General features: G+C 38.4%; 1 protein-coding gene across 2 annotated transcripts; it reads left to right on the top strand.

Moving 5' to 3' along the window:
• The first annotated feature begins 43,321 nt into the window (after nt 1-43,321).
• FGD4 (FYVE, RhoGEF and PH domain containing 4) lies at nt 43,322-110,845 on the top strand. Of its 2 annotated transcripts, none has more exons than XM_062590105.1 (17): nt 43,322-43,386; nt 72,333-72,497; nt 79,086-79,266; nt 82,474-82,960; nt 90,790-90,879; nt 93,027-93,172; nt 98,037-98,193; nt 99,328-99,466; nt 100,444-100,502; nt 101,158-101,304; nt 102,130-102,302; nt 104,902-104,932; nt 105,108-105,203; nt 105,615-105,740; nt 107,633-107,773; nt 109,579-109,719; nt 109,909-110,845. In XM_062590105.1, exons 3-17 carry the CDS (start codon nt 79,175-79,177, stop codon nt 110,164-110,166), a joined length of 2,283 nt encoding a protein of 760 aa, XP_062446089.1. In that variant the 5' UTR covers nt 43,322-43,386; nt 72,333-72,497; nt 79,086-79,174; the 3' UTR covers nt 110,167-110,845. The 2 variants fall into 2 exon arrangements, with proteins under 2 accessions (XP_062446089.1, XP_062446081.1); XM_062590097.1 differs by lacking the exon at nt 43,322-43,386 and adding an exon at nt 57,333-57,493.
• Nucleotides 110,846-114,815: the final 3,970 nt, after the last annotated feature.

Below are 114,815 nucleotides of genomic sequence, written 5' to 3'. Positions count from 1 at the left end.
GCTTTGCTGGTGGCAAATGAGGCAGCATGGTACAGAGGAGGAAGCTATCTCTTAAAGAAACTCTAAAGTCTGGGATTTCCAAACGAAGGGCGCCACTTCACAAGTGGTTTGCCACTGACTGCACCATGTTAGGCTTCCCAATACTTTCACAAGCTCTCATCCTGCACATAGCTGAATGCAGTTATCCAGTCTCATGGTAGCAAAGGTGCAGATGTCCTGTCTTTAAACATCATGTTTCAATTAAGCAGGTAAATAAGCTTTCAGAAGCTGTTGCTATGTAAGTCACCCTAATCCCAGGTCCCACAGCAGCATAGCCATCTGATTGCCTTCTTCAGTTAACATTAATTAAAATTTAGAGGGAGAAACAATAGCTCTGGTCTGAAACCTCTTAGCGTGAATTAGTATTGATGCAAGTATTGCAGCTCCATTACTGACATCAAAACTCGCTTTCAAGTGAGCACTTTCAAATGCTACAACGCAGTGCCTTTGCGAATTTTCTTGTTGGAAGAGGGAAAAGTTACATCCAGTTTCTTTTACATAAGTGGATAAACCCTAAAGGAATTGGGCCTCCTTCCAGGGAAGACGTTTCAAGTGGTGAATGATGACAGAAGGCAGCGTATTGCAAGGAGAAACACACAGATTTAACGCGTGTGCGTGGTGGGGAGGAAGCCCCTGTTAAGGGGAGTTCCTGGGAAGGTGCATGGGGTGAGGTCCTGTGGTACTCGCTCCTCGCCGGGCCGCGCTCTGCCCCGCTATGAGCTCAGCGAGGCCGCAGCACCCCCCCAGGCCGCGGGCGGGTAAGCGCGGCCGCTGCTGCGACCGCGGCGCCGGCCTCTCCCTCCGGGCCGGGCCCGGGGCGGGGGCAGCGGCGCGGCCGCCTCCCCACGCGGCCCCGGGCGGCGGCCGGGGAAGGAAGGGGCGGGGACGGCCGCGCAGGTGAGGGGCCGGGCGGGAAGCGGCCGAAGCCGCAGCGCGGGCCCGGGACAGAGGCGCTGCCGGGTACCGCCGCGCCGCCGCTGCCCTCGGGGCTGCGCCAGCCCCAGGCGCGCGGGGGGCGCTGACGGGCGGCGGGGTCCCGGCGGCTCGGCGCTGACCCCGTCCCCCTCTGCCCCTCCGAGGATGAGCGGCGCCGAGGGCATCCCCTTCAGGCGGGCGGCCATCCGCAGGAAGTCCAACCCCGGCCTGCCCGCCGCCGCGGCCCGTGGAGCGGCGCGCCCCCGCCCCGCCGGCCTCCCGCCGCGGACTCCCGCAGGTAACGGCCGCCCCCAGCACCCGCGGGCACGCGCGGGTAACGGCCGCCCCGCGGGCACGCGCAGGTTAACGGCCGCCGCCCCTCGCCGCGGCGGCGGCCCGCGCCAGTTAACGGCCGCCCCTCGCAGCGCCGCCGAGAAGTCGCCGCGTCTCTTCCCCGCTCTGCGCGGGGGCAGAGGGCACTTGCTTGGCCGGGGGCGTCAGGCTGGGCACGCGTGGTGCTTGCGCCGAGCCCCTGGCTGGGTAGGAAGTGCTGGAAGTGATAAATCGGGTTATCCGCCTGCGTTAAGTAACACTCTCGGCGGTGTCCCTCCCTGCTGTGACAGGCACACCCGTGCCCTGTGCCCGTCCCTCTGCGCTGCCTCTTCCCTCGCCGCTTTCCGCAGCAAGCCGGCGCTGGGCTTGTTTGGCTTGTCATGCTTCAGAAGGCGGCTGTCATAAAGTTGAAGCATTGCTATTAAAAGGTGCAGTCGAGTTAGACCGGTTACGCGTGTTACCTTGGCTACCCTGAAAAATAAGCTGTCATAAATTCCATGCTTAGTGTGGTGCCCTGGAGTTTCAGAAAGTTGTTGCTTGTGAACAAGGTAACCCCTACCCTGTATACATATATAAAAATATATAATAAAAAATATATTAATCCCCATGATTCTGTGGTATGACAGCAGTGAAAACTCCAGCAAGTATAATTTGCAATACTCATGCCTATGGTTTGTTTAGTGGATGGGGAAGGAGAAAATGCTAATGGTAAAGCCTGAAATCTCTGAGGTGTTCATGTTATATGGTTGGGAATGAACGCCTGCCAAATGAAAGAGAGGATGTTTTACTGTCGGATTGCCTTTTCATGAATGTCCAAATTTTAATTTCAAAATCAAGAATATATATAATATATATAAAATATTCTTATATGTTAAGACTATATATATAAAATAAGAATATATCCTCATGATGCCATCCACAACGTGCTTTATTTTAGTGTTAATATGTAGTGACTTTGGTTCTGTGCATAAATCCACAATTTTTTACTAATGTGTGCTTTTTTTTTTTTTTTTTTTTTTTTTTTTTTTTTTTGAGGCTTCACTTGCATATGTATATCTGCTAAGAGGAATGTGCAGCTGTTTTTGTAGTATATAGGCTTAATGGATGTCATCTATGCCTGACAGAGGAGCAGTTAGAACAGAGACCCTATGTTTGCACTCACTGCTTTTCTCTCATTAGACTTCTGCAGTCACTCTCCATTACCCCATACGCCTAGGTCACAGTTTCATGCTCTTCCACTGTTCTGTGTTGTAGCCTCCTGTTCTGTGTGCAAAATGCATACGCTAAACCTGCAAGGTGATAGGGATTTACTAAATGTATATGCAATGCACAGCTTTTCTGTGTGAGCGGTCGTTCAGTGTTCTGGTGGCTTTTCGAAGTTGGAGAATAATGAGGGCCATGACAAGAGCAGCGTGTGGCTTGTCAAATTGCTCTGCGCTGAGATAGCCAACTTCGTAGTCCTTTTTTGCACTGTAATTGCTAAATATGATTGTAATATGAGAAATTCTCATGCTGAAGATGAAGAAATGAAATCAAGAGTGTGTGGGAAATAAGAGGGAGACTTGGAGATTACTTTTTGGCTTTTCTCTTGTAGGTACCTAATTTCTTCTCTTTTTTTTTTTCATTCATAATCCTTTGCTCATAAAAAATGATGTAAAGAAACCTCGTGTGTAGAAACTTAATTTTCTCATAGTAGGGCTCTAGCTCCCTCTCTGCTCCTCCTGTTGGCAGCTCCTACTGTGACATGTGCTTCTATATCCCATTATATGAAGACAGCCTTGCTCTCTCTTCTCTGTAGTCAGCACTTGCTTCCGTTGCTGATAAAAATGATTTATGATTCACACTGCTTTGATTCTGCAAGTATAAACTTAATCTCCAGGTGCAAACTTGGGTGTGCTGTTTCTCCTGTCGTACAAAAAAAAAAAATATTTTTCCAAGGGGTTTATGTTTCTGTTTTCTGCTAATAAAATGCTAACTTGGTCTTCTAATGATGGAGTATGCCTTTGACCTGTTTGAATTTATTTCTGGGGGAAGGGAGAAGGCATTAACAGCTACACATTTACAATACTTGTCTCTGCCAAGTATTGTGAAATGTGCTAGTTATTTACATTACTGTTTGAGGACAGAACAACTCTTATGTTTGTCTGAGATCTCTATCTGGTGAGCAACTGAAGAAACTAGACATATATGAGCTATTTTTCCTTTAATATACATTAGAAAAAATTCTGGATTTTGTATGCAGCAGATATATCACAATTCTTCTTAGACTAGTAAATTGTGTGTTACTTGTGAGAAAACTTAGTAAGATATACTGTAATTTCTGTACATTCAATAGTTCCCTCATAACCTTTGACATCAGCCTGTTGAATTAGGGAATACAATAGGTTTTATTCATGTTGGCAGACATAAGATTCCTGATGGATATCTAGCAGTCTGGAAGTGTTCAGTTCTTGGTGTTGCTTGACATACACTTCTAATACTGAAATGGGCTACGCAGGATTATGTCTTTGTTGTGCACTGGAAACTAGGAGTGTGACTCTTAATGGAAAATCTTTCTGCTGTTAAACATGCTGTAGTCCAAATCATCAGAGTCATTTCCATGTGCTAGATTGCGACCATGTTCTGTTAATGTTTAAGTGTGAAAAAGTGTGCTGTGTTTAACTATCTGCAGGAACAAGCAGAAATAACTTCCTGTTAGAAGCTGACATTAATTTGTAGTCTTGGACAAAAGAGTACTTGAATCTAGAGATGCTTTGAAATGTCCGGAAAATGTTAGAGCTGGAGACAGTTTAGAAAAGAGATTTCAGTGGAGTAGCACGGTTAATCTGTTCTATGAATGGAATAACTAACGGGGACTTATTTTTCCTGTTGTTAAGTTAGAACTCAGCGTTGATACCAACTCAAGCCCTATCCACACATGCAAATCCTTAATTCAAATACAAGTATGTTCGTTAACTCCAAATTAGCTTGTGTGGCAAGAAGTAGGTGTAGGCTTCTTCTGTTCTGCACCTTTCACAAGCCAATAGCTCTGCAATGCGTGAGCACTGGCAGTGCTGTGATTCTGCAGTAGATTAAGCTATCCTAGAAGTCTGTGCCCTCCAACTAGTTAACTTGGTTTAGCAATGTAGTGGAGGCATCATTCAGGACACACAGGCACAGGTAATTTGCTTTCATAGCAATCAATAAAGAGCTTCCTTCTACTGTTAGTATGTTCAGCTCGCCCCTTGCTATGTATAGACTAGGTTAACCTTCTGTGAAAAATTCAAATCTTGCAGAGGTTCCTTGACTTTGTTCCTTTAAAAGCAAGTTACGCCCTTACCAGACTTTTTCCCTGCTCCCTTTTTCCCCAGTACAGGTCTTCTGTCCTTGTACTGTATATTGGCAGTCTCAGATGTTGCAGTGTAGCCCATAGAGTGTTGAGGTACTTTGCATTCAAGACAGCACTCACTGCAGCAAGGTATCTGCAAACACTAACAGGAAAAAAAAAATCCTCTCTGCTGCTGCTCTTTCTCTGCCTGTTTAGTGAATTATGATTTTATATGTTTATGCAAACAGTAGTATTTTGAGCTTGCTTCTTGCGGTGGGAGATAAACTAAATCAGACTCTAATAGCATGCTGCTGTGGTCTTTGAAAAATGTCTTTATTGTCCAGGATTTTTCTTTTCCCTCCTTCGCTCCCTCCTTCGCTCCCTCCTTCCTTCCCTCCTTCGTTTTTTGAAATCTTGAACACAAACTATGCTTTGCCTGATATTTTTTCTTTGGTGTAGGTGATTTTCTTCTTTGTTTGATTTTCTTTTGGCATCCAGTAAAGTAATACACTTCAGGGTATAGCTTTCCTTGCTACTAGGTTTGTGTCACTAGCTGCATTTTGCTGACTGGACCACAGTGATTAATATCTGGTTGCTATATGGTGTGTTAGGGGAAACCGTATATAACCATTAGGGCTAATCTAGGCAGGAACAGGAACCTCGAGATGCAAGAGACCACTGTGAAAGAAAACTGGTTACCTTGTTGACTTTCCTAGTGAATGTAGTGTTTTTGAAATTTTTCTTAAGTTGCAATTTATTGAGTTGGAAAATATTGAGGGAGGATAGTGAGCATATTGGAATTTACTTCTAAATATTTCTCTCACTTCAAAAATGAGGGAATGTAAGATATAAAGAGTTCCTTTATGAGGATCACACATGGAAGTATGTTACCTATTAAATCTCCCTATCTGTTGTTATTAGACGATTTACTGTTCTGTGGGCCAAATTAATCCCGTAGGCCTTGTATTGAAGGAAATGCATTGTGTGAAAAATGTCCAGAAATGAAACTTAGCTTTCTGAATATAATTGTACTGTTTCTTTATTCCTTTCCCCCCCCTTCTCCAAATATTTAGGATCAAAACAATACCCTTGAAGCCAGTAAGAGGTACTGTTTGGTTCTTAGATTATCTAGGGAAGTCCTTTGTGTTGTCTTGCTTTGGTTTGGCTATTGAGTCTTTGTCACAACACATTTATTTTACCCAATAATTGTCATTGGTCTTGGAACATTGACTTCCTGGAGATCAGGATGATAATTTCCTTAAAAGAATTAGAATTTGTATTCATAGCTGCTGGTCTTGCTAATGATAATACACAAAGGATTACAAAGAAAGGTTGCAACTGGACAGAGATATGCTAAAATAGTATAAATCTGCTCCTTGCTGGAGAGGCTTCTTCAGAATGCACCACAGAAAGCAATAATGGGGAGGTGCTGGTAACTGCCATTCCTGAAGTGCTTTTAGGCGTAGCTGAAATTTGACTGTATGTGCAAGCTCTTACTTTTTCTAATTAGTTTTTATGCAAAATCACAGGAGCAGGTTGCTTTTGCAGATAAATAGGCTGGAGAGATTTTTGGACTGGAGAGAAGGAACTTGCTCAGGGAATGTGTCACTTCTGGCAACTAACAAAACACAAATGTTGAAAAAGCAAGCTGTTCATATATATATATAAAAAAAAAAAAAAGAAAAAGATTATTCCTTGGGCTGTTATTGTCATATGTCCGTCAATATCTGTGTTTCTTAAAATTGCAGTTGTCTGACTTCACTCCCTTCTTAAGTCATGGTGAGGGACTATCTCATGTCGCATCATTTCAGTCAAAATCCTATTTATAACTGGGCAGGGTTTTTATCTGATATTCTTTGTCAGTATGTCTTAAGTACAGTGTGATCTGTGATAAAGTATTTAAACTGCTGTATTTTGCACTATTATGTCTTTCAGTGGTGGTATGTATTTGGTTTATATGGCAAATTATCTTCCCAAGAGGAAAGATCTGTCAGAGGGAAAACAAAAATATGAAACAAAATTTAAAATGAAATGTTTGGGTTTTGTTCTCTAGTAACTCTGGGTAGATTTTCTTCTAGTCTTTGATGTAAGGGAAAAACAGTATTGTCATAGTATTGTCAGATAATTTGATTAGATTAATCAAATTATTGGCTGCAAATCTTGTAGATGACATTCCTTTTCTATGGGGAAAAAACAGGCATCCCATTCCATTATTGGATACTGTATGTAATATCTCTCCTGACTATAAGTCAATACAGGGTGTATAGTTACACTTAGATGATCATAATGATCCATTCCATCATGTAGAATCTATGAATAAAGTTTTGCCTCCAGCTCTTGATGGTAGAAACCTTTTAATCACCTAAGTGGCTGTAGACATCTCTGTATATTCAACAAACTTAGGTACTTCAGACAACTAGAAATGGAATTTTGTTTTGAGAAGGCACTGTCAGCTTGGGTCAATAACCCAAGTGAGTGGAGGAAATGGAAAGAGGAAATTTTAATGTTTTCTTGAACTAGCTGCCTTGATATTTTTACAGAAATGGCTTTAGTAGAAGAAACCACTTCTGAAATTAATGTGGAGGGGGAGGATGGGGCTGTGTTGAGATGTTGATGAACCAAATTAGTAAATCTTAAAGTCAGAGATGTCTTCTCTGACACAAATATATAACAGTTAAGGCAATATCAGAAGATATGGAAAAATCTGTAAAAGCAGAGAAAGTTTAAAATACCCCAAAATTATACAGTAGTTTTCAAAGTGAGACCTATAAAGAAAGATTTTTTTTAATGAGCTTCAAAGCAATTTGGCTGATGCCTTTGATTGCACTGAACGTAATAACATGGAGCATAAAGTGGATTAAAATTGGAGGCAAGAGCAGAGTTATGAAATGGTGTTAGTTTCTAAGTATTAATGCTAAGTGTGTCACAGACATTAATGTAAAATATGTTAAATAGCTTGGAAAGGAGGAAAAATGGGGCGGAACTCAAAATTTCATCTGAGACATGAAATCCTGGGATTTATTCTTGACTTCTGAACAGAATAGATATTGATGTGTCAGACTTGGAGGTCTAGCCTTCTCCTCATGAATAATTGCAGGCACATACCTCCCTTTCAAATTGATGCCAGTGTGCCCAGATATAGATGAATGCTGGGGAGAGAAAATGTTAGCTGTTGTTAAAGTAATTCTGCCTTAATTAGAGACTGGATTTCCTCTGGTCTTTTTGAAGATTTGGCATTTTCTTAGTTGGACATCTGATATTTTGATGCTAGGCTAATTGATTCTGTTAGTTACAATTGTAACCAAGCCCTCAGCCTTCAGCTGTTGTAAGTAATATCTAGCCTTATAACTGCAATTATGTGGTGACTATATTCCTGCATGCTTCACACCTGCAGAGTTTGAACTTAGCCTCTGAGGGCTACCCCTAGTGCTGCAATACTAGGCCTCTCTCAGGGTTGTTGGTGGCCTCATGGTGGGCAGTTGTTGTAGGCCTGATGTCAGCAGTGCAACCTCTCCCTTTTAATCCGTGCTTTAGCTTTGTTTGCTTTCTTTGGACCAACTAGATTTTTTTTGTTTGAGCTTCTGTGTAATTTCTCTTGGGGCTTTGTAGCACTTGAAGCAAGAGTCAACAAAGAGTTGCCTAAACAAATTTTTAGTGCACTTATCTTCTGCTTCTGTGAAGCATCTGAGGTATAGATTTAGACAAATCTGCAAACCTGGGAGCAGTTTTGCACTCCTGACAGTACCTGGTGACTTCTGGAGGTAAAAAGGGAGGGAGAAGGTGTAGCACTCCACCACTCCTCCTGGTCCTGGCTAGTCCAGCCTGTTCCTGCTGGGGACCATCTGCTCTTTAAGCTCCACCTAGTATGGCTGGGGAAGGGTGTCTTTTTATTCATTTGCTTAAGTTAATAGTTACACAGATAGCCTTTAATGTCCACTAGGCATTAGTGGCAGTAGCTAAAACTGTTTCAGATTCCTAGGTTCCCTATAGCTTTCTGCTATGGAACAGGTATTTTAAATCTGAAACCAAAGTTAGTCTAAAACAGACTTTTTAAAAAAATTGCCTATAAATGAATTGTTACATTGTTAGCTGATAATATTACTCTACGAAAAAATTCCATTTAAATGCTTTCTTTTGTATCAGAAGGGCTTGGTGGTATCTTCTTTGAGTAATCAGAATATTCTTCCTCTGTACCCTCATGTACTTCAGTTCACTGTCTTGCTGGTGATGCTTCAGTTTATTAATTGAATATTAAGATACTCATTATTTGTATTAATATATGTAAATGATTAGGAAATAAAACTATTTGGCTAATTATATTCATCTTCAGAATTGGGGAGAATCACCTTCAGAATTTGAGCATCAAAAGAAATCCACTGATACAGAGTAGATTGTTATGGATTGAATTGAAACCTTTTTTGTAATTTTATGGAATTACTCTTCTAGACTTTCTTCATCTGAGTCTTGCCAAAACACCCCTATCTTCATATGGACATACTTTACATTCCCTTTATCAGTCTGACATCCCATCCCTAAGTCAAAAATTACATCTTTGACTATGAGGGCAGAATCTTTCCTTACTTCAGCCCTTCTCCTGTGGACTAGCTGCACTGTGGTATTCAAGAAAACTATGTAGGTTGGCTGGTACCTGAGGATGGTTTTCAAGATTTGTTGGGGATCCTTTTACTTGCCTTTGAATATCTGTAACATTTAATTCTTAAAAAGGCTTTTTTTCTGTTTAAAACAAAAGCTCAGAAATTGTCAGGTAAAGATATGATTCTAGGGGAAGCTTTGTGAAACACCAGATTTTGTGGTATGTACAGTAAAAGGAGAGTTGTTATCAGTATGCAAGGTCATTCAATATTTGTTTTTCAATTTAAATGTTTAAATACAGAACTGTATGAATTTTATTAAAATGCGGATGTTGCATCTACTTAGCAATGAAAATAATTGTCCCTGTTAGAAAATAAAGTGCTTGTTAATACAGAATGGTTTTAAGTTGACTTTCATAAGGTTCTCCTGGTAATCTGAGTCAACTGTTGGTCTGTAATTACCTTTGCACTCTCTTGAGCAGTGAATGATAATGAAGTAAACAATGTTCTTTGTAATTTATTAATCTCTGTCTGATCCAATGAACAAATATACTCACCAGGCTTACAAATGAAGGACATGCTAATAATGACTGAGCTCATTGTTAACATGCGGTTTAGAGCTAGGTTGGGTAGCAGAAGCTGATTACAGTAGGACTCTGGTGGTTTTGTGGTCAGGTTGTATGAAAGTCATGTAGCAAGTCAAAGCACAACAGTCTGAGTTTAGTGGTTGGCTGTGCAAGTAGCTTTTTTCTGAACTTCCTTAGTCTTGTTCCATGTTAAGTATAGAAGATACCTTCAGAATAACATTGCTAACATGCAATCAAATAGAAAGAAGAAAAAAAAGAAAACAAATCATTGCATCTGCTGTATATAGCTAGCAAGAGTCCTAGCTATATACATTGGCATGAGCTACTCTTGGTTTTCAACTTTAGTGCTGAGAATGCTGCTTTAAGTGCTTATTTTATGTTAGTTTCTGTATAAGGATGTTACTGCTGGTGTGAGGGAGATATTAAAAGCCTTTTTTTCCTGGAATTATGAACAGTATTGCATTTTGCATATTAATAAGGAATTTAAAGGATCTTCAGAAACCAAATGAGCTAGTTACCTTTTCCAAAGACTCCTATATAGCTTAAATAAACACTTTATCTTGTTCAAGTGTCTGTTCATCTTAATTGTGGAGAATTATAACCACCTGGTTTTAACAGCTGGTAACTTTTAACAGTAACTGTATAATCTCTGCTTATCTTATGTGGCTAATGCCAGCTGTGTAGTTAGCCAGTATTATACACTTTTCTGTTTTCTGCAAATGTAGTTAAGTTGCAACAGAAAAAGTAGACTTACCTTTTGAAACTGATTCTCAGCTATCTGCTGATATGTGATGCATAACATGTGAGTCTTACCATCATTAATACTTTATCCTTTTCATTATTTCCTCAGTACCATTCAGCAGTTGTTAGACTGAATCTTGACAGTTTTTTTTTCTTTTAAATGTCTGACATAACTTACAGAAATGTTGAGATAGGAAGATTTTTAGGTCCTAAATGAAAATAAGAAAAACTTCAGCTTTCTAAATCAGCAAGGCATAAAGCCTCTGCTATCACATCACTTAAGCCCTTTTCCTAAATATATTTCATGCGTCTCAAATCGTCAGATTATTATTTTTTTTTTGTTCCCTGCAGTTAAAACAGTGATGTTAAAAGGCATTTGCCAAGCCCTTATTCATTGCCTCTGTTCTGTTAGTTTGGATAAAGGTGTATGTATTCAGCATTCATGTGGAATAATACGCAGTTTATGCTGACTGGGAGCAGGACCATGATCCTCTTTATATGAGACATCAGAAAGCCATCTTAGTCTTCTAGAATTGCTTTGATACAAATAATTCAGACTATCATTCTGTAAAACTCACAACTTTCACTGTTTCTTTGTGGAAGAATATTGAAGTAGTCCATTGAGAAAGGCAAATGGCTTTAAAGCCAACAGTGAGAAGAACTGCCAGTGTCAGCATGACTGGTCTAGTAATGCTGCTGAAGTATCTGCAGGGGGAAGAGATCTAGAATCCAGCAGTTCAGCATATCTCTCTTCTGGATAATGTGTCTAAGCATTATGTGATGAATAGTTAAGTATGGTGAAATTACAGAATCTGAACTGTCACTTGCAGAGAAGTGGATTTACAGCACTTCAGAGGATAACTCGAGTTATGTTCCTCATACCTAGTAAGTGCCACTTTACAGCCATCTCTGCCTGGTTTTCTTATTTATTTTACTATTTATTTATTTATTTATTTATTTTTACCTGGAGATGCTTAGGAGATGGAATACAGATAAGAACTATAGGAATTCTCCATTACAGTGACATTTTGGAGAGAGCTTGCTGCAGAAGAAAATTCAGCTTCCCTCTACTGCCCTGTGGTATAGAGTACTTTTGTTCACACTAACACTGGCCAAAAATTTTATATTTATACATACACACACACATATATATATATATATATATATACACACACACACACACATACATATATATATATATATAAAAGACCCAACAACTCCACCCTCCCACCTTTTCCCCATTTCCTTCCTTTGGTCCTAAGGAAGAAGATTGCGGAAGTAGATGCCTTTTGCTCTTTGTAGGCCATCAAAGTGCATGTATTTAGTAGTCTTCCATCTTGCACACTTTTCTGTTCACCTCTACTAGTTAAAAGGAAGGAAGGGAACCTCAGAAGGAAGAAACATGCTTGCCTCTTCTCTGCTTCCAGTACATTCACTTTTAGGCACACTTTCATGGCAGTAGTATTTGGGCTGCCTTTGTGCCCACCTACTACCCTGAATCCATAGTTTGGGATGGAAAGGGAAGGAGTCTCACTGTATTTCTCTAAGCACCTTTCCTCCTCAAGAAACCAAGCAAGGTAGCTGTTCACTGTCAAGTGTTACCTTCAGCATAGAGAAGGAAAAATGCTTCTTAAGTATTTAAAGTGCAAACATGCCATCCTTGCTCAGATTGACTAGTACTGTATACTTTCTCTTATAATCAGTGACTTGACAGACATCACTAAATGTGGTAAGGCTAGAAAAATTGGACATGGGGATACACAAAACTGAAACATCTGAAGTATTACAGTTGGAAAGTTTTTTTGTTTTTTTGTTTTTTGTTTTTTTTAAGTAAGTGTGGAAAATCATTTTGTTTGAAGTTAAAAGGTAACATCATTTGCACTGGCTATGGGTGTAGAAGCGGGATCAGCTTTCTGATAAGGGAATTTTTCCAGATATGCTATACAAGGGGTTAGAAAGCAGGAACAACTTAGTGACTGGAAGTAAGGAGAGAGGACTGCAGGCTGACAGTGTGGTGCTGAAAGAACTCTTTTTATACTGAGATTTTTTTTCCCTTTTATTTTTCTTGGTGTGTGGGTTCACGTTTGAAGATATTTTGGAGGGGAGGCAGGAAAAATCTCCTAACTGGTAAGCATGTTTAACTTTACATTTAAACTGTCAAACAGGTTTACAGCAGCTGCTAACAAACAACACAGAATAAAACTAGGTAATTCTGTGCTAGTGAAGAGGAGTCTCAGAATGATGCACATTCAAGTGCATGTAAGCAAATGGTCTGTGTTTCTATGGGGATATAGTCTCTCAAATCTTTGTATTAACTTTTAAGCATCTTAACCCCTATCTTATTCTTTTATATGGATATTAGAACACTGGATGATCTGCTGTTTAAATTATATTTGAATGTGATCTTTAACTGTAGCATGGTTCCTGTTAATGTAAAAAGAATAATTATTCTTTTATGTAAAAAATTTCTTGAATTAAAATCTTTTAGCAAATGGACCTTGCAGTAGCAGAGAATGTGCAGTGTAGATGTAGGTAGTATTTTAGCATATTAAGAGAGAGAGGTTTAATATTAAAAACAAACCAACCAACCAACCTGTAAACACATGCCTTCTGCATGTGTAGATTGAAACAAGAGCTTATTTTTTAGTGATCTTTGTGTTAAATAAAGTAAAAGCACCTGCGTTTTTTAAAATATATTGCTGAAGCAGAGTGAGAGTCTGTAACATCTTCAGTATTATATAAAGCAGTATGACTTCTATATTTTCCCTCAGAAGACTGAAAGTGACTTCCCATAGACACCAAACTACTGTAGAAGTACACCTGTGTGTTCTTTTTTTGCTGTTGTTTTTTAAACACCATTGAATCAGTGTTTAACCATTTGTGATATAAAGACAATGTACACTGATGTTACCTTACAACTGTTCCCAGACAATAAAGAATACCTTTAAAACTTAAAGTAGAAAACAAGAAACTAAAAACTATGAATAAGAAAATGTAAACATCTCAGAGAAGAATGTTTCCGATGCCAGGTGTTGGCCAGCGCTCAGTGCTCTTATCACCCAGGCTGCTTCAGCCAGCTGCTGCGCTACCTTCTTATAGCAAAGGGAGTGATTTCTCGCTGCTCTGGTTTTGTCAAAGACATTGCAGTCCAGGCAATTCTTCTAAGCGGCTTTTGTTGGTAATCTGAAAAAATGCCCTGTGTTTAAAGCAACAGTCGGCCAGTCTAATCTCTGCTATAATATAATAGACTAAACTTGACCTAAGCATTTGGATGTGGTTGGATATGGCTACAGTTTAGAATTACGCATTTGGATAGGGTTAATACCTTCAAGTACTAAGCTGCAAGTGTATAGCATGCAATTTTCATACAGTAATCATGGCTTACTCTTCTTCATATTAACGAGTAAAGGTCAGGAGCAATGCCTCTTAGCCATATTTAACATGATCTTAACTTCAGATCATTCTGAGGCTTTCAGTGAATGCTTTTTGTCTTGTAGTGGTTTCTAAAATTAATGTTAAATATAATCATGTCTGCCATATGTTTATAGACTAACAAGGAAAAGGACTACAAAGTCTGATTGATTTTTCAGGATTATCTGTATTCACGTATGTTTAAGTAATGTCTGCCCACCCTGCTGGCAGTGTGGCTTTTCTAAACATTAGGCCAAAAGCAGCACAATGAACTGAGTTCAGTTCTAATTCACCCATCAGCTTTTTGGTATTGTCTTTTAAATATTTTCTGTTGGTGACAATGTGAAAGACAGGAAATTTTTCTTTTGCATACCATACAGAATTTGACTAAAAAAATGTGTGTACTTGTCTTTGAAATATAAACAGAATGAATGTTGAAGTTAATACATGATGATATGCATGATGATAGCTTAATAGATTTTAGGAAAGTTCCTAGCAGTCAGATTTTTCATTTTCATATCTGCTCTGTGGGGTTTGTTATTTCCAAACACTTTATTAAAAATCTTTGTCATAACTCAGCAGAGAGACTTGTGTTTATTCATAACCATAGAAATCAAATATAGTAATATGCCTGGACCCTTTAATGTTGTCCAAAGTTGAAGTGTTCCTATTTTCAAATGATAATTTTAACAGTCTTTTATCAGAGTGGTGCGCTACACAGTATACCTTTTGGCGGATTTTCTTTAGGCGACCTGATCCTCCGTATCTACGGGAGCTGTTGTCACCCCGGGGTCTCAAGGAAGCAGCACATGAGGCAGCAGTTCTTGTTGCACTGGAGCCTTGTCCACTGAGATTGCCTTTCTGCTCCTTCTTTCTGCCCTAATTCCTTGGCCCTATTTAGAAAGAACACAAGCTCTTTCTGTTCCCAGCAAATGGAATGAATAATGAAAACATTGCAGAAAACTGCAGAATTATCACCTCTTACTTTATTTATATGTTGTGTATGCATGTGTGTTGTGCATGATGAGATCCAAATCCATCTGGGTGGAATAGGAAATGATCAAAGAATTCACTACTAAAAATTTGCTTTAGCAGCAAACTACTACAGGCTGCCTTTGATTCCAGCATTGTTGTTCCTACAATGATTATTATGTAAAAGAAATCTGTTGAAGATCTGTACAGCATATGAGGTTAGTGAGAGATTTTTCTTGATGTTACTTTAGACTGGTTTGCTTATTTGTTTAACTAATCACTGTCTGTGGTTACTGTTCCTTAGCAAAAAGCACTATATGAAGAGTAAAGCTAGCCCTTCTACTGTTCCCTCCTTACTAACCTGAAAAGTGATTTTTTTCCTCTTATCCTATTCCCTACTTAAGACTTATCAGCGACACTTAGTAATGCACAGACAAAATAACTTTTTAGAAAGAAGCATAATGTTGGTTTCCAGATTACTGGATTGTGGCGAATGTGTGTGTGTCCCTGCAGATTCACTTATCTGATGCTAAATAGGAGACAGGTGTGCACTTATTCTACTTATTCCAATTTAGGTGTTTATAGAAACAAAAACTGTTTTGTGAATCCTCAGAGCCTAAAATGAAGGTAAGTTTATATTCTAACCTTATAATTATGACAAGAAAATCTGTTTTTGAAATCTGGAGTTGAGTTTTATTCAATTTAAGATTATCAGTTTCTGTCAGAACTTTAACTGTGTTGATTACACATAAAGTTCTATATTGCCATGCTGAAAATTTGGAGATTCCATGTTAGTGCGTCACACCCGTGAAGACTTAAAATGTGAGCAGCTGCATATTGTTCTTTACTGATAAATATCAATATAACGTTGTATGAAGTACAATAATAGCAAATTTTGAAAGGTAAATATTTAACTCTGATCCAGTACATGGGTGTAGGTAGGGATTCTGCACTATTAGACTCTAAACAGGCAGGCAAAGTTGAAACAAAGTTGTTTTAATAGTTTCCTCGACTTCATATTTGAATTTATTTCCCTCACAGCAGCTTACTGAATTCTTCACCAGCTTCTATAACAAATTGCTTCCTTATTGAAACTAGAATGCAAAGGCTTTAACCTTTTTTCTTATCTTTTCAGTGTTTTTACCATAGTGGTTATTTACACGTGAAAAATGGGAAAGTGAACTTGGAAGGTCATACTCTTAATATTCTTTAACTCCGTATAATTACAGGCAGTGGTCCATTCCCATCACTGGGAGATCTGGTAGGGTTGTGCTAATTATTGCCACTAGGGGCTACTGCTGTATTTGCAGCTAGTTCTGATTTAGCATAGCTGTTTTTTTTTTTTTTTTTTTTTTTTTTTTTTTTTTTTTTTTTTTCTCCACTCCAACTAGTCATTATGTTCCTGGACTAAAAATTACATTAGGTGTAGTACTGATTTAGTGGTTTCTAGGGGTGTAACTTTAAAAGCCAGAAAAGCCCCTCTGAGGTTATAGGCTTTTCATATCCAGTGGAAAAGGTATACTGATGACAGTACTGGTCATATGCAAAGTACTTGTGACTGTATTGAGGAACATATGGAATATAGTAATCCATTACAGAATATGTCTCTGAGCACTGTGGTCATCCCATCTGTTTGTTATCAAAGGAGACTGTTTTGCACACCTCCCCCTATCTTCCTTTTTTTTTTTTTTTCCTTCATGTGTTCCAGCCAAGCTCCTTATTCAGTGTAGTTTTAACAAATCAAGAAATCAACTGGCATAGACAAGAACCATATCCAAGACCTATGTTCATACATTAAAATATTTTGAACTCTGAAGGTTTTGAGTAGTGATCCAGAATGAGTAAATCAGGTTTAGCTTCTCTGTGGTTTAGTTTAACTGTGACTCACTTGCAGGTATTCTGTGCCTGGTAATGCTGTGATTCAGTAGAAATGATTGTGTTGAGTACATTGGCCATGTGATAGGACAGATAAAGGGATTTCTGCTTAATGTGCTGTATGTTTATATCTAATCAAACCTGGTCTTTTTTGTGTTCAAGGTGAAAGAAGTATGAACAAGGTGGAACATAGATCTGTTTCCTAAAGGTCTTTTTTTCTGTTCTTTTCTTTTTTCTCCCCCCCCCCCCCCCCAAAGATCTCCCTTTCTAGAGGACTCTGTTTGGACTGCATTTTTGTTAAAGATTGTAGTTGCATCAGAAAATGGTTATACTAAGCGGTTGCTTAGTATCTAGTTTTCTGCCCTTATTTCAAGGGATGGGACAACAAAAATTTGGAATTGAAGAGGAACTTTCTGTGAAACTGAATAAGGATAATGACATGCTTGTAAAAGACCCTTAACCTTCTAAAGTTCATCATTACTGTACTGTGCTTTTCATATTTGGATTGCAGTTACCAATGCCAGAATTGTAAAACCTTTCAAAAACTTAATTTTGCTTCTGCTTCTGTGGCAGTAGATGACTTTGCACAAAACTAATGATAACACAACCTTCCTCTCATGTTCCCAGGTTTTAAGAAATTTAGAATTTTCCATGTATTTGCTGAAAGTTTTAGTGAACCCTACTCTGACCTGCTGGTGGTTGGCAGAGTGCATTTTTTCACACAGTCTCAGCAACTCTCTCTCTTGTCCTTCCTTCTTACTGGTGAGCGGCACCAAAAGGAATAGCATACATGTTTATGGCTGTATTTTCAACTTACGAAGTAGATGTTGTACTAATTGAGAATAAATGGTCCATAGGACTGTTTTGTAGGCCAGAACATTGGATCCTTTACTATATCATGTCCACTGTTAGTGAAAACATCTAATGACCTGTGGTTTTGAATTAGTTGTTCTAAAGCCTCTTAAAAGCAATATTTCATATTCTCCCAACTGTGTATTGTTGCTCACTTTAAATCATTGACCTGACTGAGGAAAGCCAATCCTAATTTCACTAAATTATTACATTGAGTGAGCAGCAGTAGCCCTCTGTACAGTGACCATGACGTGGAGCGCTCTGAGACATGGTATCACCCAGTACTGTAAGAAGGATGGTGTTGTTGAATTGACCATTTCAGAAGACTGAAATCTTATGTCCATAGAACGTAGATGCAACTTGAAGTTGTCAGGCTGTCAGGCTTGAATTTCTGGGATTTTAAGCACTATTGGGTATTTTTCAAGTGAAATGTTTTCATGGAAAACAGTAACTTTTTAGGTCTCATTAAAGTAAAAGCCTTTATATTTCTAACAGAAAATTCATGTTTTAAGTTTTTTTTTTTTCCTTCCTTAAAAAATGTCCAGCCTATTATTCAGGATTTTTCATCTCAGAAGCAAGTTATCAACCTTCAAAGGTTTTGCAAATACTTCTTTGTATAAAAATACTCTGGCCCATTGTGTGTGAAGGGTATTTTTTACCTCCAAAGCTCCAAGTAAATTATATATGAAGGGATCAGACGCAAAGTCTGCTTGCTGAAAGAAAAAGCTAACCCTCCCTCTACTCTCAAAACAACAGAAATATGTTACTATATTTCATTTAATGGATACATCCATTTAATTGGACAAATAGGTGCTGAAACTACATGTTGCCGAATAAACCACTCCAAAAGATAACAGTGCTCTAGATTAAAAGCGGTGTTTCTGTATATATACTCACATTGTTTTCACATCACAGATACAGGTTAGAGAAGACCAGAGCTGTGTAGCTGGTTACTATGCTTACACTGCTGCTGGCGTTCAAAACGCTTCGGTAGCACTTTGATGAAGATGTCCTTGAAAAGTGGTGACGTTGCGTAATGTGAATACAAAGTGTTGCAGGTGCAGGGGTACACCTGAATGGTTTGATATGATCCTCTTACTCGAAGGTTTGTGAAACTGAGCAGAAACCACTGGAAGCTGTGATGTCTTTTATTATGGATCTCCTACAGAAATGATTTCTCCCTCCAGCCAAACAATTTGAGTAAGCTAGAGAGAATTTACACCAATCTTATATGTAATTTCAGTGTAGATGCCTTGTTTTAAAGATAAATTGGCTATGTATGTTGGCAGCTTAGCATGGTGGTTTGCATTCTGCAAATTTTATGTAGATGTAGGTGTGTTGCCATTTCAGAAAATGGCTTTTTAAGACTTATGCTGACCCTCAGGCGTGGGTGACAAAAATCCACCACTGCATGTTGAGTCAGGCTTTCCTATAGAAATAATAGGCAAAGCTTAGTAGGCAACCCCATAACTCTGTAAGGAATGAAGTGCAGTCTAACAACATATTCTTCTGTAGCTGCAATAATGTGCTTTCCATTTTAATATTCACTTAAGTGAATATTACTGAGTAAGTATTTTCTTGACTGCAAGTTAAACATGCAGTGTGCAACAGCAGGGATGCAGAGGAAGCAGTCTGATCTTGTGTTAAATCTTGCCATCCTGATACCTGTCCCTGGATAGGAGCAAATTTATCTGAGAGCACTGGGAGACTAGATCTCTGGGGAATACTAACTGAGATTCAGCATATGAAATCTAGGTGTTCGTTCATATCTGACAAAGTCTCTATCAGGTGGTTAACTATTAACTGAAAGTTAACAAATAGTTGTTCCCTTTTTAAATTAGATGGCCACTTTACTGTTACAGATACCAGAAGGTAGAAAAGAGGCCCTCATTTTATTTGTTTTTTGTGCAAATGTGTTTGGTCAGTTATTTTATAAATGTGATGGCTTTTTATAACTGTGGTATTTTGATGAACAACAGCTCTTTTTTTTTGTTTTTTTGTTTTTGTTTTTGTTTTGGTCTTGAAAGCCTCAAAAGGAAGTGAAAAACAGCTAGCCCTTCAGAATTGCACAGCCTTCTTGGGTGTTGTTATTGAGGATATGAACAGGAAGTGAGCTTGTCGAAGAAATAAGTGTATTTTGGCTTTAAGCAGAAGAAATGAATCCATACATTTCTTAACAAATGTTTTAGATGTCTTCCCTTGTAAGTTACTAAATTACTTCAGTTAGACAAAAACACTACAGAATAATAAAGGAGTGGAGGATCACAGTCTTCTATAGAGCTTTCTTCTTAAGGCAGATATTTAGTGTGGTAAAAATGGAAGCTAAACTATAGTCAGGGATTTGTCTACCTGGGAACATCAATGAAAAACAGAAAAAAAATCATGTAAACTGTGTTCTGTCCTACCAACGATGTTACTCAGAATTAAAACTTTTAAATTCTAACCGGTTAGTATTGAGTGTCTGTTTCTAAATAAGTCATGCCGTAAGGAAAGCGACAGTATTACTCAGTGTGATTAATTAGAGATTTGTGGGAACAAGGCTGAAAATGCTCACTTCTATAGCCAGGATTTTCTGTACAGCTTTAATACCTAAATAGTCTGTACTGTTTTCCAAGGTACTGAGTTTATGCAGTCTTCTGAAAACCTGTTCACTAATTTGCAAGTCTAAATACTAGATTTGTATTTTCTAACTTTAGGCATGCAAACCAACAGATTCTAGGAACTTCATTTAATTGGTATCAGTAACTACATTCCTAGGTTGTTTTGGGAAATTTGACAGATACGTATCTTCTAGAAGAAGGTTTGCCTGCTCCTTTTTGGAGTGTTACATTGTCAGTAAGAACAAAATCTAAGCGGGAAAAGTGGCATCTGCAGACTGCTGAGTTTCATGGTCCAGTAAAATTGAGGTCTAGAATGCAGTAGTTAAAGAGGAGAGGCAATACTTGTTAACAGAGCTAGTGCTTGTGATCTTATTTTTAAAGAGAGCAATACTGTCCTTCCTGTGGTGCCTTTCCTGACCTGCAGCAGCAACTTCTACCTGTTTACATGGCTCATCCACAAAAGCATTGGCATGCTTCCTTTAAGAATAAATAAGCTGTTTTCCAAGAGAGCTATAAGTAATTCAGGAAAAATGGAAGACTTTTGTGACTGCATGGGGGTACGTCCAGGTATTAATCTGCATGAACAATTATGAAGGTTTTTACAGACTCCAATCGCTGTCTTTTAAGAGTAATTTTTAACTTTTTTTTTGATGTAGCTTTGTTTTTTGTTCAGTAGATCGGTCTATCGCAGGGTTTTATACCTCATTAATTTAAAGAGGGACACTTAGTCTGTGAACTGCTTGCTGCTGCTGAACGACGAATGACAGATGAGCTCTTCATCAGGTAAACTTTGGAGCTTCTTCTTTGAGTGATTTAAATGCTTTCCCTGACTCTGGAAGACCCCATAATTCTATTAACTGTATGGCATGCCCTTGTAGCAGTCAGGCATGTTCTCGCACTTTAATTTGCATTGTGTTCACTCCTTCTTCTGTGAAGTTCCCATGAGCTGTTTTACTACTTTCTCCTGGGATGCCAACCTCTAGGAGGTGATCAGAATAGACAGATGTTGGAAGTAACCTCTTCATTACTGCACCAGTTCACCAGGATGCAAGCTGGTGATTAGTTTCTATTAGAAAGTAAGTCTCTGCATAGTGTTTCTGTTAAAGCTCTTCTAAATCATGAAGAACATGTCATTGAGGTCACTGTTATCCTATTTAATTCCACAGTTACAAGAGAAGGTACAAAAGATAAATAGCCCTTTTTTCTAAGTGGAAAGCTATTAATTTTTGCTTTTGGAGTAAGGTAATGAAGTAGATAACTTTGGGGAATTCCTCTATGAAACACTAATAGCTCATTTTAATCAGTTTTATTCAAGGTAGGTGCACTGCCATGAGCAAAAAAAACTAGTTCAAAATACTGATTCTGCTTCTTTAGTTTATCATGCTTGTTATGCCTATTAGCATGACTTAGAAATGATCGAAGCTGTTCTCAGAAACTTGTAGCAAGCAGCCTGTAAGCAGGCTGAGTAAGCTCATCATATAGTGCTGTGTTCCCAAAGTAGCTACACAAGAAGGAAAATGTTCCTTGCCTCTGACTCCTGGACTTAGTGTTCTTGATTCCTGAATCTGTCATTTGCAAGCCTACATCGACTTAAATGGCTTTACTTCTTTTATTCTTTATAAAAGCTTTAGATGTTTAAAATTCTTTCTCAGTTAACACTGAAAACAATTACCATTTAAAATCTTACTGATATTTTAACAGAAAAGACGTTTTGGGTGTAACTTCTGTCAGGATTGCTTTAACTTAGCAGTTGCAAGATGATAAAGGACAGACCACTGGTGCTAATGGTGGTCTTTAGATTGTCAACCTAATCCTACAGGCATTTAAAACTGCTTTGCTGTGGTATTTATAAGATGCCTACATAAACTTCCTAGGGGGCTGAGCTGCTGGTGAGTTGAAACCAGTTCTAGACCTGTATTTATCAATTGGTTTCTTTGTAGCTGATTTGGGTTCTAGAGTTTATAATCCTGTACTCTTTCTGTGCTAACCTTAGTGTAGACTTTACGCAGTAAACATTACAGACAGTAGTGTTTCGATGTTCGTAAACTCAGGCTTATGAATTGAGCCAGACTTGGCCATAGGAGAGGTAGTATCTTTTACATTGATAGCACCGGGGAAAGAAGAGAGGGCAGAACTCAAGCTTTTGAGTACATCTGTCTCCGCTGAGAGAATCCAAACCAAAACTGCATGTTGCTCTTTAGGCCTATCATTTCCTCTTTAGATCCTCCTCTCTCCAGTAAAACTTCTCGCTGTTTGTAACTGGAAATGAAGCTGAGGCCTTTTTTTGGAAAATGTCAAAGCACGAGTTTTGTATGCCTAAAGAATGAGCTGTATTGGATCTGTCTGTTTGTACTGTGTCAGATGAAAGACTTGTTTAAATTTAGATGCTTCCTCTGGGCTGCACTGATAGAATCATGATGTCCCTTTCTGTAGAAGAGACTGTGTAGGCTTTAAAGGAAGGAGAGAAGAATATGATGCTTTAAACAAGGTGTCTGTGTTCTTGTAGGAGTTCTGGGAACACAGCAGAAAGAACTGATGTCCTGAGGAGGAAATATCCATGCATTTTTCGAAGGGAAAAATGTTTGCTTAGAAGAAAATATATTAAAATTATATTGCTAGTTCTAGTTCTGTAAATCTTATGGAACCCAGGCACTGGGAGAAGAGAGAGAGAGTTCAGTTTTGCCATTTTAAAATCCAAAGAACCAAGCATAGCCGGCTGATATGTTTATCATTGTTTCTAGATGAAGTGTTATGCATCATCCAAAAAACCCCTTTCCCATCTTCCTAAGCTGCTTCTCATGTGTCTAATGTAACCAGGACAAACCAAACCACTCACGTTCAGAAAACTGCAAAAATGTTAATTTCTTCAGTCCTCTACTCCCTTCTTTCATAAACAAATGAGAATTTCAAAATTTCTAACAAAAAGCACCCGTTATCTCTGTATTAGTTTTCGAAAGAGAACCCAGAAATGTTCATTTTTGGTATTACGGTTATATGAGCCACAGGATCTGTAATGGTCTCACCAAGACTGTGAACACCACAGTTGTCAACTGTAATTTGTGGCCATAGTATGCCTTAAGGAGGAAAGGGAGAGGGCAGAGGAAAAATGCAAGTTCTTTGCAAAGACAGATTGCAGATTTTAATAAACTAGTAATGTTTGCTGTACTGGATTGGAGATGGTGCTGTCTGTAATCTGCTGAGCAAGGTCTCCCTGAGAGAAATGAGTGTTGCTTTTTAACGTATTTTTTCCACTCTTTCTTCCAATGAACTGCTGAATGCAGAGTAGAAGGAGTGTGAGGGATCGTATAGTGCAAGTTGGATATAGTGTGTCCATATATTTTTATGAGACTTACTATGGGCCTGTATGAGTAGCAGAGTTATTGAGTTAGACTGGTTTGAAAGAAAGATGAAAGAGAACAGAAAAGGTTGTGAGAGGTCATACGCCAAGTTTGTTTGGTAATATGAAGTACTAAGGAGTTTTGTTTCTAGACTTGCTTACTGCAAAAAACCTTTTCAGTTTCCATATCCCCCTTAGCTTTCACTAAGTTTTTCCCCTTGTGCAGTTACACTGTCCATTAAAGCAGCTGGATTATTCTTCTGTGCCACTGAATCATCTGCATAAAGCTAGAGCTGGTATCCTATAGATTGCATTATTTTCTGAAAGGTTGTATCCTCTTACAATCAGTTTGCTAAGGTGAAGAGCTTTAGGCCTAAAATATTAGCGATTCCTCAAAGAGGAAAAAACATGAGAAATTCTTGAATAGTCTCTGGCTTGAGTAAGAACAGAACATAGTAGTAATGCTTTGTAGTATGCAATCTTCCAGATCTTCCACATTTTCATTTCTTTGATCTGTTTCAGGGCTGGCCAGACATTGCTTTGTGCAGGGCCCTAACTTCTTTAAGGTTACTGTTCTCTCCTGGCCTCCTGGGGTTATTGGAAGTCCTTTTACCCAAGTTAATCTGCCATGGTTTGCAGAGTCCCAGCCCTCTCTTCTGTTGCCCATTCCTATGTCACGTGAGCCTCCTGTGAATTTTCTTCCTTGCTCTTAAGATCCTGTTTGCCTTGAAATGGCTTGTGGTTGTACCTTCTCCCCCCACCCCCGTCACACTGCATTGTAACAGTGAGATTTGGGGAGCAGCACTATATATGTAATGCAAAATGGTTCTGATGAAACACAATCTTTCTGTAGTGTAGGTTCCCAGTGACCATCTATGTATCTAAGAGAACAACTCGATCCTTTATTAAGCTTTTGTCTTGAGAAAAAGAAAGTAAATGTTCCTAATAACACTTTATCTCTCTGTACTACTCAAACTGAAACTGGTGAGCCAGTGACACAGCCTAACAGTGTGAAATTAGGTTTATTTTTGAAACTTCCTTTTTTTCCCTCTCTCTTAAATGTATTCCAGATACATATTCTTATCTTCATACCTCAGTAAGATACTGTATTTTCTAGAAGCCTTTAAAGTTCATAAAGCTTTCTTTGAGCTTTTACTCATCTTGAGACTTGATCTTTAAATATCATCGTTGTGTATGTATGAATACCAAAGGACAAGATTGGCTTAGAAACATTTCTTTGTTAAGAAGGCAATTTTGTACTGATTTGTACAGTGTGAATGTTAAAGATTTTTGCAACTGCTGTTGAATTCAGTCCAATGACTCCACACTTTTCAAAATCTTTGTGACAAACCTCTTGGTTTTCTGTTTGCAGTCTTAAGTTTTCCTCCCTCCTGCTAAAGGTCCTGTGTCCCGAGAGGTGATCCTTGAAATTCTTGAGTTTTGTCTGACCACTGCTGGAAGTATCAACCGTGCTGATCAATCTGAAAAGGCAGTGCGATTCAGTAACATTAGTTTATTTGCTTCTGCTGTGGTAATGGCTGAGAGGAATCCTTTTAAATAACAGAATGTTGGGTAGCATTAGAATTCTCCTGCCTTTTTCTCTTATATAAGGTCATGTGGTTCTAAGTGTCTTCTACTTGCTGTAATATGTGTTCCATAGATATTTAAGCTTTTATAACAATAACTGGTGCTAGTCATACAGTCTTCCTTGCACATAATTACTTTTAGTGTAGAGTAAGATTTCCCACTCTTTGAAATACTAAACATACATAGTGTTAAGCTCATCACGAACACTTCCCTAAAAATTTCAAGAGATGCATTGCAATGAGCCCTGAATTAGTCTCATTAATGGAAAGTTTTGCCACTTCTAAAATGGCATGAAATGTCTTAACATGTCAATTACTGCACCTGTCTGAAAAATCAGTCATTGCTATTACTTTACTGAAAAGGAAACAGAAATGAATAATATTAAAATGTTGAGGGAAAAATTAATATCCATCCTCTTCCCAGCAGCACTATTCATTTCACAGTAAAAATAGGTTTCTGCTGATATAATTGTAGCAACATTCTCAGTACAAAAGTTGTTTCCTTTGGAGAGGAATGCTCACAAGTGAATTTAGATGGGCATGTGGGGGACTGGCAACCCTGTCTGTAGGGATGTGACCAAAAAAAAAATATCATTGTTTGGATTTTTGGAATATCTGTATTAATGTTGAACCTGGGAAATTTCAAGATGACTCTTAACCGAATTCCCAGTATCCTGGAAATTTAGTCTTTTCAATGGAACTTTTCCTTACAAGGTCAGTGTGTAACTCCCTAGTGGCCTCTTTCTAATATACTTTTAGAACAGCTAACTATAAACTTGGCAGACACAAGCAGCTGCGACCCAAAAGTGATCCTTAGCAGTTGATTACTGCCTTCTCCAGCTGGCAAATTTTCCTCTTGTTTTCCTTTTCCCCTTTGTGTCAGCTCCTTGATGATATTTGTTTTGTAATGGGGACACAGTTTCCTCTGTTCCATATTAGAACAAAGTCTAATTTTATTTTGATTTCTGGGTCACTTTTTTTTTCTCATTTAGCTACTTATAAATACTGTGGATGCCATCCAGAACTGCATGTTTGTTTTTCTTCGTTTGTATTCCCTGCTTTAAAATATCTGCATAACCTCAGTGTTACCTCCTAATAAATGTTACCTCCTAATACCCTCAAAGTTGGTGTGATTATTAACTCTGTGGTTACCTGTGCAGAAGTCTGCATAGAGAATTGAAACATGAGTTGAGACCTGAAAATCCATTATAGTCAGTGAATTTGAACTGAAGTTTGTTGAAGTGATTCAGTAGATTACCATCAGACTGTTCTCCTTTGCCATGCAATTTTGCTATGGTAAATCCATCATTTAGGAGATAATTTAGTAATTCCTTCAGTACTTCCTGTTTCATTACAATGTTACCTTGTTTCATCGTGAATTGCTTTCTGTTTTCTTGATCTAAAGCATCTCTAACACAAATGCAGATTTTTTTAAGCTGCTTGCACCCTTGAATAGGAGGAGGATGCAGTGCTGTGGTGAGCTTTCTTCTTAAAGATTAAGATGTTTTATGTTCCACTTCAGTTTTTAACAGAGCTCACTTGGAGAAAGCCACCTCTCTGAATTGATAATTTCATAAACTTAACTTTTTTTTTTAATATGGTATGATCTTGATTTCCTGTGATCTTGTTTAGATCTTGTTTATTGCTCCATATTACTCCTATAAGTTGTTTTTCTTTATCCAAAATAAACTATCTAATCATTAATAGACAGATATAAGGAAAACTTCTAGAAGTGAAGAAAGGTACAAAAATAGTTTCTCTCTCTTTTTTTTTCCTGAGATATGAACTGCTTTGTTCTGTGGGATATTTTAGCAGATACAGGTATTATTAGTTTCTGAACTGGTATCACATGTGGTATACCAGAGAATTTGCTAGTGACGTTAGCTAAAGTCCAAAGTTGTGGTATGTTTCATCCATAGAACTTGTTTGCAAACACATTTTCTGAGAATAACGATAAATTTGTATTGTTAAATTTACTCTTTGCTGTTTCTTCCTGTTTTCTCCTCCCCTCCCACCCCATGAATGAACAAAAGCCAAAGATCCCAAGAGTAAAATGTCAATCTGACCATTAGCATGTCCATTTACTTGTCATACAGATAATTGTTTTGTCATGCCTTCCTACATCAAACATGTAAAAATCCTTGCCCTTCTATAAGGTTACTGAGCTCTAAAACTTCTCAAATGACCTTTTGGGAAATAAAACCACCACAACAGTTTTGTAAGGTGGTTCTTGACTCTTTCTTGTTTATGTTTTTCTTCCTGTCATGTACACAAACAGTTCACGGTAGGGAAAGATTTAGAACCCTTGAAATTCAGAAGATGAAGAAAGATAACAACTAACATTTACAGATGACATTCCTGTGATACTTTAAATTATGCTCAGGATAAAGCAGTTTGCACAGCTTTAACCTGTTGTGGTATCCAAGTTTGGAAGAGAAGTCACCTTATCCTGCTGTGTGTTTTATGTTTTTGAAATGTTGTTGTTTGGATACTTTTTTTTAATTTGGTTATGATAATGATTACTACTAGAAGACAGGAGAATGGGAGGAACTTCATTTTCCTGGGTTAGTACTGGAGTTGATGCTGTTTAATGTTGTCATTAACTGTCACGACAACAGAACGGGAGTGCACCGTAGCAAGTTTGTGGATAATACCAACAGGGAGGAGCAGGTGATATAGGTAGAGCAGGGATGCTGTTCAGTGGGGTCTTGTCAGGCTGGAAAAATAGATTGACAGAAACCTCATGAAGTTCAACACAGGCAAATTAAAGTTTGGCATTTGAACTGGAACATCACTTCACAGTGGTACAGGCTGGTGGCTAGAATGCAAAACTGCAGAGGATGTGGTGTGCTAGGGGACAATGTGAATCAGCAGTGTGATGAAGCAGAACTAACTGCATACTGGGCTATATTAGCAAAAGTTTAGCTAGCAGATCAAGGGGAGTGATTATTCTCTCCATTCTGCACCTGACAAACCACATCTGGATTACTGAGTCCAGTGCTGGCTCCCTGGTACAGGGAAGATGCTGACAAACTGGAACAAGTCCAGCGGAGGGCCACTAAGATGACTGGGGACTACAGCATATCACATAAGAGCCGAAGAAACCGGGGTATGTCCAGAAGGGAAGCCTAAGGGAGCTTGCTCTTAGGACAAGCAGGAGAAGTCTTGCTACTATTTTCTGTGGGAGGGCTTGGAGAAAACAGCCAGGAGAGAGGCACAGTGATAGCACAAGAGGCAACAGACATGACTTGCCGCAAGGGAAATTCCCACTATGAAGAAGAAAATTTTCACCATGAGGGTGATCAAAGGCTGACAGAGGTGCTCAGAGAGGCTGGCAAGCCTCCATCCTTGGGGGTATCAGAACTCAGCTGGACAAGGCCCTGAGCAGCTTGATCTAAACTGGCCCTACTGTGTGGGAGTTGGACCAGATGACCTTCAGAAGGCCCTTCAAACCTAAATTACTCTATGAAGTGAAGTGGGGGTGGGGGCCAGGGGAGTGAATCAGATTCGTTAGATCAGCTGGTTTGCAGCTGTTTCTGTAACAGTATAGATGTCCGAATGCTTAGGTGGAAATGTAAGTGGCCCTAAATATACAGAAAGTTTCCCTCTTTTTTCTTACTGAATACATGATGCAGTAACACTTTCAGCAGTCATTATCTTACAGCAGTAAGAGAGAAAGAATATGCAATACAATTGGGGCTGGACTGAAATAAAGCTAATCCTGAGATAGTCTTTGTCATTTGGCTGTTCTTTTAAGTAAGATGGATAAAACAGCTCTATTCATGTCCTATCAACAGGAAAGAAGTGCAAACTCCTATGGCTTGGACTGCAAAGAAGTCATAGAAAAGGATGAGATCATGGACCAAGGAGCCTTTGATCCAACATCTTAGCTGCAAGGACTTTTCTCCTGTTGATGGTGATTTCCCCCTCCCCTTCCCACATCTTTATTTAAAGAAAGGCATTCAGTGATTATATTTTAAGAGATGTTCCTTGGCTTTTTAGTTGGTATGATCATCCTTCCTGAAAGGAACCACAGACTTTTCTTCTTGAGAAATCATTTTCTTGTTTTGCCTCTTAGGTGTCCAGATACACAGTAGAATGCTAGACAAGATGTAGGGAACTCTTTGAGCCAAAATTTGCAGAAGAGGATTCCTCAGTGGGGACCAGCAAATACTCATGTTTGCTAATATCTTCCTGCTGAATGCCGAGCTATGACATGATTGCCCAACTTCAAGCATCTGCTTTAGAAGTCTTTTATGAATATCATCATAAAGGCAAATAATAGAAGTTCTGAAAGACCTGAAAGTCATTGTCTTTTTTTCCCCTTGGACTCTGGTCAGTCATGGTAGTTTATAGAAATATCAACAATCTATTCTGACTGATGCCTAGGACATAACTGCATTATCGTAAACATATTTGAGTTCCCTACAGAAAAGGCTAAAGAAATTCTTGGAGAGGCAAAGCTGTCCTGTTCTTTATGCCTTTTTTTTTTGGGGGGGGGGGGGTGGGCATTAGCACAGAAAGTGGAACTCTTCTAGGTTAGAATGTTTCTTTGTACATGTAAATGGTTTCAAAGTTGTGGTGAGATACCCTAAACTGTAAAGGCATTGTAGGAAGCAGCTAAAGAATAAGTAGTAATATTTGCATTCTAAAATAATGAGTCAGAGTCATGGGTATATGTGGCTAAGGGCTTGTCGGGAGTCAGGGCTTCTGTTCAGAATTTGGAATAAACAGAAAGGAATCCAAATGAAAGTATGTGGGTTGGGATTTTTTTTTGTTATTTTTGGGGCTCTTTATGGTATTGATCACCTAGACACTTCTGTATTTAAAAATAAATTTTTAAAAGAACAGTATATATTTGTTAAATACTAATGTGGATAGCATGAAGATTTTGATATGAAGTAAACTTTGACAGAATAAAGAGCTTTTGTGCTTGTTCAGCTCTGCAAGCTGTTTTCCAGTTTACTTAGCTCTTGTCACATGAAGAAGTTGTCTTGTGTGGTGCCACTGCTGATTAATATAATTTACTGTTTTAATTCAGAGGGACATATACAGGAGCTAAAAGTCTAAGGACAGATGTTGGCAACCTGATGTGAGTTGAACATAATCAGTAATACCATAGGCCTGACTTGTTTTCAGATGGCGGGGCAGGGGGAAGACAGAGAGAGAGAGGAAGAAAGAGAGAAAACCCATCCTCTGGAGCAAAATCAAACTTGGGTGCTTATGAGCGTGTCAGTGCACCTATAGCAGCTGCTCTTTTCCTTTAGCTTTCTTTCTTACAGATCTATTAGCAAAATGGCAGGCTAGGTAAATGTCAAGGTTTTTTATTACCAAAATTTTCTGTTTCATGGAGTTCATATTTTCTTTCTATGGCTATTCTGCTTAAATTGGGTGTTGGGGAGATGACACCAATGTTCTGCAAGGCCACTGTTTCCAGAATACCTGAGGCTTTGTCTTTTGGTTGTGAGGTAGTATATAAGCAGCAGAAGCTAAAAAAGGAAATACTCATTCTTCTTTTTTTTCCCCAAAAAGATGTTTATTGAATATAATCAAATATGGCTTTTATTTTGTTAAATGAAAATGGGAGAAAATGGAAATGGGAGTGTCTGTGGTAAGAACAGGGAAAAATTCCACTGAGCATTCATAACTTCTTTAGTTTTTTTCTGTTAGAGGTCGGTAGTCTTTCTGAAATACAGTCCTTTGGCACACTGCAGTTTCAATGGTCAGGGAAGATGCATGGTATTGAAAGGGAGTAGAAAATAGCAAAGATGTTTACCATTCTGTACTGTACTTCTTGAATATCCCAAGAGAACTTCCCAGATCTTTCTGCTCACAAATCTAAACAGTATAATCCCTCAAATCTCCTGAGAGATTGTGGAGGAAGATAGTAAGGCTTCCTGTGGTTTACATAGTCTAAATAACTATGACTAGAGTCCCTTTCAACTATTTCTTTAATGATGTTTTGTGAGTTCTTGGTGAAAACAAAATAGTTTTAATTTTCCTCTTTAAAAGAAAATATTGAGCAGTCTCTCCCTCTGTTCAACAAGCAACAGAGGCATTACCAACTGCCTGTTTATAGGGACATGGTAAATGTATAGGATGCGTATTGTGTTCAGGGAAATAAACTGATGGTCAATTTGGCAGTACCTCCCACTGCTTTTATATTGTGTCAAGTCAACTAAAGTGTTTATGTCCATTTTTAGCATTACTTCTGACCAATCTCAAATGTAGATGTCATGGGTTTGACGGTCAATTTGGCAGTACCTCCCACTGCTTTTATATTGTGTCAAGTCAACTAAAGTGTTTATGTCCATTTTTAGCATTACTTCTGACCAATCTCAAATGTAGATGTCATGGGTTTGACGGTCAATTTGGCAGTACCTCCCACTGCTTTTATATTGTGTCAAGTCAACTAAAGTGTTTATGTCCATTTTTAGCATTACTTCTGACCAATCTCAAATGTAGATGTCATGGGTTTGACAATCAAGTGTCTTAAATTTTGATGTGCTGAATCTTCTTTGTTGAATTGATGAGCGAATGCATTTTGGAGATTAGTTTGTTTTGTATCATGTAGGAATGAATTAAAAATGTTGTTGGGGTGCTCTGCCTCAGCTTTTTAGCTTTCAGGTGTAAAAATTTTTATATAAAACTTTAATAAAGTCTCTACTTATTACAGAATAGATTCGCTGATTAATAGCTCAGTCTGAAACCTCTAAGACTGGAATTAAAGATTTTGCTATATTTTGTCTCATCATAGAATGGAAATGCCTTAAAATTATTAGATTATTACTTATAGAAGCAATAAAAATGGACTACTTGAAGAGACATCATCTTATAGTGCAGTCTTAATTATTTAAGTGTCATAGAAGGTTTGATACAAGTTTAAATAAAATGTGCCGGCAGTGTAACAGGTGATGTATTGCTATTCTGTTTAGGTAATTGTGGTCCAGATGAATAAGTGCTCTGTAGGTTGTCAGATACAGCCATTCTTCCTGTTATTGATGACAGCAATCACTCTTAGTGGTTACAGTGCTGAAATCAAGTGCAGTTCTGCAAAGTGAAAAGTGGAATTTTTGTGGTGGTTTCATTCATGTCTCTTCAGATAACATGTCTTTCTATAACTTGAAATTGTAGGAAGGAATAGAGTGTAAACATTCACTGTCTCCGTTCTGTAACAGACAGGAGGTTGGCAGAACTAACATGACCAAAATGGTAGTTATAATTCCTACAGAGTTTTCAAATACTAGCCTTGAGGCTTGAGGGAAAGAGCAGGGAGTGTTTCTGGGTGAGAAAGTGGACAGCAATAGGGAAAGTGGTGTTTAAACTCCATTTTTCTCAGAGTGCTGTGGATCTTAGCATTGCCAGAGTTGCCGATCTTTTTCTTACGAAATAGAGGCCTCTTAAAGGCCTTTTAAAGATATAACTAGAATTATAATGTGGAACGGAACTTAGCTATTGAATTCTGATCATTGATGCTACTGAGTCCAGTGAATCTTACCCAATAAGGATGTATTTTCTCTTTTGAAAGAAACATTACTTCAGTTTATATGTCCACCCATACAATCTTCTGTTAGTATGTGTTGAAATGTTTCTTGTTGCGTATTTCCTGAGATACATCAGTGAGTTGTGAAATTCAGAATTTCCTTTTTTGCTTAGTGAGCTGTTAATGCTGACTCTATGCCCAGTTTAAGGACTACCTAGATGTGTAAAGTTACTTCCCTGAAAACATTGGTATGCAAGGAGTTCTCCTCACAGTAATGGCGTTCCGATATGAGGCATGGGTGGCTGTAAGTACACCTCTCTTTTTTTGCCTGACTTTTTAAATAGTTCACTATTTTTGAAGTAAATTAATGACCTATAGAACAGTCTCCTAATGATTTGAAAATAAATACAAAAGTAGTTTTCTCATCCTGGTCTGTAGTTGATATGCTTATATATCTCAAAGAGTTAGAAGAAAGCAAGAGTCAAATAAGTTCTCTGTTAGCCTGTGGTCAAATTTGTTTATGCAGGAGTGCATTCTGTAGTCTAGATTTAGTTCCTCTGCTATGCCAACAGAAAAGAAATATTTCTTACTGTAGTTGAAGAAGCAGAAGTGATCTGTCAGCCCCCAATGGCTTTGAATATCAAGGCAGTTGCACTGAATTGCTTTTACTGCTTGGATGACCAGCGAAGGAGGTCATGGGTTCGTTGATTGAAGACAGCTAATCCTGCAAAGAGAAGTAGAGTCTTCAGAGCTTCCTCGCAGCATACTGGCTATTTGTGTTCAAATTTGAGCCAATACTCTGACACTTTCCTAACTTTTCCTTCCTATTTTTCTGTCATACGTAGTCTGAGAATAGTGGTTGCCTTTGTTAGCCTATGGATAGTGGGAGTGGTGCACGTTACTAGAGCACACATCGTAAGCTAGCAGTGCCTCCTCATTCTGTAATTTCTTGCAAGTGAAGTTCAGACAATACTTGTATCTACTAGCAAGCCCATAAAGCTGCTAGTGTCTACTAGCAGCCTATAAGGCTGTTTAAAATATAAATATAGACAGACTGGATGGAGAATATAACACTATAGTGTATAGGGTGTATATACACAACACTTGTACTATATTGTATTACCTGGAGGTCATAGAAATGCTGTTAAATATATATCCCTGTTTGTACTTCATGGTCTTTTGATTCAGTGAGCTCTAAGTGTTACAGCAAAGAAGAATAACACTCAAAACAATTTTGGAAACATTTTTGAGTGAGTGAGGTCAATATTTTAATTCTGGTCTGTATATATCCGTATCAGTCACTACCTAATTTCTCTGAATGTATGGGTGGTGTGGGGATTGTAGTCTGTCTTTGCAAGTGCTTTTGGATTCATATTATTTTTATATATATATATATATATATATATGTATGTATGTATACGTGTGTGTGTGTATATACTTTTTTTTTCTTTATTCTTATGAGTAGAAAGTACTTCTGCTATTAAAGGCAAGCTATAAAAAAGTCTAGATCATATGCAGTATTGGAATGGTCCATGTGCTAATATATTTTTTTTCATTTTGTAGCCAAAGAATAAAATCCTTGAAAGGCATAGCTCCCTCTTTTTTTTTGCACTTACCTGTTAATAATAATATAAATCTCCACAATATCCTTTCAAGTAAGCAAAATGCTGTGCTGTAATTGGATATACTGAGCCTATTACTTGTATTGAAAATAATTTGAAAAAGAGATGACTTGTATTTTCACACTGTATGTCTCTAATACTGTATATCTATCATGGGTCATCCTGTAAGCCCCAGCGGTGATCAGAACCCCAAGTACTTATCAGACTTGTCTAAACAGTCTTTACCAAAACCTTGATTTTTGCAGCTGTGGAAATGGTTCCTCTTTCTTTTGGGAGGAGGTACACTGCAAAGGGAGCTTTGAGCCATTGAAATAAATACAAATTAAAAACATAGAAGTATTTTGAGTAACTCCAATGTAGCACATAGTTACTGTGTGTATAAACAATACTCTAAAGTGGAGTTTTAAAAAAGTTAACTCGTTTGTATAAGCTGGCGCAGGATGTAGGTGGAATTTTGAGCATTCATTCATTGGTGTGGCCTTGGCAGCTACCACTAAATCTTGTGATACTGCTTTTCCTTCTACTCAGCAATAGCGGTAGTATCTACAGGTATTGATGGGACCCACTACACAATTGCATGATCAAATGCCAGAATCTAGTTTCTTATACAGCTGATTTCTGCCTGATCTGTTGACCTGCTGAAGGAACTTCAGGCTAGAGAAAAAGGAAAATGTTTTGCAAAATGAATCTGTCACTTTGGCAGAGAACTGTTGTAGACTGCTTGGAGAAGTGTTCATGTTGGATGTAACACAGGTGTTTATAAGTCTTAGAAATCTGTGGCAAAGTGATGCCTACTGAATTTGGAGAGGAATGTAAAATGAATCAGTAAATAATGTGAGCGGATCTGCAAAACACATTTTAAATGTTTTTCTGGGTTCTTTGCCACTAATATGTTAGCCACCTCTAATGGCTTAAGCTCAAGGATACTGAGGTAATACTTAGTGCAGCTCAAAACACCACCACTTCTGCTGTACCTGACATTACCTCTGTGAAGTATCAGCTGAAGTTCTTGAGTTATAACAATCTTCTTCCCAAGTTTAAATTTTAAAGAACAAGAGCTTCCTGTATTTGCACTTAGGCAGCTAGCACACTTAATATTCTTAGCATCTTGAATTACTTTATAGTAGCATGATTTCTTTAGGATTTCTTAGGATTAGTCTTCTATGTTCATGGTTTTTATTGAAGGATATTTTATATGGCTCTGCTTCTTCCAGCACATCTTTCTGTTTATATCTTTACCTACAAATTGTGACAGGAGTTCTCAAAGCTGGAGTAGAATAGCAGTCCTCTGGTTCCTATCCAGACTTCTCAGTCTTTTTCGTGAAGCCAAAGAAAGAAGAAAGCCCCATGGCCACAGTTCCCACCTATGTGCTACTCTGATATCAGCTCTGCTTTCACTGGGTTTTTAACTGGTAAATAAAGACTACATGGCAGAGCCCCTGGGGTTCATCCCTCCCGCAGACCTTGTTTTCCTCTTGCGTTGTTCTGAACAATGTCCAAAGAACTGTCTGTGATCTCTGAGCCTTTTGCTGCGGAGTGCTGGCTGGCTCAGCTGTCAGATGCTGGATGTGTCAAACGTAGAAGGTCGCTTCCTTTCCATGGAAACGCTCTATGCAATTGCAGAAATAATTGAGCATGCCTGGTGGTTGCTGTGCCCTATTGTTGGATGCTTCGAGGCACTGTGTTGAATTGTCTTACTTTCATAAGCAGAGGTTTGAGCTAAAACCCGATTCTGCTTATGTCAGCCCTCTTGCTTTTTTGAGTATAAATGGGTTAAGAAATGTATTAGTGTCACAGTTTACCCTGCTATTGGAATTTAAGCCCCTCAGTGTTTACTGTCCCTTTCTCTCTGTTCATGTGTGTCTTGCAAAGCCAGCTCCAGATCCCTTTCTTCTGGGTGCTACCAAGATGTGGTGTCTCATACGTGGTGGCTCTTTGCACAAGGCCTGAGCTTCGGTGTCTGCTTCAGGGAAACTTTGCTATCTTGCATCCTCCTTAACACCTCTACCTTGCACTGCTTTTTGTTGATGTAAAAATAATTGAGTGTTTAAATATAAATATATATCCTATTAAATAACTGTTTCTTTGTGCCCAGTATTTCTAAGAGGTTTTCATTTATCATGAAAAAGAGTTGCAATCTATGGCCTCGGATTGATGTATTTTCTTCTAATTAAATTTAACTTAATCCATTTCTCATAATATTTTTAAATGACATTAATCAGTACAGCTGGCCAACTCTGTGGATATGCTCTACTGTTGGCTTTAAACAGAAAGCTCTGACTCTCCCTACAGGCGTTATTAACCTGATGATACTACTGATACAGCCCAGTAGGAGAGGTACAAGAAAGAGTTTGGAAACTGAAGTAATTCCAGTTTATGAAATAAGTGTTTAGGTGTATTGCACTGGGACTGCTCCTAATTTGAAAATGACTATTTTTGGAGACATAACCATGAAAATCCTATTTTTCTCCTTCTGTAAGGTATTTAATTCCACTTGAAAGCTGGAGGACAGCCTAAGACAGAAGAATAACTTTCAGACGTCTATACCAAATGTTTGTAGGTCTCTAAAACACCTTAGTATGAAATTTGTCTGTGCTTCTTTGACAACTGTCATTAAGAGACAACAAAAATGGCCATTCAGATAGCTGTTTTAGTCATTGGAAGAATGATTTGCTGCACAGAAGAGAGTGTCCACATTGTTGAACTGGTGAGAAGGAGATAGCTCATCTTTGTATTGTGAATGCTGCTTTTACAAGCAGTAAAACTTTGGAGGAGCTTTTTCTCATAACGTTAGTGTAACATTATGATATCGTAATTGTAATGATATGTAAATGATATCGTTTAATTGGTGGCCTTAAGAACAAAAACAAAATATTCTCTGCCCCTTCTCCCACACTCAGCATGCACGCACTCCCAGCCTACAAGCCCATAATGATGTGAAAGAAGTGACTCAGTCTCCTTTCTTGTGAAGGAAGTGTACTACTTTGAGGAAGTGTCAGCCAGTTGCAAGTCATTGGCTCTAAAACCATGTGGCAAGTCCACCTATTCATATTTGCAGCGATGCTGCTGAGGAGTTCTTCCTGGCTGCAGATTTAGTTCATTACTCTGCTAAGTACAATGTCCTTTTCCTTTAATCTGGGAAGGAAATGGATAGGACTGGAAAAGCCCAGCTGTCATAAAAAGGAATCTTTGAGGATGAGTGTGGAGGCCTTAATCCCTCAATGGTGATCATGGAGAACTTAAATTCTTCGGAGTTTTTATGTTCTAGACAAGTACAAGGACATTTGGTGAGTTTCAGCCCTTGCAGTTGCCTACAGAATGTTTTTTCTACTCTTAAAAAATTAGACATCCTGTTTCTGTTGAAGTGAACTTCCTCGTTACCAGGTGGTGTCAAGTTAGTAGAAATACACACATACTATCCTGAAACTGTTACTGATAATAAATTATCGGTCTGTCTCACCTTGTTTCTGAAGTTCTGGAGAAGTATTTCTCCCCTTCTGAAAAAAGCATCCAAATTTAAGATGTCCGTATGTATTCTAAAGTCCTATGTCACATTCCGATATCAATTTTTTTTTTGCTTTGTTTTATGGGGTCTTTTGGTCAAATGGTACAAATGTTAGTGAGATGTGCAGCTTTTACACCTGATCAGAAACTTTAACTAAGGACAGGCTCATATTGAAAAGTTAGTAATAGTTTTCCTTTAGAGAAACAAAGGTGGTACCATAATAGAACAAATCAATGGTATATTTTATTGCTATCTCTCTGGCAGTAACATACACTTGATATAATTTTCATGAATTATTAGGCTGTTCTAGTAAAACTATAAAAACAGATATGAGAAATTAGCAAAAGTTCAAAACCGTGTGTATGTGAGGCCTGTTGTTGGTTTCTTAAATGCTGTTATTGGCTTTATAAATGAAACTTTTAAATCTTACACAGATAACGGAGACTAACTTCTCTATTTTTTACAAACTAGCAATATACATTATTCTAAACTCATATGACTGCTTTTGGATGAATAGATTTTTAGGCAGTCAAAAAGACTAATTTAAATGGCATACTCTGAAGTCCAGTTTGATAGTATCTATCAACTTGAGCAAAATAGCTTGTCAGATAGCAGCTGAAGCTGGTAAAAGCTGAAGTATACGGTATTACTAAAAAAGACATTCCTTTTACTTGTAAGAGAATCAAATCCAGAGACAGGATGTCAATGTGTTGTTTATGATACGCTGTTTTCCTTTCTCTCCTTCAAGTAGTTCTAATAAAACATTTGGATCTAATATACATAGGAGTCTTTATAACGTTGCTCCATGTAACTTACTTATTACTTCTGCTGAAATTTGTAACACATCCCATTCTCCTGTCGTGTGATGGGTGCTGCATGTAGTTTATTAAAAGCTATGTATGTATGTATATGTGAAAAAAAAATGTGTGTAAAATCTGGCTTGAAATTACTTCCAAGAAGGAAGCTGAAATAGATGCTAACTGCCACTGCCCCTTACTCTGCCCGGTGCCCCGTGCAAGCTGCGCTTGAGTCCCTTCCTGCACCCCGCTCCTCTCCAGGGCCGGGGGCTGTCTCGTACAGCTTACAGGTGCAGCGCCCCAAGCCCTGCAGCACTGTTGGTGATGAGCCAAGGGGCTCCCAGTGCTAAGGGGGTATCGGTTGAATAGTGATGTCTTGTAGCAGTGTCCTGATAAACTTAATCGCATTTGCTGCAAAACATAACTAACTTGCTCCTGTAGTGAGGATGAAGGAAGCTGAAGATTCAGGAAGGAAGAAGGTCATTGAACTCTATGCACAAATCACCTGTGGGAAAAGATGGGCGTCTTTGGGCAGCTAGGATCCAGCACAGGGTTTTTAATTCTTTTACAGGAACAGATGCTGCCCTGCAAGACCAGCTACAAGATCAAAGGTGTCATTAAGGGAGAGAGGAAAACATTTTCCCTACAAAGAAAAAAAACCCAACAGCAAAAAAAACCAACAGCAAAAAACCCAACCCAGTTAGCATGTAGGAACTTGAGCTCCAAATTTGGCTCAGCCTTAAATAAAATTGCCCACGATTTTTTGACACGGTGTTAGACACAAATGATGTGCGGTGTTCTGAGAGTGAGGGGGAGCGAGGCTGAATGTGTCAACAGATTTAGGCCATGAAATACTATGCTGTGGCTTGTTCCTCCCTCCCCCTCCCCCCCGCCCAACGCGCATTTAGTAGGTATTTGGAGAAATGGGTCCTGTGCGTCTGATTAGCATTTAAATCCCAAATGGAGCCTTTCAAAGCTATTTTGCCAACAAGATCGTAAGCAACCGGTGTTGAACACCCCGCCTTCCTCCTCCTCGTCTCCAAAAGCGGTCCCGACACCCCCCTCTCCCCCCGCAGGCAGCCTCCACCTACGGCGGCGAGAAACGGCAGCTCCTGCCTGCTGAATCAGCACTAGTCCCAGCGGACGCAGGAGCAGATATGCCCGACAGGCTCGAAGAGCAAAAGCAAGGAATTGCAAGATTCTTGTTTACTTAAAACCCTAGACTCGGCGATTACGGTGTTCCGAGGAAGGGCAGCTTGAGGGTACGCGGGCCGCGGCGCTGCAGCAAAGCCCGGGCAGCAGGGATAAGCCCGCCTTCAGAAGATCTTTTTGTCAGGGAAAAACAGTCCTCGGCTAATTTCCCCGCGCCCTTTTGCGCTGCGCGGTGTGCGAAGCCCCTTCCTCCCGTCCGCGAGGCCGGAGCGGGCAGCGTCAAGGTGAAACCCGGCGGCGGGCTTTTGGGGAGGTGCTCCGCCCGCACCTGCTAGGCATGCCCAGCGGGTGCTAGGGGCTGCCCGTCCCCGCCGGCGGGCTTTGCGAGGCCCGAGCACAAAGAGCGCTTGTTGCCCAGTCCCGGGGAGCGTCCCAGTGCTGCCAGTTAGCCGGGGAGGACTGGTTACCATGGAGCCTGCCATCTGTTCGCTCCCCGCCGGAATGTGATTATCCTGGCGGGGTTGGGAGCCAGCGAAAGCCGGGGAGCGGGTGCTGCCTGCAGGGCTGTCTGCAATGGAGGGTGGTAATGGAAGGCTGGAATTAGCTGGCTGGAGGAGCACATAAAAGGATTTCGCCCAAACTGTTAATGATCTCTGACCAAGAGGAGCAAACGCGGCGTTTGTAAGGTCAGTACGAAATGCACGGGGCGCGCAGAATGATTTTTTAATTGAGGCGGTGTATTTGTGATTTAAAGACGGTGGTGCCACGGGAATTCATTTCTGAAACCGCTGTTTAGAGTTGGGGGAGGGGGGGGAATAATTTTAGAGATTTTGTTTGTTTCGGCTCAAGCAGTTTAATTTGGGATCGTTCGAGTAGTAAGTCAGAACAATAACTGGCCGAACTGACACAAATGGAGCAATTCAAATCTCTTGTCTCCCTGAAATCCTGCTCGCTGCCACATCTGTTTGATTTACGTGCCTTTTCGTGTTGCTTGCTTTTCATTTGAGTGGGTTTTGGATGTGATACATGTTCATTTCTCGTGCTGGAACGAAGGCTGAGATGGGAGGATAGTGTTCAAACAGACCTGGTGATACAATAGATGTATAAGGGGGTTTTTTTTAATGCAGTTAGTTCAGAGAAAGCAATACATGGTAGACAGAATGCAGTATCAGGGTTTTTGCGCTTTCTCACCCTCTGCCCCTGTTCCCAACTCGCCCACTTGCCAGGCATTTCGGAGCCTTTCCCCTACAGAGCTTAAATTGTATAAAGACTTTACACAAGTTTTTCAGGATGGCTCTGTAAATATTGCGAGTGTTTTGATGGCAGGATTTCATTTAAAGGGAAGAATAGGATTAGGACTAGGCTTTTAGCAAGGCATTTGTGTCCTATAAAAGACATTTTTGTTGTGCTGTATGAGATAGAATTATTTTAAATGATTTCATTATGAATGCATGATCAATGTTTGCATGCCGTTCATATTACAGCTGGCTTAAATGAGGGGCCCTAAAATTCATTTCTTAAAGCACTGTTGTACCCCCAACAGTAAGCTAAAATGTTACTTCTGCAGGTATTTTCAGTCATGTATGGACTTTCCCTTTCAAATAAAGCTCTTACGCTGCATCTCTCTTGCCAGGACTGCCATTTTTATTTGGTATGGGAAAAGACACCACTTTTAATTAAAGCTATACCAGTCCTAATTCCACCGATCTGCCTTCTGCTTTTATGCACTACAGTACATAGGAATCTAGGAGGAAAGATTGCAAATGTGGTTGATGGGTCACTATTGCAACATATGTGACTATGATAAATTTTTAATCTACAAGATGCTTAATCTACAAGATACAAGTCTTAGTGCCTAACAAAAGTGTGCATGTGGGTTGGGGAAAGGAGTTATTTCTTTGAGTAGTTAAACTGTCAGAGGTATATGAGCTTTTCTTATGCTTATGTGAGCCCAGTGTATATACCTGAAGTCCTTTCAGATGTTGTGTCACATTTGCACATGGTGCCTATGTATTCCTAATGGAAGTTGGTATCATCTTTGTAATTAAATACTTTTTTTTTATTAACTCTTGCTTCTCCAAAATGTAAATATTCTGTTGTTGTTGAAATGAGTGAATTATGTGGAGCTTGTTTTTAATGGACTGCAGTGGACTTGTTCACGCGTGCAAGCAGCACGACTGTAATTGTGAAATGTGCAGGAAACAGATTGGCTTTGGTCCTTGAAAAGCGATTAGACTTTCTCCCTTCAGATACCACCTTGAACCTAGCCGAAGGCCATAGCAAGGGAAGGGTGCCCACCCCGTGGTTATTCTCTAGCTCATGTTGGATGTGTTGCTGCTCTCTGTTCTGGTGAGGTAGCTGTTTGCTACAGAATTCACAGTTACAGTGGATGCGAGTTACTCTCTTACTGGCAAGTCTTGACAGAAAGCAACAGTCATATTGACATAAAGGTGATGTCTTATATACTCCTTCTTCCAGAGGTGATTTTTCCAGATTGCTAGCTGGTATTGTGTTGGCAAGCTTGCTTTTCCACTGCCTCTGCTAAACCTGTTTCAAGGATAAATAGGGGACCCCACACTTGGCATTTTCCAGCTCTTCTCATTATGTCCCCTTATGAGCACTGTCTTTATGTCCAAACAGGCTTTGAACAAACAATTTTTATTGCTTTTTTGAATGATCTATATGTGGATGTTAAGCACTTCTTTATTATTAAATTTTACTTTGGGTCACTAGGTCAGTCTTGATTTACAGATGTGGGATTTAAAGGCTGAACACTGTTAAATCCATTTGAGCATCTGGCCATTCATAGTAGACATTTCATTAGCATGTAACAGGGGAACTGTTAAATGTCTATTTGAAATTAATGATTTTTTAAAAATATTTTTATCTGTGGTAGAGTATTACATATGGCCATAGGCTTTATGCTTAATGCAGACAAATGAGGGTTAGTGTAATCTCCTACGTGATTTCACGAAGGAGATTTATTCTAGAATATTGTCTTTTGGAGGCCAGCAGAGATGATCATTTGTACTGACTGGTATTTTTTTATATTATCTTTTTAAGAGAGAAGCTCAATTTTGGTACCTCATCTGCCCAAAGAGACGCTTTGAATACACTCCCACCTAAACAACATCTAGAAATACAACCTAGTATACAGTGGGCTTTTCATGGTCCTGTTTGTACATATTGAGTCTTTCAGGGAGACTTGTCATTAAATCGTAAAAACCTGAGTTAATGTATAGGAGACTGGCTTGCATATAAATGAAAACAATTGTTTTCTTCAAACAGACAAGTCTTTCTGCTTTTCATTTGACACATTACTGTGGAATGCTGTTTGACACGACTTGGATTTATTTATACGTTGTGTTCAGGCTACTAGCTCGCAGAGTAGTGCTAAGTTTTAGATACGCTTTTTTTCCTGCAATCTACTCGTGTATTTTGAATTAAAAATACCAAATAAAAGCAAAAGCGAGCCCAGCCTTAGAGAAGCATGGCTATTTTGAGGTTAAAAGCTGCAGCTCCCCTGGGACAGCTAGCTGGTTTGGAAAGTCCGGGTGCCTGTTTACAAACTGTTTTGCTTGCAACTGGCATGAAATAATGGAGTCCTCGGGACACTGGATGTGGGAGGCTGAACCTGCTGACACAGGCGCTGCTACTGTTGGTCTCTTTGCAAGGCCTTGGTAATGTAAAATTGCTTGTGTCTTCTGTGCTTTGTATGGCTGGGGACAAATGTAGGCATTAAGACTTTTTTTGATGGTACTGGAAATTGCTATACCAGATTTTAGAAAACGTGAAATCATTTAATACATTTTAAAGCACATCATCGTATTAAACTGGTGCAGTGAGATTATGCATAATTAAATGTGAACAAGTGGCAATATAAAGAGTAACGATATATCTATGAATTGTGCAGGTTTTTTTCAGTCTTTTCCAGAGGGGGTTACGTTTAGTAGAGAAGTACTTTTGTCCTTCATTTAGCTGAGGAATCTGACGACTCAGAGCTGTTCTGCAAATGACTTCAGAAAACAGTCCTTCAAGGTAATCATTGTTCAGATGTCACCCTGAGGAGAAGAATGGGGGGGGGGGGGGTAAAAAGGAGCTAGCAGCAGAATATCTTGAAGTGCAGTTATTTTTAAGAAGTTTTTCATTTCCTCTGGTTGCTCTTATTTTATGCAATAATTAGCTGTTATTTTAAGTATATGAGTGTTACTTGGATGGGCAGAGACATGGGAAGTGTTTGCTTCATTATGAATACATGAGCAAAGCAAGAACTTGAGTATGTTTAAGAAAGTGGAACTCAGAATTGGAAGGAGCTATTTGGTCACTGAATTTCCTTGTCTTCTATCCTCCTCTCCTATCTGTCACAGCAAAGATACTTATTTCTCATTTAGGTGTTCAGTGGACTTTTCTTTTGGCACACTGAGAAGCACAGATTCTTACAAGCTATTGGATTCAAGCTTTAAACTGTAGTAAATGACCAAAAGCCAATGCTACAATGTGCTTCAGAAACTGAGCTGGAGAGACTGAAGCAATTGCCTGTGTCATGAGCTAGGTATTAGCAAAATATTTAAGCAGGCACTTGAGAAATTAATTCCACTGGCTGTATGATGCTTACCTGAAGTCCGTAGCCATGGCCAGTCTTCAGAGGAGATGATACCTGAAACAGCCAAATTATGGATCAGAGGGAAGAAAAGACCTCAAGTTCTGACAGATGGCTAGTAGAAGGCTTGGGGCACGGGCTCCTCTGACTTTTGCCAGTACGTGTGCAAAGTATTCATTGTATGGTCATGCTACTGCTGGGGAGGAGGGAAGGGTATATTTGCAGGCCATGAATACTACTTAATGTTTTTGTATTAAGGTTAAAGAATGCATTTATAAGCCACATGCACTGCAAATACTGTTTGTGCGGTGATTGCTTTCCTATTGATCAGTGCCATATGTTATGAACAGCTGATGTCTTGTCTTTTGATTGGATCTGATTAGCTTGTAACGAGCGAACTGAAAATAAAAATAAATTCAGTAAAGACATTCACTGTCTCATTAGTGTAACTGTTAAATACCTGAGACATATTTAGGTAAGTTGCTTATGAATATTTCTATTTGTGATGTACAATTCTCCCTTGGTATTGCTGCTGACTGGATGGCCGATAGCAGAGAGTCACTTCAGTGGCTGGAATGGCCAGAGCGTGTGATGTCCTCAAAGACAGACTGAGAACTGAGCTTGTTTAGCCTAGAGAAGGCTACAGGGGCATCTAATTACAATCTTCAAGATTTAAAGAGGGTGGAGTTGGAGTCTTCTTGGAATTGCACAGAGGAAGGTCAAGAAGCAACAGGAACATGTTGCAGTTGGGAAAATTTCATTTGGACAAAAGGGGAAAAAAATTCTTCCCTCTAAGATTGGTACAGCATTGAAAGAGGTGCCCAGAGAGGCTGGGGAATCTCCAACCGTGGAGATATTTAACATTTGACAAGAACCAGATCTCACCTTGAAGATAGGTCTGCTTTGAGTAAGGGGTTCAAGCAGATAACCCCCACTGATTTTAAGATACATTATATATATATAAAAATTTAGTTTTGAAGCTCTGAAGGTTATCTGATACAATACTGGGTTGTAAAAAACTGAGGTCTTAAGACTCTTTCTGTGAAGTCTTGTTTTTTATCTTAATATTTTTGAATAATTAATATTGTAACTCTATACACAGCAGGAGATATAATTGAGTTAGTTCACAAATGTAAGTGTGCCCATTATTGGACATGCATACTTTATGGACTTTTTGCTAGAGGGCAAGTAATTTTATTAACTAGAATGGTAAAGTACAAGACAATTTTTTTCATTCCAAATTTGATTACAGTGACCGTCTTATGTGTTACTAGTTAATAACTAGGAGTAAAGTAGTTCATTATATTAAGTATCCACTTTTACAAAGGAATTCTTGTGGAACATTTTTGCAGGACATGTCTGTGCTTTCAGGCAAGAAATTTGTACTTAAATTGTAAATGCTTTTCCAGCTATTGATCTTCTGAGGATGCTTTGCTGCAATTCTTTATGCTTGTTTATGCGGTGTGTAGACATCTGCTGGCTTGTGCAAGCTTTTGATTCTGTGGCTTTCTAGGAGGCAGAACTTGCCTTCATGAAGACTTCATACAGATGCAGCTAACCTTAGTGTTAAAGTATTCTAGCTTGTCAGTTCTATTTGTACTTGTAATATCACTTTTTGAAAAAGATCCATATTCAGCTGCCCAAATAAGTAGAAGTCATGTTATAGTTCTGAATATCTGGTCTACTTGAAGTTATAGATTTGGTAGCTGAAATTGAAACAAAGTACCTGAGCAGACCTTCTCAACAAAAGCTCATGAGCTCTGCCTAAATTGGAGATGGGGTTTCAGAAGACCTGAATTCCAGTCTCTTCTACAGTTAGGGTTTTTGTTTTGCATGTTTAAGGTAGTGTGATGTTCAGTTTCCAGGACTGCTGTAGATCACTGCTGCTGTTTGAGAGGTAGAGAAAATAGACTCAAGACCTTCTGATACTCCTTCAAAGAACAAGTTGATCTTGTAATGAGGTATTTCTGCAGGGCAGGATTTGAACTTCTAACTTGAATTTTTCATTCCTAGTGTTTCTTCCTCAGCTCCTGCATCTCTTTTGTGTTTCTGTCCCATCTCCTACAGATGAGCTAATGGTTTTGTCTTTGTCATCTTAAAAAGGTCACTGATGCTAAGGAAGATGAGTGAAAGCACAAAATACCTTGTTTATAATTCAGCAGAGTTGGTGAAGGCCTCCCATGTCATGCTTGCAGCAGTTACATTGAGGTTGAAACAAACGTATTACCTGTAAGAAATATTTTGATGCTGTTCTTACCTGCAATCAACATGGTGAACAATTGTGTAGCTGTTGTTTAGGTAGTGAAGATACCAGAAGGGTTCACAGGTTAGTTGAGATTATCTACTTCCTTCTTTAAAGATCTTGTAACACTCTTCTTTATAGCTCTAATAGTTCTGTGGCAGCTATAGGTGCCAAATCAGTTTCCATGAGTATTTTTCATGAGTATTTTTTACATCATTTCTCTTCAGTAACTCTTAGTTATGCCATTGCTTGGAGCCATATTTTGCTGTTATGACTTGGACGCCCACTGTAAGGCAGCTGGCAGGTCTTTTTGTCCTTTGGCTTGTCAAGATTTCTGTGTGACTCAGTTTTAAATGTGGAAGCTGCTACAAACAAGCTGTTACAGATAAAGATAATTACTAAGTCAAAATAAAATAGAAGACTTAGTGATGGAGCTTTATCTAAGAATTGAAACCCAACATTTAAATTCTAACAAGGATGAAATACTCACATTTAGCAGTGTGAGCATTGTCTGCACTCATTAATGAAGTTGGCAATACTGCATTGCTCTGCTGTCTGTTAGCTTCTTGTTGCTTTGGTAAACCAACTTATTTTAAGACCTGGTCCAGGTCACTATAGTTAAAAACCGTGCACTGTAGTTAAAAACCCATTTAACCGTTTGTTCTGCAAACTGGTCTGGCTTCTGGACTAACAGGATGCTTACATGAATTTTGATTTTTGTATGTGTGTCTGTGAAGGTGCTTTTATCAAGTATATAATCTAGTCCTTCTAGACAATAGACTTAACTTTTCCAGACTGGTCTTATTGTTGACATTATTTTGGCATTAGTGACAATATTCCAAAATTTTCCTATTGAAAAATTCTGAAAACTCTAGAATGCTTTGCTTGTTATTTAACACAAGATTAAAACTTCCTTTGGTAGCTCAGATTTTTGTGTATGTATGTGTCTTCTGTTTAATGCCCTCTGCTTGTGTGAGTCATCCATGAAGTTAAAAGAAATGTGATATTACTGCAGTTTTGTATGAGATCTCTTTCAGTGCAAATGTTAATGTTAGAACTAAGCAGCCAGAAACCAATACTGAATGATACAGAAAAACAACGGACAGGACACAGTCGTTATGAAAAGGAAGAACTGCTCAATCCATCATGTTTTACTGATAGTACTTTAATATTCTGGTCTATTCATCGTGTTTTAATGTGTGAAGATTCTGTTCTTTGAAGGTCACTGAAATTGCTTTAGTCCAGCTTGTCTCAAAATTGGGTGGAATTTTAAAATCTTTTTCCATAAGAAAGACAGCAGTGAAATTTAACTGTGTGTATCTTGTTGCTGGCACCTTTTCTAATTCTAGAATTCATGGATAATAGTAAAATAACTGTAAGGAAAAGTGTATTGATTGCTTTCGTATTAAAATAAGTGATGAAAATCTATTTCTGGCTGGCTGATGAGGGCTGGGGTGTGGATAGCAGCAATTTAAAGGAAATTATAATTTCATTAGTATTGATGTGGTCTCTGTGAAGGCTGTGTTTAACTCTCAGTGTAACTTTATCGTGTAAAAGTAAAAGGTCACAACTGTCTCCGGTTTTGCACCTTTATTGCACTAGGAGGTGAAATACGCTTCTTAAACTTCTGTTATTTTTTACCACTTTCTGTGTTATTACCTTCCCCTTCTGAAAGGGTTTGACCTGGGGAATTCCTTTTGATGATTTTTATCTGGACACTTGCATTTAGCAAGGTTAGATGGACTGGAGGAAAGAAGTAATATGTATTAATGGCAGGAGCTAACAGGCTCCGTAAAGAAGGTCCTAGTTTGCTGACTAGCCTGGAAATACAGGATTATATTGGTCCTAAACACCAAGCCAAAGGACTGAAGCTGTTTGTATATTTGAGGCAAGAGAAAACAGGCACAAATGGATAGTGGATTTTTTTTTTTTTTTTCTGTTATGAGATATTTTTAGGAACTGATGCGCTTTGGAGAAAGTAAGCCTGAGACTTCTTATGAAGTGATGGGGATGGTAGTGAAGGGCAGAAGGAGAAAGATGACAGCATTGTGCCACCAAGCTTCTCTTTCCTAAAAAGCATACAATCAGAGTTAAGGTAGAATGGGTTAAAAAAAAGCTTATGTTGTGACATATTATATGCCAGAAATATAAATGGATTCAGGAAGAGTTTAAAGAAACTCATGGCGAATACGTCAGCAGCTGGTAGACACGGTGGCACAAATGCATCTGCTGACTCAGGTGATCCCTAAAGAACGGAGGCTGGAAGCTGTGGGACTGAGGGAAGGATCATCATGTATTTGCTGCCTGCTACCATACGTTATCTAAGCATTTGCTGCTGGTTCTTTTCAGACATAGAACATTTGATTGGATGGTCATTTTTCTAACTCTTTAATAGTTCATGTGATCTGGTAGTGTGCTCTGGAAATGTACTGATGTGTCCCACTGGTGTTTGTTCTTTTGTGATTTTTTTTTTTTTATTAACTCAAAGCAGGAATAATTTGCACCTTATTTTTAATACCTGTCACTGCACAAACTTGCATTTTCATTAATATTTGTATAAGGAAACAAAATGATTGTCACTATGTTCTGACCTGTTTTACTTTTGAGTTTTTCTGTTGTCTTTGATTTCCAGTATGGCACAGGTAATTTTTAAGTTGTGGATGCAACCATTTGCTAAACTACTAAACTGAAGTAAAATCCTTATTCTTTTTGGTGACCGAAAATTAAATTAACTGGAAAGTGGCAGTTTGTATTTGTAAGCTGTTTTGTGAAGGTGTTAAATGAGCAACATGCTGAATAAAGATGGGTGGCACAGCACTGTTAGAGTAGGCCGTAGCTTTCCCTTTTCCTTTCTTTTTCTTTGCTTGTCTTCTGTTCCTTCTTTTTTTCCCACCCCTCCCTCTAAAATATACGGGGCTTTTTGTGGTGAACAGCTGGAACCATGCTCCCAACCGGGGAGGCACCAGAGCTGCTCTACTGGCCTAGCTCCACTGGGCCTTATTAGCTTAGTCCGATACCCTGGCTGGCAGGAGAGCGCGGGGTCAAGTGGGAGCGTCGCTGTTAGTAATACCGCAATACGGTATTCCTGCCGCCTGGGAGGAGGCAGCAGCTGCGGAGGAGGCAGGAGGCAGCCTGAAGAAGCAGCCGTCTTGAGGGGGGAAGGAGCGTGTGGGAGGAAGCGGTAAAGACGGCGTGAGGCGAGGCAGAGCTGCTGGGTCATGGGGTCTTCTCTTTGGTTTATTTGCTAAATGCGTGTTAGTGCAATAGAAGGGAGAGCACTATAAATAGTAATTTCCCTTTAAGAAAATCATGACAGCAGGAAGCTTTCCTCTTAATTCTATAAAAACTAGGAAAATGTGACTTAAGGAAAAAAAAGGAAGTATAAGAAATGTTGAACTGTTAAGGCGTTTTTTTAAAACAGGAAATTGGCAAGTCAAGCCCAAGTTGATAAAGGCAAAGCCTGTAACCACATCCCACATCAAAAATAAAATTCGTTTAACAATTGCTGTTATTTCATTGGTAGAGAAGATTAGTTAACAAATGAACCACAAGCTCCTTGATATTTGTAAAGAGCACTGGAAATAGCTTAAGTTATGAAAAAACTGCTTTGTAAAGTTGGACTAAATCATATAGTTGCTATTGCAAGTGCACCCCTTCTGTGAATGCTAATGGTTTAGAGGTCAGTGACTTGGCACTCCTAAGTGTTTAGTACAGTTCTTTGATTTTGTAGAGCCATAACCACTGAATTATTTGTTTGGAGGGTTTTTTAATTGCTTGTATTGCTGTAATGCTTGGACCCCATTAGAGACCAAGATTCTAGAACGACAAGTGCTTTACAAACCTAGGACAAGAAAGCAGACTAATCCCTGGAGAACTTTATATGTCTTTTGGGTTTTTGTACTGCTAGTGTGGTTTTCTCTTTGGGGCACATGACAGAGCCTTTAACAGCTGAGAGGGAAAGAAACAAAGAAAAAAATACTGCTACTTCCTTTGTAATTATGACTTAGTAATTGTACATCACACCTGCCTGGAGATTGTTTGTCTTAAATCCTTGCATGTGAACCAGGAGAGCTAGGGGAGGGACTGAAGGAATCAATTTTGATTTCAGAACTGGAAGGGAAATGTCCTTTTAACAAAGGTGTTCCTAACTGGGCTTCAGATCCGGGATCTCTCCTGTGCTTCTCACAGAATCAGAGAGTGGTTGAGGTTGGAAGGGACCTCTGGAGATCGTTTAGTCCAACCCCCTTGCTCAAGCAGGGAAGCCTAGTGCACACTGCACAGGATTGCACCCAGGCAAGTTTTGAATATCTCTAGAGAAGGAGACTTGACAGCCTCTCTGGGCAACCTGTCACTGTCACAGTAAAGAAGCTTTTTCCTTATATTCAGCTGCAACTTGCTGTGTTTCAGTTTGTGCCTGTTGCCTCTTGTCCTGTCGCTGGGCTCCACTGAAAAGAGTCTGGCCCCAACCTCTTGACACTCTTCCTTAAGATATTTTTACACATTGATAAGATCCCCTCTCAGTCCTCTCTTCTCCAGGCTAAAGAGGCCCAGCTCTCTCAGTAGAGATGTTCCAGTCCCCTAATCATCTTCACAGCCCTACACTGGACTCTCTCCAGTAGCTCCATGTCTCTCTTGTACTGGGGAGCCCAGAACTGGACACAGTACTCCAGATGTGGTCTCACCAGGCCTGAGTAGAGGGGCAGGATCACCTCCCTCGACCTGCTGGCAACACTTCCCAATGCACCCCAGGATACCATTGGCCTTCTTGACCACAAGGGCACATTACTGGCTCATGGTTAACTTGTCCACCAGCACTCCCAGGTCCTTCTCTGCAGAGCTGTTTTCCAGCAGGTCAGCCCCCAGACTGTACTGGAGTTATTCCTCCCGAGGTGCAGGACCCTGTACTTGCCTTTGTTGAACTTCATGAGGTTGCTCTCTGCCCAGCTCTCCACCTTGATGGGGACTAGTAACACGTTTTTTTAAGGCTCTGTTGCAACTCTGCCTTTTGTTGTTGTACCAGTACCTGAATTCCCATTCCTAAACTATTTTTTCCCCCTCCTGCTATTCTGTCTGGTTATAGTATCTTGAGTTGTACCACTGCTTCTTCCTTCTTCTCTCACATGCCTGTGTGGCAAAGCTTGAAGGATGGAGCTTAATGAGACAGCAGATAACCCATTTGCTGTTGGAAGGGATCCTTCTCTCCCACTGTCTTCCTCTGCTGACACCGAGCCTCGTCTGAGCTTGTGGGTCAGTTCAGCTTTTTCAATTAACAGGATAATCTAAAAGAAAATGGGTATGTTTCTGGCTAGGTTAGTGAGCTGAGCAGGCTTGCTGCACTGCCAGACCAGACCCACGGCGAGGAGGGGAGGAGCAGAGTGTTTTGCGTAGGCAGCCAGCCATCAGCTTGGCCAGACTTTCCTGTTGGGCTGCACGCTGGTTCTCACGCCTTGCTTCTGTTCAGGATATTGGGCAATCGAGTGTGACTGTCATCCTTCATGTACCCATGCAAAGGCCCTTGTCAACACTGCACAGCTACTGCGGTCGATCACCATTAGCCTCTGCAGTGGTCGGGGCCCCGTTGCCGTCCCTAGGTGTGGTGTCAGAGCTGAGCTGACGCGACCTTCTGGCACTGGGAAGGGCGGTTGTGCTCTGGGCGGTGTGGCCCTGCTGTCCCCACCACGCACCTGGAGCTTGTCGCTTCCTACAAAACACTGGTACAACTTACTGGTGCAAAAGAAAACTGTTCACTTTGCCTGCAGGAGGTATTCCTGATGGGCTAGCAGCTTGCATTAGCTTATCATGGGCTGGATGTTTTTGTAAGGGAGAATGTGACTGTAGCTGGAAGAGGGAAATGATGGAAGTGGGATCTGATGCATTTTGATAGTGGAGGGATTAAGCTGATGTGCAACTACAACATTAACCACATCCTTAGTGGTGTCATCTTCTTCCCTTCCTTGGCAGAAAGGGAAACTACTGAATACTCATGTGGTTTTCTTCATTTGTAGTGCTTTGTGGTTGGTTGCTTGATTTCTTTCTTTTTTTTCCCACTTTTATTATTATTACTTTGAGCCATTTGCTTTTTTGCCATATTTCAGCTCTGCAGTTTTACTCTCTGTCTTTGGTGATCAAAAGCAGGAAGCCCCCATCGTGTCCTCCGTTACAATCAAAGAAACCGCAAAGCAGCAGCGATAGGACTTGCTTGGGCTCATGCACATAACTGAGGCCTCACTTACCACTTTAGTACATCCAGAAGGTGCAGGCAGGAGGGTCAGTAAAAGCAAAGCCACTGACCCTCTTTGTCCAGCGTGCATGGATCAGTGTGGCGTTCTCCTGGATTTTGATCTAGGCCAGAATACGCGTCTGCCTATCTGCAGTGCTGAAGGGCACCTTGGGTGCGTGTGTGTGTGTGTGTTTGATTTGCAGATTTTATTTTCCCTTTTTCTGGAAGTGTCTGTTCAAAACAACAGTGAAAAATATTCGGAGGTCCACTCCTAGGCAAATTTAAGTTGTGTGTGTGTGGTGGGGTTTTTGTTTTAAGATATGGTTAATATTCAACTTTCTGCAGAAAAATCACTCGTTACTGATTTTAGCTTATCCCAAGAATTAAGAAAAGGGCAGGATGTAGAAAGTCGTACAGGAGGGGAGTCAGCGCGGGAGAAGGGTGTGTGGTGTCTCGCTAGCTAATCCCAAACTGAACCCCTGTGCACACTAGTGCAGGGCTTCCAGGGCAGGCTTTTAACAGCACCTTGAAAACTATTTGCAGATAGAGTATGTTTTCATTTCTGCTCAGGACCAAACTATTGTGTTTTTGAAGTACTGAGGTGTAAAGAAGAAGAGAGAGCATAGATAGCAGTGTGACCTAGCCACACCTGCCTCTGTGAAAGGTGTCTTTTGGTTGTTGCTTTTTGCCTATTTCAGACTAATGGAGCTGCTTAAAGGTCTGTCACTGTGGGGAAAAACAGGCAGAGGGGGAATGCTTTCAGTGCTGAGCACGGATATATTGAAGTTCACTAGTGCTCCAGCTGCATTCCATATGCCAGGGTGACATTTGGGGTTATGAAACCTCTGGATGTGACATTTGGGGTTATCAAGCCTCTGGATGGGACAAAAATCACTGTTTCACTGTCACTGTCTTGCAGAAACTTCATATCATGTCTTGATGCAATATCCTCAGCAAACCTATTCAAGCACTTTGTGCTATCTTTCTTTCAAAGGAGTCTGCAGTAACAAGGCAGTTGAAGACAGACCTGCTGAATGTTAGTTTGTGATTCACTGTCACATGAGCCGATTTATTTTCGGGGTGTGTGTCAGTATGGAAGATTGTCCAAGTAGCTCTTGAATACTTTGTTCAATTTTTTAGATTTCATAACAGCACTCATAGTCACGTGACTTCTTTCTCAACTCCAGCTTCATCAGGACAAGAATATTCAAAAGATTAAAGTAAATAATTTGAGTTTCCTTATCTGCAAAATGGGGAAAATAGAAAGAGGACTTGTGAAGTGCTTGGAGGTGGAAAGCAGACTAAGTGCTGTATGTTTATCATGAGATACTTGTATAAACTCATAATTACTGGAATGATGGAGTCATATTATGTGCCAGTAATTTCAGTTGGAAGTAAATTAGTTTCACAGAATTTAACTAGTCTATTATGCATGTCCCTGGACCAAGAACATGCTGGTTTTAGTTTGAATAGTCATTTTATTCATACTGTATATCAGAAAGTACTTATTAAGCCCATGAATTAGAACATTTTATTTTAAATAGTTATTTTCTATGCTTCTTCATCTGCTTGTAGAATAATTTAATAAAAATAACCTTATTCTTTAATCAGCTGTTCTTTAAAGTTCACAGGTATTTTGTGATGGCAGGTAAGACAATAGCTGCATCTCTTGTCAATGAGGATACAACTAATATTTGACAAATACAGTGTTATTGAGCAGTTTGTGCTTTGTACTGTTTCTGCTTTTTCCCAGAGTAAGCAAAACTGGATATAAAACTCATGTGTGACCAGGTGAATAGGTTAATGGGATGTCCTCGTTGTATCTTTTCTAATCTCCCCGAAATCCACTTATCTGCTAGCTAATCAAATAGAGATAAACAATTAATTTTTTACCTTTTTTGAAAAGGAGTTAAATACCTATTTCGCAGTTGGCATTTGGAAGCTTCCTTGTACCTGTTTCAATGTTGGTGCTTTTGAAAGTGAAATAAAATTCCCAATTGCCTTCACGTTTGTAGAATTCCCTCTCTTTCCCTGAGCGGCCTGGGGGAGCCGAGGTTGCTCTCCCTGTGCCGTTGCAAGTTACGGAAGGGCCTGAGAGGTGGGAGATGGTGGGCACGTAGGGGCTGCCCAGAGCTCTGCTCTGCGCCTTGTCCTCTGCCTCCTGCCCGGTGCAAAAGCCAGCGACCGCGCGGAGCCTGGCTCGAATGTCATCCCTCCCACAAGTACCATGTTACGGTGTTTGTAACAGTTTTTAGGTAGCTGTCCCCAAAAGGGGGACTGGGTAGGTTGTTTTCAGTTCCTTCTCCCCAGCCCTCCCCCTTCTGGGTCTGGCCTGTGGGACCCCTGTCTTCTCTCCACCTGTGAAGGTTGGTAACTAGTATTTACATGGCTGCTTATTTGAGCTGGTTGCTTTATTATTATTATTAATTATTATTAATAATATTTTTAATTCTGCAGCCATTTCTGTTTCTCTTACAGTCCAGTAGCACTATGTTGCTTGTCGGAAAATTGAAAACTTAAATTCAGATGGGATCAGCAATAAAGATCTGCCACGTGCTTCCTATGGCTTGTGTTATCTGTGTGAACTCCATCTAGTCCTCTAAGCCCCTGTCCTGCCTGGACGCGATAGCCGTGCACGCTAAGGGTAATGACGTGCCTGCGACTGTCGACACCTTAACCACCGTATGGGTGTGGGCTGTGCTAATCGGGTGTCCCGTTAACCCCGATCTGAGCCAGCGCCCTGCCACTGTGCGGGTACCCGGGCTCGGGCACCTCTGCTCTGCCTCGTCTCGGGCTCAGAGAGGGCACGTGGCGAGGCATTCGGATTAATTTAGTATATATGGTTTTTTTTCTGGATTATGAGTAGTAGGGCATCAGACTGAACAAACACTGACAAAGTCTCGCGGGCAGGTGGGCGAAACAGGCCACTGGGAAAGGAGTTTGTCTGCAATATGGGAAACTGCGAAAAAAAATTTATCTTTGCTGCAGAGGCTCCTTAGGAGAGCAGAGGTGCTCTGCTGTGCATGTACTCCGTCTAGAAGCTCAAGGGAGAGGCAGTCCGTGAATTCTTGGAGGTGAACTTAAAAAAGGAAATGTAACCTGTGCATTGGCATTCTCCTAGTCTGGTTATAAAACATACTCAATTTAATCAATTCATTCAATAACTGTTACTTTTTGTCTTCATTTCCAGCGTTGATCCAGGGTGAATGGGATTTGTATGTGTCTTTAAGAAGAAGGGAGATGCTTGCTGGGAGCACTAAGGATGAGGAACTGCAACCTCCTATCATAGCAGTTAAAAAAAAAAAAAAAAGCAAAACCAACAAACACAAAATCCAAGTCTCGAGCACTCAGAATAGATTGTGTCTAGATTTCAAATCCATATGTATGGAACTTGCATCTGTTCATCTCAAGAAGAAATATGCACTGAATTTTTAAAATAACAGGAGGATAATAGTTGTTTTTACTATTTTTGGCAAAACCCCTTTTGCCTAGCATCTGTAATAGAAAGGAAGTAGTTAGCAGCCCTATTCCAGACAGCTGTCTCCTCCGCGAAAAACCCGTAAACAAATATTCATAACAACGGATTGTTTTGCAAGTATATTCCCTGTCACCCTTGGTGCTCGTCCCTCCATGCAGCAGTGCAGAGGCGTGCGCGCGCACAGCCTTGGACGCGAGGTTTCGGAGCTTGCTCCTCGGTGGAAGGGGCCGTAGAGAGATGTGGTTTGGACCAGCAGCTGCAGATGACTTCAGCTGCAGTGAATTCAAAGCTGCCGGCTAGGTTCTGATTCATGTTGCCCAAATTGACAGGGCTGGATTTACGTCTCCGTTTCTTTCTCCTGTGGGTATAAACATATGCCAGCAAGGGATCTTTGAAAGTTCACACATGAATAGAAAATTTTTTTTGCTGCATAACTTCTCTTTTCAGTTATTCCTTTCACTTTTAAAAAATTACGTTTTCACAGTTCAGAATTCACTCTAGTTAACATCTTCATATTCTAGAGCATATCGAACTTGTGCTATTTTAAAATGGATTTAGAATGTTTCTAATTAGTTTAACCTTGGAATTCTGTGCCAAACAAGCTAGCAGTTTCCAGCCTATGTCTTAATGTAATCTTTTTCAGTCACTGTTCTAGTATCCTCCTGTCATGTTTACTTCATTCTAAGAACTTTAAATACATATTATACAGTGAAAAAGATTATTAGAAATGAACATCATGTAATATAAGTGGAGAACTAAGTAGCAACCAGAGGAATGGACTAATCTGTCATTTAACCTTGATACTACTTTATTTTCAAAGAGCAGTGCAGTCGGTAGTGACAAAACTTTCAGGGTAGCTACGGCGTTAGACAAAACAATTTATGGTATTCTCTCCTCCTCCTCCTTTCTCCTGCAGCTTGTAGGTTACATAAGCTGATTTTTTTTTTTTTTTTTTGATTTTCCTCTTTAATAGTGAACAGACTCCACTCTTCTCTTTAAGCTGACTGATTTGCATGCTTACGTTTTTCCTCTCAAAGCAGGCTTGCCTTCAAAGAGGAGGAGCATATTATAATTGAAAGACCCAGCATGTAAACTGTCGGTGTATACTGAACATCTGGTGAGGAGTATTTTCTGGCAGTTTATAGATCTTGTAAATAGGATATGTCCGAGTCTGTCATGGGGTTATTAGCCTTGTGAAATCAATTCCTTGTGCAGTGGAATATATTTAGAAATGTCTTCTGAACCAGGTAAGATTGAATGGGATGCTTCTGTTAAATCTTAATCTCTTTAAGACTTGGGGGTGTTTGTATCCAGAGATGCACAGAGTTAAACTTTATAGTATGGTGCCTTGAAGCGAATAAACACATTAAAAATTCAGCTGCTTCCTGATGTAATACAGTTGGAATGCTGTGGTGTCTTTTTGCTCCTATTCTAAGTAAATTAGCTTGCAGTTTCTTGAACTGCTTGCCTAACAAATCTACCATACAAAGAACTGTGTTACTTCTGGCTCATTTTGCTGCTGCTTTCATCGACTCAAGACTTTTTAAAGCAAGTCAGTTCTGTGATATTTATAAGTGTTTTCTGTTTCTAACTTAACTTGCCATGTCCATAGAACTGGAGCTTAGTGTATAGCTGCAAGGTTTCTACAGTGCAGTTCTATAAATCAGCCCTGACCCTAAGAATTGTGTCTCTTACTGTTTTAGGAAGTAGATGTACACTTCTGGCTTATGCTCAGTTTTTCTTGTATAGTCCTTCAATAATATACTTAGCTTGAATTTACACTCCTTTAAGGTACAGAATTGTCGTTCAGAATAAAATAGTATCTTCTTGCTTTTCTTCTAATCAAAGGTTTGTTTTTTATTGCAAATATGTTTCTAACTTAATTTTTAGAATTACTACTGAAAGTATTACTTTACTGATAAGTGATGCACTTTTCAGTTTTGAGAGAAGCTCAACTTAAAGTAAATTAAAGTAATAGGTTTACCAAGCCCTAACAGCATAAGAAAATAAATATTTTGAATTAATTTTTTTCAATAGAGCTGGAGATGAAATAGGTCTGTGAAACGTTTTGGTTCAGAAGGCTTGTGTCTTCTTGGAAAGCCAGATGAAACTAAATAGAGTGAAGGGAGTTACTGTGTGAGTGAGTTTGAGAAATCTGCCAGAGAAGCTTGGAGTAGATATATGCAAGTATCCCTACCTAGTTCTTCTAGCATTCTTGTAGCATTTGTGGGCATCTATTTTCTCCTGGGTAAAAGAATACTTGTTGAAATCATTCCATTGGCTTTTTTATCTGTTTTATGAACCAACTTGAAATTATTATTCTTCTAGATTTTGTTAATCAACCTGTAGAATGGGAAACTCACTCTTCCTCCAACTCTAACTATCATTCTTCTGTATCCTGAGAAAATCTGTGTATGAATGTAGGAAACTTTCCTTCATCAATCTTGCTCTTTGAAGCTGTTTTCTAGGATCTGTAATGAATCTCTTCCTACAAATGTATAAAACCCTCATGAGTTTTCGGGAAGCTCAGTGTGATGCTGTCACTACTGTTTCCATATTACGGCTTGTCTTCCCTCTCACCCTTTGGCTTACTTGTGGTTATTTCTGTTTGCAGAGGCCTACAGTGCATGTTTGCAAAACAGTGACAGTCTAAATGTAACATTCATTGTAAAGCTGTGAGCTTTGATTTTGAGAGATCAAACGTGAAATAATACAGACATATTTGTAGGTGCCATAAGGTGGTAATAGGTTATGCTCTCATGGTATTTTTCAGGCAGTCAGTTTGCTCAGGCTCTGGTTAGAAGCTGTATCAATGCAGTTAGTGCCATAGTGGACTGTCTAGTGAACAGCTGGCAAAAAGCAAAAAGGCAAAAAACCTGAGCTTCTGCCTGCCTGCAGAGTGGCGTGCAGATGTCTCATAATGTGACCTTCTCACAGTGGTATCAGGAGGCCCTGGTGTATAGACACTACGCATAGAAAAGATGACATCAGGTGGTTCCCATTTGTGCAGGTTTGAAATCGAGTGGGTAGATATCCCTTGACACTCCTACACAGGAGCTGAGAGAAACTTGAGTTACGGCTCTATCACTTGTCTAAGTGCTGGCCCCTTACAGTCAGAAAGAGGAAGAATTCCTTTCAGGGTTGACTACTGGAATTGCATACCTGAAGAGACAGGCAGTAGACCACCTATGCAAAGATACACAGGTCAGTTTATTCATGGTTCAGCCATGCAACTGTGTGCAGGTGCCTGAGCAAAGCAGGTTCCTGAGTGTCAAAGGCTTGTAACTTGGATAAGGAAAACACTTGAAGCATGTACCTTTTCTGCGGCTTTACTTGTTTTTGAAGACAGGAACTTTATTTTTTTTGGGGGGGGGGATTCCCTATAGAAAGCTCCACTGGAAAGCATGTTTCAAGCAATGTAGTTTTAAAATATTCAGTGACACTGTGACCCATAAGTCAGCGGAGAGCTAATTGTTCTCATTTGTACCCTCAGTGCTCTTGGCCACGTGACTGCAGCACTCAAGAGTCTTCCGTTAAAGTTAGTCTTTTCAGTTATAGGTGCTATATGGACAGAGAAAGACAGTCTAGTGGCTTAGGCCAGTGCTTGCAAACCTGGAGAAGTTGTTGAGCTTTCACTCAAAATTCAGAGCACTTTTGCAATGCTCATTTTTCCCCTCTCCTCCTCATTTATGTTTATTGTAAAAGAAAGAGTTAAATCCCTTAATATTACAGGTTGGGAAATTTAGAGCCTGTGTATATCCTTACAGTTTGACAGGCAACACTTGACCTTGAGAAGGACAGGAAGGGTAGGTAGTTAGGAAACATAATCTTTGCTTTAGATTGTCATAAAAAATTCAACATATTGTAGCTGCTCTTACTTGCTTCTGAAGAAGCCCTTACAGTCATAACCTGATCACTTAAAAAACAAACCAAAAAAACCCCAAACCCACCTGGGTTAGATGATATCAGGTGGAGAAGAATCAAACTATTGCCAAACCTTGCCTCAAACAAATGGAATTTTATTCATTCATTCATTTATTAAGAATAATTTCACAGATTTGATTTGCGATGTATTTTAGAAGACTTTTCTCCTCAAGATGAAAGCTGTCTGCTTTTTAGTGAAAGCTGTCAACTTTTTAATGAGTTTTTTGATACTCTTTCTACTGATTCCAGAAACAGAAGCTTTATTTACGACAGTAAATACTACATGGGAGTCAGCAACATTGCGCTGGGCTGTAGCTCTATGAAGAGCTCAAATCAATCATTGCTGCCCAAATGCTGCCCAGGGTCCTTCCTGGGATTTTTCTGGACTTCAGGTCTCTTCCACAAGCCAATGCAGCTCACTCACACAGCAGAAAAATACTGTGGTAAAAAATGATGTACCATTTTCTTCTGTGTGCGGCTAATGTTGGCTTAGAGACAAATTCAGCAAGCAATAGAGCTGGTAAGAAGCAATGGGAACTAAAGGAGTGTTGAGGACAAGAGGGGATGATACGTCCTCTTCTTGGTGAGAGCTCTCTCACACTGTCTTGTGTCACCACGTTTTGGTTTTGAGCAGACTCTTTTCTCTGCCGAAGGGCATTAAACATTTTCATTTTCAAAGTGGAGGTACAGTGAAAGCATGCAAGTGTTGAGACACTCCTTCAGACGTGTTAGACAGCAGTTGAGTTATAAATCTTTTTTCTTCTTGAAATATTAGTAATTTTTATGTATTTTTACGTTGTGACCTTTTAAAAGAAGTTTCGATCTATTTGCATGCTCAAAGACAGGGAAACTTTTGAAATGTTCACATGACTACTAAGCTCTAAGATTATAATTCCTTTTGATTCCAGAGCAACACATATTTGGCTTTCTTTCGTAAGGTTGGTTATAAACTGATGACGAGCATGAAATGGTTGTCTCTCTCTTGGTCTTTATAGGCAAGAGAGCACATTAAAAGCTGGCATAGTAGCGGTAGGTTTTGAAGCGACTGAATAAGGAAGGTCCTTCTTGAATAATTTCACAGGAAGGCCCTTAATGTACTTAAACCAGGCTTTTTGTGGCCATTCTTAGGGTTTTTTCAACCAGGTCAAAAGCAGGAAGCTCTTGAATTCTTGTGAAGAGTCCAGCTTTGGGTTCTTTATATTGCTGTTTTGGTGCAGTAAGTATTCCCAGGGAGCAGCTTGTTTTTCTGTGCTTTGTAGATGATGGTTGTTAATTACTTGGCAGAGAGTGTGACGTGTTCGGGGACCTGACAGCAGGCTGCATGCCCCTGGCTTGCGGAGGAGAGCGTTGGGAACCGAGCCGCTGGGACCCCGCACAGCTGTGCTGCTCGTACATATTTAAGGGACTAGTAACCACATGCTTCTCTCCATCCTTTCTTTGTTCGTTATCAAATTCGTACTTCCAGACTTACTTTTAATCTTTTAAATAGCGGAAAGCTGTGCCTGGTATCCTGTTGTAACGTGCAGCCAAGCCCTGCAGCTGATTCTTTAATGAGGGCATGTTATTTTAAATCTCAATTCACCTTTTTTAGAGAAGAGGGATGATTTTCCTGCCATTTGCACCGACTCTGACTGTTGGGGTGTTATGTGGTAAAATTAACATGACCTAGTGGCTGCTTGCTTCTGAAAAGGCATCCTGCTCCCCCCAGCCCCCACACACGTTGGCATCTTTGCCCAAGCTTGGTGCATCTGACCCCGTAGTAAAATGGAAGGAGTGAAAATGAAGGAGCTTCTTGCCTTTTTTTTTTTTTTTTTTTTTTTTTTTTTTTTGGGGGGGGGGTGAGGGGGAGGGGTTATGTTTCTGGTGGCTGCAACTTCTCCAGGTTGGATACCTGCCCTCACTGATGCAAAGAAAGCGGTGGGAGCAGGCAGCTGGGAAGATGGAGGGGAGAGGGTGAAGTGCCCGTGCCGGGCTGGCTGGCTCTTGGATGGGCTGGGGCTGTCGAGCTGCGCCCGCTCTCGCTGCTGGCCGGACACGCGCTCCTGCTTCAGCAGCTGGACGTGGGAAGTGGTTTCCATCTATCAGTGATTACTTTATTGGCTTGCGTTGGACGCTTGACTTCTGTTTGGATCTTTGGCTGTTCTGCGTTTCAGGTACAATTTTTTTAATATTTTTAAATTACTTGGATACTTTCAATATGTGTGTGTGTAAATAATATACATATAATACATATTTGTGTGTAAATAATATATATATAAAACTTGTGTTCAGATCTTCTGAAATAATAGTTTTGAGTTACAGTTCAAGCCTTCTGTAATTAATTTTTTCCTTGTGTCTGTGGTATTCTTTTTTTTTTTCCACATCCTGTTTCTAAACATATTTTCTCTTAGTAATCTATCTTCTATCAATAGAAGCAGCTGAATTCAAAGTAGCTGTAGTAACAAAGCATACGTATGTTTTCTAAAATAGCTGTAAGGTGAGATGAGAGGAATCTAAAATAACTGCATAGACAACCGGTCAGAAAGGAAAATCAAAATGTCAGTGATCATCCTATTAGAGAAGTTGTCTTACCTAGTTGCAGTGTGTAGTGAGCAAGAGGGTGAAATTCATATTTAGTTCATATTTCTCAATTTGTTTTGAACACCTGTTACTGTACTTGTCTAAAATTGAAATACAATATTGTTTTCTAACAGGCAGTAAATTATAGATGGGGAAGACTTCTTTCATTCTCTGAATTACCACTGTAATCACACAGTAGTTATATTTTAATATGTCAATTTTAATAATTACAATCTTTTGGACATGAGACAATTATCTGCGCTATTTTCATAGTGCAGCTTGAGTACTGGAGGTGCTCACCTTAATGTGAAATGTCAGATGGTGTTGATGGGTACAGTGTCATGCCGGTTATCTTGTGTATGATATCGTGGGGGAAAAAAATGAATCATCTTAGGACCTGATAAATAAAGTGAGAGAAACAGGGCTGAGTGCCACAACATTTGTTCAGGCAAGCGCTTCTTCTGCGGTCACTGAGTCTGCATGTAAGAGTGGGGTAGTTTACAAATAGGAGCTCAGGATGTTTAGAAAATGATAGTTGGCCTCTGTGCAAAATATGCTGAAGTCAATTGTGAGCTCAATGATGAATATTCAGTGTTAAGTAAAATAATTGTGGAGGAGACGTTTTGTACCTTAACACAGCTCTACCAAGAAAACTAAAAGGAGAAATCACTTTGGGGAAACTCTGCAGAGGTGCTTGCAGTTAATCTTTTCTCATGGTATTGGGCTTCATAATCAAAACAGCTATTAATGTGGTAGCAGCAAGCCACACAAACCTCACTCAACTCCTTCTTTCATCAAATGCACAGGAAGCCGTAAAAAGCTCACAAGGATGGGGAGGGAGGAAATGACCCTCAGAATCAATTCTCGCTAAATTTACCATGATTGCTGTAGGGGAGGAGGCTGAAATACGTGGTAGTACTCTCCTTTGGCTTTGTAAAACATGGTCATGGTCATGTGAGAAGCAGTTCTCGGGGTGAAGGTAGCTGTCATGTGTTATGGGACTGGCAAAAGGCTGTGTAGACAGGGATGGAGCTAAATTATCTGGATCTCTGGCTGGGGTAGAAAAGACTCATTAAAAGCAGGATAACTGACTTTGTTAGCTTTCTTATCCTTCAGTGAGGAAGGTGTGACTACTTCTTATAAAAAATTTCTGGTTATTTCTTGAGGTAAATTTGTGGGTTTTGGCTTGTGGCTGTAGAGTCAGAAACCTTGCTCACCCTTAAGTTGTAGAGACTGGCTTAATAAAAAGGAAGACAGTTCTGGCCAAAATTGCTTAAACAGGTATTGATATTATTTATGGAAAACAAGCTATGAAGTCTCCATGGGTAAAAGAACAATATTGCTTATTTGCTTTGTAGATCTTGGGCTTGCTAGTGATTGTTCAGAGACCAAAGTATAAACAGGAGTTTGAAGAAATGTTTTGTGATACAGGAACTGAGTACGTGTCAGGATAGTTCTAGATTCCTGTAAACAGCATTTGTTTTACTTGGAGCTTTCTCTTTAATTGTATGTGTTCAGGAGATGGAACTTGGAAACTTCTTATCCCTGTTCCTATAAGAAACCACTGGTATTCAATAAATAGCTGATCAACCACTGCAGTCAGCAAAGCCCTTGCCCCAGCATAGGAGAGCATAGGCAACTCACGAGAGCTTTCATGTGATAGACTGTGTGTTTCTGGCTGAGGACTTCAGCCATAAGCTGCTGCTTTCAAACCAGAAACTGAGCATTGGCAGCTAATTTGAAATCAGTGGCTCTCAGTCAAGGGAGACGCAAGTGCGTTTCAGCTGAGCTACGCTACTGAGCTGGCTGGTGCTGCCTGCTCCCTCTAGCTCCCTGGCTCTCCTTTGGAGGTGAGAGCAGCAAGGACATGTGTCTGGAGGTCCTGCCATCTCCAGCAGTGGCTCGAGCAGTAGCAAGGCCCAAAAGCTTGCTGCCTCCCCTCCTTGTGTTTTGTTGCATATAGTGAGGGAAGAAGGTGGGAATAAAAAACAAAAGCAGCAGTGGTCAGGAATAAGGTTGTTGCATGTCATCTCAATGGCTTATGGCTTCTGCAGCCTGGGTGGGGAATGGTGTTCTTCTCCCTGCCATAAATCCATCCCTGTGGCCATCAGTATTGCGGACTGGTCATCCTCCACCCCTTCAATCCCCAGCATCCCTCCTCACATGTATCCTCCAAGGACTGGGTGACTAGACGGTGGTGGCACTGCTAGACTCTGGAGGCGAGGACAGAAGCAGTGGTCCAGCAGGGGAAGGTTGTAGAAGGTGATGACATCAGGCAGGCTTGTTCCCAGAAGGCTTAAAACACTGTGGCTTTAATCCAGTTTTAAAAAGCTGTTTACTCTCCTTTTCTGTTTGATTTTTATACGACTCATTAGCACTGATTGTATATACCACTTGGACTTCTGTTTTTTACCAAATTCACCTTGTTTTTAAAGCCTCTGCATGTTTAAGATGTTGTTTTTCAACCTACTTTGCGTCCTTTTCCTTCTTGTTGGATTTCCGTATTTCTAAGTCCAGAATGTGTCCATTTTGATGAGGAATGTGTTGTAACCAATTTATGTTGCATGGATAAATTGTAATTTCTGCTAAGGAAATCGGTTTTTGATCAGTCTGGCAAAGAGCCATTTCAAGTCCTTCACAGTGCTTTTCTTGTATTGAAACAGCACCAGCAGCACGTGTTACGTTATTGTGCTAATCCAAAATTTAGGCAAATCTTGGAAGATAAGCCCATTAATTGCTGACTTACTCATTTCACCGAGAGTAGGAGGAGACACAGAGGTTTGCCGGCATGGAAAAGGCTGTTGGATGAGAGCCAGAAGAACAAAGGTCACTGCCAGACAGGGAAACGGACTGAGATGCACTTAGTCTTCTGCTGTATACAAGTTAACCAGTGTTGGCAGGACATTTACAGCGAAGCTGAAATTCGCAATTCAATCCTTACTTTGCATGATGTACAGTATATTGAGAATGAGATCAGAAGATTATTAACGTTAAATCTTACTTTGTTACTATTTAAGTACTTCCTTTTAAAGCTTAGACTTTGATCCTGACAACCTGCTAACCTATTTAAATGTGATGGCATCAATAGCTGATAACTTGGCAAACTGTAGCTCTTTAGCAGCAGCTACTGTGAGTGCTATTTCTGTCTAATAGTAAACAGTTTCTTCCAGCCAGAGCAACCGGAAAGCTTGACAACACAGAGGACAGGCAGTATTTAATGCTCAAGACTCGTGAATACCCACAAACCAATGCAATAATGTCTCGTCAGACGCTGAGCAGATATGGCTATGTACATGCTTTGAACTGAGTTCTGTTGCTAATGCTCTGCATAACCCATCTGAGCTTATTAGAAATGAAATTGTTTCAAAAGTCAAAGCTGTTTCTCTTTTCCGTGTCTTGCACAGTTAAACTTGCTGAACTTTGTTTTAGTTCTACTTTTGTGTTGTTGCTCTGTATATTATTAGTAGTGGCTCATGTGCTCAGTGTTGTGCATCCGCAGTTTGGGGACCTCTGTTCTGGTATGAACAACTTACTGCCCAGAAGTTGAATTTTTTCTCTCACTCCCAGAAGTGTTGGGTGGCTAGTATTTGGCTTTGCTCTTCAGTTTTAAGTTCAGTATTATTTTGTCTACTTAACTTTGCCATCATTGACATGTGGTCATCGAACAAAGAGGGAGTAGTATCAATACACTTTTTGCTGTCTACAATTAATATGTACCATATCTACCTGAAGATTGATTTACTGCTTGCAACAAATCCTATGAAAGGGAGGATGAGATTTGTTTGGTAATTCTAGGAACATTATTGTACCATGATATCAGAAATAATAGCCTTTTATGTGTTGCACCCACATTATTCCTAGAAGTAGTCTATCTCCTTCTGTTGAACTTTAAAATATTTTTTTTCCTGTGTCTGGAGAACAGCTTTGCAAGAGAAAAACTAACTTTTTTCATTTTGCTTGTGTGTGTTTCTGAACTAATTCCTTATTAGAATTTGATCTGTATCCCAAATTTTGACGAAGTTCCACTCTTCAAACATAATTCTAAACCTTTGTGTATTTGCCCTTGTTTTTTTGGCCAGCAGCTTCTTGTCCAGAAATGATAGTTTCTTCTGTGGCAAGACAAACCTCCTGACTTCAGCGAAAATTATTTTTTCTCATTTTACATCATTGCTTTATCAGCTGTTTGCAGTATTTCAGCAGTTGCTCACCACAATAAACGCTGGCCTGACATATAATCTTTAGAGCTCATCTGCACAGAACAGAATAGTAGTGCAAAGTTTTTGTACTATTTTGATGCTCTAAGGCATTTGCAACCCTGTCTTCAGCATGATGGTAGAGGGGAAAATATGTCACGACACAAATGTGTAGTTAATTCGAGAGGATAGACTTTAACAGTGTGTGGAGGAAGATTGCTTTTCATGTGAGAAATTTGAACCTCCATCCAGACTTCTTACTTTCCTTCCATACACCTGATACCTAAGATGGTTTTGGCTTAGTCCGGACAGTTATTCTCGAAACATGATTGATTTTGCATTAATAGCATGAACCTCATAGTATCATCTGATTTCCTCGCAAAAATAGGACGATCCTGTGAACAGCAGTAAATTACTGGAAACTTAGTTGAGGGCAAGTTTGGACACAGGTGTGGACAAAGTCCATGACCTGATTTACTAGGTCTCCTGCATAAGCATCAGTAGATCTGTATTGTAACTATGTAAGAGTCCCCTGGCTGCTTTCTTGTTTGTGCTAAGGGAACTGCTCGTTCTTGTCCTGGCCTTGCTACAGTTCTTGTAGCGTCTAGGCAATGAGCGGATGGCTCTTTACATGCCAGTGATACTTCGTGCTGTTTTGAACTGATCAGGACATTGTATTGCTAGGTTACTGTGGCTAAACTAATGCTTTAGTTACAGGTTTTGATAGATAGGAAACCAGCTGAACCTCCTGTAAGGTTCAGGGATAAGTAGGAAGGGTAAACTTTGCATTGGTAGGGAGTTATATGCAACCATCTAGCAATGTAACAGCAAGGCCACAATCACTTTGTCAAATGTTCTTGGGATTTAACACAGGGGGTCGATACAGTTATGCAATTTTAAGAGAAGTAAAGCTGATTTTAAGATTCAAATTTTGCTTCCTGGAAAGAGAACAACCCTTTTCCTTTAGGCTTTGTTTACATCCAGAATTTCTGCATTTCTTTCATTAAGAACATACGATGAAGAGGGTCACCATAGCAGTAAAAATTAAACATTCTAGGAACAGCAAAGATACATTAAAAATACATATGACAGAAAACCTAACGATGTTGAAAGTGTCATCCTCAAGCTGACAGAGCTGCTGATGGAGGATCTGTCCCATACTAAAAAATTAGTTTTACATTTTGTGAATGTAAACAAGCCACTCTTTCATTCTATTGTCACTTCAGTCTGGCTGATTGTCTAATCTTCATGGCTCTAAGTTATTCCTAATTAAAATCTTTTGAAAAATTAGATAATGCAGCTCATCTTTAAGCATCTGCTAGTTTCAAACATCTCCTAATTTTCTTGTAGATGATAAGCGAAATAATTAAGTGCTTACCAAATTTACAGTTTATTTTCTTTTCTGTTAGTTAATTATTACCTCCTCTTTCTCTCTTACATTCTTGCATGCCCTAGTTCAAATTTTTTTGAAACTTTACCTTCCTTTCTCTCCCTTTCAGTGAATTTTAATCACCAATTATAAGAGCTGGTGTTAATTGTATACTAGTGAACACAGTAGCTGGCTAGTAGTATTTGTAGCTCTTTGCAGTTCTGCATTAAAGTAAAATTAGTTTTATAATGCATAGGAAAAGAATTGCTGTAATCAGCAAGTGTTTCTTTTTAATTAGATCAGAAACAATTACTATGGGAATCTATTTCAGCCCAGTGAAAGCTGCAGGTTTCTGCAGCCTGTCTGGCTTTTTGTGTATACAATAAGATTTCAAGTACTACTTGCCAGGCAACATTTGAATTTCTAAAAAGTAGACTGTATTACTGATTACTTAAATAGATATCATTGAGCAGTCCCATTGAGATGTGTGCCACTGAGTGTGGAGCAAGTATCAGGCTTTTTGCAGTGAGCTGAAAATTATGTGTATTGGACTTTTCTCATACACAGTTACAAGTCTAATGTTACTAGTGTTACAAATCTGTAGTGAAAATTCTTGCATTACTGCCACAATTCTTTTGTCAACATCATCTGGAAGGTAGCATCTTTCACTGGCTGGAAATCAAGGCTTACATTTCCAGGGATGCTAATGTATGCTTTTTATCCAGCAAACTTGACTACTTGATATAGTATAAGAGTATGGTATAATTAGATTTCCTTTGCCTCTTTCCATTCCAGCTTTACATCTGATGAAAACTGAACATAACTTGTTCATCTTGATGTGCTTCTGTTATTCTGCAGAACAGGTGGCTTGAGGATGTAGCTTGATTAATGGAATTACTAGTTTGAAATGTAGATTAAATCTCCGTAATGTTTTCAGTCTCCAGCGAATGTGGCTTCCAGATAGAATGAATAATTTGTATCATGGCTTGTGCACCAGTAATAAATTTGAAAACCCAGTGTTGTTGAATTGTTATGCCTGTTAAACGCTCAGCACAGGTTCAGACAGAGTGCCTCGTAGAGCTTTTGTTGTACGTAAGTAGTTGCAAAAGATCCCACTGCTTAGACGCTTTTTTTTTTTTTTTTTTTTTTTTTTGTTGTTGTTGTTTTTGCTTATATTGCACTTACTTACAACATGGCTTTTGCCCATTGAGTGCGACTGGTACTCTGTCCATCTAGCAGGTGGGAGATGCAGAAAACAAAACCTATTCTTAAAGCAACCTAACGTTTTTGCGTTAAGTATTTGTTTTCAGGTATTGTTATCCTTGCCAACTTTTGCATTAAAGCTGGATTTTTGTGTGTGTTAACCAGGTACAGCCCACATTTGAACACTTGAGGGACCAGAGTTGCATTCAAATGATTGCTTTAAGCTGGTAAGAGTAAGGGCGGCTTGCTCCCTCCCAGCCGTACTCCTGATTCTTCCCTTGTGCTGGCGACAGAGCTGGAGCGGCCTCAAGCTCAAAGGGTTCACTGTACAAATCTAATTAAAATCTAATACGACTGGAAAACAGGGTTTTCAATGGTATCATTTCTGCTACTCAGCTGACAGTGTGTTCAAACAAATGCTAGCACTAACATAAGGAAAAGAGAAGCAGGAAGAAGAAGCTGGAATAGAAAGGGACAAGGGGGGAGGAGGCATGGCAGGAGATCTTGCCCCGTTCAGCAGAAGCCCCAAATCTATGTTGGCTTGAAGCGATGTTGTAACCTTAAACAGGAAAAAGTGTGTTGATAAAGTTGTGTGTGTAAAATGTATTCCTATGCTGACCCCGACTGTGCCTTTTTTTTTAGGGAATCCTTTTAATAGAGAATAACCTGTCATTTTGATGGAGATTTACGGGTCCAAGTAGTTGACACCAGTGATGCCCCTTACTAGGCTGCAGTTGTAGAACTGGAGATCTTTGAGATGTGTATTAGCTGTCAAATCTGCAGTCAAAATAGTTTTCAGAAAGCTCATACGCAAGACTATGCTTTTGTACCTTTGCAATGGAAGTGCAAGTGTGATCTCCATGTAGATTTCTAATCTATATTTAAATCCCTGCCTGACTCGTGTGACCTCCTGATCCCATCAGGAGTTGCTGTTTCTTAAAATTGCTTTTGAATTGGAAGTTCCCAAGCTGGAACGTAAACTGTTATGATATTGTATGGGGGAAGGGGAAATGCAGCTCTCTGAGGGAGACGGGGACAATTTGCTAGGGCAGCCCTCCGTGCCATCCCCTTGGCCTGCCCAAGAGCTTTCAGTGCTGGCGTTTCAGGCTCATTCTTATGTACGTCCTCGGGAAGGGTCCGGGACAGAGCTCCCGCTGCTGTGCTGCAACCCAGCTTTTTGTGCATGAGGTGACACCCAAGCAAATAAAGCAGAAGAATTTCTGCTTAAGGTCCCAAAAGTCTGAGAAGCTCCTATACATGGCAGGCCTCCTTAAACTAGCAGCATCGCTCTGGGCCCTACCACCTTTATGTCCTTGGAAGTTCTCCTGTTAACGGAGTGAAAGAGGGGACGATAGGGTCCTGCGGCCTCGGGGGTCCTGCGGGCGCTGTGCTCTGGGTGCTGGCGCTGCGGGAAGGTGGTGTTGACCGCGGTGCGGAGCAGTGCAAGGCTTCGTGTGTGCCGAGGCAGCAGCTCCTTGATGCATGGCTCCTTCAGTGTTTAAAAGAAAAAAACAACCTCTGAAGAAACAGTACTTGAAAATATTACTGAAAGCCACAAAACGTTGAAGGGTTTTTAAACAATGTTAAGCAATTTGCTTTCTCTCTCTCTCTCTCTCTCTCTGCTACTATTTTAGGAATAAGCTAGGCTGTTGTTAGGAATGGCTTGATATAATGGATTTTGCCTTAGGATAGGAAGATGGATTAGATTAGAGGTTCCAAGCTGTGCGGCCCAGTTGTTGTTCAGAAGACACCAGGGGATCATCCGGTGAAATGGCTGACTGGGTTTTGAATTTGCTTCTTTGAAAACAACAGAAAAAGCCCCCACTCATGATTGCATTTCTACCTATGGAAGCAAAAAGCAGGAAAAATTATGGTGAATAGAAATAACAAATGTCTCTGTTCAAACTCTCCCCTAGATTTTATTTGGTTACGAGTATAAATCATTACGAGAACACTGCAATAAATGACAAATGGATATTCTTCCTTTCCCTTGCTCCTACCTGCAAAAAAAGTTGTAGGAATTTTTGACTCAGAGTAGAAAAATTACTGACTTAACTGAGATCTCAAGGTCCTTCATAGCATTATTTTCTTTAACTCTTTGATTATGTTCACAGAACCAATTACCTCTACCCCCCACCCCCCAAAGCAGCTGTGTACAGATTAGGTTTTTGTGACCACATTGTAATGATAGATGCTTTTAAGGCAGTTTCTTTCTTTGAGGGTATGTTTTGCTTTATTTATTCATCAAAGTTCCTTAAGGAAAAACCAGCATATTGATCTCTTAATTAGAATATATTGCGTTCTGCTGGGAAGCAATGTAATAGATGTGTTGGCTTGCTTTGCATTTCTCTCTCTTTTTTTTTTTTAATACTTTACAGTAGGAGCTCTTTCTTCTAAGACTGAAATATGTTTAGCTAATTTTTGAGTGCTACTTACCATAATAAAAGAAACGTTTCTGACTGTATGGCATTTTTGTGAACACTTTGGATGCACAAATAGAATGGCTGAACGAGAATGCTCTTTTTTTGTATTTTATTGAATGTGCACGCTGACAATTCAGATAGGAAAAAGTCTAGTAAAGATCTCTTTCTGTAGGAGAGCCTAGGCTAATTACAGTGCAAATCTTTCTTTTCTTATATCTGACTCTTCACAATTTAAGTAATATAATAAATTCTAGTGAAAGGCAAAGCATGTTTTAGCATGAGACACTGTTCGAGGTGAAGACAAGTATTTTAATTTTCTCTGAAGTATTAGCACTTAACAGGTATATTTATAATCATTCTGCCTTGTATTTAATTCTGTTTTAACTCTTATATTTTGTGTGTACTTGTTTTTCAGGCAGCAGCATCTGTCCAAAGCTATTAATATCGCCTCAGTCTTGTCCAGCGGGTGCCACAACCAGGCTAATTGAGCTGAATGTACACAATGAAGCGGCTCAGGGAATAAATGGAAGTGTACCAGTCAAACAGTCCCCACGTACAGCTTCAAATCCAAAGCCACAAGGTAAATAGTCTCAAATACATTGGTTAGGTTGCTCTTCAGCTTATGCTTCAAGGCAATTGCTAAAACAAAGTAAAGCACCTTGAAAGAACTTTACTTCTCAGAGAGAAAAGATAAAGAAGATAAATAGGCCTTACCTACAGGAGGAGGTTATGTATCTAAACCTCAAACCATCTTTTTGTGTGGCGTTCTCAGTAATGTTGATGATCCTGCTGAGGTTGGACAGAAGCAAAAGTCAGTGTGTTCTAGAAATCTTGAATTCAGTGGGGACCTGGGCTTGGTGTCTGTCCATCCAGGAACCTACTGTTTAGAATGTCCTAAGTAGGAACTTCATTCATCTCAAAAGAAAAAAAGAGTGAGTTTTGAAGACTAGTATTGTCATCCTATTCGATAAATTAGATTGTGAGACATACTAGTGATATGATAGAAACTAGAATCACTGTTACATATAGTGAATTTAATGATCAATCCATGGAAAGCTGCATCCTGATGAATTTTGAATCATCCCCCCCTCCCCTTTTGAATCAGGGGGAAAGAAATTTGTTGGGGTGCTGAGAAAGCTTAGTTTATTTAGGGAGACTAAGATCAAAATAAAGCTGTATTTTTTTTTTATTGTTTGTTTGTCTGGAACTTCTGATAAAACATTGTAATTTAGTGAACCATACTGGCAGCCATATGTAAACATCATTTATCTGAGTGGCCTTTCTGTACCGGTTCCTGGGGCTCTGAAAAATATTCTCTGATGCTAAATTAACAAGAGAACAGATATTGTTCCCCAGAAAAATATTTTAGAAATCTGTTAATGGATAAAGAGAAATGGGCAATCAATAAAAAGATTTAAATCTCTCAAAAGCAAAACCATCCTGCTTATTGTAATTATAGCTGTTAGATAAATTAGGAGTTGGATAACATTGGACCACATTTATTCAAGTAGTTATGCAGCTGTTGTTGCTCTTTTCTAGGCATGACTTCTATGTTTATCTTGAAAGTGCTTACTCCAAAAAGTGGCATAGCCAGGAATAATGTTGTAGTCTGAGAAATACAGCTGTGCAGATTGCATGCAATAATACCATTGTAAATAGTATTTTGTGCATGCTGTGTTCATGAGCCTGCCTGTGTCTTTCTCCATCTATTCCTCTTAAATATATATGTCATATTAAACTTATAAAGCATATTTTTTTGGCTTTCTTTGTTCAAAAGAAACAAAGCAAAATAGAATGAATGAGATGATTATTGGGGAGTCCAAATGATCCCAGCAAAAAAAAAATAGTTTATTGATTTAAACATGGTTGCTAAACTTTTTTTTAGCAGCTTTTAGTGTACATGTACAGAACAATTTTCATTTTATAGTGGTAGGATTGTTTTTTTCAAATTGTTGCTCTAGCCATGCAAAATCTAAATGCCCTTTTTTAATGAAAGGAAGTAAGATCACAAACCTGAATTGTGCCAGTAGTGACAATGTGTTTGATTGTTGATGAATTAACTACAAAATGACCTTCATCTAACTTACCAATATGTATACAATTAAAATTGAGAGATATGAAGTGAGATAAGTCTATTTATAGTAAGCTTAGCTTTAAAGTACGATAAAAATATCCATAAATCTTGCACTTGAAGTGAACCATGGGCTCTGAACCTGGTTTGTTCTGTACTTAGACTCTGAGAAGCAATTTATATTTTTGGAACCTAATCACTCAGGGCAGCTAGATTGAGTGAATAAATTTCTGCATGGCATCCAATATAAAATTCTTTCCTTTCAATTTCATTTTTTTCCTGGCACTTCAAGGAGAAAACAAACTGTCTGATGCACTGTAAGTAAAAGAGCAGGGTTTTTTTTCCCCCAATAATTCCTTCCATCAACAGTTTAGTAATTCATATGTCAGAATTCTGTTTCGAGTGTAGTTTGATTCATGAAAGTCTTTGCAGTTTTGGAACAAAGCCTGAAACTGATTGCAAGCCAGCGAGGGAGTTAAGCAGGGCAATCTGGCCTGCGGAGAAAGCAGGCAGTCACAGTTAGTACCAGCTGTGAGGAACAGTGCTTTGCTTTTGTGTTAATACAGTGTGTGCTCGAACAAAGTGGACTAATTCAGATTGGAGGCGCTCGGTGGAAATAGCAAAATTTTCTAATGAGTGGCAAATCAAATACAAAGCTCAGGAGATGGAGCAAATTGTTAGATAATTTGGAATTTGCTCTTACATGCAAATATTTAGGCAGCGGTCTGGGCCTAGATCCGAGTTAACTGTTGCATGAGTTTTATATGATGCCCAATTACTGAATACCAGGCATTGAAATTTGTAGAGTATTGACTGGTGCACATATAGAGCACTGACCTTGGCTATGTTTGACACTACTGAGATTCTGGAATGAAACTTTGTTGTTTTGAAGAGCAATTGACATTTCAACATTTTTACACTCCTACAAAAAAAGTGCCATGGAAATCTTTGGAAGTTTTCAGTAGAAAGAGCTTCACTTAACCAAAACAGCCAGCAAAGTTTCTTGTCAGTGTTACCAGTCTTGACCATACACATCAGTTGCTCAATTAGATTTACGTAATGAGTGTTTAGGACTACTTGCAAATCTCCTTCCGGCTGTTGCTGAAGAGGCATCCTTGAGTGGGTTGCAGGTGGCGTCCCATCCTGGAAGATGGCCTGGCTTCAGTCTGTGCTACTGTGAGCGGGCATGGACACCACCCGTTCAACACTCACTCAGCTGCAACTATGTGCTCAAGTAGCATCAGGCTTGTTCTCCTTTCTCTGATAACTATAGTTTAGCTGATGACTTTGCAGGTGTTCAGTAGCTTGGGCCCAGAACAGCTGAAAGACTTCTTAAAAGGTCTGGGATGTTGACTGGTGTTGACTGTGCTTCTCTAGTGAAATGAGACTTCTACAGTTAAAGTTGAATTGAACTAAAACTGCGGATTATTTCTAGCTACTGTCCTGCAACTGTATGGTACTTTAAGAAACCCATAGCAGTGTCTCTTTTATCAACAAAACTGCTAAAGCCCAGACATTATCTTCAGAAAGGAGACGGATGAGAGAACAAAGTATACTTGATAATGATTGCTGTTATCTCTTAATGTATTATTGAAAGACACTTGTTTTGATGTGATATAGAAACATGGAAATACTCATTTAAAAAAAAAAAAGAGAAGATGAGGGTTTTTTTTCCTTTTACTGAGTTCAGATTACTTGTTATTTTGTACTCTTCTTGCTAGTATAAATCTTTGGTATCTATCCAGCTGTACTCATTTGACCTTCCTGAAGGTGATGGAGCATGGAAGGAGATGATAAAGGATGACTCAGGCTAAGGGAGCTTTAGTGGATGACTGCAGGGACTTTTATACTGAATCAAAACGTAGCAGAATCTTTATTACCAACAGGAGTTAAATGGGCAGAGGGGGAATCAATTCATTAAACTTCAAGAGCAGTGATAAAAGACCTTTGCTAATATGGCTTGGACTCATTAATGATTGCTGCACCATCCATTTGTAGCATCATCTCCCATCTTCTTTTGCTTGTACAAACTTGAATGCACAGCCAAAGGCTACAGCTTAAATTCTGATTGTATGTTTTGACCAGCAATATACGATAGCAGTTATCTAGTTACGCAAGTATTTTGAGGGTTTTTCTTAGGCAGAATATACAGTTCATATCTTCTAATATGTTCACAGTTCTACGCTATTGAAACAAGAGTATTTATCGAGTTGAACAGAGCTCTGTATTGTGCAGTTTATAACAATGGGCCATTCTTCATATTTGTTTTAAGAAGTTTGCTGTGTGCACATCACAAAATAATCTGATTAAAATGAAACACTTCAGAAGTACACTGAGGGAATAATTAATGGAATTTGTTCTCCATAATCCCTGTTAACAAGGCTGACCTTACAGGAAGGTTTGCAGGCTGTTTTATACTGGTGTTTTTTTTCCTTCTCACGGATCTTGTGACTGCCTGTTTCCCACTGGGCTGTTTCTAAAGCTTCCGGTAGTCATGAGAGCACCTGATGAGGGGAAATGCTACTTTTTAGAATGAAACTGGTTTGTGTTAATGAATTAATGTAGCTGTTTGGTTTTTGGTTCTCCTCTGGAGACCTGGAGACACTACAGAGAGGTTGAACACATTGGGATTGTCCAGTTTGTCAGGAGATTCCTAGTGCTGGTGCTTGCTCTGCTGAAATGCTGCTGTAGCGCTTTTTTTTTTTCCCCCTTTAAACGGCTGCAAAAGTGTGACACCTCCACAGAATGTCCTAGATTTGATTTTTGTCCCAGAAGGCTCCAGTATAAATAGCTTCCAGCTAACTATTTTGCTTTATCAGCAGACATAAATTCCCTCAAGTTTAGCAGTTTTAATGCATCCTTGTGTGGATATTAACGCTTCATGAAATGTACAAAAGAGAACTCACTGGGCCATAAATTGTACAAAGTGTATTGTAAGAGCAAGAAGTGCTTCTAAAAGCTAGCTTAACACTGGACAGTAAATCCACGCCGTGTCCTCTTTGCTTGCTGTCTCCTCCCCTAGGGAAATTGCAATGCCTACGCTCAATTATGTGTCCTGCTTTTTCCCAGCCCGCTTGTCTCACATTTTTTCAGCTGTTTCATTGCCTTTGTCAGCACAGTAAGCTATTCAGCTCTTCGACCATTATCTGATGCTCGTTGGCCTAAATCTGCCAGGCCTTCTCAAAACTTCCTGAGAAGGTAGAAAATAGGGAAAACTGCTCCACAGCACTACAAATGTGGATGAGCAAATGTATGCAGCTTCTCAAGAAAGACTTCAGTTAGTTCACGTACATAAATAGTTGCATAGTTTGCCTTCTGCTTGTCTCAGGATTGATAGTGTTTTAAGTTTTCCTTTCTGCATTGTATCCTTCCACAAAGTTCCTTTTTTGCTTAGTCTATTCCTAATCATAGATATATTCATAAATATAAATAAAGCTCAAAGGGACCAGAGATGTACATATACACAGTAAAAGTCCATGATCTACCTTAATCCCCATCCTTCTCCCTCTGTTTTTTATTTCATTGTCATCATTTGTAGTTGGTGTGATTGAAGTCTTAGGCATTTTGTGGTAAATTTGTGTCTTCATAGCATTCCTCATAGTACTTTCTGGACTGCAACTAACATTACAGTCCCTTTTACATGCAATTTGGCTATTGGAAGCAGAGTTAAATATTGCCTCCTATAAATTTAATACAAGGCAGAGATGGAAAGTCATCCTAAATGAACTTCTCCTTCAAAAATCTATATAATATTCTGTGACAGTATATTTGAAGAATTTTTAACATGATTTTCAAATGTTAGTTGATAGGATTTAAGCTAATTTCTGTAGTGCACAGGCTTTCCAGGTTAAGTCAGTAAACTATTCTGGAGTCAAAGCTGCAATGAAAATGGCTTTTCCGTATCCATGGCTTGTCTAATCTATACTAGCATCTATTCTTCTGCCATATGAGCACACTCACGCCTTAATGCCAGCTCCTGCCCTTCTTTCCTTAATGATCACTCCCGAGGGAGTCTTATGTACTTGATTAAAGGTCAATATCCGTGGTAGACCCGAACATGGTGCCTGTGGGGCAGTGACCTGGGTCATGAAGGGGGCGGTTTCACTCGTAGGGAATTCTATACTCCTGACAGTTTATTCACTGCGTTTATTAAAGGACAAATGCAGTCTCCCTTTTCTTTCACTTCTATATCAAATGATTTCACTTCCCACAACATTTTTGGGGGACTGAGAAGGGTTGTGTTCTGGGACTCAAGGACTTTTTCTGTTCTTCCTTTTAATGCAGCAGGAGGTGCGCTGCTCTGGTAGGATAGTGAAAGAGATTTAAGCCCAGGCTAAAACGCTTCCACTTTTCACAAGTGCTGCATAGTAGTCACTTAAAGGGCTAAAAGTTCATTTTAGAAATGATTGATGTCTGTAACTTTAGTTGCCGTGTGCTTCACCTTGTCTTTTGGCTTCTGCTCATTGCTATATTAAACACTGGCTGATCACTGACAGTCTAGTCAGAAGGGTATATGGTAGGGATGGGGAATAAAGAGAAGAATACAAAATATTTGTTGGGTCAGATTTTCAGCAGTATATTTAGGCACAGGTTCAGTGAGTAAACAAAGCTCAAAATTGAAGCCAAATACCTTTTCCACTGACTTGTTTTTGAAGTAGATGGGGAGAAGGGAGAACGAGAGCACCCGAGTTTAGACTCACACCTTGTCTCCTTTGGAGAGAGGCAGCTGAAAGGTTCTTGAGCTCCACAACACAGCTAGATCCTTGGATTACTTGAATTCCTATTTAGGATAAAATCTGCAGTTATGGAGGCCACAAATGGTGTTTACTATAGTAGGCTATATAAAACTACTTTTGTAGCTTGTTGAAGTGACACATGGTTTAGCTTATATCCAAAAAAGATAAGAGGATGCCTGATACCCCACAGTAAATAGGAGACTGTAGGAAATCCCTATATTAAGACAAATTTAAGGTTAAGTGAACCAAAGAACTTCCTATTTTTCATTTGTATGATCAGTTCTTGTGCGAAATTCTCATGTATGGTCTGGCAGTTAGAAGCAGTTCATGACTGACTGACTGACGTTTTTGCTGTTTGCAGTGCCTCCAAAGCCAATACATCTACAGAATTTATCACCTGTTACATACCAAACCCCTAGGCATAAAGCTTTATCAAATCGGAAACCAAGAATGGAGGAAGATACACCCACGCCTGCTTCTAGTGGCGCAAGGGAGAAGTCCAGTAAAGTGTCAGATCTCATCAATCGTTTCGAAGGAGGAAGGTAAGTAACATACTATCCTTTTCGATGAAATGGTGACCAGGACAAGATTTTAGTTGTTTTGTAATTCCATTGTGTGCAGATTAATGGAAATTGCACACGTAAGGAGGAATGTATTGTAGTAGTGCTCAAACCTATCCCTGCCTGAGGAGCTGATGACAAAACTGTACATTTTGAAATGGAGGAAGCTAAAAATATATTGGCCTGTACAACGTGTGCTTTTTTTATAGGGTGCTAGTCTTAATTTTTCTTGTAACAACTTGTAGCATTTTTAAAGCATCCTGAAAAATGTCAGCAATTTGAAGCAAGTGCTGTATTTAGAGTGAAACTTTGGAATTGATTTTAATTCTTTGTAATTACAGGAAAAGCTTTTAACTTTCTATAAACAGAGAAAACTGAAAACCTGATTTTCCTTTTATGTTGACTTAATCTCTTCAGATCGTTCATGTGAGGAGGGTGAATTGCATGAATTATTTGTACTGATATGGCATACAATTCACTTAACTATTTGCTTTCTAGTTCTTGCTGGTTTTAGTGAAATATGTTGATGTTTTTGAGTTTTGCTACTGCATTTTATAAGAAGCACTTAGAACCTTGAGAAACATGAGCCATGATGAAGTCTGCTTTCACCAACCAGTGTTTCTTCTGTGTCTTTTGATCAGATGTATATGACAGGCATTATAAGCTCTGAAAGGGTCGGAGGTCTGCTTCATATAACGAGAGTGTCCTTCTAGAAAGCCCAGGAGCAGCTCAAGAAAGAGTCCAATGACAGTTGAGTGTTACAAGTTTTGGATATGGCTATCTGCTGTTTCCTGAGGGAGTTGATACTCTTAAGGCGTGCTTCCTACGGAATGAATGTGGGATATACAACAGAGTATATCCTTCAAAGGAGCCAGTGTATTAAAGACCTTCAATGAAAGAATTTTGCCCTCAAGATGAGGGGAAATTAATCCTTATGCAGAAACAGCCAAACATTACAGAAGTAGGTTTGTCTAGTGAAAGAGAAATAATCTCAGAGCTTCATCTGCAAGAAACTTCTATCATTTGGGGGAGACTTAGTCACACCTCTGTCATGACAACTGTCAAGAAAGGGGGAAAAGACACCAATGCAGTGCGAGGGGGTCTTATAACTTCTTCCATTTCAGGTCTCCCATCCTGATATCATTTTGTTTCCTAGTCTTTCTTCAAAACATTATTCCAAGTTTTTTTTTGCAGTGTACTATCCCTAGAAAAACAATTTCATTACTTTCATAGTTCTTCCTAGTGGCTGTGAGCTATTAAAAAGTTCTAAAATAAGATACAACACTGCATGTGTTTTTTTTAACACCTCTTTAAAACTAAGCAGTTACATTTTGACTGTGTTTGTGGAGGTGGAAAGTAAGAGACATTTTTAAAAGAGTTCCCATAGAATTCTGCCTTCAAGCTGTGTAAAGTAATGTCACTGAAGGATCTAGGCTGCTTTTGGGCGTATTCCTGTCCTTTAAAAAGCCCTTTGATAGCATTAATTTTTCTGAAATAGAACTCCTCAAGCATCAGTGAACCCTACCATTTTTTCCTGCTAGTTATGCCTGCTGAGTTTTACAGAAACACTTTCTATATCATATAAATAAAGGAAGCTATAAATAAAGCAGTGAAAACTTCCTTATTGGCTGACTTAAAAAAAAAAAATTAAAAAAATGGTGGTGGGGGAGTAGGGGAAGTTGACTAGCTTTTTAGCTGAAGTTATTCATTAAAGTCAGTAATATCTGTCCAATGATAAGTTCTCTTCAAATGATGATCTCTGCTGTTGCAAATTCTATGTCTGCATTAAAAAAAAAAGAGACTTCCCTAGTCTGTATGCCCAGTTCTGGAAGGCCTTCCTGTGGCTGTGGAAGCTTGTCTCGTAGTGTGTCTTCTGTGAAGGTGACTTTCACTTGTAATTATTGGTCTTCAAATAACTGTTCATGTTCATCAACTGCAAATTATGATTATAAATTATGGTAACATTTTCTTTAGCCTGTGTCACCCAACACCACATAGATATGGGAAAAAGTTAAATAAACCTCTGCACTGCATGCAGCAATGGAAAATGAGAAATGCATTTTGGAGTTAAATTTCTCAGAATTTGGGAGTTTATTTTAAAAAAGCATGATCTTCACACAACAAAATCACAAAAAGCAATTTACCTATTTTGGTGTGTGATGGAAACAGAAGCTAGTGATGTATTTTTCAAGCTACACATACTAAAGTTCAGAATATGATTCTGATATTTATGTAAACTGAAAATAAGGAATAAACATACAGTTGATAACTATTCTTCACCTTAATGTTCAGTATTAATTAATGTTGAATATTAGGAACAACATGGTGAAGCACCGTAATGGTATCGTTCTGCAGGTTGAATATGGTTTGATAAAGTTACTTCAAACAAAATTGAAGTATATGTGTTTTATTTTGGTTGTAACAATTTTTGCAGTAATGAAGCCAAAATTTTTTTACAGAATATGCTGATGTTTATATTATCCTAAAATTCAAGCTCTCCAAATATAACAGAAAGAGATAGCAAAAGGTACGAACCTAAATACCTTTAAAGCTGAGAAAACATGAGGAAAAGAATCTTCAGAAAAGATGCAGCTTAATGAAACAATAGTGCTGAGCAAGGAAATGGGGGTAAGAAAGGAGAAAAGCAAGGTTAAGCATTTGAAGCTCCTCTGACAATATGCTAAATTAAGAAAAGAGGTAAAAAAAAAAAGTCCTTGGATGTGTTTTGTGTATTCTGTGTAATTAAGAATTACATTTGGGAATAGATTGCCAGTTGGTTTAAGTATTCAGCTGGGACTTGGGAAACCCAGATATTTTCCCCATTTCTGCTAATAGTCTTCTGGGAGACTTTGGGCAAGGTGCTTCATTTATCAATTTCTCAGTTTCCGTATCTTTACATGTTGCTAATGATCCTGCCTCTGTTTAAAAAAAGGAGACTCGAGAGAGATGAGGATGTAATGAATGGACATCACTCTAGGTTTCCAGTAAGAGATGCATGTTTATGTGTGTCCTAATGAAATAATACAGTTTAATTCTTGATGGCCTGAAGTTTCTAATGTTAACAAAGAAAAAATGGTTTGAGAGAAATCAGTTATACAGTGTATCTGTCTACTCTTAGTAACAAGGTTTTTCTCTAAGGCCGTGTTTAACTTTTCTCTCATCTGTGTTTTGTTTGTTTGTTTTTTTTAGCCCTTTGAATCATAGTGAATTGAAGAAAGAATCCTCCATTCTCAACATTTCTAAATCTCAAGGAAGATATGGGTCAACACCATCACCTCAGCCAAAACTCCCCTCCCAACACTCACTACAAAAACAGGGAAATAGTAATACCGACAAAACTCAGGTTGCACAGATACACACGGCCAATGGAGTAGTAGCACAAGACCAGGTGGAACGTGAGGACAGGAGGTTACCTGATCGTAGCGCCACTCTGTCCACGCTGGATCCAGATAATTCAATCGGCAGTAGCTTGGTAAATGGGGAAAGAGAAAGCACTACCACAGAGTCATTGCAGACTACAACTGCCAGTGAAGGACAGATGCTTAATAGCTGCTACAGGACTCCAAGTAGTGATACACTGCTTCCATCTGAAAAAGAAACTCTAGAAATTAATGCTAATGTGAAGGAGGAACCAAATGAGGAAATCAGTAAGCAAGATCAACCTGTAGAAACAAAGGTAAAAAGAGAAGTTATGTCTGTCTTGCTGTATTGCTGCTCTGGATATTTTCTGTAGGTTTTTAGATAGAAAAGTAAGCTTCTTAAAGCTGTTGAGAAAGTAGAAAATCTACTGTGTTCTTTTTTCTTGAACTTGAAAGTTTGTTACCGTTTGCCCCCTATTAAAAAAAGGCTCTGTAAAGGAAATCAGCAATTTTGTCTTAAAACACAAAAAGACCTAAAAGCTTGACCATCCAGTTGCAATTCAGTGACATGCTTTTGAAACTAGCAAGCAAAAAATTAGAAATTGGCTTTGGGGAATCTTTTTAAATGTTATACTGTAAAATGACAGATTCTAGAGTAGGAACTATGCCACTGCAAGGGGTATTGATATTTTTCTAATGTATTCTCAGAGTTTAAACAACAGCGAAAAATGTGGTCATACCTTTTTCTCCCTCCTCCCTGAGTTAGGTATCTGAGGGTTGAAAAAAAAGTGAAATTGAAATGTGTGTATTGCTTGAGCTGTGACAAAGTGCAAGGGACATGCATGTAAGATAAAATTCCACCTGTAGTGTACTGCAGCAACAGGGATGAAGGCAGAACTATCATGTGAATCCTCAACTTCGATGTAGGCAGTTGTCAAGGCAAAACTGGAAAGGCAGTAGCCGTCTGCTAGCTATCAGCTAGACACAAGTATCAGAGTATACTAAATATATACTTCGTTAGCAAGGAGAAATATATGATGATGAATTTGAGCTTCCTATTAAGGAGGGCTTTAAATAATTAAAGGAAATGAGTGGGTGGAAGAAAATCTGTCTTGGAAAAATGAATTGCAGAAAAATTGTGTGCATTTCCCCTTTTAAAAATTTCATCAGGTTACATGCCTCCTTGCACTGAAGCATTTATGTCCAGTGAATTTATCAATAGTTCTGGTCCTACTTTGCTATGTATGAGTCATTGCAGAGGGGGCTGGGCTAGACCTTCTGAGCTCTTGTCTTTGCATCTGAGGCAAAGAGGAAAGTATCTGGCAGGAGGGGCAGCTGCATGTAGCTGTTAAAGCTGTTCACTAGTTGTCAGGAGCACACTTAACATCACTTAACTACAAAGCTTCAGGGTAGTTCTGAGGTTTGAAATGGAACATTTCATAGCTCTAGTCTGCATTTTTGTAGTTTGTTCTTATACAGCTAAACTCTAGGTTTTCACTCCCAAAGCAATGGCATCTCTCCCAGCCCTCGAGCTTGGATAGCTAGAGATCTCATGTGTACACACATGAGGATAAATTCTATATATGGGAAAGGTGGGTCCCATTTTTTGCACATTACAGGATAAAATATCCTAGCTAATGACCAGAAGGTGGTTGAGTATTTTTCCCCTTTTCCGGTAATGAACATTGTGATCCTGTCTATACATAAGTCTGGTAAAAATCCAAGGCACCTTTAATCTGTCACACCTCTTCTCATTGTGTTTCCGTCTCCTGTTCGGTAATGCCTGTTTCCCCTCTCTGTGCCAGTAAAACGCAGTGAACACTCCACAGGCAATGTTAAGCCTGAATCCAAATTACACAGTAAGGTGCTGGCAGCCTTTTCAGGAAAAGGGAGAAACTGGAGGCTGTTGTGGCATAAAACCCAGGAAGGAACTTAGCAAATGCTTGGAGAGAGGGCTAATGGGAGCAATCTCATTACAGTCTGTCTTTGGCCAGCTGGGTGACCAGCTGTTCTCTGGCTTGTATCAATCAAAAGTTAAAGCTTGAGGTCTGATATAACTGTGATTAGAAGTATTATTTGCTGATGCTAGAAAGATTTTGAAAAGCCTGCAGGTTGACTCTTAAAGAGAGCATCAGAGGAGGACTGAATCTGTGAAACGAATGTTGCCTTTGGTCTAGTGAGACTAAGAAGCACATGTATCATAGGATGATCTAAGTGCCAGTATTTACAAGTGGCAAGATTTAGATGAGTTTGATGCAACCTATAGATTGAAATCAGCCCCATGGAGCTTTAAGTTGCTGTTGCCATGCTAGAATAGGAGGAGAGGGTGCTGAGAAGCAAGCAAGGTCTAACAGAGCTTAGCTATTCTGACGTGCAAGTAAACATTGGCACGAAGCAAGAGCATTGATACAGTCTGTGGTTTTGCTAGGCACCTACATAGTTGGTAGAAGATCTTAAAACTTGGATGCAGCCCAGTTAAAGTTACAATGAATTGAGTGACAACACTCATGTCTTTTTTAATTAAGCAAGTGTAAGTACAAATGAGTAATAGAAATAGGAGAAAATGCCTGTTTAGGCGAACTTTAAGTTATGCATCTGATTATATAACTTGATACTGATGCAATATATCTTATTTGTCTCCTGGACGCTATACTTTTTAATACAGGGAAGAGAAAAGGTGGTGCTGTTGCATTGTAAATGTGTGTCTGTACAGCAGAAGTAAATTAAATCAATTGCTGGAAAGCTGGGTGAACTGAACTGGAAAATGGTGCAAAACCAAAACACGGATTGCTTTTAGATTTGGAAAAGAAACTTCATTTTGAAATAATGCTGCTCTTTGTTTTTGTTTTTTTGTTTGTTTGTTTTCTCCCTCTCACCACTGTATATCTGACTGAAGTCAGATTCTTACTGGTCCTGGAATGGTTTAGGCAAAACTTAGTAAATTTGACAGTGCTGTTCTGAAATGTTTTCCCCAAAAGATCAAAGAATAGAGCATACTTTATTTCTCTTAATGTCTGTATTACATAGTCTAAAAGTCATAAGCCTCAAATATCACAAGGAAAAAGAAAATTAAAAGCTAAGGATTATCTTCTTTGGGGCAGAAGCACCTTCTGTCATAAGATTTAGTTTCCTGAAATGTGGAGGCGGAATAGTACAGGAACATCCCAATCAATTAATTTCCCGAGTAACATCTTGTGAGAAATATGCCACAAGACTTAACTGAAGACAAGAAGACAAATCCTTCTGTGTTTGTTTTGAGCTTGGTAGGAAATATGGACAGAGACTGCATGCATTCCACAGGTGGAGAAGAATCCATTGCACATCTTCATTAAAGTCTTTACTGGATGTGTTCTTTTAATTGCAGTGTCGGGGGATCCAGTGCTACAACCGCAAAACTTTCTGGCAATTACATATTTCTAAATGTGGATGTGGAGATATTTAAAAATGGGAAGAAACTTTCTTGCTAAATTAACTTCCTGCCAAGAAATGATTTTCTTTTGCAACACTAGAGAAACAGAAATGAAGTAAAATCTTGATTCTACAAATTTATGTTGTTCCTAAGCAGTAAATCATGAATAAAGCTCTGTGTCTTTAGCTTCCTGTATAAATATTTGTAAATCCTCCTGAGAGGAATCACCTCCTTAGGGATACTAGGTTCTTTACTGTCTTGGTTGCTATGCAAGAAAGTTGCCAATCATGTGTTTAATGGACATATAGTTAATATATATTCCATATATTCCAGTTAATCTGTCATGCATATTAACTATATATAGTCCATGGCCTATACAATCCATGTATTAACTACATAGTTAATAAGTGAGAAGGCAGTGGTAGTATTCAGAATTTTTACTGCAAGTCTTGCAAGATTCAGTGCTGTTTTTTAATTTCAAAAATTAGGGCTCAAGCAATGAAAGGAAATCTTAAGTTCCTATGGAAATTTACGTTTCTATTCCTAATGCTTACAGAAGGTGGCTTTGGATCACGAAGCATTTATCACATAAACAGCTTAAAAGAAAAATAACCAAATTATATAAAGTCTGTTACTTTAGACCAAACTCAGCATTTAAACAAAACAAAGCATATACTGAATGGTATTTGTATTCTGCAGCTCTTATCCTATCTGTGTTGCTTGATATGTTACTGCAAAGTCCTTGGGGCTGATGTTAATTTACATCAGGTCTACTTTAAATTAGTGTAATGTGAAAGTTTAGGACTTTGGAAAAACAACATTAGAAGACATGAACTGCAGTTTTTGTACTCATCTTAACTTCAGAGTTCACGAACAATTTCAAAATTATTTGCTTTGATTTCTTAAGCAAGCATAGTGATGAAATAATTCAAATGGCATACAACTTAGTACAAAGTAGTATGTAATTAAGCCTAAGAGAAATGTTTACTTTTAGGCCTCTGTTATAGAAATACTTCTTTTCTGGCCATACCTGAATAAACTTTGCCAAATGTTTGGATGGAATGGAAAGTATGGTATGGTCAAGATTATTAACTTTGAAATACTTTGGCTGATAAATGATTGAACCAAAATACCTACTTCAGTTCTTCAGAGAGTTTCTTAGGTCTTAAATCACAAATGACTTAAGTTGCTTTCATAGTTTGTCTTTACTAAGCAATACATTTGTTTATTTTCATATACTATGCTTAAATTAAGAATTGCTCATTCATGAAAAATAAAATGTTACAGCATTTGGAATAGTTAGATAGCTTGTTGAAATGTATATACTTATGGTTTAAAAATATGTAACTAAATGTCTAAACTTGCAATTTTTGGTGGTTACTTTCTGCGAGGTAATTAAAACCGAGAATTCAGTTCAGCTGCAGCCATGGAATTAATAGTAATAAATTTTATTCAACTCTATCATTTTTTGGGGAGGGAGATTAGAGATGCATTTTTTTAAATTGCTTAAGTGTTTAAAAAACTGCTTAGGCATTTTCTGCATGACTGCATTCTGTTTTGAAGTGGAGCTTAGGCACTTAAAAATACTACCTCACACTTCTGATACTTTGATCAGCAATAAAAAATCCTAAACTTTTGGGGGTCAACATTCTATGTATATCAACATAATCATTCCTGGTTTGTTTTTATGTATTGAGTTATGATGTGTTATGGACTATCACATTAATTTGAAAAGTTCCCTGAAATCAAGAAAAAACTTAAAATTCAGGTCTGTCTATCTTACAGAAAATTTTTGTCTCAATATGTTTATTAACTACAAAGAATGCAGTATCAATACTAATATACTAGGATATAAGTATAAAACTTTCAGAAACATTTTTTCTATTTCTTTAATTTCTATTGTCTTATTGTCCTACTTGCAAAAAGAGATATGCATTTGTGCATGTATATATGTTGAAAATCTCAGTATAGCTCCATAATAGAGCTTGACTTGTATCTTAAAACAGAATTAATGCTTCCTTTCGTTGTTTTGATTTGATTTTTTGATCAGAACAGTAGCTTTTTAGGGAAGCATTGAATACTAACCTCATGTTTTTGAACTTTTAAGAATTTTTCCTGTCACCTCTAAACAGGTTTTTCAATGGCATTTCGTTGAACAGCTGTAGTAACGAATGGCTCTGCATCATTTTCACTGTCACAAAATATTCTTCTGAATCCTGATGTAAGAGTTATTTCCTGCTGCTTCAGAGTAGCCAAACGCAGGTGCGCAGGGACCTGTGCCATTTGCGCTGCTGTGGCTGGCCCGAGCCCGGAGCTGGCGGCTGCCTGCCTGCCCGCTCCGTGGAGGACCACCTGGGCGGCTCGGCGCCGGAGGGCTGCCACTGCGCCTAGGGGCACGCAGCTTCCTCGTGAGTCCTTCCCAGCACGGGTGCCTTGTGGGGCCATGTGGGTTACCGGATTTACACATCTGTACGCCTTCTCTATCCCGCTTTCACCATCTCGGAACAGATGAAGGACCTCTTCTGACTTTGCACTTCTCTAAATATACATTTCTTGTATAACTGGCATCGCTTTCAATATCAACCAGCTTGGTGCCAGCACGTGGCTGCCACCTCCATGAAACAAATTTTATAGGAGGTGAACGCTGCTATTGGCAAAATAGCCCATGATATGTTGTTTTTAACAAAGGGGAAACTAGAATGAGCTCAGGGAAACCAGGTGGTCTTCTTTGGATGGGATGCTGGACAAAACGCTGAAGTGGGAGTGAGAGCAGGGAGGAGGATGGAGCGAGCAGTAAAAAAACACACTTAGGAGATCATCGAAAATGGGAAGGAAATTTTGAGATGATGTGGTGGAAAAATGAGGATTTCCCTAAAAGAAAATGAGTATTATAATTTCCTGTTATTCTCGCACTGGTCTAACCTTCTTGGTGAGCACTGTTACGTTTGAATAAGACTATGCCACTATGGTTAAGTGATAACTCATCTGTAATGTGTATTTTTCTCATGTACAAATTTCCTGAGTGAGGTACTGTGATTGAGGTAGAGAGGAGACTGAGTTCAAGAAAAAGGGAGATACGTAAGGGAGATTCTGAGCTGAGAGTCAGAGTATAGTGAGAGTGCAAGAGGGATTTGCCCTGACTCAGGAGTGATGCTTAAATACTTCTTTCAGTTGGTCATTTTGTGTGACGCTGTGCGTGGTTTTCCCTTCTCTTTATTAGTTCAAATAATCTTCAGATAATTTTAGCTTGGTTCCTATAGAGCATTATTTGAGGGGAAAGCACATGTTTTAACAAAAAAAAAAAAAAAAAAAAAAATGCAGAGGAACCAGTAGCACCCACAGTTTGGTGCCTCAAATCCACAGGCGAGGTTCCTTGTAAGTGACTGTGCTGAACAGCATGCTGTAGGTGTAACAGCTAATCCTGCAAACCTCTGCAGCGTCTCTGACAGCACTGAGAATGCCGTTCTGTAGCTTACTGTGGTTGCTATGCTGAGTTCAACAGATTTAATGAACAGCTTTGAAGTCGCTATTTGAAACCTGTATTTAGAGAGGAGGTTAACATTGAAGATCAGGATCGAAATGTGTTTGAATTTGGAATCCTTAATGTATACTGAAAGGAGAAAAAAAATACTGAAGTCCTTTAAATGAAAGCTCTGTACTTCATCGTTCTGCAGTCTTTATAAATGTACTCAAAAATGTTTGTCTCATTCTTGTGGAAAATGGTGTGTGGATTGTAATCAGAAATAACTCTTTGAAGTGCTCTCTATTTTTTAATGAAGAGTATCTGTGATTTGTCTAGAAAATGATCACCTTCCTATAAGCTCAATGATAAGATTGCCATTTACTCAGGAAAGGCTCAGATGTCTTTAAATGTGAACATTATTCAGTGCTAGCAGTAAATCTGGAAGAAAATCTTGTAATGGCAGTGTCATTGTGTTGAATTTGACATTTGGGAAAATAAGGCATTTGCCAAATGTTTTAACCTTTTCGAATAGAGTGCTTTCATTTTTCTGTTTTGAAGTGACTTCTCAAAGCAACTCATAATTTCATATTCTAGCATATATTTGATATAAAACTGAAATTTGAATGACTATTTTCAGTTTTAGGAGAAATGTATTTTGTGGAATGAAAGACTTCCATGTGAAGCTTCTCTTAAGAAGGACAAATAACTTGTATGATGGCCTACTGAAAGAGTAATCTAATTGCAGTCAACAAATTACCATCAATGAGTATATTCATGAACATAAAATGTTTTGTACAGTATTTTTCTGTAATTCTGTTATGCAAAGAACAGTTAGTTCAAATTACTTTAAAAACGGAGGTGGAGGGGGGGGAACACACCAACAAATCCCATCTGTTACATTGTACTCTGCAAGTTAGTTCCTCCAGCCCTGAAATGTTAGGGGTACTAGATTGCCAGGATGTGAGGGAGTTTGGTGCTTCAGTGAAAATTCCTATACTAACTACAAAATATTAAATATTTTAGGCTCTGAGTTTTGCTCTTCAGTGTTTGATTCTTGCCCACCTTCTGAATTATTGATTAAACTGCTGAAATGCTCATATTTTAAGAAATGGAGTGAATATTGCTAACTGTGAAACTTGGACTTTAGTTATTTTTTGGAATGTAACGTAAATGTGTCTCTTCAACTTCTTTTTTTTTTTTTTTTTTCTTTTTTTTATTTTTATGGGTTAAATTACGTTTCTTAAGGTATTCTAAGAGATCTTATTTTTCTCCAGGAAACAGATGAACAGAAACGTCACAAAATTGCCAATGAACTTCTACATACAGAAAAAGCCTATGTTAGCCGACTTGACCTCCTAGATCGGGTACATTTTTCTTGAATTTGTTTTTATTTTCTTACTCTGAGTTCACTTGAACAGCTATGCATGTATCTGTGGATATAAATTACATAAAAGAGGTGGAGTGGTTTGAGCATTCTGCTGACACTGCCGGCCGCTTGTTTGTGGTTGCCACATAAATTTGCCTTTTTTTTATTTTAGGAACACTAAATTTCTAAAACTTTATTAGAATTTTATGGGTAGTAAACAGAGAATCATTTGTAAATGTGTACATGTGTAAGTGTGTACATGTGTAGACTTTACCATGAGCAACAGTAGTGCAAACTTTATATGAGTAGTCCTGCCAATAAAGGAGATGGATAGTATTATGCTCACTCATTTCTTGACTTGACAAGGAAGGTATCATATTTTATAATATTGAAATCATCTGCTCACTAGGGATTCACTACATCTTTCACATTTGGGCCAACTGTACAGCATTTTGTCATTAATGTCAAAGAACCTGGAAGGTGCCCATTCAAAACTGCATATGCCCTGTTTTCTCCCTGTACATTTGGACGAAATCCCATTGAAGTGAGCTGACGTTATTCTTCCTGTAAGGAAAGGGTTGAATTCTGCTGCTCTGAAGAATCAAACTGCTATTTCTTAAATGTGAAGCAGTCCGTAGTTCTTGAATATCCTTTCAAGTCTTCTTCACTTTCTCACATAATACCTGTATCCGTTTTACTTACTACCTAGGATACACTGCCTTACTCCATTACAGTTTTCTCAGGCATTGCTGTTTATTTAAATTTCCCAGATCTAATGCATAGTACACAGGAACTGAGAAAGAAATAAAAAGTCTGAGACAATTTGTTAATTGTTCAGACTGCTTAGGGATCTCAGTAATGGACCTTATGAAAGTGGATTTACCAGGCTGACCCACATTGGGATGGATATATGTGTTTTAAAAAAACAAGTATTGCAAACAAGAGCTTTGCTTTAGAGCCATAAAAAGATATCAGTTATGATGGAAAATGTTTACTTCATTTATAGCTTTTTTTAATAGGCAGCATGGAAGCATTTTCTTTGATTCAATCATAAGTGCATTAGGGCATGCCTGTTTTCCAAATATTAGCTGGACAGAGTTCTGAGAAGTTAGTTTCAAGCACAGCTACTCAGTTGCTGATAATGAAAGGAAAGCAGAAGACTGGGAATGGACTGTTATGTTTCTAAACTGAGTTAAAAAGCTATGTAACCTTTCTAGACTTCAAAGTAATTTGTCAAAATTAACTAATAATCCTCTCAGAGCCAGAGCAAAGGAAGCATATCTTAAAGTATATCTGAAGGTGATAACTTTTTTTCTTCTAAAAGGGGTTTACTATCTCATCTGGGATTATCAAAGCCCCTGATTTCAATTTCTTTTCTTTCTTTTTTGCTTTTTTCCAAACCATTACCCAAGCTTCTGATGACTTTTCAAGGGAGATGCAGTCTGTTGCCTATTAAAGCATGGGAGAGAGAGAGCTAAGCAGGGCTATAGCTCCTCATTAGCACTGTTTTATGTGACATGCATATTGACAGCTGCACAGGTCTGCAGTCATTTTGTAGTCGCATCTACTCTGAGTATAGTTCATTAATTGAGAAACACATACATACGTACATATTTTTAAGAGACTACAGAAATACTAAAGAGCCCAGTCAGACCTGGAACCTTTTTGTGTTTTGAATGGTAAATGGGGACTGGTCATAGATTTCAGTTTTAAAAGAATAAGGGGGTACAGTATACAAGCATAGTAGTCAGGCTAATGGCAATTAGACATCAGACTAATTGAGGAAAGCAAGAGTGGAAAGTGAGACTGGGAGACTATAAAAGCTGAGACCTAGATGTTAAAACAGACAGCATGCCTAGAGTCAAACCGAAACAGTACTGCTTTAGTTTGGCCTCCCTTAGTCTGCTCATCCTGTAGCACTTTTCTGGCTCAAATAAGGAAAAAAAGAAAAAAAGTGTGTGTGAGGGGAGAAGAGGCAATCTTTTGCTTCAGGTTAGAGGAAGATGATAAATAATTTGTCATTATCTGTCTTTACTCTTGGTGTATTAATTATGTCCCAGTTGGAGTAGGAAGGAAAGATAGGTCTTAATCCATTGATGAAAGATAGCAGGCTGATAGGTTTTGGGTTCTTTTTCTGTATTGCAGGTATTCTATTCCAGGCTCCTAGAAGAAGCTAACAGAGGCTCGTTTCCAGCTGAAGTGGTTAACAAAATCTTTTCTAATATCTCATCAATAAATGCCTTCCACAGTAAATTCTTACTTCCAGAACTTGAGAAAAGAATGCAGGAATGGTAAGAGGTGATTTACTGGTTAATATACTAATGAAACAGTGTCTGTAGAAATTCTGTTACAAGGTTGAGGTAGGGAAGGTACCTCCAGTCCTAGGAAGTACTTGTGGGCAGAAGAACATCTGTGCTTCTACTGTTCAGCAGGATCTGATTCAGCAGAGGACTTGCGTCATTTGCTTAAAATAAAGGACATCTTCCTCACTGAAGCCAATGAGATTACTCATGATTAAATGCCTTGCTGAATTAGCGGCTCAAATTAAAATTATGTGCTACCTGATGATTTTTTTTGGACAGTATACAAACATTTAAATAAATAGCATGTATTTTTCTCACACTCTTAGGATGTAACTTTTGCCATTACTGCTTCCATATCTGTAGTAAAGTGGTGTTCATTTTTAGTGTGTTTTAGTTTTATCAGTTTGAAATTAAAATCCAGGTATATGTTTTGGTCATTTTTTTTCTCTAGCTTTTCTTGATAAGACCTCTGTTTGGATCAAGCAGGAAGGTTAGTTTAGGTATAAATATGCTGTGTAATGATCATGTATTATTGCAGTATCTTTGTTATTCCTTGGTGTACATAATTACAAACATCTTTGGACTGTGAAAAGTATGGAATATTTAAATATAACCATATGATTTTGATTTTTCTTATGTAATTATTAGAACAAAGAAGCAAGCAGAACAAAAAAGACCTCAGAAAACAAACTCAAACCATTGCTGCTTTCCTGTCTCATTTGAGAAAAGGGAATTCTTTACTAAAAATATATATATATGTATTTTTGTGGATAACTTGGTCCGACTGTATCACATCAACACCTGTTTCATGTAATCTAGTGCTTATCCAGCTACTATTTCCAGATACGCATTCATAGAACACCTTAAATGTTAAGAATCATAATAAAAAATAAGGAATAAGGTATTCTTGTGGCTTAGATGAACAGTCTTAGACCACACAGTATTGTTTTAGATCACAAGCTATCTGTATCCAGATTCTGTAAGATCATTTCTCAGTTTCCATTTAAAATGGAAGAATGAGCATCACAAGCAAAAATAGGATATCTCCAAATTTTCTATAATGCAAAAAATAAAACTTAAGCAGCATGAAATATAGCAAAATTTAATCCTTACATTTGCATTCCTTGCACCATGACACTGTAAGATCCATTCATCCTCTTGTATTAATTTATTTTTTCAAATGATGGTAAATATCAACCCAAGCCTAAAGATAGAGTGGATATTCATGAGAAATGGAATATAACTTACTATGATGATTCTTAAAAGTTGTTTGAACTACATTATGTCAGTGCTTTATATATATGAACTGAAATTTATAGTGCAGCTTGTCTTCTGTGAGTGCGTACTATCTTGTCTATTTGCAAAATGCACACTGAGGACATGTAAAATTACATAGTTTTAGAGGCTGAAGAGTGCTTTTTTTAGGTGAGCTTTGACTACTGGTGCAAAGCTAATAGATTGCATGCTAAGGATATTACCTTTCCCACATTGCTTGGAAATAACCTCTCTGCTTTATCTGAGGCAGCTTGTTAAATGTCCTTAAAAGAGTGTGCTTTTGGGAGGAGTTGGATGAAAGGGTGCAGAGGAGGGCAAGAATTCCAGATTACTGCTGAAGGAAAGAACACACCACGCCACCCCCAGTCTCTGAAATGTCTGGCACAACAGCCTCTGCCAGGGTTCATTTTCCTCACCAATTCCCTTAATTAGTTATAGAAACTATTTGAATATTTCTTTTAGTAGTTCCATGCCCTTGTTCTGTTGGGTTTTTTTAGGTAAAAATTGCTGGATAAAACTTTCTCTGACACTTTCCCTGAGTTGTGGTTGGTTTTCAGCAATAGATTTTGAAACTGGGAGAGCAGATCAGAGGAAGTTGTCCTTGTTTTTCCTTGTCTCATTATGGTAGTCTGAAATGCAGCTTTCACATCTAGCATCTTTGGTCTGTTGTCTCCCGGTATAGATGGTGCTCAGTGAGTTCAACTCATAATACCGTTACGACACACAGATTTGTTTGATCTGAGCTATTGGCATAAGCTGGCACTCTCAATTGCCCCTTGTTCTTTAAATATTCAGTAAAATCTGTGATGAATGTCGTGATAAATATTGATAAACAATAAGCCTTTTTTAGAAGAAAAGGCAGTGGGAACCTCAACTTATCAGGTGGAAATGAAATTCAGGCTGATAGTTGCATCTTGAATGAGCTGCACAACAGCTGGAGCTGAATATCTATTGTACAATGCACAGCTTGAAAACAGTAGAAAAAACCTCACTGCAGTATTTTTCCAAAGGAAAGCAGAGTGTAACAGACAGCCCAAATCAAAAAAAAAAGTCCATCTAGCTCACTGTTTTGTACCCAGGGATGACCAATACCAGATGCCTGGGGAAGAACATAAGAACAGAGAGTTGTAGCTGCTGTGTGTGCATGTATTTGTATACATTGCTCTCATTTTTCTCATTCAAATTGTTTCACTCTGAACACAAAGTTTTAGAGTCCATAGTGTCCTGTAGCAGTTTCAGGGCTGACCTACTCCTTATTACCTTTTGTTTTGAGTCTACAACTTAAAATTTTGTTTGATGCCTGCAGGCTGTTATATTGGAAGAGGGACCAAACAGTGGTTCTGTAGTCACATTTGCTGTGCCATGATTTTATAGACCTTTCCTTCAGCTGTTTTCTCGCTACCATGGCAGATTTAAAAGAGATAGTACACATCATGATCAGTAGCTGAACTCTTTCAACCTCGAGGTTTTTGGAATGCTTTGGTGAACACCGTGTTGGTCTAGTAGCATAGAAGTGTGAGGTGGTGGTGTATACTCAGAACAGTACGAAGGCTTGCTCCTTGATGCTGGCTTTGTTGCCAGGTGATGGGCAGCGCTGTGATTTGGATCTATGGTATATCTATCCAACCTTTCTAGCCAAGAAAATGATAACTGTCCTGGAGTTATGGCAATTAGTAAATTCCGTGTTTTGGTTCACGGTGCCTACTGTTTGAGTAAGAAATGGACTAGTTATCTGTAGTCAGAAGTCCATCAAGGGATGATCTCAGAAGACTCTGACTTCGCCTGTCCTTCATATTCTTCCAGAGCTCTTTGTGCTCTGGACCTTGTCCTGCTTATCTGAAATGATAACGGATTTCTGTTTTTCCAGCCTCCACGTGTTTGGACACAAAAAGGTCTTGCATGAAAGTTAGCTGTGAAAATTTAGTACATCCATAAAGGGTAAAATTGCAGTGTTCTGTATAAATTAGCTGCCATGGGTATCCAAGCAGCAGGCACAGCAAACTGTTCCTGCTTCCTGGTTTATAAAACTTCTGACATTTGCTTGTAACATCTGTCTAGTAATAGCTGTGAAACACTTAGGCTGAAATATTTATTTTTTATGCCAATTTCTGTAGATACAAAGCAATGCAGCAGTCTTTTCTACTTTCAGCCTTTTAATTGGAAAAACCTTACAATGATTTAACTATGAAATTTATTTTAAAACTTTAATATCTGTATTTTTCCGTTGACCTTTAAAAAAGAATTCACCCTTCAGTTCTGTGGCATGGTTTGTGTTTTATTTAAGTTCAAAAGTATGCTGCTACATTGAAATAAAATGGCAACCCAGAGAAATACCATTCAGTGAGTAAAAGTAATGGATTTTTGTTTTAAACTGCTGGCTTGCCTTTGAGTGAGTGTGTGTGTGTGTTTTTCTATATCCAGTCTGGTTTAGCAAATAGCTGAACCTAATTAAGGGTGGTGAACCTTGGTGATTGCAGAGGCACCTTCCCCTCCTGCCTCCTTGCCAGGCACAGCAGGAGCTCACACCTCGGCCAGCTCCCACGGAGGTACTGCAAGCCCCCTCAGGCAGCTGGATGGGGGCCATCCTTTGGCAGCCCTGGACCAAGACACTTGGCTCTTTGGGCAATGTTTGCTGTTCAAATAGCTTTCCCTTCTGCTCACCTTTCTTCCTGGAGAAGCAGTGTATTGGGGTGGACTGCTGAAGTAAATGCTTCACTTTTCCTTCAACGATTAAAATAAAAAGAAAAAAAAAATGAAAACTTTGTGTGTAAGGTATATACATGGTATATATGGTACATTAAACTGCAGTTAAGCCACTACCACAACGTTGATCTTAGACTTTCAGAAATTCAGCAGTACAGAGTTTCAGAATATGTTCTTGAAAATGAAATGTAGACCATGTATTTCACACTGCAGTTCCAGGAGATGCATATGTACTGTTTTTGCTTTCTTTCTAGGCATCAAGAGATGCAGCTTCTCCACATGTCCTCCCCCCTCCATCAGTTAGCTAGTCTTTTCTGTTCTGTTTTATTGGCAGATGCTATCAATAATTGGGAAGACTGTGTGGAAGTTAGCACAAAAGGCTGGAATCTAAAGGATTCTCACTACTTCATGTTTTGTCAAATACTAATTGTAAAAAGCTGTAAATACCTGTACTTAGATATGGCATGGAAGAGGGAAGCTCTTTATGATATGGATTTAGACCTCAAACAAAATCACAAGTTAGGTATTTATAGGATGGAGTATGGTCAAAAGAAGATAATGTAGTTTAAGGAACTGTAAATGAAATAAATGAGGACGTGTTTTGTAAACAAAGCCTTTCTGTTTTTCATTATAGGGCACTTTTCTTCCTTTAGTGCTCCACACGACCTGTAAGCATTATAGATCATCAAAGAGGATATAAACAATCTTTCTATGGTCATTTTGCTCAGTTTTAATCATTATGCTAGAACTCTCTATGAGGTGATCCCAAACAGAAAGGATTCTCTATTAAAGGAAGCTCTCTGAAATGTTTTATAACCTTGCATGACTTTTTTCTTTCCTGTTTGCTCTGAGATTCCACCCTCTTACTTTGCAGGACTACGACCCCCAGAATTGGAGATATTCTGCAAAAGCTAGCTCCTTTCCTCAAGATGTATGGAGAGTATGTGAAGAATTTTGATAACGCAATGGAATTAGTGAAAATGTGGACTGAACGGTCACCTCTATTCAAGTTCATTATTCAAGACATTCAGGTAGTAGGAAGAGTGCTCCAAGTAATATGAGCATATGTAAAAATGTGTATGTTTTTTTTGGGGGGGGGGACAAAAGGATTAAAGAGAAAATTAAATATCGAATCTCTCAGAATTAAGGGTTGTTTTTGTCCACTTCATACTATATTATGTTTCTTCTCCTTCTCCCTGTGTATGTGCACAAATACACATGCAAATCCAGGCTTTCCACTGCAACCTAGAGGACCAAAGTGTAAAGGTTGAAACAGGAGACTGAAAAATACTATATTTTGTCATAGAAAATGTTTCAGGGAAAAATTATCTATCAGTGCAAAACTGTAGATCCTTGCATGGAATTTGTAAATACTGCATTAGCTTACAGCAGTGCAGTTTTCCAGAACACTAAGCTTTATGTTAAGTATGAAATCCTAAATGCTGAGCCACAAAAGATGAAGCTTAGCAGTTGTGGCAATGCAGCATTCTTTTCAAAAATGCTTTTTATTCCCTCTAGTGCTCCCTGTAGGCTTCTTTGGGAATTGGCAGCTATGTGTCTTCTGGCTGCAACTTAGCAGCTAGAAAAGGAAGAAGATATTTCTGCTTAAATCTTACTGCACTATAGATTATTGTGATTTTAAGTGAAGGGTGCTAACTGTTTGTATTTTAATGGAATCTTGTGATTCCATCTAAGAACATGGATGTGAACACACATCTTAAGATACTTCTAGCAGAGTTTACATTATGCATAAAGCTGAAAGAAAACATTCTCATCAGATAGATAAAATATACCTTAGGGCCCTTTGAAAAATGACTTTTTGCTAACACATGGTCTTGAGCTGCTTCTGCTAATTCAGTTGTTAATTTCCTTGTTTTCTGAGTTATTATAGAGCTAAGTTCACATACTTGGGAGGGTTTTTTCGATGGGACTTCTATTTATGAATTCTCTTGATTATTTAAAGAATTATTTTACAATAACTTTTAGGAAAGAATTTCTAATTATTTGGTTTGGTAAAGTAGTTTTCTGTTTTCTTTCAGAAGGGTTATAATGCATGTTTTAAAATACATTATTTATGCTTTATCAATCACAATTTTTATTTTATTGTATCCTGAGAAAATAATATTTTTTGCCTACTACATTTAAATATGTTTACAATTTCTTAGAAAGAAAAAGTATGTGGAAATTTGACATTGCAACATCACATGCTAGAACCAGTACAACGCATTCCACGCTATGAGATGCTTCTAAAGGACTACCTAAGAAAATTGCCTCAGGATTCCCTAGACTGGAAAGATGCTGAAAGTAAATATTTACTAGAATTTAAAATAGTCATAATAAGACCTTAGTTAGAGGATACTGTAAATTAAAGCTATTTTCAGGAAATATAAGGTGAAAAAGCAAATCCATTGTGAAAAGTCTGATAGAAATTCCCCAGAGGAGTTGTAGCATTTGAAAAAAATTTCCTTGGATAACGGATAAAGTTAGTATTAAAAACTGCCTTTAGTATTCCTCTCTTGGAGTACATAAGTTTGCTTTAGTTTTGAAATTGCACGATGGTTTGCTTTGGGTAAAACTGGGGTTTTCTCCTTTTTTTTTGGCATTCTGTTTTTCTTTATGCACATATGACATGTATGTCTTTTTGTTTTAAATGGGGTATAGAGTGATTTTCTTTATAGGTATAGATATACTGATCTTTGTTTTTAAAAAAAGTGGAGTTAGTCTCAGTATCGTATTTTTAAGTTCCTGTAGAGAAAAGAATAGCCCATTTTTAAAATGTTTTCATCTATAGTTACACAAGGACAGTTAACAATTATCTCCACACACTATTCGAATTGCTTGCCAGACAATTTTTGGAAATAATTCATTGCTAAAAATCTTTTCCCAAATATTTGTAATATGAGCTGTTTTGACAATAAATGTAGTATGACATTCTGAAAAGAGGGGAGAGAATCATGACTGTTCACATCACAAAAATGTGGTTCTAAGTATTGAAGGTCACTTGAAAGTAATCTGTAACAATTCCCTTCTGATCTTTCCAGATAATTATTTCAGTTTGGTAGTTGACTCTCCTGTGCTTTACACTTTACCTTGGTTACTTTTGGTTGATAATTTAAGAAACATTATTGAGTGTAAACTTTACATAAAATTTACAAACATCATTTTGTAGAATAATCTAATTGTCTATGTAATACACAAATACGTAAAAATGCAAAGTTTTGTTTATCATGGTTTTTTTTCTTCCATCTATTTCATTTCTTCCATTTTTGTCTTCCATCTAGAATCCTTGGAAATTATATCCACTGCAGCAAGTCACTCTAATAGTGCAATAAGAAAAATGGTAAACAATTCTTTTTTCCTTGTTCATTTTTTAATATTGTATTTGAGTATTTAGCAAAGCTAGGAAATTCTGTCAGTTGAATTTTGCCAGGAGTGGGAACTGCAAATCTTCCCTAAAATGGCAAAAGTTGTTTTCTTGGGTCCAAATGATTCCTGCTACTTCCTATATTTTTACAGCTCCTGGGGATGATAGACAAAATTTGGCTTTGCACCTAACTCTCTCAAGTGGAAACCAGGCAAGCTAAGTTCCTTTCCTGGCCTAAATTAGCTGACAACATATAGGACTCTTGACCTTTTTGCATCTGTTTCTGTAAATGAAAAGATAATGTTCATAAAGAGTAGTTAATGTTTCTCTACTGTGTGCAGTTGGCATGACTAGTATTTCATTAAGTATGTGAAATGTTTTGGACAAGAAATAATGCATGCTATATGTATAAATGCGTTTTTGAAAATTATCATCGAGATAACATTTCTAAAAGTATTCATTAACATATCAACTAGGTCAATCAATCTACATGGCTGACTGTATATACCATGTATACGAATATTTTTCAAGACTAACATTCTCCAGACTTACAAAGGTTCAGACATTTCATTTGATCATGGGTAACAATCTCTATGTTATTAAGTTTTCTAACTGTATTTTCACTGAAAAGGAGAATCTAAAGAAATTGTTAGAGATATATGAGATGCTCGGAGAAGAGGAAGACATTGTCAACCCCTCAAATGAGCTGATAAAAGAAGGACAAATCCTTAAACTTGCTGCTCGCAATACATCTGCTCAAGAACGATATCTTTTCTTAGTAAGTATGGTGGCCTCTATTTGGAGTGGCTTCATATTTTTCTAGACTGTTTCTATGAAATACAATTTAAATGAAGAGAGTTTCTCTTTTTAATAGTTAAATGTGAGAAAATTGGTTAACTTTTGTAGAACTGATTTTGTAACTACTTCCAGGCTGAGACTATAGGCATTTAAACATTATTTTAAATTTTTAATAAAGGAATATATATTTGTCTTGCCTGTGTATTTTTTCCTCTAATTTTGAGGATTTCAATAAGAATAAAACAGAAGATAGGTGGGGTTGTGTTTTTTTTTTTTTTTTAAGAAATGTCTTGAAGATAATCCCCTCAAATAACAGTAGTTACAGTTTCTACAAAACCTAGTGCTTTTGGTGCAGGATAAATATCAACATATACACTGCCCAAAAGGACTTTTATTCTGCAGTTCAGAGAGTAGTTTCTACAAAATTGAGACATGAGAATTCTTTTAACAAGAGATTTACAGTGTTATAACATATCCACTCTAATATCAACTCTAATATCAAAATATCGACTAAAGTATCCACTTGAGTTGATAATAAATGTTATGAAGACTGCTATATGTATAGAACAACTATCCTTATGTGCATTGAGACTGACTTTTAGTTTTATTTCTAAAACCCAGGAACAAATAAGAAAAATAAGTTGTCCTGAGTTTGAGCTTTGATTTTTCTTGTCTATCAACTGAGCAGAATAGAACCTGCTTTCTCACACTGAGTTTAGCTTTGTAATATTGTCCAGCTCAGTAGAAACTGTGGCTGTATCTGTGTTTTTGTTAATATAAAGCCATATGCTTTCCCCTCCCCCAGTTTAACAACATGTTGCTCTACTGCGTCCCCAAATTCAGCTTGGTAGGATCAAAATTTTCAGTTCGAACCAGAGTTGGCATAGATGGTATGAAGATTATAGAGACTCATAATGAAGAATATCCACACACTTTTCAAGTGTCTGGAAAAGAGCGAACACTGGAGTTGCAGGCCAGGTAAGGCAAGTCTATTATCTAGTTTTTGGAGGATTAAATATATACAAGCATAAGATTGGACTTACAGAGAATGGGTTTCATCTTAATATTGATGCTCTGGAAATAGCCTAGGCTGCTATTTTCAAGGGATAAATTATCATTGCTTATTTATTTATTTATTTATGAGTTAGTGGCACAGAATCTCTTGGAATATAAGATACACCTACAATGTGTAGTGCATTGCCTTGAAGAAACACCTAACATGGCTGTGAATGGAGCTGGCTGTAAAACTGCAAGCAGTGTTCCTAGCTGCTGCCAAGGCAATCTGCCTGAGTTAATCAAGCGCTCTGGGAAGCTAAGTGTGTTAGTCTGGGCAGCGCTGCTGCTTCTGATACCTGAGCTACCTTGGTACTGATGGCTCTCTTCACTTGAGGGCACTTCCACCCAAAAAAGCTCTCCCCTCACTCCAGTGGAGATAGGTCCAGGGAACGTAGCTGTCTGTGTTGGTAGAAGGGCATAGGCTTTCCTCCATTTCTCAGGCTTCTTCCAGTCTGCTTTTTTTACCCCTGGTCCCAGGTATCACTCTCACCTTGGAAGGAAGTTCTTTTAGCTCTTGGATTCTTTCCTCAGATTGCACTCTTCTGGGTGATATTTTTCTGCTGTCCTTATTAGTCCTTTTATCCTCTTGCTACTGAGTTATCTTCCTTATCCTTCTTTTGGGGATATTTGGATTCCACTTTTCCTGTCAAGATCAGCCTACTTCAAGTAAAAGTAGAGTGCTTTCTTTATCTCCACCTCTCCTGCTGAAGCTGCTTAAACACCCTGTTCTTAGCAGTTAAGATTCCCTTGCAGAGAGGCAAGGGTTAAATAAGCACAAGGATGCCTATGAGACATGCAGTTCTGTGGTGAAAGCATGTATTTGGGGATAAACAGGGGCTTGCAAGCTATTTTTCTTTAAGGAAAAAAAATAACAATATTTAATGAGAGTAGCAGAAATGTGCAGAAATGTACAGAAATATAGAAATTTAGCTACACTATGATTGAATTTGAAATTATATAAAATAATAAATATATACTTTGGTAAATAACAAAAAACTTTCCACTAAGGTCTCCAAAATGTTTTGGACTCATTTTTGGCTATCAGTCAAATCTACTAAAAATTGCTATATGATGTTTTGCCAAGTATTTAGTGACCTGTTTTGGCACAAGTCCACTTCAGTGGTCCTGTATGCTGCACCATCTGTAAAGTACTTTGTGATTGGAGGAAAACATCACCAAAAAAAACCAAGTCTATATTGTAAACTTTCCAGCATTATCAGTACTTTAAAGGCTATTGCATCAGTTCATTTAGGTGCAAGAAGAACATGTTTTCAGGTTTTGCTTAATGAACTTTTTTAGACTGCATTAATTCTGTTCAAAGTTTTGAAGGAGTAAGTACCAAGCGAAATCTTACTCAATTAGATTAGAATAATCCTGGTTAATGTATGAGTATTTAATGCAACCTGTACCTTAATGGTGTTAATTTATGTGCTCGTATTAACTTTGTGGTAACGTTTAGTTTCTCCTTGGGGTTTTCTTCACTGGCATACTTCTATTTATTTATTTTTCAGAATATCTTTTGAAAACATTTTGAGATAGTGGTTTTAAATAACTGGTAGAAAACTCCCTTAAGAGATTTCTGATTTTGTAGGATGTTTAACAACTCAGCTAATTTTTATGTAAGTTGGTAGGGAGAAGTAGTAATTTCTCTGTAGAGAAACAAAATTTTGCATGTCAGATTTTTTTTCACATCATTGGAAGTGTCCCCGTTTGAACAGAGCCAGATATACTGTGGTGCTCATTCTCATATTCCTAATTTAAAGTTTACAGATAAACTGTGTTTGTTACCAGTATTGGCCAGCAGAGTTTGAAATATTACTGTTACTTGCAATATAAGGTGCTTTCATAAAGGTTTGAATGCTGAAGTCCTAGTATGTATTCTAAAGATAAATCTGTCATACAAGATCAGAATAAAAAATGCCCTCTCATCACTGTCTTATCTGTAAGTACCTCATGTACCTGTTGAAAAGTCATCTATATCTGCCCAAATGCATAAAAGGAAAAATCTTGAAGTTTGGTTTATAATAAATACTAAAGCAGAGCTTTCCTTGTTTTAATTGGATATTTTTCTTACCACTACAGACAAATTTAAACAGCTAAAAACAAGAATAAGGAGATAATTTCTGTTGGGAAGGGAGGAAGATTTAAGAGATGCACAGGAGAAATGGGTGTTAGTATGTGAACTTAGTAGTTTACCAAATGAGGGAAGAAGAACATGAACCTAAATAATGAGGCATCCTCCTTTCCTATGCTCAAAAAAATGTCTGACAGTGAAGATATTACCACTTTTAAGTGCATTTGCATTTATTTTTTGACTTGAATTCAGTACTTAGTGATTGCAGACTTGTGAAACCTGAAGTCATGCATTTATTTATTTCTGTTAGACAGTTAATGAGCACTATTGTTTTACTTTCTGTACATGAGAATTGCTTCAGAACCTTGGCTTTTACAGCAAGTTGTTGATAGTGAGATAATGTTTTCTGAACTAGCTTTGGACTAATGTGTCAAATGTTTCTTTTAGTTCTGAACAAGATAAGGAAGAATGGATAAAGGTAAATTTATCTACATTCTTAACTATTTTTTCAATGCATTTTCACTGAAGCAATCAAAAAGTAATATTCATATTTTCTGGCTGTAGCTTCTCTCTGTTAATCACTAAATGGTCAGTATGTAGGTAGTCTGTTGTAAATGCAGTATGTTTGAGCAGTTTCTCCATTGTTTCCCTAGGCGCTTCAAAACACTATAGAAGCTTTTCAGCAGAGGAATGAAACCTTCAGAAATGCTATTGCTAAAGAATATGAAGATATGCCTGTTGAAGTTTCTGTAAGTTGTTATCATACCACTGTAATCTTGTTAGTACCCATTCTGTTCTTGAATAACTGGAAGTAGTATATTGCAAAAGTTTGGTGTAAACTTCTTTTTCAAGGTCATCATTCTCATAGCAGAGGAACTACAAAGTAGTCATCTTGTTAGTAACTATTTTTCGTTACAATGCCAAATCTTATGAACAGACCTCTTTTTCCTAAAATGCATAATAGTGTACCCTTTCAGTGGTGTGAAATGATTTTTGACTGGGTTCTTTGTTATTTCTTGTGTAGATTTCAAAATGCATCTTGAGCTGTGTTTTGCCATTTCCTTTCCAGAGGAAGCGAATAATTATTTTCCCTATTAAAAGTACTATACAACTGACTCTCCTTTTTTATTTTTTTTTTGTCTTCCTCCTCCTCCCCCCAGAACGCTGAGCTTGGGAAGAGAGCACCAAGGTGGATACGTGACAATGAAGTAACCATGTGCATGAAATGCAAAGAGCCTTTCAATGCACTGACAAGGAGAAGGCACCACTGTCGAGCCTGTGGACATGTAAGTCCAAAACCCCAGCTGCTGTAGCTTGTGAGCAGGCCCTGGAGGGGTATAAGCACATAGTTGCCTTCTGGTGCCTCCTTGCTGTGCTGCAGTTTGTTGCTGAGCTTATGGCTGAAAGTTGGAGCTGTGTATAGCAAACCAAAGTAGGGTCCTCTGTCTCATTTGATTGGCAAAACCTATGGCAAATCGGAAGGTAATTTGCAGCAGAGGAAAATGCTCATTTGCGTAGAGAGTCTCAAACACCTAGAGAGATTACACGGTTTCCAAACTGGCCTCACTGATCTCCACAGTTGCAAGACCCTGTCAAACTAGCATAAACCAGTGTTATCCCTGACAGCACTGGCTGTTCCCTGCTCCCATTCGATGGTTCTCTCTCCTCTTTGCAAAGAGACTACGAAGCCGTGTGGTTCATCCTTTTTTTGCTGGATTAACCTGGATCTGTTCCCAGCTGGGCTCAGTGTATAGCTATGTCAACATACGTGAAGCATCAGGGAAAAAGCAGGCTGGGATGGCGAGAGAGCGTGACTGTTGCTTTCAGGATGTGGTGGTACAATAATGTATGCCACTTTTAAGTGACTATGAAATACTGATGTGACTTGAGAGTTTTCAGAAGCTAATGGCAATAGCTATATATATACTGTGCTTCCATTTCTTGCCACAAAGCAGCTATGCCTTTCTCCAGTAGATGGTAGTGCAGCCCAGCTTTAACTTTTGTCTCACTGGCTACCTGGTATGACTTCTTTCTAATGAAATGTGATATGTGGTATGAAGGCTTATATCCTTACAGCATTCACAACTCTGCTTTTGTACTCTACAGAACACTAGAGAATTTTTCAGAAGCTCTGAGTTATTGCTAACTCAGTTGTCATATGTTTTTTTTCAGATTTTTGTGTCTTTAAACTCCTCCATCATTCTTAAGATCATATCTTTCCTTCCCCTCCCCCCCCACCTTCTGGCAATTTGGATTCCTAACTACTTCCCTCTATTGCATTCTATCACAACTCCTTCCATTTTAATTTTAAAACACTGTTTCATGGGAATTAATTTGGGTCAGCTGTAGTGTCTTTGCAGAAGTTAATACGTAGCTCATATTCTCTAGAGATACTGTTTGAAGGTAGTGATCTTAATTAGTACTACAAATGCCTTGTCCACAATAAAATTTTATGTAGGTGTTCAAGTGGTTCCCGTCCACTTTTTCTACCTTTCTTTCTTGAAATAGCTACGCTTGTTTTCCCTGCAGGGCATCTCTTTCACCTGAAAGAACATTCCTGTGGAAAAATAATTCCAATGGAAGAACTTTTTCACACACTCTAGCATTTCAGTTTTCTTATATGTTTTGCAAACATATAAGACATTTGCAAACATATGTGACATTGGCTTAATTATTTTGTGTATTAATCAACAGCTTCTCAAACTGTGAATTTAGTTTTTATTAGCAGGTTAAAAAGTTAGCCTTTCTGATTAAATTAAAATTTTATCTTTCAATTGTACATTTCTGGGATTACGTAGGAAACAAAAAGGTAAGTGTACCTTTCAACGCTGCCATTTAGAAAAACTGGAAAATTTTCTTCCTGCATCATGGCATATGCTATATTCTAATTCTATTCCTAATTTTAACCTACAGAATAATTGAAAGGCTAATGTGATTTTTGTAAGATATAAAATTTCTACCTATTTAAACAGTAAAAAACACTTCTAGTTAAGAAATAGTGTCACAAATTTGAGAAAAATCATGATTTTCATTTAAGTAAGTCATTATGGATATAGTAGTGTCATAAAGCAGTTATATTTTTTGGTTTGTATAATTAAAGAATATGTTATTAATAAATATAAAAATTAAATTTTAATTAAATTCTAGTGTATTAATTTTTCCTAACTTTCTTTCTAAGGTGGTTTGCTGGAAATGTTCTGATTATAAGGCTCATCTCGAATATGATGGCAATAAATTGAACAAAGTCTGTAAGGACTGTTATCATGTTATAATAGGTTGTACAGACAGTGAAGAAAAGAAGAAGAAAGGCATCCTGGAGGTATGTCATTGTAAAAATAATGAATGTGCATTGCTGCAAATAGTCTTGGCTCATCAGTACCTACCTACCATGAAAAATGGTAGGATTTTTGTGGGACTTTCTTTCCATTTTAGAAAAAAATGGGAATGATAAATGGACCAAGGAGAGCCCATCCAATAGATTCTGGTTTTTATCATTCATCTTTTTTAATACTACTTTATTTCTTAAATCTTCTTTTATAGTAGGAATTATGAGCCTTAGAATTTATTTGCTTTTTTCCAATTACATTAGCTAATGTGATAAAATATTACTTTTCCTTATAAATCCTGGGGGTTTTTTCCTTCTATGCTTAGGCCACCATAGCAACAAAAAACACTGCTACTATGATCAGTTATTCCTGATAACTGTATTACTAAACTTAAAGAACTGGGGATTGGAGAGAGGGCATGGGGAGGGAATGTCGCTATCTAGAGTCTGAGTAGGATACTGTTTTGATCAGTGTATACAACTGTATCCCTTTAAATCACCAAGTTACTCTTAGCTTTTAACACCTTGAGGGACTTGAGGGACCAACGTGAGCTTAGATACCCATGTTTTTCTTATGATCGGGGTGGGAGAAGTGAAATAGGCATCTTTAAATTGCAATCAACCTTAGCTTTTCTTAAATCTCCCTTTTTAGGCCCCTTTTAAATACCTAATTCAGAGTAGAGAAATTTTAACCTAAGTCTGTGAACATGTACACATGTTTATCTTTGGGGTGCAGTGAAGATGGAATGACCCTTGAGGTGAATACTGACATAAAAAGACAGAAAAAATAAGATACAGATTCCATATACAGTTCATAATGCACATTGGCTTGACTTTATCAAATATTACAAATGCGTAAGTTTAAAAAATGATACCAAAAATCCCCCTATGAAACACTTGCTTCTCTGAAAAATGAGCTTTCCTTCAAGCTTTTGACAAAGGCTTAATATGTTAGATGACAAAAAGTAAAGAGCACAGGATTCAATCAGCATATCTTTGAGCCCAAATGCTGTTTCTTGGTGTGATGACTTTATTAAGGTAGCTGCAGGAGCAACAGAGCCTTTTAGAAACATCCATCTATGTGACGGATCTTATGACAGCTGCGTAGCTGGCTGTCCTGTGGCAGCATCCAGCCAGCACCACTACTGGAGAAAAAAAAAAAAAAAACTCATGCCAAGAATATCATCTTGTGATGATTTCTGTTCTTGCCACCGAATCATCTTGTGTTCTTTCTGTTCTTCTCAGGATCACTATTTAACCTGAGCAGTATGTCATTCTATCTTCCAGGCTTGAAGCAATTCACCTAATCTTTTATGTAGAACTAGTGATTGCGTTCTTTTATTATCCTTAGAAATGTGTTCACATTTTATTCTATTATGATATTTTGACTGATGAAGTAGAGTAGTTGTCACGTTGGATAGGTAGTAGCACTTGAATGCTTAACATCAGGTTACCTTAGAAGTAAGACATTGTTATAGATACTAAGCTATAGACAATGTCTATATGGTGCCAGAATGACATCTAGAGTGATCCAGAAGCTTATAATCCAAAAATATCAGCGTTAGAAAGAGCTGATTGCATGTGTTAAGACCGTGTGTATGTTACTGGAGAATATTTATATATTCTCCATAAGTCCAGTCTTCCATCATCTTAATTGGGTATTTGCCCAAGCTCTTATGTAGATGTTAGCCAAGATTTGATAGGAGTGGTATTGTATTTCAGCTTTGCTGTTCTGTGCATTTTTAGTCTTTATTTAAGGAAAGTTTATTTTCTTTTTTATGCTTTATACTGTCACCTAGATTGAATCTGCTGAAGTCTCTGGAAATAGTGTCATATGTAGCTTTCTTCAATATATGGAAAAATCAAAGCCCTGGCAGAAAGCATGGTGTGTTATACCTAAACAGGAAGCTCTTGTGCTGTACATGTATGGTGCTCCACAGGTATGTGAAGAGGAAAATGAAATTTTTTAATAATTACTTGTCATTGACATCTGAGGAAGAGAAGTCAAATAGCTTGGGAATGGAGAAAAAAAAACCAAAGGTTTTTACAAACCTATACAGTAAACCAGAGGTAGCAGGGAGATTAGTGGATTGTTCTTTTTTTAATCAGAAACTATTCCTTCTTTTTAGGATGTTAGAGCTCTGGCTACAATTCCACTTCTGGGCTATACTGTAGATGACACTCCAAGAAGTGCTGACCTCCCACACAGCTTCAAACTGACTCAATCTAAATCAGTACATAGCTTTGCTGCGGACAATGAGGAACTAAAACAGAAATGGCTAAAAGTTATTCATTTAGCTGTCAAAGGTGAGACACCAGAATGTCAAAATGAACTGCAAGTGAATTTAGAGGAGCAGTCTGAATCATCTAAAAAATCTGAATGCTGAAGCTCAAGAACACATGGTATTTTAAATTGAATTTGCGGTTAACTTTCTTTGTGTTAACCTTCCTTTGCTCAATCAAAAAAAAAAAAAAAAAAAAACCTTCTAACTACCATACACATCTTGGCACTTTATGTTTGGGAAAAATTCTGGTCTTTTTAGGGATCTTTTTCTTATATTTATGTTTTGTCAATAAAGGTAATGTACAGGTTCGTTTCAGAGACTTTAAAAAAAATGTGAATGCTATTAAAAATACCTTCTAACCTTAGCATATTACTTGTTTGTCATGATGCAGATCTTTTTGAAAATTCTAATTGCTATTTGATTAAAGTTTGCTACTTTCCTGAAGAATGCAAATATTGACGCTTCCTACTTACATGTTAGGACTTGCAACAGGATAAAAGATATACCTCCACATTGCCAAAATAGATCTGTAGTTAAATATGCAGGGACAGTTTGGTTTAATGTATGTAGTTTATAGATGTAATTCCACAGAGCTGTACATATGTTGTATTCATTCGTTTCTTTTTTTAATTAAAGTATTGCAAATTGTTTTTACAGGTATATTGGCTTTTAAAGTTTCAATTGATAAAGAAAACAATCTAGTGATTTTCAATCTAGAATATCTAAAATATGAGAAAACAATATATAATATATGTACAGTATTAAAAATGTACAATGCTTGATTTTTGCTTTGATTTCATGATACTGGGTTCCTATCAGTAAATAATTTATTTAAAAAGCATGTTTTCCATTTGAAATTAAACAGAATCCTAAATTAACAAATACTGTTCAGTGACTTGTTTTAATAGCTGACATGTAATGATCTTGATAGTTTTATGCATTAAAAAAAATAGCAGTAATTTAAGTGGCATGCAATGGGCAAGTAAGTTCCAGTTGTGTTTAAAAGAATAGTTGCTTTTCTTCAGTGTCCTATCACTGTTACTTTTTAAGAGTGCAGTAGTCAATTGCTAAAAAGCAGTATGTGGTTTGAGAAAGTGAACAGATTCTAGTAATCTTCTGGGTTCATGTATTTTTGCTATTATGGTTTTTTGAACATTTTGAACTTTCAAAAATATTTTAATTTTTGCAGAAGGCTAAATATTGCAATACTTATTTATGACAATAATTTTCAAGGATTACTGTTGTAATGTGGCACCTGCATTATATGAATTCTAGTATGAAATCTAAGCCTGCAAATCTGAAGTTGCATTAATAGACCTTATTTGCATTCCACTTCTTGGAATAAAGATTTGTGGGCCTTATGGTATTAAGTCCATTGTGAACTTCCATTCCTATTAGGCTATTTATATACAGAGGCAAATAACTTTCCCAGTTGAGAATTTTCACTGTAACATCCTTGGATGAAATACAGTAAATACAGGGGTAGGGATTGACTATCAATAGATAATTGAAGTTGTTTCCATCTTTTCTTTTCTGACTCCTCAAAGGAAGGAAAATATTTAACCTCTACAATCAACTTTTCATGAGAATATTTAGCAGTCTTGCTTCTCAAATATAACTGCTGATTTTAGAACATCTCAAGCTAAACAGCTCAGGTAAAGTCCAGTTTTGTAAGTAACACTAGAGCAGACTTAGACTGGACCCTTTCTGTAATGAGTTTTCAAAACAAACTATTCACTAAAATCTCACTCTGTTCTTTTTGTGACGCTTGAAAAGTTATTCCTTTTATTTAGCTGTCACCTCTGTTTTTAGTGTTGTGCATACCTGAGTGCAAAGAGTCTACCATTCTCTCCTACAAATTCCATACAACCTAATGTTAGTGGGCTGAGTTTTGAGCTTAGTCACACAAATCTAAAACCTACCATGGGTTTTACACTTCAAAGCATTACACTAGCATTGGTAGTATCAGAACATGGCTTTGTAGAGTAGGAACTCCACAACTGACATTGTACGTGTCAGTTCTGAATTTTCCCTGGGTGTATTCTGCATGTAACCCAGCTTGATATTACTTTAATGTTATCTGATGTACAAGCTCTTCTATAATTCTCTGAACATAAGTTACTTCTACAGCAAGCTATATTTACCTTTAGTTATAGGTACCTCAAGCTCTTTTAAATTCATTTTGGTGGGTACAAACAAATCTTCATCTAAGTCTTCCCAGCTGTTACGATGTGTCATGTGTACACCTTGGATAGGGATGGAGAAACATTCAGGTAAGCAAGAACATTATGTCTGTGGCTGTATTATCTTTCCATGGCCTTCTCCTGAAAGTGGGTATCTTCTAAAAAAAAAAAAAAAAAAAAAAAAAAAAAAAAAAAAAAAACCTCAGATACACTTGTGGGCTCTGCAGGGCCTTCTTACTACATCCTAATGTATTATAACTTTACTCCTCACATTCAGCTTGCTCAGTGTATGGGGATAAGTTGCCTTAAGGAAGACCCTAAATAAGATGGATTGAGCTATATTCAAAATAATGTGATGGTGTGATGGCAATCATGGACCACATTATCTTTTCTAAGCTCCTGCAAACTTCCTTCTGAGCCAAGTAGGAAGACCTATTCCAGCTAAATTATTAGGGAAAATTAAGAAGCAGCAACTTTTGGGCTGCCTTATTGCTATAATGGTATTGAGCGGAATCCGAGACTGCTTGATTGATTTCAGCATCTCTCAAGTGAAGCCTTATAGGTGGGCATAAACATGTAGGTTTCGGATAAAGCTAGCATTAGGAGTTATTTATTTGGATGTTAGCCTCATGTTTACTTTAAGCCATTGAAGTTTATATAGCAGGATATTTTATTTACCTAGTGAGACTTATTTCATATTCTCGTAATTAATTGTGTGCTCAGAATTGTTCTCCTCTGACTTGGAATGTAACGATACTCAAATGTATGGTTCTGTGTGTATTTTGTAGCAGAAGTGAGTTCCACCAATTTTAAATGAAATACAGAAGATGGAAAAGTTGCTTCTAGATTTAACCACTCCTCTAAACGTTTTACTCCATTCTCCACAGATTAACCCACATACAGCATCCAAAACTTTTTATTTAATTTTAAATTATGACTGGAAAGGGACAAGTTCAAAGCAATAACTGCTATAGCTTAATTATCATTACTAAAGCAGCCAAGTGATGGATTAAAATCTTAGTTCTAACATGGTATATGTTGCTCCCGTTTCAGCTGTTAAACTAAAGAAAGCATTAAATCTTGCTAGCATAAAGCTGTGCATGTAGGGAATAAACTACAACTGAGAATTCATTCATAATATATGAACATACATGAATGGCTCTGCTGCATTACTTAAGCTTTGTTAATTCCTGTGTTCAAGAAATGCTTGTTTCTCACTTTAAAAAATGATCACTCTCTGTTGGGCAATTTAAAGCTGATCAAACTTAATTTTGTGTTTTTTTGTCCATATTCAAACAGGACAATGGCCTAATTTCATCATGACATTTATTTGAAACATATATTTTCAATATGACCTAATGTTTTTACTCTTATATTAGAAAAATAGTGTATCATGACATCAACATGTTTGCACCATTCTTCCAAGTCTTCTAAAAATTGTTTTCTTGTATCAGGTACTCCTACTTGGCTGAGGAATTGCTGTAAAATCTCTAGGATCTAGTAGTTTCAAACTTTGAGTAGTTTTGTTCACTCCAAAAGATACTTCGTTTTTAGTGTGCAAAATAAATATTGAGAACAGAAAATATTCTCTTCTATTTGGAGTAGAATGTTAGTAGAATGTTAAAAGCATGTAAAACATAATGGCACCATTTTATACAAAACGATCTCAAGTGCTTTATGTAACTCTTCAAAGATTATAAATCCATTTTGTAGGACAAGGAGGTTTTTTGTATTTTTTAAAAAATGCATGAAACTGATGCACTTATTAAATGTAGGATAAAACACCACTACATGCGTAAGCTTTAGAAGAAGTTAAAGAATAGATGTGGTCTAAAGAATTTCAAGTGGAGTCAGGAAAAAAAGAAAAAATATATATATATGGTTATATTCACATATGTATATATATGTATATTTCAGTGGGAAAGATGGAGAAACACTTGACAGGTTCTTGGGGTGTTGTTGATTTTTTTCTAATTGCAACCACAGAGCTGGTATGAAAACTGGTCAGCCCTTCATTTCAAGACCAGGATAAATGAAATGAATTTCAGAAGCAATAGCCCAGATTTTCTCTTTGAGACTTTAATTTTAGGAGTTTCTTGTATTAGAGGAAAGACTTTCAAGGAAAACAAACATTCCACATACAAGTAATTCTAAGCAATAAAAAGGAGCTTTCTCCATTAAAAAAAAAAAAAAAAAAAAGGCATAGCCCTGTTAGAGCTACTATAGCTGCAATGATTTAAATTCATGTAGAATCTGCCTTATATTATGTAAAGACATTTGCAGAAAATCACGATCTCTAGAAATTAAGACCAGCTCACTTACTGTGTCTTACCTGGAATGACAGCAGTGAGTGTAAGCAGCTGGTAATGTAACATCTGAAAACAAATAAATGATTGGAGAAGAGAAATAATTTGTTGACAGTCCTTCAAGTAAATCCATTAGTGATACAAGGTCAATTTTAGTTTGTAGTATATTGTTCTATTTGAAAACTAAAATGAAATATATGGAGTTATGTTTTTCCTCCAACCTGTGCCCTATCAGTACGAGGAATTTACCTAGCTGATTCTG

The sequence above is a fragment of the Rhea pennata genome, chromosome 1 (assembly GCF_028389875.1).
Source record: "Rhea pennata isolate bPtePen1 chromosome 1, bPtePen1.pri, whole genome shotgun sequence".
In the NCBI taxonomy this organism is placed as follows: domain Eukaryota; kingdom Metazoa; phylum Chordata; class Aves; order Rheiformes; family Rheidae; genus Rhea; species Rhea pennata.
Note: the sequence above shows the minus strand (reverse complement) of the source record. Positions and strands in the feature narration are given on the sequence as shown.

Excerpts from the sequence above, each read along its gene's own strand:
- FGD4 (XM_062590097.1), top strand. Across the intron at positions 101,305-102,129 it reads AAGAACGATATCTTTTCTTA|TTTAACAACATGTTGCTCTA; the intron begins GTAAGTATGGTG and ends CCCCTCCCCCAG. Across the intron at positions 104,933-105,107 it reads ATAAGGAAGAATGGATAAAG|GCGCTTCAAAACACTATAGA; the intron begins GTAAATTTATCT and ends TTGTTTCCCTAG.